General features: G+C 40.9%; 5 protein-coding genes across 14 annotated transcripts; 3 read left to right on the top strand and 2 right to left on the bottom strand.

Moving 5' to 3' along the window:
• Positions 1–24,356: 24,356 nt before the first annotated feature.
• On the top strand, positions 24,357–48,346 carry notch1a (notch receptor 1a). Its single transcript, XM_040000453.1, has 34 exons — positions 24,357–24,620; positions 25,852–25,933; positions 32,290–32,552; positions 32,656–32,994; positions 34,109–34,231; positions 34,316–34,549; positions 34,642–34,797; positions 34,932–35,117; positions 35,227–35,340; positions 35,896–36,009; positions 36,109–36,342; positions 36,443–36,553; positions 37,705–37,897; positions 37,991–38,136; positions 38,252–38,365; positions 38,966–39,085; positions 39,206–39,358; positions 39,450–39,678; positions 39,780–39,981; positions 40,075–40,228; positions 40,333–40,517; positions 41,051–41,183; positions 41,292–41,549; positions 41,641–41,753; positions 41,862–42,433; positions 42,522–42,962; positions 43,094–43,239; positions 43,354–43,567; positions 43,687–43,771; positions 43,863–44,025; positions 44,155–44,453; positions 44,563–44,710; positions 44,811–44,908; positions 45,814–48,346. The coding sequence occupies exons 1-34, from the start codon at positions 24,563–24,565 to the stop codon at positions 47,074–47,076; spliced, it is 7,443 nt and encodes a 2,480-aa protein (XP_039856387.1). The 5' UTR covers positions 24,357–24,562; the 3' UTR covers positions 47,077–48,346.
• Positions 48,347–50,333: 1,987 nt separating this feature from the next.
• Positions 50,334–68,902, top strand: camsap1a (calmodulin regulated spectrin-associated protein 1a). 6 transcript variants are annotated; one of them, XM_040000109.1, is made up of 20 exons: positions 50,334–50,709; positions 51,206–51,414; positions 56,527–56,789; positions 57,463–57,624; positions 57,713–57,793; positions 59,545–59,604; positions 59,949–60,090; positions 60,297–60,436; positions 60,751–60,847; positions 60,995–61,121; positions 62,219–62,298; positions 62,398–62,482; positions 62,604–64,944; positions 65,029–65,165; positions 65,269–65,477; positions 65,566–65,628; positions 65,937–66,024; positions 66,112–66,230; positions 66,755–66,873; positions 67,539–68,902. In XM_040000109.1, exons 2-20 carry the CDS (start codon positions 51,207–51,209, stop codon positions 67,827–67,829), a joined length of 4,812 nt encoding a protein of 1,603 aa, XP_039856043.1. In that variant the 5' UTR covers positions 50,334–50,709; position 51,206; the 3' UTR covers positions 67,830–68,902. The 6 variants fall into 6 exon arrangements, with proteins under 6 accessions (XP_039856043.1, XP_039856044.1, XP_039856045.1 ...); XM_040000110.1 differs by lacking the exon at positions 59,545–59,604 and adding an exon at positions 59,097–59,129; XM_040000111.1 differs by lacking the exon at positions 59,545–59,604.
• Positions 68,903–70,835: 1,933 nt separating this feature from the next.
• On the bottom strand, positions 70,836–109,107 carry kcnt1a (potassium sodium-activated channel subfamily T member 1a). 5 transcript variants are annotated; one of them, XM_040000115.1, is made up of 32 exons: positions 109,001–109,107; positions 108,736–108,913; positions 106,551–106,721; positions 98,475–98,554; positions 96,500–96,647; positions 95,059–95,106; positions 94,724–94,772; positions 94,004–94,063; positions 93,636–93,710; positions 91,872–91,955; positions 91,073–91,167; positions 89,715–89,895; positions 89,473–89,637; positions 89,210–89,346; positions 84,639–84,702; positions 84,406–84,514; positions 83,059–83,167; positions 81,857–82,006; positions 78,932–79,161; positions 78,635–78,851; positions 77,192–77,297; positions 76,878–77,050; positions 75,703–75,774; positions 75,463–75,597; positions 75,230–75,341; positions 75,038–75,139; positions 74,672–74,755; positions 74,450–74,578; positions 73,929–74,223; positions 73,790–73,852; positions 73,623–73,707; positions 70,836–72,521 (listed from the first exon to the last, which is right to left on the bottom strand). In XM_040000115.1, exons 2-32 carry the CDS (start codon positions 108,900–108,902, stop codon positions 72,404–72,406), a joined length of 3,813 nt encoding a protein of 1,270 aa, XP_039856049.1. In that variant the 5' UTR covers positions 108,903–108,913; positions 109,001–109,107; the 3' UTR covers positions 70,836–72,403. The 5 variants fall into 5 exon arrangements, with proteins under 5 accessions (XP_039856049.1, XP_039856051.1, XP_039856052.1 ...); XM_040000117.1 differs by lacking the exon at positions 109,001–109,107 and adding an exon at positions 107,617–107,663 and having other exon boundaries at positions 108,736–108,807; XM_040000118.1 differs by lacking the exons at positions 106,551–106,721; positions 108,736–108,913; positions 109,001–109,107 and adding an exon at positions 102,748–103,552.
• Positions 109,108–114,713: 5,606 nt separating this feature from the next.
• Positions 114,714–118,265, bottom strand: psmd5 (proteasome 26S subunit, non-ATPase 5). Its single transcript, XM_040000121.1, has 10 exons — positions 118,036–118,265; positions 117,143–117,287; positions 116,938–117,051; positions 116,721–116,849; positions 116,405–116,514; positions 116,168–116,310; positions 115,838–116,029; positions 115,527–115,636; positions 115,293–115,433; positions 114,714–115,101 (listed from the first exon to the last, which is right to left on the bottom strand). The coding sequence occupies exons 1-10, from the start codon at positions 118,206–118,208 to the stop codon at positions 114,844–114,846; spliced, it is 1,515 nt and encodes a 504-aa protein (XP_039856055.1). The 5' UTR covers positions 118,209–118,265; the 3' UTR covers positions 114,714–114,843.
• A 2,398-nt stretch (positions 118,266–120,663) lies between these two features.
• Positions 120,664–122,776, top strand: LOC120714595 (beta-1,3-galactosyltransferase 9). Its single transcript, XM_040000888.1, has 2 exons — positions 120,664–121,236; positions 121,338–122,776. The coding sequence occupies exons 1-2, from the start codon at positions 121,216–121,218 to the stop codon at positions 122,430–122,432; spliced, it is 1,116 nt and encodes a 371-aa protein (XP_039856822.1). The 5' UTR covers positions 120,664–121,215; the 3' UTR covers positions 122,433–122,776.
• The last annotated feature ends 5,770 nt before the right edge of the window (positions 122,777–128,546 follow it).

Raw genomic sequence — 128,546 nt, 5'->3', positions numbered from 1 at the left:
ATGGTATCTAACCAGATTCTTACTCTGGATGGCATTACCTTGGCCTCCAGTAACGCTGTGAGGGACCTTGGAGTCATTTTTGACCAGGACATGTCCTTCAACGCACATATTAAACAAATATGTAAGACTACTTTCTTCCATTTGCGCAACATCTCTAAAATTAGAAATATCCTGTCTCAGAGTGACGCTGAAAAACTAGTTCATGCATTTATTACTTCCAGCCTGGACTACTGCAATTCGTTATTATCAGGATGTCCAAAAAACTTGCTGAAAAGCCTTCAGTTAATCCAAAATGCTGCAGCAAGAGTACTGACAGGGACTAGAAAGAGAGAGCATATTTCTCCTGTTTTGGCTTCCCTTCATTGGCTTCCTGTTAAATCCAGAATTGAATTCAAAATCCTGCTCCTCACATACAAGGTCTTAAATAATCAGGCCCCATCTTATCTTAATGACCTTGTAGTACCATATCACCCTATTAGAGCACTTCGCTCTCACACTGCAGGCCTACTTGTTGTTCCTAGAGTATTTAAAAGTAGAATGGGAGGCAGAGCCTTCAGTTTTCAGGCCCCTCTTCTGTGGAACCAGCTTCCAGTTTGGATTCGGGAGACAGACACTATCTCTACCTTTAAGATTAGGCTTAAAACTTTCCTTTTTGCTAAAGCATATAGTTAGGGCTGGACCAGGTGACCCTGAATCCTCCCTTAGTTATGCTGCAATAGATGAAGGCTGCCGGGGATTCCCATGATGCACTGAGTTTTTCCTTTCCAGTCACCTTTCTCACTCACTATGTGTTAACAGACCTCTCTGCATTGAATCATATCTGTTATTAACCTCTGTCTCTCTTCCACAGCATGTCTTTATCCTGTCTTCCTTCTCTCACCCCAACTGGTCGCAGCAGATGGTCGCCCCTCCCTGAGCCTGGTTCTGCCGGAGGTTTCTTCCTGTTAAAAGGGAGTTTTTCCTTCCCACTGTCGCCAAAGTGCTTGCTCATAGGGGGTCATATGATTGTTGGGCTTTTCTCTGTATCTACTGTACAATATAAAGCACCTTGAGGCGACTTTTGTTGTGATTTGGCGCTATATAAATACAATTGAATTGAATTGAATTAGTTCCAGTGAAGGGGAAATCTTATTAATGCTTCAGCTTACCACAACATTTTGGACAATTCTGCGCTTCTAACTTTTTGGAAACAGTTTGAATAAGGCTGTTTCCTGTTCCAGCATCGTTGTTAACTGGTGCACAAAGCAAAGTCCAGAAATACATGGTTGGGTGAGTTTGGTGTGGAAGAACTTGATTGGCTTTCAAAAGAGCCCTGACCTCAACCCTACTGAACACCTTTGGGATGAACTAGAGCAGAGACTGCAAGCATGCAACATTAGTGTCTGGTTTCACAAGTGCTTGTCTTGATGAAAGACCAAAACTTTCCACAGACAATTCGAAAGTGCAGAACATATAGAAACCCTTTCCAGAGAAACAGAAGTTGCTATAGCTGCAAAGTGGGGACTGATGCCATAAAAAAGATCCTGCTGTTAAAATGTGTAGATGGCCCAAATACATTTGTCTGTATTGTGTGTTTAATAAATAGGTAAAAACATAAGGCCACCGAAGATGAGAGGATCTGAAAAAAGTTAAAAGCAAAATTATTTTAAAAAAAATCTTATTTTTCCAGATTTAGGCACACTGTTGTTACGTTTCTGAAGATAATCTGAAAGCACAGAACAGAAAGAAAATAATAAAGTATGACAGAAGAAAAACAGTCTTGTGATGAAGTGGCGACCTGTCTGGGGTGTAACCCACCTCTGACCTTATGACAAGGATTAGGCTTGAGGCCTCATATGACCTAAATTGGATTATCTGTTAAGAAAATGAAATGGTGGGTGGATGGATAGAGTCCTCATAATTTGAAGGACAGATTACTTTTCCATGAATTGCATTAGGCATTTCTTTAGCTGAACAAGGTCAAAAGTGTGCACTTTGTTTTGTTCAAGTATATTATTACAAATGTTTCATGTATTAAAATATCAAAATAAGCCAAACAAAAATCACTGAATCTTCTAGAGATAATTTATTCTGACAGATAAATGTACAGTATTAACTCCTGTCGCTGTAAGAATGCATTATACCTCCCCCCCCCTTTTTTTTTTTAAAGCAAATGGAGTCCACCTTGTAAAATTGTGGTTGGGAAAGACAAACAACAGAAACCAAACACTCTCCTTGGCAAAGTTTAAACACCCAGCATGTGAGTATACGACTGTGTCTTGTTCACCCCCCCCCCTTTTCCTCAACTTTCGCTCAGACTTGTCAACCGAAACCTGCCCTCCCATTAGACTGTGTCAGGAGACTTTGAGGCCATGGGGCAGGTTTGAACAGACCCTCTCGTTTACACCTAAAAAAAATCCCCCTGGCTTGTCCTTTCCATGCAGGAAAAGTGTCTTGAGTAATGTGGAGCTCCTCCTAAGCCCTGGCTCCTAATAATGTAACAACTCGTTGACATGTGAAAGAAAGTAATTTTAAAAACAAAAAAACTATATTACATTTATTATTATTATAGTAAAGATTATAATGAAATCTAAAGGAGTATTTCTCATGATTACATTTCCAAGGAACTGCTGCCTGCAAATTAGAAGCTGAAGCAAGTTTCAGGCTTTTTCTAATGATTTTTTTTATATTTTAACACAGTGTTATCATGTTATATCTCCAGTGGAATGTTCAGAGCCAGCATTAAGCAAATTTATTATTTATTTAGATTCCTTTTAGGTCGACCCCTCCTTACCAAACCTACAAAATCAAACCTATGAAGCTACCATCACCGGTGACCCCTTTGTGAATAAGAAGCAAGAAGTATCTTTATTTATGTCCTTTTATAGCAATTTTAAAGACTGACTCCATTAATATATATGAGAAATTTCACTAAAAAACTGCAGTACAGAAATAAGTTTACAACCCACTTTCTTGGGTACATCTGTGGAGCTGCAAATGCAAATATCTAATGAGCCATTTACACTAAAGAAACTCAGTGCATTTATGTAAGCATGTAGACATGGTCAAGATAATGTGCTGTAGTTCATTCTGAGCATTAAGCATGAGCATTACGTGACTCCAAACATGACATGGTTGTTGGTGCCAGATGGCTGGTTTGAGTATTTTAGAAGATGCCTGATGTTCTGGGATTTTCCTGCACACCTATTTCTAGGTTTACAGAGAAAGGATTAAAAAAATAAATAAACTAAATGAGCAGCAGTTTTATGGGCACAAATATCTTGTAGATACCAGAGGTCAAAGGAGAATGGTCAGAGTGCTTTGAAATTTGAGCTAAAGACAAATAAAACTTAAATAACCACTTGTTAAAATGGAAGTAAGCAGAATACCATCTCTGAATATGCAACATGTTGAACCTTGAAGCAGAAAACCACTCCAGGTGACACTCCAGGCTAACAGCAGCAAACTGGACCACGCAAGCTACTATATCTCACCTTTATGACCACAGTGTACCCATCTTCTGATGTTGCAAAGATCAAACCATCTTAAAATAGTTCCTCTAACATGACAGTGAGCTACTGTACTCACTGTAACTTGATCTCAAACCAATAAAGCACTTTTGGAATGTGGTGTAACGAAATATTTGCATCATGGATGTGCAGCCACCAGATCTGTGCTACGCTATCATGTTAATACGGAACAAAATCTATGAAAATGAGTTAGAGAAGACATGAAGTATTAAAGCAGTTCTGAAGGCAAAAGGAGGCCCAAACTGTTTTTAACAAGGTATATCTAATTGTGTATGTGTGTTTAGTAAATATTTTATTAGGCATAATAACATTTAACATTTTTATGAATGTATTTATCAACAACTAAAACTGTCTTTATAACTTCCCTTATGCATTGTCTTTTAACCTTTTAGGTTTGACAATACAGTATCCCCCCCCCTCCTCACACACACACACACACACACACACACACACACACACACACACACACACACACACACACACACACTAAATTATATCTGCACCCCCTTCACACATGAAACCACAAACACATCACTTCCCATTTTATGGTTCATCTTCTCTAGACTTGATTTGCAACACACAACCTTATCACTGCTTTTTAACAGCAATAAAGAATGAGGTACTCTAAGCATTGTGGAAATTGTTCAATAAAATGAAATATTAAAATTGACATATTTATAGAACCTATCTTGTAAACATGCCCCAAACTTAAATTATCTGAGAACTTGATATTGAAGTTGAGAGATTGACATTTAAATGACAAGCGGTGGCTGCACCTGAAGTCCATTACTCACTCTGCAAATCTCAACACTTCATTGTACACAGCTAATCAGCACTATCTGCCGGGCTCGCTTCCTGTGGGTACACACCAGTTGTGACACTGGTAGCGTTTGTCCTCAGAGACCCTGCCTACCCTGTCATTAAGGTCATGTTTGCAGTAAAGCTGGGAGAGCGGATAATGTTTGGTTAACCACTGTCTCAACTCCAGATAAGCCCCTCAATATCATCCTGAGACCCCGTGGTTTGTTAATGGCACAGGGTCTCCAGATAATAGCGAAGGAATGAGTTTAACCTTGCTGAGGCACGTATGTTTGTGTTCATCTGTCATCTGTGGCAGGTGTGTGATGACTGAGATAGGAGCAGGGAATAACAAATAAAAACATCTTTTTTTCATTGTTTTTGGTATTTTAACTACCGCTATCTTAACTCTTGTGCTAAAATTTACATCTTCAGTTGGTGTCAGAAGGTGTGAACCGCCCTAAAACCCAAATTGTTCATCACCATGCTAGCAATAAAAGCACAAACACATGCATGTACACACACACACACACACACACACACACACACACACACACACACACACACACACACACACACACACACACACACTTGCTGTTAATGGAGTGATAGAAAAGATTGTATAGGCAGGTGTGGGCCTGGTTTGACAAAGATCAGGGTGATAGTAGACCATCTTCTATCAGAGAATCTCTCACATCCCTTTATAATGACCCAATGTTCTAGTACGATTCTTCCCAGCATAAAAATCCATCATAGTGCCTTACAGCTCTTACCAATTGCAGAGATGCTGTCATTTAGAAGCAAATAAAATAGAAAAGGGAGTCACAGTTAGTCTACAATATCTTACAAGTATAATTTGTTGGTTAAGGAAGTCTCAGCACTTTACTCAGAAGCAAACGTGAGATAGCGTTTGTGTTATTCTCCTGTCACAGAACTAATAAAACCAGAACTAGTAACCTCTGAAATTCACTGTTTACAATCCAAGTTTGGATTAAAAATAATGATTCTGGCCTTTTTATCATTACACATTTCACTTGTAAAAGCAGGAATCACTTAAGCATGCTAACAACTACATAGACAGCATAAAAAATGACAGGCTAACCACCTTCTGGCTCTTGAAAACACCACCAGATGGGGACATTGTTGCTCCGGTGATTGAACATAAGACTGACTTTTGCCTGACTTTCCATGAGATGCACTAAAAAAATTATTTTTTTTGGTAAATCATTTTTTTAAATGCACAAAGTGCTTCTAGTTGTACGCATCCCAATATATGATACATACATTCACCCAGACAAAAAAAGAAACCTAACACACAAGCAATGGTGAGAACTGTGGTCGAAAATAAAGGGCACATGACCACGATAACGAGAACAAGTAGAGAATATTTCCTCAATCAAAAGCCACATGTTGATGGTGCTGAATTAGATTTATTTTTTATTTAAACTTCATTTGTGTGTGTGTGTGTGTGTGTGTGTGTGTGTGTGTGTGTGTGTGTGTGTGTGTGTGTGTGTGTGTGTGTGTGTGTGTGTGTGCAGTAGGGTACACTGCTGAGTATGTGTGTTGAGTGAAATAAAGTGACAGCTTGAAGTGCACTTATTTGATTATACTCTAACGGTCCTGTATCACATTTACCATTATTTAGGAAAATGAGTGCATGATAAAATTAGGGCTAATTTTGTTTTGGTGTTGATTAAAGTGAGAGTTGTGGGAAGATACCACAGAGGTGGAAAGTAATGTTTTTACAAGTGGAAGATGGATTATTTTACAAGAGGCAGAGGGAGAAACTAAGTGTGGGAGGGACAGACAGAGAGGGGGAGTGTAGACGTCACATCTGTTCCTGCCACTCCCTAGGGGGCTCTTGGAGCATGGGAACCTTCACCAGCTCCAATAGTTGCAACAAGCTTTGCAAAGTGCATTTATCAATTTAAAAGTTTAAAGAAGCAAAAGGACTGCTCGAGTGCATTGAGCAGTGGGAGGAAAAGTCCACACTAAAAACACTAGAAGTCCAGTTTTACAGAGCATCCACTCAAGTTACATAGAATAAACTTTTCATCCTCAGTCTTTGGGTACGCCAGTATAAATAAAGGCATCTGTCATCAGTATCTCAAGCTCGTGGTGTGCTCTGTCGATGTAAATACATCTAATAAAAGTATCTCTAGAATCTTGGGCTTCCTGTCTGTGGCTTGTGGCCTGCATCATGTTCAATGTACTGCGACGGGTTTTGAGTTACCCTTACTGTCATGTCTTGGTTTGGCCCCCCAGAATGGTGACCACCACACTTTAATAAGCCATTTCACAGGGGTCAATTTTCTTTTCTTCACGGTGTCAGCTGGGTTGCCCCATTCACCCTCTTCACCCCGTCCTCACCCACGCTCCCCCCTTGGCATGTGTGCGGCCCAATGTTGTTTACTGGACTGAGCATTTAGAGGGGTTAGCGTTTCACCATGGCAGCTGTTGGCACCATGTGCCTCCCCTTCAGGCGGCTGGCCGACGGCACGCAGGCCACAGCTTCACACACCCTTCAGCATCCCCCTGAGGACCCTCACTCCCTCCACTCAGCCCTTCGCTTGGCCTTGGTTGAAACCAGTAGCCTTGATCGGGTATCAGATACCAGTTTAATGTGAAGACAAAGTTCTGGCTTTAATTGATGGCTTCCAATTGGTGCTCACAGTCTGTCCACAGTGCAGAGAAGTAAATTCAGTGACCGCGCACAGGATCCACATACAGTATCAGACATGACTAGACTTTATTTATTTCAGTGCAACAACTATTGCCATGTCTGTCGTTGGTAGGATTAAAGGCTCCTGTTACTACATTTTCCATGTCACCTCTCCCACTGATTTGCTTGACAACTGTAAGTAATCGTAGGGACTCAAGGAAAAATCCTTTAAATAGCTTCACCGTGAGACCGTAAATGGAAGCCTCCAGTTCCCCCCAGGCTTTAGAAAAGGCAACGTAATCTCTTCTTCATGATCTGGATGTTTGATTTGGCAAAGATGTGCAGGACGCCCTTCCTGACACAACCCTCCTTATTTATCTGGGCTTAGAACTGGCACTAAGAGTACACTGGCTTTTGGTCCCATAAAATTTTAAGGGATGGTGGTTATCTCTATTGCCTCATAGCAAGAATAGTCTATCTTTGAGCTTGCAGGTTTGCTGGTTAGTTAGAGCTGGAACCGATCAAGGAACTCAAGAAACTCTTGTCTTCCTTATATTTAGGCAACTCCCTCTTCCCCTGCATTGACTACATTTACATGGAGCTTAGTATTCTGAATAAATTTGGTTTAATAGCTAAACAAGCCCAGTCTGACTGGAATTTCTGTCTGCTTCAGGGGAGTGGAAAATAACTTTTATTAAAACGAGAGAAAAGTTGCACAATGTAACAATTACTTTTTGGCAGTGTTCACACTACACATGCCCTGAGCACTGATATAAATCCATGGGGAAGTGTGCTTTTTTTTGTTGTTTTCATTGCTGCTTCCAAGCTAAAGGAGTTTGGTTTCCATGTTTTTGTCATCTAATTTTGATGAGGCAAACTTTTATGTGAATGGTGAAGTAAACGAACAAAACCACCACTATTGGTCTGACACTAACCCACATTGGATGGATCCCTCCAAGACTGTTGGAACAACAAAAGTGATGGTTTGGTGTGGTATATGGGGTACAACAATACATGCTACATGATGGTAAATGGCCTGTATTTGTATAGCGCTTTACTAGTCCCTAAGGACCCCAAAGCGCTTTACACATCCAGTCATCCACCCATTCACACACAGGTGATGGCAAGCTACATTGTAGCACTGGGGCGCACTGACATAGGCGAGGCTGCCGGACACTGGCGCCACCGGGCTCTCTGACCACCACCAGTAGGCAACGGGTGAAGTGTCTTGCCCAAGGACACAAAGACCGAGACTGTCCAAGCCGGGGCTCGAACCGGTAACCTTCCGATTACAAGGCAAACTCCCAACTCGTGAGCCACGATCGACCCATGATGATGTGTTTCCCTCTTTATGCACTGAAGCTGGCACGTTCCCTGAGTTTTTCCAGCAAGATGGTGCACCACCACATTATGGGTGCCAGGTCCGAGCATTCCTAGATGAACAGTTTCCTGGAAAGTGGATTGGTCGTCGTGGGCCAGTTGAATGGCCCCCAAGGTCTCCCGATCTGACCCCCTTAGACTTTTATCTTTGGGGTCATCTGAAGGCAATTGTCTACGGTGTGAAGATACGAGGTGTGCAGCACCTGAAACTACGGATACTGGATGCCTGCGCTGGCATTTCTCCTGCGGTGTTGCTATCAGTGTGTGAAGAGTGGGAGAAGAGGGTTGCATTGACAATCCAACACAATGGGCAGCACATTGAACACATTTTATAAGTGGTCAGAAACTTGTAAATAATTCATGAAAGAATAAAGTTATGTTGAAACCAAGCACACCATTGTTTTTCTTGTGACATTACCAATAAGTTTGATGTGTCACATGGCCCTCTTCCTATTGAAAAAACAAAAGTTGTATCCAAGATGGCCAACTACTAAATGGCCACCATGGTCACCACCCATCTTGAGGAGTTTGCCCCCTCACATATACTAATGTGCCACAAACAGGACTTTAATATCACCAACCATTCCCATGTTATTACGGTGTATCCATGGCCTACCCTGTATATGTGTAGATTTTAACCCTTTAAGACCTACCATAGAACCAAGTTCGCCAGAGCTGATATTATATTTTTACATGTTGTGGAGCCATTTTTTGGAGCATTCCAAGTTGCTATACATCAATACAACCATTATAGCCCAAATTTTAATAATATGTATGCATTAAGTGCATAGTAATTACATAAATTGCAAAAAAGTGCAATAAACTACAAAAAATTTTTTTAAATCGTTTTTGTTTTTTTAACATATATTTCTAGTTAGAGAAATTTAAGAGGCTTATCCCTCAAAACTGTAAATACAAAAAAGTTGCTCAAAATAGTTTCCCACCACAGGAAATTTATTTTGAGTGTCTTCATAGTTTTGTTTTTGAAATACACCAATTTTTATTTACTACAGGAAAAACGAAAATAAATATTATAATGCAAATTTGCAAAAAAAACAGCATATGCATCAAAATAAACTATTTCCAGCAGTGCGATATGAGTTGTGATGGCATGCCACACATGGTAAGCCCCACACCTCACCACCCGTTGATTCACTTTAGTTTAATTTACAGTCACTACTTTAAAATATTCTACTTATTGTTCAATATTGTTTCTTTATTAAATGTATTTATTTTTCCATCACACCTTCCAATGTTTATATGGCGTGCACACATATTAACCTTGCAAGGTCAAAGTTCTGTTTTATGTTATATTAATACTGTACATCTTTCTTTGTTTGAGTTACCTGGGGTTTGGCTTCTCCTCCTGTCTGGCAAAAGGTGTGGCAAAGGGCTGGGAGACTGACAGCCTAATTGGATTGCACCACATGCTTCATTGCCTGGGGGGTGTTTCATGTTTGTTTAATTGTTTTGTATTAGTTGGTTATATGGCAGCCATCTTGTTTCCCCCGTGTGTGTCATTTGGTTTAGCTAAACCAGTATTTAAGTTCCCCCTGTGTCATTTCAGCAGGTCAGTTTATCATATGTTTTGTTAATTATTATCTTTAGTTTAGTCTATTGAGTTGACCTCTTTTATTGGTCTGCCTGTTTAAGTTTTGGCTTTGTTAAATATATTTTCATATTTTTGGGTCAATAAAACCCCTTTTTTGAATTAAAACCACCTGTGCCCTTTATGCTTTACTGCTTGGTCCCTGACATGAGTCCTAAGCATCCCAGAAACGACACAGAAAGTCATAAAGTCAAACATAACTTTTAAAAACACCATTATAGGCTGATGGGTATGGAAGCCCGTTTCCGCCACTAAATAAAAACAAAAAAGCTAGTATCCATAACTCAAAGTTTCGAGTTATTTTCTCGATATTTCGAGTTAATAACTCGAAATATCGAGAAATATAACTCAAAATTTTGAGTTACTTTTATCAAAATTTCGAGTTACTTTTCTCAAAATTTCGAGTTAGCTCTGCCAATCAAAAATATACGTGAATGAGGTCCTTTCTTGTTACCCGGAAGCATATGGCGCAGAGGAACGCGCACTCAAAAACGGATCCCAACAAATTGGCGCTTTCGCGAGTACGTTTGCTGATAGTAACACCATGTGATTCAGCTAATAACACAGGGATTTCATCATTTGTGAAGCCAGGCTGAAAACACTCAGCAATCTGTGCATTCACGACTGGATGTAATACCGGTAGCTTAGCTGTAGCATTTGTAGCTGAGGGCTTCAGCTTCCGGGTAACGAGGAAATGACATCATTCACGTAGATTACTGATTGGCAGCGCTAACTCGAAATTTCGAGTTACTTTTCTCAAAATTTTGATTTAATAAATCGAAATTTCGAGAAAGTAACTCGAAATTTCGAGAAAGTAACTCGGAATTTCGAGAAAATAACTCGAAATTTTGAGTTATGGATCCTTTTTTTTTTTTTTTAGTGGTGGAAACGGGCTTCCATAGGATGGGGCCCTGAAGGTAAAAAACTACATTTCCGAGAAAATGACGTTACTTCCGGTTTCGGGCAGGTAATGGCGGACGTGTGATAGTTTGTGCTGATGATCTATTCCAACATAGGAAGTGTTACGAACAGCTGATCTGATCGGTAAAGCGTGTTTCTGGAATATTGTGTTTTTATTGCTGCAAGTGGTTTTTATGCAATTTTTGCAAAGCTATATGTGGAAGGAAACCGTGACCTAGGACAAGCTGATGGCATAAGATGTAAGTACAACTCCTGCGGTTTCATATGCAAAAAGAATTATTGCGCTAGCTCACGTGGTTGCAGTTCTACCGGGATTTAAAAATAACTAAGCAAAACAGAGCGTGCTGCTCTGACCGGCTTTAAAGGGTTGAGGGTGTGTCCAAATTCACTTGCAGCTTCCATAGATACATTATGCAAAAGTGAGCAGCAAATTGAAATGAACCTTCTTATTACTTATTATGTTTCAGATCATCACACAAATTTTAACATTGGACCATGACAGCCAGACTAATTACAAAATGTGGTATTAAAATAATGATTTAATTGATTAAGGGAGAAAAGTTATCCAAACCTACCTGGTCCTGTGTGAAAAAGCAGCTGCCCCTCTTATTAAATCATGAATTAGCTGTGATTAACCACATTTTTGAAAAGCTGAGTTTAGTTTCGCTAAACACACTCAGGCCTGATGACTGGCAGACCTGTTGAATCGAGAAATCACTTAAATTGAATCTTTCTGCCAAAGTGAAGCAGCCTAAAAGATCTAAAACAGCAACAAATCATGCCACAATCTAAAGAACAACCTGAGAAACAAAGTCACTGCCATCTATCAGTCTGCAAAAGGGTTACAAAGCCATTTCTACGGCTTTGGGACTCTAGTGAACAACGGTGAGACCTACCAAAACATCCTAAAGAAGAATGTCTGTTTGTGACCTCAAGCTGAAGTGCATTCGGGTTCTGCAGCAGGACAATGATCCGAAGCACACCAAGAAGTCCACCTCTTGAATGGCTTAAGAAAAACAAAATGAAGACTTTGGAATAGTCCTGCCCTGAATCCGATTGAGATGCTGTGGCATGACCTTAAAAAGCCAGTTCGTGCTCGAAACCCCTCCAGTGTGGCTGAATTACAACAATTCTGCAAAGATGAGTGGGCCATAACTCCTCCACGATGCTGTAAAAGACTCATTGAAGTTATCGCAAATGCTTGAATGCAGTTGTTGCTGCGAATGTTAGCCCAACCCGTTATTAGGTTTAGAAACTGTTTTTTGTGTGTACTTGTGTGTTATCTTTGTCTAATATTTAAAATGTTTGATGATCTGAAACATTTAAGTGTGACAAACATACTAAAAATAGGAAATCAGGAAGAGGGCAAACAGTTTTTCACACTGCGGTAGAGTGGAAAGAGAAAAGTATGTGACTTATCTCTGTGACATTTAGTACTGCCAATCACATGTTGCTCTCTAATCAGGCAATAAACCAGTCAGCAATTTCTGGGTGATTAGTTGTCACCTTCAAGGTGATGTGCAAGAGAGGCAAAGACATACATGCACATATATACACAACCAAATATATTAAATATAATTCTACAATCTGAGATCCTAACATGTTAGTGACACCTTGCTTTCTGCTACCACATCTATGTAGTTAGTAGATGTCTGTGTTTCTTTTAGGGAGATTGTGAATGTCTGCAATCTTGTCTCACCCTGTCCCAGAGTTGAGTGAGTCTTGGGAGAGTGGTGTAGAGAAGGAAGGTCAGGGTGACAGTTGTCAGACCCTCATCCATACCATTTGGATGGAAAGTGATACCAGAGACAGCTGAGACTGCTTCGGTCACTCTCAGGGTTAATTTGAAGCGTCTTAACATTCACTTTACTTCGGGTGCATTTGTAATGAACGTGGAACTGTGGGGTAAATGGAAATCTCAGCATCTGTGTCTCCTTAACTCTCCCTTCTCTTTCTCTCACACACACACACAGATGCACTATGAATTAGGCTACACTCACCCTCTCAAGGCCACAGAACAAATTCCTGAGGTTGTCTTGTAACCACAGAGTCATTTGGTCATAACTCTTTCAGTCATAATCACTGGGGTATTGCCTGTCACTCTCCTGCACGCATCAAACCCCACTCCGGTAGCTTGGATTGTGCGTAGAATGCCTGGTGGATGTTTTCCTCCTTCAACACAATCTAGCTGCATATCAGGTTTGCCCCAAAATAAAGAGAGGGGAGCTGGAATGAGATTCTCTGGTCCCAAGTTATCTTTAAATGGTTCCACACTCACTTTCAACACCACCATGCGGATACAAAAGGTATAAATGGGAGGAAATGATCAGGAGTTTGCTAATTAGTGACAAAGATAAAATGTGGTACACAGAAAATCGACAGTTTTCTTATAGATGATATTCTCTTGGTGATTAGTTAGGATATGTGACCTAATTTTAGACATTTTGACAGATTAAATAAATAGTGGTGTAAAGAATATTCAAGCTTAATACAACTTTGACAATGCTAACCCGCTGTCTCTAAAGAGGACATTTTGTACTTAAATAACTTTTCATTGCTCATTGGTCATATTTTACAGGCTATGCTTTCTTGAAGCAATACTATTTGGTCAGTTTTCACTTCTATCTTCATCCTGGTGCTGATCCCGCTGGTGCAGGGTCCGCTCTTCGGCAAAGGTTTCTCCATTTGGTTCTGTCCAAGGCGTCCTCAGGTGATGCGTTGACAGTCGGAGCATGTGCATCTCCATTATGTTTAGGGCCTGCTCATGTGTGGTCAATGCGGGCCAACATGCGGAGCCATACGGAGCTATTGGGCGGACCACCGTTTTGTAGATTTTTCCCTTGAGTTGATCTGGCATTCTTCTGTCACAAAGGACACCAGTGACCTGTCGCCATCACTGGTGTCAATCGTGTTTATTTACAAAACTAATGATGTTCTCTCCAATATCAGCTATAGTTTATGTTTAATGCTAATTAGCAAACAATAGCATGATACCTGCCTTGCATTTTTAATCATGTTGGCAAACAGAGCTTCTGTATCTATCTTTCTGTGTCTATGCCCACATGGCTTGAGAGTTGTCCACCTTGTTGAATATGACGGAACTATCCGCTGCAAAGGAAAAAATCTGTATTTCCTGACTGGAAGTTGTTCCTGGAGGTTGCTGGCTCTCTAAGGGAAATTGGTGACAAAGAGAGTGCTGCACCAGTGTTCACCTGTAGTTTGTGTGAAAACAGACATTCACCTTTGAAGTTAAACTTGTCCCTCAGTGCTGCAGGTTTCAAAAGGTTTTTACTTTTTACTTTTAAGGGAAATGGTATCTGTTTCTGGTTTGTGCCACACTTTTCAGTTTCACAGAGAAAAGCAAGCTACTCTCAGAGTGTTTGTAGACAATCCGGCGTGTTTGATGTCGGCCACAGGTGACAGAAAACTGACAGAAATCTGATAGTAACCAAAAAAATTACAACACGGTTTCTGCCAACTGGTTGAGGAATACATATTTTTACCAGGTTACCACTAACTGTTCTTTAGGCCTATGTAGCTGTGGCTTTAGCAATCAACCTCCAGCAATCAGTTGCCAATTGGTCAGGGATTACTCATTTTTCCCTCACAGCCAGTTGCAGACAAGTCTCCAGGCTTGTGTCAACAGGGCCTTATTCACTTGACCCTGCCTTGTCACAATAGTTGTCACACATGCAAAACAGCAGACAAGTTAACATCACATGGTTACTGGTTACGTGTCTGAAAAACCTCAATACACTCTTATGCAAGATTTTACTCAATGATATTAGAGATGGACCGATTTGATATTACGTATCGGTATCGGTCCGATACTGGCGTAAATTACTGGATCGGATATCGGAGAGAAATAAAAAAATGTAATCCGATCCATTAAATATCAAAAAAGCGCCTCACAAAACTTGCGACATGGCGTAACTCGGCTCATAACCGTAGCACGTCGCAGCAGTATGCCTCACGTGATAGAGCGGCTGTGTGTATTTGTAGCCTCGCTACCAATCCAGCATTTCATCTCCGAGGAAGTGATCCCAGAGAGAAGTAAAGCAAATGTGTAAGTTCATCTCTGAATGTTAGTAAATCATAACCACATTAAGCTTAACAACCGATATATGGTGCGACTGCCTCTCTCTCTCTCTCTCTCTCTCTCTCTCCTGCTACTACTTCAATCATGAAACTGATCAATGATCAGCTGATCGGCTTTTCTGTCACGAGTCCGTCTCTCTTCTTTGTTTTTGGCCCACTTTGTGCCAGAAAGAGGAAACCAGCAGCTGAACAACAGCAGCACGTTTAAGTTTGATAAGCTGTTGTTAGAATTTATTTAATATAACTTTCTACACCAGGATCTTTTTCTACGTAGCTGACGGCTGGTAACTGTGCAGGGGCGGATCTAGCAAAGTTTAGCCAGGGGGGCCGATAGGGCATGAACAGGGAAAAGGGGGCACAAAGACATACTTTTCTTTCTTATTCTCATTTAAAATGTCTAGCTTTTAATAAATAATTATCTGAATCTTACACCCAAAGTTTTAATCTGATGTAAAATGTATAGAAGTCCATTACTGAATATAGTAACTATTAAGTCTAATATACCCTAGTAAGCTATAGTATTTTTTCCTTTGGGAAGGTACCATCTGTGCAGTCTGCAATTCTGTTGAAGAAAGATGTTGAATCTATTTAATTATTCTTGAAAAATAATCGATTTCTGTGCATTTCCCCCCCCACACTGCATCAAATTTAAGTTGATTACGTCGATTAAGCATCATGAGGTGGAGGGTGGTTCCCTATTTTTTTTTTTTTTGCTGGGAGTTTGCAACCCTATTAGTTAGGTTGCTTAGTCTTTAAAATACCAGAATAGGGAGGATGGAGTAGGTTTAAGTTTATTAGATTGATCAGTGTTCCTGAACTATGAAATATTTTGGGTGCAGTGTATTTTTTACATACAGGTATAACAGAATAGCTTTAGTGTTTTTTTTAATTGTTTTTTTTAACTTGATTATGAACTTATACAAAAAGCAGCAAGATATTAAAAAAACAGTTTTATTGATTAAAAAACACTATATCGGATTCATATCGGTATTGGCAGATATCCAAATTTATGATATCGGTATCAGACATAAAAAAGTGGTATCGTGCCATCTCTAATTTATATTGTTATCAGAGGATGAACCCTAGTCTTAATGACTTAGTCAGAGTGCCTGCCAATGTTTTGTGACTGTGTACATTTGTCCACAAGACACTGCACAAGAATGCACCAACCGTGTGCGGCAAACATCAAGTGAACTTGAACAAAAGTATAATTAAAACAACTATTCATCTGTAGTGTCTGCAGCTGTCTGTGTTCATATTCACATGGAAAGAATAATCCCAGCCTTAGCTTTAATCTACCTTTTGCCAACTTCCTATCTGTATGGTACAACAGTACTCATCACAGAACAAGTAAAGTTAGTAGCAACCGGTCAGGTGTTACAAGAAACATTTTGCAGTCATACAGTATATCAACAAAGTAAACTCCCATGTTTGCCGCACTGTGCTTCAGATAAGAAACAAAAACACAAGGGAGTGCGGTAAAGTCTTTACTTATCAGCGTTCCAACCTTTAATATCTATAGTTGCGTAAATTCACAAACAAGCACGCCTGTGTACACACCCACAAAAACACAAATTTTTTTTTTTTGTCCTTGGTCTCTGAGGTGTAGGACAAAAAACAGTATTTGATTACTTATGACAGAGAAGAAAAACTAGAATGCAGATAAGTCTTCAGAAAGTAACACACAAACCAGGTGTGCATTCATTTAATCATCTATCCTTTGCAAACTATTGCTATTACTGCTGACTTCTTGCTTGCTTCATTGTGCACATTTTGCCAAACATGAATTCTTAAATGCACGCACAGCAGAACAGAAGGTTGCTTAGTAAAGTTAAAACTATGTATACAGTGGGGCAAAAAAGTATTTAGTCAGCCACCGATTGTGCAAGTTCCCCCACCTAAAATGATGACAGAGGTCAGTAATTTGCACCAGAGGTACACTTCAACTGTGAGAGACAGAATGTGAAAAAAAAACATCCATGAATCCACATGGTAGGATTTGTAAAGAATTTATTCGTAAATCAGGGTGGAAAATAAGTATTTGGTCAATAACAAAAATACAACTCAATACTTTGTAACATAACCTTTGTTGGCAATAACAGAGGTCAAACGTTTACTATAGGTCTTTACCAGGTTTGCACACACAGTAGCTGGTATTTTGGCCCATTCCTCCATGCAGATCTTCTCGAGAGCAGTGATGTTTTGGGGCTGTCGCCGAGCAACACGGACTTTCAACTCCCGCCACAGATTTTCTATGGGGTTGAGGTCTGGAGACTGGCTAGGCCACTCCAGGACTTTCAAATGCTTCTTACGGAGCCACTCCTTTGTTGCCCGGGCGGTGTGTTTTGGATCATTGTCATGTTGGAAGACCCAGCCTCGTTTCATCTTCAAAGTTCTCACTGATGGAAGGAGGTTTTGGCTCAAAATCTCACGATACATGGCCCCATTCATTCTGTCCTTAACACGGATCAGTCGTCCTGTCCCCTTGGCAGAAAAACAGCCCCATAGCATGATGTTTCCACCCCCATGCTTCACAGTAGGTATGGTGTTCTTGGGATGCAACTCAGTATTCTTCTTCCTCCAAACACGACGAGTTGAGTTTATACCAAAAAGTTCTACTTTGGTTTCATCTGACCACATGACATTCTCCCAATCCTCTGCTGTATCATCCATGTGCTCTCTGGCAAACTTCAGACGGGCCTGGACACGCACTGGCTTCAGCAGCGGAACACGTCTGGCACTGCGGGATTTGATTCCCTGCCGTTGTAGTGTGTTACTGATGGTGACCTTTGTTACTTTGGTCCCAGCTCTCTGCAGGTCATTCACCAGGTCCCCCCGTGTGGTTCTGGGATCTTTGCTCACCGTTCTCATGATCATTTTGACCCCACGGGATGAGATCTTGCGTGGAGCCCCAGATCGAGGGAGATTATCAGTGGTCTTGTATGTCTTCCATTTTCTGATGATTGCTCCCACAGTTGATTTTTTCACACCAAGCTGCTTGCCTATTGTAGATTCACTCTTCCCAGTCTGGTGCAGGTCTACAATACTTTTCCTGGTGTCCTTCGAAAGCTCTTTGGTCTTGGCCATGGCGGAGTTTGGAGTCTGACTGTTTGAGGCTGTGGACAGGTGTCTTTTATACAGATGATGAGTTCAAACAGGTGCCATTCATACAGGTAACGAGTGGGGGACAGAAAAGCTTCTTACAGAAGACGTTACAGGTCTGTGAGAGCCAGAGATTTTCCTTGTTTGAGGTGACCAAATACTTATTTTCCACCCTAATTTACAAATAAATTCTTTACAAATCCTACCATGTGAATTCATGGATTTTTTTTTCACATTCTGTCTCTCACAGTTGAAGTGTACCTCTGGTGCAAATTACTGACCTCTGTCATCATTTTAAGTGGGGGAACTTGCACAATCGGTGGCTGACTAAATACTTTTTTGCCCCACTGTATATATATATATATATATATATATATATATATATATATATATATATATATAAAAACTATATAAAGTTAAAGTGTGTGTGTGTGTGTGTGTGTTTTGGGAGACCATAGAAGGAGGAGAACAATGGGTGGTGGTGGTGGAAATGTGGTTGAATCTTCATCTCTTGTTTACATTCCACACCCCCAAAGACCCTAACCACAGCACCAGCACCTAATCTCATCAGTAAATTTCCCACTTGAACAAATATCTAAATATCTCCTCTCATAAAACCAGTCTTCGTGTTCACACACTCATGCACAAACACATAACTTCAAGACACACAGTTCCAGTTTGGTTCCCTGGAACTGTGCAAGAGAGTCAAAGACCTTCCTCTTGTCCTCCTGCCTGGTAGCTCCATATAAGAACTGGAGACTTTTGTCAACTTGTTATTTCTGGTGTGGACTTGCAGCACGTCCGCAGGAAGTGCATGCAGAGATCACATCCTTACTTCTGTCTTTGTTTTTTTTCTTTTGTTTCAGCTGTTTGACAATCATTAGCTCTTTCTCCGAAATTCTTTTAACTCAAAAACAGCTGTGGCTGTTCAGCAGGGATAACGAGTGTCTTTATTCAGCGCTCCAGCATTTGGCTGGCAGGAGACCCTCACTGTCATAGTGGTCACAGAGAGAGGCACGGTGAGGAGGTGGATATGAAAGGCTATATATACAGGGACTACTGTGCCTTCCTTTGGAGACACAGAGCAGAGCATAGACTTCCAGCTGTGCAATCCCAACTACTTCGTGCAACTATTAAGGTTTGGATCAGTGGGCCTGTAAAGACCAACCGCCTGGCCTGCTGCACTGCTACAGTCCTTAGCCAAGGCTATGTCCATTTTTTTTACAGGCTTCAAATGTCTGCTTAGTGGAGCAGCAAATCTAATTTGTCAGATCTTGGGGTTTTTTCTTTGGGTTTTTGGGGGGGGTGGTTTGCTGATGTAGATTATTTATGTATTTGTCTTGTTTATATATAATAGTGTTTTGGGACAACTCATAGAAAGTTACGTTTTAGTTTTAGGCTGGTGCGGGTGGTGGCACGCCATTTAGGGAGAGCTAGGCAATGCCTAATGGCAGTGAGGTACTGTTTTTTGTCACAAGGTTGTGAATCAGAGCCCATTTCCTGTGCTGTTTTCACTTTGAGCTGCACACTTTCCTGCCTTCCACTGTCTTTTAGATTAGATTAGGTAGAACTTTACTGTCTTTTGAACATATCAACATGCTGGCAACACATAAGTTGCCAGCTATATGCAAGGTTCCCCCATTCAGCTGTGTTTATTTTTTCTAAATAAAGGTAGTTGAATTATCACAGTACTATTGTGAGTTCATCCGGTTGTGGTTTGAAGTCTTTCACCAAAATATCATACTAAATTTGTCTAACTTAAGTCTTCTCATGGCTAAGTGCCTGGGTGTGTTTGAAATTAGCGTGACTTACATACATGTCTAAAAACCGAAGGTGAGGGCCATCAGAGGGGGGTGATAATTGGGACATCTGAGGACCTCTGTTGTTTGCTAACACCCCAGAGGTGTCGGGGGTCGGGGGAGGTGTTCTTCTCAATGAAGTGCTTTTCTTTTTCAACCCTTTATCTCCATGTAGCCAACAAAAAGGATCGTTTTCCTACAAACAGTAGCCAATGCACTCCAAACCCTTTAGTCCCAAACCCTTCATAAGATTCGCAGACACATAGGTGTGAACTACTTTCAGCTTGGGTCGATTTGGCCAAAAATCAACTGTTTTCTCAGAGCTTTATCACTGGTTTGATCCGATCATATGAAAGGCTTAGGAGATAGGGTGTTTTATCTAGTAATCAGAAATTTGGTGGCTCGGTCCCTGGCTCCTCCAACCTGCATGTTGAAGAATATTTGGGCAAGATACTGAGCCGGTGCATCCATCAGAGTGTGAGTGTGTGAACTTTAGGTTAAACAAGTTTAGGTTTGACAAAAAAGGATGTGTCTGAAAGGCTTGTAGTAAGATCGCTCTCTGGGAGTTCAAAGTGAGTAGAAAAGTGTTACATAAGTGCCAGTTTGTTTACCATTTACCATTCTTCTTTTGGCTCTTACACCAACTCTACGTCCATGAATCTTTTCTGTGATCTTCCTCTTTTCATCCTGCCTGGCAGCTTAATCGACAACACTCTTTGCCCAGTATACCCACTATACCTCCTCTGCACCTGACCAAAACATTTCAGCCTTGCCTCTCAGACTATATCAGCCCTAATTTCTAATCTTGTCTATCCTGTTCACTCCCAATTAAAATCTTCAAAAAATCACTACCTTGCTGCTAAAGTAGAGAAAATGGGACCTGGTAAGCTGCTTACTGTACTTCTTTTGGTCAATTAATCCACAGCAAAAATAACCAGGTTGAATTTGAAGGAAGGAAGTAGTACAATTTTGCTGGCCTGTGTCTTTAGTGCTTTCTTGCAACTTCCTGGCTTCTGCTTTTTGGTGTGAACCACAAGTAATATCTCCAGCTCTGCTCAGGCTTTAAGGTCTGATAGTAGGATGACATCATGTAGAGAGCTATTATCAGGGCCTCAGTCCTCGTTCCATTCCTACTAGCACAGAAGGAAGGAAGGGAGTCTGATTGAAGGAAAATGCAATGTGCTCTAGGTCAGACTCTGAGCAGCCAGAGTTCATACTACAAATGGCAGCCACATTTATATAATCTAAAAGAAATCACTGTGTTTTCTTGAACTTTGCACCAACCTCTCTAGGTTTTGTTTCTATATTAAGCTTTGATAGAGCTTGTTTTCCTAGCACTGGGTCTTCCCCCACTCCAACCTTGTGAATCTGTTGTGGAGTATGTTCTCATGGCCTCTTATATACCCTGAAACAAACAAGCATTTCAAATCAGAGAGAGTGAGAGAGAGCTCAGAAAGAAAAAAACACCCCAGTATCATGACAGACAAACATGCTCTGCCAACAATTTTGAAAAAGCCGCACGCTCTGACCAAACCACACCTCACCACATGTAGTAAGGATGCAGAAGGGCAAGTATTAACAGTACACTATGACTTGAGCTGAGCGTGTGCCTGATAGTTTTGACGTTTCTCACGGTGGGTCAGGTGCTTTCTTACTACAACGCTGCATGCCCATGCACATCTCCCTTTTATTTCCAGCAGTTTCCCTCACCACTCCAAATTTGCTTTTCTCTTGTGCAACACATTTAAAGGTGACTGCATGCACTCCCTCTTTTTTTCCCTCATTTCTCCCAGTGTTTCCCACACTTCGCGCACCTTGAGAGATCTAGCGCCCTTTGGCGCTCATCCATTTGGCTGTCATAACAACAGAAGGACCAACATGTGCGTAGGCTTCATAATAAAATAATCTTTGCCCTGGGGTGCTGAAACTCTGCAGCTACTCCCAGACAGTTTCACTTGCCCTGAGAGAGAGAAAAAAGGAATCGCTGAAATCTCGTAGAGACATGCACTCTCGCTTGTCGTGCAATGCTGTACGTTCAAGGTGAAATACAGAGCAACGGAATGTGCAGCCTACTTGTGCACAAGAAAGACGTAGATGTGTGTTGAAGAGCATGCAAAACTGGAAATGTATCCATATTTTATAATGTTTTTGTAGTTTTGGCTCCAGAATATCAAAATTCATATGGACATGTCAAGCTTGAGCTGTTGCTTTATCACTTGACTTTACATGAAGTAAAAGCCACATCCTGGGACTATATTAAGGCAGTTTTACTTCCTTTAGTCTTAATATTTTAAATTGCATAAAGGTTTCATGCATAAAAACAATCTCTGTATTCTATCAGTAGATAATCATGACACAAGATGGTTTTATTTAGGTTTCTTTATACAGCATACTTATTTAGAAAAGGAAAACCATTTGAATTATTCATTTTCGATTCATCTTAAGAGAAATAACTGTGATTAAAGTAATTAAAAGAAACACATGCATTGAAAAGGAAATACACACGTACACACAAAACAAACACACAAACAGAAATTGAGTTGTCATTCACTTTCAGTGCAGCAGTAAGTTTTAAAATGCCCGAAAGGTGTTTAAAGATGGGATGCATTTGAGATTATCAGTGCCACAGTTGGTTTCATCCGTGGTTTACAATATGAAAAAGCAGGTTCATCCTGTTTGCTTCCAAACTTCTGCTATTTGACTCCTTCGTGCAGGATCTAATGGCCCTGTTATTACAGAGTGATTAAGAAGCCTGTTCTATAAATCTTGTGTGTATAAGGGAGCCAGTGTAAACAACTAAAGCATTCTTTTCTCCTGGTTCTCATTTAATCTCTGGCAGCAGCGATTTGAATGAGCTGAAGTCATCTGACTGTGTCTTTAGGCAGACAAAAAGTGTCTGTTTGACGCAATTCCACCCTCCTGCTGAATCATGTTTGAACACAAGACTTATGGTTACATCAATATTTATTTAAGGTGATAAATCGCTCATTTAGTCATAGCCTTAAAAACGCAGATCTCAGTCAACATGACACTAACATTTGTGACATGGGCTTTTAACTTTTTAGCCCTGCAATCAAGCATCTTTTATCATTTCTTTCCTGATAAATGTAATGTAATGGTTTACAAACTGAAAAGAAGTGACAAAGAAGTGACTTTTAACACTTAACACTTATACAAGGGTACCAGAAAGCTTGCACAAGAGAGTTCAGGCTGTGTTGAAGAATAAAGGTGGTCATACCAAGTGTTGAATTTAAAGTTCATTAGAAATGCACAAGTTAGAGATGAGTGGAGCCATCCAAATATCGATATTATTGTAAAAAAAAAAAAAAAAAACCTACTTCAAACATGCAATTTGAAAGATGTGTGAACCCAAAGCACTTTAAAGACAGGCACATTTGCATCCCAGGTCTCCAAAACAACCAGTTTCAAAAAACATGAAAAGCTGAAAGGTGTGTTTTATTCGTGTTAGCTAATTATTGTGGAAAGTAAAAACCAACTTGATGATGGTTCATCTCGTAAATCAGGGCACACAGCTCTCTCCTACATAAAATGTGTTTATAGGTTAAAAGTATCAGTATCAGCTGCAATACTGGTGCTGTAGTTGCAGTACAATTTGCAGTATTGCACACTGAAAACTCTCACACAAATTCCAAACAAACAAACAATGTCCCCTTTACCTGGCAAAGAAATTTGGAGTGGCTTGAGACTTTAGCGCGGTGCTCTGTGTGTAACGCCCCTATAAAGCAAACATATCACTTTTAAAAAATTGTTTATAAGACTAGGCCGTAAACATTTACCTTTTTTTTTTATTTATTTATTAATTTTTTGTATATTTCTGGCAACTTTAGCTGTCAAATAAAGGCTGTGGAAGTAGAAAGCTACAAGTGTAAGTATTTCTTTTAATGAGTGTTCTTTGTTTGCTTAGTTGTTTAGGTAGTTGTTTGCTGAGTGCTGGGGAAACACTCAGATCTTTTTTCTTGATATATTAGTCAAAGCAATAGCACCACACTGTAAAAATATGCCATTACAACCGCAGTATACTCTTATGTACATTTGGACATTAATTATGTGTTGTTACCAAGTATATAGTATATGGTATATTATACTATACTATAATGGTATTACATTATAATTTGATTTCTGTTACTGTTATGGTTGAATGCCATTTCGGCTCTCTTTAAAGGTTAATGTTAGTAATTAAATGGTTATCCTGTATCTTGATTTTAATTGTCTCAATTTATTATGAGTGAAAATTTAAGTATGTTTCTGTGGCAGGCTAGGAAGTAGATGCAAGCTTTAATGAAGCAAAGAAAATGGTTAAAAATCCCTATAAAATGCTGCTGTTTACTATTACTAAGTTTACTTTGAGAGGGACACTGTTTCTTCCCCCCAGAGAGGAAGCGTGATTTCGTCCTGTGTGGGAGGAGGGGAGGTGTGGAGGAATAGTGGGAGGAACTTGTAGAGTTGCCCACCGATTTCATTGAGAACTCGGAAGGCAGCAGGTTAACATCTATGAACTGAGTCCAGCTGAAGACTTTCTCTCACCCATCTCTCGCTGTTGGATTTACCTCCATATTTTTTTTTCTTGGATATTTATTTCAAGACAACACCTGGATTCATCAACTGCGGATCTATGCGAACCCAACGCGGGAGTCAACAACATTTGTGAAGTTGAAGAGGAGGAATGTATCGTTTCTTTGTGAAACTAACATTTCTGATTCCAGCAATCGCCATCGCACAAGGTAAACAATTTTGATTTATTTATTTATTTTTGAGCGTGCATTGTGGCAATGCACGCTCAAAAATAAATAGCATGACCGAGAGCATGACCGAGACTTATCTGTGATATTCGCAACAATTAAAGTGGGCTTTAGAGAAGTTTGTGAATTATAAAGAGGAAGAGAAAGGCACTCGATTAAACTGATTTGAGTGATTTAAAGGTGATGCTGTATAATTATGATCGGAGTATTAAAAAGTGGCATAAATAAATCTCGATGAAAGTTTTCCAGCTTCTCTTGGCCGTGGGAAAGTGAAGAAACCAGAAGCTGCAGTGCGCTTGGCTGGCTCCCCCGGTGTGCGCTAAATGAAGATGTCGCGAGCTATTTTGTCCGCTCATTGCAGAGCAGTCACACTAAAATCAGCTGAGCTTATGCGGTAGATGCAGCAATGATGGAACCACGATCAAAAGCTAACTAACTGAACACAACATTTAATTTGTTTTCTTACTCTAAATTTATATCAAGAATTTTATCAACAAATCTTTTTAATGCTTTATTAAAAAAAACGATATTTAGAGTTTTAGACAATAAACGGTCTATTTGTAAGCTGTTATTGGACCACTTTCATGTAAAATATGAGATAATGGAAGTTGGTGCGGAGGGACGCGGATTTTTTTTTTTTTTTTTTTTTGAGGGGGGGGGTTGCAAGCACCTTTTGTCTACAAGTGTGGGAGAGTGTTGTGAGTCCCGGGTTGGCGGGGGGTGGAGGAGGAGGAGGAGGTGCTGTTATTCCCGTCTGCCCGGTAAACAATACCCGAGGAGAGTGTTTTATGGCTCGTGCTGCACCACGATTTCTTTTGTTCCGCATCTGAGCCCCGCAGCTGCTGCGCTCTCCCCGCAAAAGCGTGCGCCCCCCCACAGCCCCCTCCCCTGAATTAAAAAAAAAGAAAAAGCCACGCACCACGCGCTTCTAGCCTCACCAGTGTCCACGAACAGGCTTCCCAATATCCCCTGCGGACACTTGTGGAACAAATCAATTTAAAAATCACGACGCGTGTGCATTAAAATTTGCTAATAAAGCTGTGTTTAAAAAAACCCAAAAAACAAAACTTAACTGCTGAATAATTCCCTCATGATTTCACCTGCAGCTTAATCCCGATTAATCCCAGTGTGCTCATTTCCGTCCTGTGTGCACAGAGAAACTGTGCTGGGTAAAACATGTTTTGATCTATATATTTGTTTATGCATTCAACAGGTCTTAAATGCTCTCTACCCACTGAGGCATGCCTTAATGGAGGAAGATGTGAAGCCACCCCAAACGGAAATGGTGAATGCAAGTAAGTAACAGGGAGCCTGAAAGCAACACATGAAGATGCTGCTGCAGGCAGTGAGGAAACACCATAGCTATCTTTTTTGTGTGTTACTTGGAGCTTGTATGGTTGTAGTAGTGCACTGTGGGGCAATCGTGGTACTTCTTTACGGGTGGGGAAGAAAAAGAGGCCACATATTCCCCCTTTTAATTCCAGCCTTTGAGCGGTCTCTCTGCTCAGCAACCAGAGGCCCTTAAGTTTCCTCTGGGCTGCTGCGCTCCTGTACCCCTCCGAGAGCTGCATTGCTCTCTGCACACATTCCCTGAAAAGAAAAGACTTTAAAGGAGTGCAGAAATGAAAAGAGAGAGCAGCCTCAGAGTGCTGGGGAGATGAGAAAGGGGAGGCCGGACACACACACACAAAGCCCCCCCCCCTTCATCAGCCTCTTAATGAATGCAAGTCCCCCTTCGCCCGGCAAAGTGAGAGGACGCGTCCAGTCCTAAATCTTGTTTTTCTGCTCTTTCATGGGCGACAGCTGGGGCTCGCCCGCCGCCCGTCACCCATTGTCCTGCAGTCAGAATAATGCTGTGTGACTAATCTGAGTGGGGCTTCCCATCATGCCACAGCCACCCCAAACACCACAACACACACCAAACCCCTGCCATACACCCCCCCCGCCCCCCTCCTCCAAAAGGCTTCTCTCCGTCGTTTTGAATGGCTCTCTCCCCCAACCACCCCCACCTCACCCGCTTGTGATCTCCATTTGAAAGCCAGATGGCTGGGAAATGTAATTGGATTGGATGTCAAGAGAGTGAGATTAATTGGAATAAAGTGCAGAAATTTGAGGGCAAACAAGTGGGAATAGACAGGGAGGCAGATTGTGGGGCTGTTTGTTTAGAGTGTGGATTGATGTTTTTGGGTGAGACGTTTTAATATGCAAACATGTTCCCTTGAGCTGACCTTCCTGTAAAATTTAATATAATTTAATGAGACACCAACTTTTATCTGGTCTGAGTTGGAAACTGATGCTTTCTGAAAGCATCTTTATGTGTGATTTTTACTTGTGGCGTCACTTTATTTTTTCTCCCCTCTTGAAAGAAACTCAGAGGTGGCCTGGTTTGCCCTGGGGCATGTGATCATGGCAGGCTCTCCTCTGGTCTGCGGGGACAAGGGAGAGCTATTGAAGGACCTACGCGAGTAGCCCAGGGGCACCAATTCACAATATGTGAATCTGCACGCTCTGCACTCGCACACAGTCACACACAGCGCCCTGCACGTGTGCGCACGCTCTCACACAGAAACTCTCTCTCCACCCTCCGATCCCACAAAGCTGTTATTGTGTTCTTCATCTCTGCTCAGTCCAATTAAAAACAGACAGGATAAGAGCATCACTTCACCCACCCGCGCTCTCTCTTCCTCCTGGCTTCCCTCTCATTCATCATTCATCCTTGCCAAGCTAAGCAGCGATCAGTCATGGGGACACTGTGAGATTCGGAGGGTCAGGGTAAAGTGTCTGTAGCAGAGAATCTTCCAGCAGTGGTCCATATTTTTGTGCCATGCTGTGTCACATCAAATTCGCTTTTAAATTTTGTGCTGCTGACACATAGGTGGAAAGTTGGCTGAGTTAGAAAGGAGGGGATGCCTGCACTGTGACAAGAAAAAGGAAAGCAGTGGTGGAGTTCAGCTGAGGGCATCTAAATTGTGCGGTCACCCTCACGTGATGTTTAGGGGAAGGTCAGCAGGTTATAACACATCAAACCCACAGAGCCAACTATCGGAGATACCACTGAATCATGTTCTGCTTTTGTGGTTATGCAGCATATGGTGGCACAGTTTTGAGTGGTTAAGACAGATCTGAATCCTCTTCTCGGCACAGTTCTCACGAGTGCGAGAGTCGAATCACATGCCGACAATGATGAACAACATTACACCCTTCCTCCCTCCCCCAATATTACTTCATACCTTTAGGAAATCAGGAAAAGGATTAGATTTGTCTTCTTTATTCATGTTGCATTCACTGGAATCTGCTTTTTCTCAAGCTGATATTCAAATGAAGGATTTTAAGGTGATTTTTAACCCCAACAAACTGTAAATTCAACGAGAGTCAAAACCTCTAAAGATGGTAGCTTTAATTCATTCTACAATCACAGCAGTCAGCTTGGTAGAGTAAGGTTAGATTTAGCTAAAAGAAATATAACAGCTAGCTGTGTGGTTGACTGATTGGCTGAGATAGTAAGGTTCTCATGCTGGTTTTAAAAATGGAGCAAGAATATGGTCTTAATGTGTGTGACAGCATACACCTCCAGAGAAAATCGAAACACTCAAAAGGAACAAAGGGGAACCAGCTTTAAAACCTTTAATGCTGTTTCCTCGATTGAAAACAAATCTCTTTACATTAAAAGACTGAGTAACTTTAGGGGAAGTCGGAGAGTTTATGTAAATTGTGGCGATATTGGACACGGAAATAACAACGAGTGTCTGCAGTGGGGAAGTACTCGGTTGCGATTCTGTGAATTAAGAGGTTATCTCAAGGTCTGGGGCTTCCTGTTTCCCACGAAGCTGCAGCAGTCTTTTTTAATGTAGGCAACTTTAAAGTTTGAGGGCACAAGCATAGCATGAGTCAAATTTAGTTTCCATTTGTCAGACTGTAATGAGGGCAAAGTCAGGTTAAAAAGGTTGTTGCCCTCGGTCTGCCCTTTACGTGACAGACTCACTGTTATTGCTGCTTTGCTGAAATGGGTGCCGTTTTGGTCAGAGATAAGTGTTAAGAATAAACATCTCAACTGTCGCCCCACATGTCTCGAATACTGCACTGACAGAAATAGACCAGACGAGAGAATTTCACTTAATGTGATGTAGCTAGTAGAGGGAGCTGTATGGTGTTGTTTATTGACGATAATGCGTCTCAGTCACAACCTGAAATGATTTTTACACTCTTCCTCTAAGAATGCTGCTCTTCTTTTGTCCTCCTATAGGATTACCAGGAAGGTCTCTATAAAAGCTCAGCTCCCTGAATCAGGGACATACAAGTGCTTAGTGGGTTTAAGGTGCCTGCTGGTGTTGCCTTTTTATTTGGGGTTTAAGCTCTAATGCTGCCACTCCCCTGGTTGGGCCCATTCCCCAGATGCCAGGGGCCACATGATATAGCACTGAAAGAGGCTGGTGGGAAAAAAAAGGTCCCATCTTCTTACATCAACTTTGGAAGCAAAATTGATGTGCAATTTTCAGATATATAACTCCCAGAAGAGAACGCATTGCATATATAATGTAAAGGCATATTTTTTCACACCTACTTTGGAGACTGATCTGGAAACCTTCAAAGCAGGAGATGCTGATGCAATGCTGTCAGAGCAGAGCGATAAGGGCCTGTGTCACTCTAGTGGGTGTTGAAAGTTCATATCTAGCAGTAGAGGCTATCAAATGAAATAACTCTTCTAGCCAGAAAATGTGTGCATGTCTTGATATTTCTAGTAATTGCATGTGCATGGGGGGGAATGTTATCTGGTTGGAATGTGAGTCACCCTTTATAGCGACCAAAGAAGTAATGATGAATGAATATGTTGTGGTAACACACTTGTGCCCACCTGACTTGATGGTAATCTGAAGTAATAGACTCCAGACTACTCCATCGGCTTTCGCTGATAATCATCACAAGAGGTGGAATGGCAGGCAGGTGTTTTTCCTGGTTTTGATCGTGAGCTGGGATGTTTTTACAGCGTTGTTAAGTGAGTGCAGCAGAACAAGGTGCATGACACACACACACACACACAGGGAATCAGAGTTATGCCGTCGGCTGTTTACCGTACTTTTATGAATGAAAGTGAGCTCACTGTCAGGCTGTGCTGTTATTCAGACAGGTGCCAAATTCTTCTCATTCTGACCGCCTCTACCAACTTCACTGATTTTAGAGAGTGGAACAGAAACCGCTTTATTATTGTCCAGTGATTCTTCTAAGATCCCCTTTTTTGAAGATATATGTTACTTGTAGAGATTCATTTTTTTGTTTAGGAAGGTGGTTTGATTTCCAAGCAATAATGCACATTTTACCGAAACAAATGAGTATGATTCAATGTTTAGTAAACACTTTATGCAGTTTAGCCCTTTTTAGGTTCAACAGCCTGAGAGTGCACAATCTTTGTATGACTATTATACATACTTTTAATATAACAGTGTTTCTCTCTCATGGATTTTATTGCTGTAGTGGGATTTGAGAGGCTTCCAAATCCAGTGCACTTCTCATTTTCTCTAGCTGGGCTACATTGCTCCGCTCTTGGTCTTACTAACAGATGTGGACCCCAGGGGTCACATCTTGGCTAATGATGAGACACATTCAAGGGAACATCAACTAACCAGACAAAGCAAATGAGGAGGAAAGGGCAGAAACAAATATGTAATAAAGACAAAAGGACGAGTGAAAATCAAAAGAGAGAAGAAAAATAGTCGGTGATCTTGGAACGTTTTCAAGTATCATGAAAGGAAAAACCAAGACTGACAACATTATACATGCCTTTGATTACTGTACGCCACCCTCAGTCATTTCACATGACATTTTCCACAGCGGTGGCATTTCCAGCGCACAGTTGGGCACATTTTGTGTCAGAGCATAAAGTCACCCCCAGAGTGACAGATGGTAGATCAGGCCCAGCAGGGAGAGTGGAGAGAGGGAAGAGAAGGCAAAGGGGCTGTCCCACAGTCACAAAAGTGTTTAGGGTCAGAGGTCGGGGAAGCATCTGCTCTGGCCTGAGGGGACATTGCAGCGCTGGGAGAGACCTGTTGCCGTGGTGTGTGCTGCTGGTCTTTTCAGCGTGTGGGTGGATCTTTATCTCTGACTTCAGGACAAACAAGGTCTATTACTGTCAGTTTGCGTGGGAGTTAACTACACACACACACACACACACACAGGATGGTACACACACACCATTATTAACACCTCGTTTTTATCATAGTGGGTGAGATTTTTGTACCTCAGCAGTGAATTACCTTTATAATTCACTCAGTGTGTTTTCCCGGTGACTTCAAAGTCACCTCAAATGCTTTTACAATCTTGCGCCAATTACAACTGTCTGGACTCCCCGTAGAGGCCCTGCTAAAAAATCCCTGTTGGTCTCACCTATCTAAGTCAACAATAGAGTTTTGAACAATGCGGTGCAACACAAGGGGAAATCTGCAAAAGGGAAACAGCTACGAGTTTAAAAGAAAAATGTCCCTTTAAAAGGAAAAAATGATTCCCCATGGTAAGCTGAATGAGAGCTAAAGTAGAGAAAACTAGAAGGAAATAATTTATGTGAAAAGGGAAATAAACAAAAAAAAAGGGAACAGGTAAGTAAGAGAGGAATTAAGAATAAGTCGTGTGGTTTGGAGGCACAGAAGTTGCAACAGCTGACTTCACATGGGTTCTTTATGTCCCCGGAGGAGAGGTTGGCTTTGTCAGCACCCCTGTCTGAGAAGGGGACAGAAGGGAGGGGGAGGAGGAAGGGGAAAGGAGGAGGGGACACGAGGATGGGGGAGGAGAAGGAGTCCTGACCAACAGCTGCCTTCATTAACATGCGCACCTGCTCCCTGTGGAGATACTAGGAGGCCAACAGATGCCCTCCTTTACACATAACCACTCACACACTCAGGTCACAGCTACACACAGTCACACAAGCCTCCCGATTCAAATGTAAACACTTTTCTGGTGACTTTAAATGCTCCCTCACGTGACAGATGGGACTGCAGTGTTATGTACGGGCTGCATATCAAATAATGTCTGTGCATTTCATTAGCACAATGCTAAAACAGTCAGTTTCTTGTACTCTTTGGTCAAAATGTATTGATTTTTTTTTTTTTTTTTTTTTTTACAAACACCCTGTAACCACAGTGGGCAGAACCCATCTTTGTGAAATTTATGAGAGAATTTGTTCGACTAACCAGCCACTTTGAGCTGTGTGACTTAGCAGTAACAGTCCTTGGTCTGGATAGGAGGGAAGCAGGCTTAGGGCCTGAATGCAGAGCTTCATATCAGTCATCCATGAGCGGCACATTCCCCTTGATCTCTACGGTCATTGTGGATGAGTATGGACAGCATGGGGGCGAAAGGTAGATGGGAACAGGCTGTTAGACTGCTAGACTATTTTGTGGCGTCTGTTGTCCCGGCAGAATGTATTTTCAAGGTTCTGAGGGAAGCTAATCCAGAGAGACGTATTAGAACAACATGTTATCCCTGTCACACTGCAGTGGGACTTTGTTGGGCGGGAAACTTTTAGTTCCCTTCTACACCTCCCCCTTACACATCAAACCCCTCATTTTACTCCCCTTTTGTTTAGATAATTGTTCCCATGCTAAAAAAAAAAGTCATGCTTTTCTAATCATTGCTGCTCCCTCTCTTCGCTGTCTGTTCCCAGGTGTCCCAGTGACTACATAGGCAGCCGGTGCCAGTATCCAAATCCCTGCAGTCCTTCGCCATGCCGCAACGGTGGCGAATGCCGCGCTGTTTCCCATAGCAACACGTTCGATTTCCGCTGCGTGTGCCGCCTGGGTTTCACTGACCGACTGTGCCTGACCCCCACCAACCACGCCTGTATGAGCTCCCCCTGTCGCAATGGAGGAACATGCCATCTCATTGCCCTCAATGCCTACCGCTGCGACTGTCCACCTGGATGGTCTGGTATGTATGGAAATGTTCAAAACTTGTTTCGTGACTACAAATCTTTTGCCCCTCTTTTAAGCCCTTTTTATGATTATTTCACTTTTACTATGTTACTTTCCAGGTAAAACCTGCCAGGCTGCCAACCCATGTGCTTCCAATCCATGTGCAAATGGTGGCCTGTGCTCAGCCTTAGAATCCACCTACATCTGCAAATGCCCACGCGCTTTTACTGGTCAAACCTGCAAGCAGGATGTAAACGAGTGTGCCCAGACTCCCTCTCCCTGTCTCAATGGCGGCGTATGCGTGAATGAGGTGGGCTCGTATCACTGCCGTTGTCCTCAAGAGTACACAGGCCAGCACTGCGAGAACCCCTATCTGCCATGCAGCCCGTCACCATGCCAGAATGGAGGCACTTGCGTCCAGAAGGGGGACACCGCTTACGACTGTAGCTGTCTTCCAGGTATGGCACAAACATGAATTTACAGAGTAATGGTAGCTGCCACGTGGAGTTGTGGATGGTTAGTGTGGTAACAAAACACACAATTGTTTTTCCTGTTACATCAGTTGACCTACAAACCAGCCTGTTGTTGTAGTAAAATCTGATTGGGTGGAGTGGAGTAATCTGGAATCACCGCTCTTCCCCTCTCTCTCTGCCAGCCTGCACAGGCAGGATGCAGTTGCACAGACGTTTCCTTCTGATAATCGGTAGCGAGCCCCTACAATGGCAGAGAAACCCACATGCACACAAACCTATAGATTTACACACCCTATTCACGAGATCACAGACTCGCAAAAATATCTTGTTTTTCACATCAACACTGCCAGCCTGTCTGCCACATTTATTGCTCAGTGTTGTGGTAACTGCTGTTAAGAGTCAGGACACCAGATGTGTAGAAAGTGCACACACAATACATACGTGTAGATGTGGGGAAATAAAGAGGAGAAAAAACAATTAGGGATTTTGCATCAAACCTATACAGTACTTATGTTTAAATTATTCATACCATGCTTTCTAATTTTTATTAGAAAGTACTGTATAATTTTTCATAGAAGGTCACAGTTAGTTCCAAAGGTCACAATCTTACTTTGGAGTAGTAGCAGTGTACATTGTGGACTCTTATGGAAAGTATTACCTCCTTATCCCTAGCACACCACATCAGTTAAAATAAAAGGGTGGTTGGATCAAGCTTTAACTTGCCTGTGTTTTTGTCTCATTACGTGGTCAGCACAGAGCCCGTTGTTTGGACATGCGGATGAATAACTGATGTTGTGTGTCGAAGTTTTAAGTCACGCTGCGTGCCAGTTGCGGGTGTCTTTGCTGGAATGCGTTTAGATAGCGCACCAGTACAGGCACCTGTGGAGCTGTTGGTTGATTGTTAAGCGGAGCTATTGTGCCTATAAAACACCCACACAAGCCTTTGATGTTAACAGAGGGGACAGGCTGTGCTCTGCCACGAGCTTGTATATCTATTTTTATGCAGGAAGGAAAGGTCTGATTATTACCCGCAATCAAGTGTCGCAAGAGCTTTTCTACATTTTGACTCGTTTGTTCTCACCCCACGCCAATCCAACAGGCTTCACAGGCCACAACTGTGAGATCAACATCGATGACTGTCCAGGCCACAGCTGCCAGAACGGTGGTGTTTGTGTGGACGGGGTGAACACCTACAACTGCCGATGCCCACCTCATTACACAGGTACCTTTCACTTAAAGGCTTTAAAAAAAATCATCCAATAACATTTTAAGATAATAAATACCAACTTTTTTTTTTCTCTTTTAGGTCAATACTGCACAGAAAATGTGGACGAGTGCGAGCTGATGCCCAATGCATGTCAGAATGGCGGGACATGCCATGACACGCATGGTGGCTATCACTGCGTCTGTGTAAATGGGTGGACCGGCGACGACTGCAGCGAGAACATTGATGACTGCGCCAGTGCAGCTTGTCACCACGGTGCCACCTGCCACGACCGCGTGGCCTCATTCTTCTGCGAGTGCCCCCATGGACGCACAGGTATGGCTCTTGTGACCCCTCTGTGAATGCTATGCAGACATATCATGACCTTAATGTTTAGTGAGTAAAATGTAATACATCCATGGCTACAGGTCTGTTGTGCCACCTTGATGATGCCTGCATCAGCAACCCATGCCAGAAGGGCTCCAACTGCGACACCAACCCAGTCAATGGCAAGGCAATATGCACCTGTCCCCCAGGTTACACTGGATCGGCCTGCAACCTGGATATCGATGAGTGCTCTCTGGGTATGTTATTAAGCTACCAGTTTGTCTCCTTTAGTTTGGATTACAACCCTCTGATGATTCTGATTCTTTGCAGTTAACACGCAGAACTGATTTATTACATTTATTTATTACAACTTGCATATTTAATGTTTTAGGTGCCAACCCCTGTGAGCATGGCGGTCGCTGCCTCAACACAAAGGGCTCCTTCCAGTGCAAGTGCCTCCAAGGGTATGAAGGGCCTCGTTGTGAGATGGATGTCAACGAATGCATGTCTAATCCTTGCCACAATGATGCCACCTGCCTGGACCAGATCGGAGGGTTCCATTGCATCTGCATGCCAGGTAAAGCATCGGTTTGTAATACAAGAAGACTACTTTTCTTTTGACATGTTTTTTCCTTTACTTTGTGGTAAGAAAAGAAACGTGACCTGACCTATAACTCCCATTTCAGGATATGAGGGTGTGTTCTGCCACATCAACACAGATGAGTGTGCCAGCCAACCTTGTCTCAACAATGGCAAGTGCATTGACAAGATCAACTCCTTCCACTGCGAGTGCCCCAAAGGTGAGAAATAATCTGATTACTACAGTAAAAACAGAGCCACAAAAATAGCTTCCATGGTATCATTTTAACCCTCCCCTTTTTTTGGCAAGACAATGGGAGCTAAGAAAAGAGGGTGGATCATTAACTATCTGTCAATGAGTGCCGTGCATGCAGTCCCCCGATTGAACGTAAATGATTTACTTCTTCTAATAGTGTCAGTGAAGCATTTACGAGTGTGCTGGACAGAACAGACAGGGCTGCAGAAACATTAGCATATTTGGCGGGCTGGAGAGTTTGTGTAAGAGCTTAGCGCCAGAATTGGGGGGGTAGGGTTTGGTTTTTAGCTGGTAAGCTGTGGACTATTGTGATGTGGTTTGAAAGAAAGATTTCACTGCACAGTAAGAGCCCAAAAAAGGAGGGGTGAAGGGAGTGTTGTGGAATGATTTGTTAGGGCTTTCAGCACCACGTGGCCTTTTTTAGATGCAAATTTCAGCAATTTTCTGTATTTCTGCAAATATATTTCCTCTCAATATTGAAAGAAGTTTAATTCTCTGTTTTAAAAAAATGCATCTGCAGGCTTTTCAGGGAGTCTCTGTCAGGTGGACGTTGACGAGTGTGCCAGCACACCCTGCAAGAATGGAGCTAAATGCACTGATGGACCCAACAAGTACACCTGTGAATGTGCTGAAGGTACACCAGACTAATCCTTTCTTCTAATTTATTGCGTAATCTTGTTTGTCTTTCTTAGAAAAAAGTTGCGGGTGTTAAAGCTGTTCTCCTACATTACAGGATACACAGGGCAGCACTGTGAGATTGACATCAATGAGTGCTACTCCAATCCCTGCCACTATGGCACCTGCAGGGATGGCCTGGCTTCCTTCACCTGTCAGTGCCGCCCAGGCTACACTGGCCGCTTGTGTGAAACTAACATCAACGAGTGTCTAAGCCAGCCCTGTAAGAACGGCGGCATTTGCCAGGACAGGGAGAATACATACATCTGTTCCTGCCCACAAGGCACTGCGGGTGAGACTTTAATATTATACAACTTTGAAATTCTTCCAGTGAAATATGCCTGCACTTTCTTCACCTTTTTTCTGCCCCTTATGTATATTTTGATCTACAGGTTTCAATTGTGAAGTGAACCTGGATGACTGCAAGAGCAAGCCCTGTGACTACGGGAAGTGCATCGACAAAATAAATGGCTATGAATGTGCATGCGAGCCCGGTTACACAGGTGAGCGCTGGGTGGAGTTTACAGGTGCAGGGGGGTGGTCACCTGAGCTTTGGGAGGGGCAGGTAGAACAGGTGGCTGGCGGACCCATTCCTGTGGAACAATGGTGTCATGTTGCCTATGTGGGACGGAGGAGAAGAGAAAGGGAACACAGCCTGATACATGCACACAGCACACACAAAGCACTGACTTTGTTTCCCGTCTGAAAAGATTGTGACGTTGAGCTTGCAAAGACTCTGTAAACTGATACTTTGAAAGGAAAAGAGAGGCTGTCCTTTAATCACATATCTGATGGTTATTAGTGTGTCTGCACAACAAGCCAGTTAACACTTGATTTACTAAGCAAGCCAACCTGTAATGCACTAAAATACAGAACTTTGGTGACAGGCACTCTTTAAGAAATAGACCAGGCAGGTCACATGGATCCGGTTCTGACTGGTAGTGGTTATGTGATTGTGCTAAAACCAGGGATGGATGTGTGGTTATGGGGAGTGTGTGTGGATGTGAAGGCTGCCCCCCCCCCCCCCCCAAAAACAAAAAAAAACAAAAAAAACTTTTTGTGCTGAGTGTAGAGGGCACGGCAGGACTGAGACACAGAGGGCTATTGTAACTGAAGATCAGGCAGTTGGGCCCTCCTCTCCTGACTGATGAAGAGCATAGGAGGAGGGAGCCGGGTACGAGATCAGAAAGGGGGGTGGGGTTAATTGTTACTCAGCCATGTGTGAAATAAGTCTGGCCTTCTGTCCCTGTAAACAGCCCTGGGTGAGGTTAGGTCTCCTGGATGGGGGTGGTGTGTGTGTGTGTGTGTGTGTGCTCCCCCCTCTCTGTGATTCAGCTGAAGGGCTCCTTCTGCCTATTCAACAGGGCCCTATTCAATCAATGTAGGAGAGGTAAAAGAGCCTCCAGGGGCCACCAGGCTTGGTACACATTGTATTTGTTGAATATTGAGGGAGTTTGTCTTTTTGTTTTTCATATGCAAAAAAACCCCTGCACAGATTATCTCAGTGAGCAAACTGTAAGGCCTTAAATTATATCACATGGGAGTATCCAGCTGTTTGGCTTCGATAATGGCCAGCTTAGTTACTGATCACTTCAGTTCATCCAAAAGAAACGTTTGTGACACTGTTCTTAAAACCAGATTTACTGTCTTACAGGAGCAATGTGTAACATCAACATTGACGACTGTGCCATCAACCCCTGTCACAATGGAGGCACATGTGTGGATGGCATCAATAGCTTCACCTGCCTGTGCCCAGAGGGATACAATGATGCCACCTGTTTGTCCGAGGTTGACGAGTGTAGCAGCAACCCCTGCATACATGGCAGATGCCAGGACCTTCTTAATGGGTGAGTAGGGATCCAGGTTTTATGAGAAAAAAAAGTACACACACACATATATATTTATATATATCAATTACTGAACAAGCCTTTCTACTAAAGATACAAATGTACCTGTGACTCTGGCTGGAGCGGCCAAAATTGCGACATCAATAACAATGAATGTGAGTCCAACCCATGCATGAACGGAGGAACCTGCAAGGATATGACCAGCGGATACCACTGCACGTGCCGAGTTGGCTTCACAGGTCAGTGTTTGGCCCTACCTGCACTTTTCTTTTTTATTCGCGCACAGATTGAATGAGGAGAGCCTTGTTGGCCAACATCTAACCAAAGTGTGTTCTCTAATTCCAACTGCTGTAGGTCCTAATTGCCAAACTAACATCAATGAGTGCGCCTCCAACCCCTGCCTCAACCAGGGCACTTGCATCGATGATGTGGCTGGATACAAGTGCAATTGTTTGCTTCCTTACACCGGTACGACATGTAACTGCTACTGTGAGAATTACAACTGCTAACTGGATTGTTCATTTAACTAGCACCTGCTTTTAGCTGTTTGCACAGGTCTGATAGCATGAACACAATCTTCCAAGTTTCCACTGAAAAAGGATTAGACTGTTATATTCCGTGTTGTTTTCAAAAACATCACCCAGCAGCTACTGACAGGGATGTCTGGTTTTTGGCGTCTCTGTGTGGAAAGATGTGCTCGTCTGTTTTGCTGGGAATAGCGTGTGTGTGTGCTTTTTGGAATAACAGGCCGCTGTGGCTAATGTAACGCAGACACCCGGACACTGCTCCGAGCACTAGTCCCACTTCCGCCATGTCCTGTTTCCTGTCTATGAACAAACAATAGCAGGAAACAGGAAGGCCTTTCCTGTTTGGCTAAGATGTCATGGAAATGAATAAGGAAGTGGAATGGAAACTGGAATTTAAAAAAAATTGTGTTGCTTTTAAAATTGTGTTTTGCAGTCACTGAAACTGTGGTGCTTATTTTATTACATGCAGTTAGGTACTCAAAGGAGCTCCTATGTAATGCCAGAGTGATTCAATCAATGTTGGTTTTTTTGGTCATACCAGGGGAAAATTGTGAGACTCTACTGGCCCCCTGCAGTCCCAGGCCATGTAAAAATGGTGGAATATGTAAGGAGTCGGAAGATTATCAAAGCTTCTCCTGCATCTGCCCTGAAGGATGGCAAGGTATACATTTTTCCAGCAAGTGTTTTTTTTTTTTTTGATTGTTTGGCTGAATGTGTGTGTAGTCAGTTAGTATATAATTACCCAACAGTACAATAAAAAATTTTTTGTTTTCCCTTTCAGGTCAAACATGCGAGATCGATATCAACGAATGCGTGAAGAGCCCATGCCGCAATGGCGCCCTTTGCCTCAACACCATGGGAGGTTACCAGTGCAAGTGCCAGCCGGGTTACTCTGGCCAGAAGTGTGAGACAGACATCGATGACTGCAAACCAAGTAAGAAGCAAATCTAAAGCCTTCTAAGTTCCCACTTTGTGTTTGACTTAAAACAAAAGTGGCAATCATACTTCCTTTTCTTGCATTTCAGATCCCTGCAGTAATGGTGGCCTGTGCCGCGATGGCATCAACAGTTTCACATGCACCTGTCCGCCCGGGTTTCGTGGTGGCAGATGCGAGCAGGACATAAATGAGTGCGAGAGCAACCCGTGCAGGAACGGGGCCAACTGCACCGATTGTGTAAACAGCTACACCTGCACCTGCCCACCTGGCTTCAGCGGTATCAACTGTGAGATCAACACAAACGACTGCACTGACAGGTAGCTCCCCTCACTACAATCTGTTATTATTAAACTGTTCTGATGAACTGACCCAGAGGAAAGTAAGGGATTTAACATTTCCTATTTTCTTGTTTCAATAGTTCTTGCTTTAATGGCGGCACCTGTGTGGATGGAATCAACACTTTCACCTGCCTGTGCTTACCCGGATTCACAGGGAGCTATTGTCAATATGATATCAATGAGTGTGACTCCAAGCCATGCCTCAATGGAGGCACTTGTCTTGACAGTTATGGGACCTACAAATGCACCTGTCCTCATGGCTACACAGGGATCAATTGTCAGGTAGGGAGAAATATTCTTATCTTTGTCTTATCACATGCCTAGGCTTCTTTACTACATCTAAGTACCTTCTCTCTTTTTTTTATCCTAAATTAGAATCTTGTGCGCTGGTGTGACTCTGCTCCCTGCAAAAATGGAGGCTCGTGTTGGCAGCAAGGTGCCTCCTACACCTGCCAGTGTCAGACTGGATGGACTGGCCTCTACTGTGACATCCCAAGTGTTTCCTGTGAGGTGGCAGCTAAACAGCAAGGTACGCTCATTTCGATTATAAGGTGAAGCTTTTGATAGTAAATTTGCTATAGTCTGGTGGGCAGTTTGTACATTCTGAAACTCCTCGTTTGTCTTTGATTGTAGGTGTTGACGTGGCTCACTTGTGCCGGAATTCAGGCCAGTGTCTGGATGCTGGAAACACGCATTATTGCCGCTGCCAAGCTGGCTACACTGGCAGTTACTGCCAGGAACAGGTGGACGAGTGCTCACCCAACCCTTGCCAAAATGGAGCCACCTGCACTGATTATCTAGGAGGCTACAGTTGTGAGGTAAAAGGATATATGAGTAATTTAAAGATGAATTGATTTATTTAAGTTATCTTAAATAAAGTCCTGGACAGGACTCTGTCAGCTAAGCCAGCTTGATAAACCATTGTCACCAGGACACTGATTTATATTTGGTGCTATGACTCTTTTCTGGGAACTTCCTATATATGTGGTACTCGTAAGGCACCTCCCAACCCCTTCATGAACATGCATGGAAAGCAGGGAGCAGTGAGAGCAGTAGCAGAGTATACAACCGTTATAACAGTGATTAAGTCAGTTAGAGCATAAAATGAGGAGCTGGGATAGAGGTGGGTTGCAAAGTGATTTGCAGATGCATATGGGTATCAGCTGAGCCACCAAGTGATTGGTTGGCATTAAGACAAACTGTTCTGAAGGGATTGCAACTGATATGGATTTAATAGTCACTCTGAAATATGATATAATAGATACATCAAGAGGCTGTTTATTTCTGGTAACCCTCTAAACTTGTTTCTCATTTAAATAACAAAATATGCTTGAATATCTTTTATTGTCAGTGTGTCCCTGGCTACCATGGTGTGAACTGCTCAAAAGAGATCAATGAATGTCAGTCTCAGCCCTGCCAAAATGGAGGAACCTGCATCGACCTAATCAACACATACAAGTGCTCGTGTCCCAGAGGAACACAAGGTATCTTATAGTTTAGCATATGTGCATACACATATTCCAAAAAATATACTTGATAAATGAATACCTAGGTATCCATGGTGTGTAACCCAACTTAACTGTTTCCCGTAGGTGTCCACTGCGAGATTAACTTAGATGACTGCAACCCCTCCAGAGACCCACTCACTAATGAGCCCAAGTGCTTTAACAATGGCAAGTGTGTGGACCGCATTGGAGGCTACCAGTGTGTGTGCCCACCGGGTTATGTAGGTGAGCGCTGTGAAGGGGACGTCAATGAGTGTTTGTCAGATCCTTGTGACCCCAGAGGCTCCTACAACTGCATCCAACTCACCAACAGCTACCGGTGTGAATGCCGCACTGGATATACAGGTACTGAATGTGGATCAGCAGCAAAAGTACAGCAAAAGTCTAAATGTTTTCTAAGAGTAGCTGACACATTCTTTTTGCTTCTGTGCCACAGGCCAGCGTTGTGACAAGGTATTTGATGGCTGCAAAGGGCGACCTTGCAGAAATGGGGGGACATGTGCTGTTGCCAGTAACACACCTCATGGTTTTGTCTGCAAATGTCCACCTGTGAGTAAAACATTATAGCGTCTACTTAAATGTTAGCACTTAAAAAGTCCTTTTAAACCAAAGCATAGCACACTAATCATAAAGTCTGTGTCATTTCTGCCCCTGTAGGGTTTCACTGGCTCCACCTGCGAGTATGACTCTCGTGCCTGTGGGAGTCTGAATTGCAGGAATGGTGGCACGTGTGTGTCAGGCCACCTAAGTCCACGCTGCCTGTGTCCTTCAACCTTCACCGGGCCTGAGTGCCAAACTCCGACTGACAGCCTCTGCATCTCGAACCCCTGTTACAATGGTGGCACTTGTCAGATAACTCCAGACCCTCCGTTTTTCCAGTGTAGCTGCCCCAGCAACTTCAATGGTCTGCTCTGCCATATACTTGACTACTCGTTCGTTGGCGGGTTTGGCCGGGACATCACCCCACCTCCGGAGGTGGAGATGAGCTGCGAGATTCCACAGTGTGACGAGTTTGCAGGAAACCACATCTGCAACTCAGTGTGCAACAACCACGCCTGCGGCTGGGATGGAGGAGACTGTTCGCTTAATTTTGATGATCCGTGGCAAAACTGCTCCTCTGCTTTACAGTGTTGGCGATACTTCAATGATGGGAAGTGTGATGGGCAGTGTAATAGCCCTGGGTGTCTCTATGATGGTTTTGATTGCCAAGGACAAGAAGGACAATGCAAGTAAGTGTCACAGAAATGTCTTGGTTTTTTTTTTAAAGATTTGTGGGGCGGTATCAGAATATTAACCCAGTCTTATTTTGTTTTTCAGCCCTCTATATGATCAGTATTGTAAAGACCACTATGCTGATGGTCACTGTGACCAGGGCTGCAACAACGCAGAATGTGAATGGGATGGACTGGACTGTGCCAACAACATGCCAGAGAAACTGGCTGATGGACATTTAGTTCTTGTGGTCCACATCCCACCAGATGAGCTTAAGAACCGCTCTTCAGCCTTCCTCAGAGAGCTCAGCAGTGTCCTTCACACTAATGTGGTGTTCCGCCGTGACGCCAAAGGAGAACCCATGATCTTCCCTTACTATGGCAATGAGCAGGACCTTGTTAAGCATAATGTGCTGAAGCGCTCTGCAGATGGGTGGCCTGACTGGGCTTCGATGCCAGCCAATGTTTTGGATCAAGTTAAAGAGGGTGTGTCATCCATCGTCAGCTCCCGGAAACGCAGAGAGTTGGATCCTTTGCAAATCAAAGGGTAGGGCACAACAAAGAGAGTTTTAGCTATGTTTAACATTTAATCACTAAATAATTACACTGATTTGTATTCCCATCACAAAAAGGCTAAAAAAGGTTAATGCTAATGTGACTATCTATCTCTGCTCATAGGTCTGTGGTGTACCTGGAGATTGACAACCGTCAGTGTTACCAGCAGTCTACTGAATGCTTCCAGAGTGCCACAGATGTAGCTGCATTCCTTGGAGCACTGGCCACCAGTGGGAATCTCAATGTTCCCTACATTGAAGCTGTCACAAGTACGTGTCTCAGTTTCAGCCATAAGATTTTCCATACATATACATATATATGCATACACAAACACAATGCATTTCAGTCATGTAAAATAATTTTATTTTAAACAATCATTCCAGGTGTGAGACCTACTCCCTCTGATTCAGAGCTCTACCCCATGTATATAATCTTCCTCGGTTTGGCTGCTCTGGGTTTCATCTGTCTGGGTGTTCTGGTGTCCCGTAAGCGGCGACGAGAGCACGGCCAGCTCTGGTTTCCTGAAGGATTCAAAGCATCGGAGCCAAGCAAAAAGAAACGCAGCGAGCCACTGGGAGAGGATTCTGTTGGCTTAAAGTAAGTGCACTCTGAAAGTGGAATGTGAAGGTTACTGGCACTGGCAGTGGGTCACTATATTTCCTTGACTTGTATTTGCTTTGCTGTAGGTGCTCTAATCTGCAACCTCTTTTCAATAGGCCAATGAAACACTCGGACATGAACCTCATGGATGACAATCAAAATGAATGGGAGGACGAGGATCCGGAGTGCAAGCGCTTCAGGGTAAGAAGAGTTTTCCTTTGCACCAAAGCTGTCCATTCTAAATTTTATCATCTCTGATACTAACACTGACACTAACTGGTGTGTCTTTCAGTTTGAGGAACAGGCCATGTTGGATTTGGGTGATCATACAGATCATAGGAAATGGACACAGCAACATCTGGATGCAGCGGACCTGCGGATTGAATCCATTGCTCCTACACCTCCTCAGGGAGACATAGAGAATGGATGCATGGATGTCAATGTCAGAGGACCAGGTGTGTAACTGGAAAACTCACAATTTCTCTGTTAGGGTGTCACAAACGAATAAAACATAAATTATCTTTTGAATTACAACTGACTGAAGATGCTTATATACTCACTGATCCACTCCCCCTTCTTTTCAGATGGTTTTACTCCCTTGATGATCGCCTCCTGCAGCGGTGGAGGACTGGAGAATGGCAACAGTGAAGAGGAAGAGGATCCATCGGCAGAAATAATCTCTGACTTTATTTACCAGGGCGCCAACCTCCATAACCAGACTGACCGTACAGGCGAGACTGCCCTCCACCTGGCTGCCCGCTATGCCCGCTCAGATGCTGCCAAACGCCTCTTGGAATCCAGCGCAGATGCCAACGTTCAGGACAACATGGGTCGCACACCGCTTCATGCAGCCGTGGCAGCAGATGCACAGGGAGTGTTCCAGGTAAATGCCCTGGAAATCCCCTCAGGATTTTATTTTCAGGACAATGTTTGTCCCAGTTTGACCCAACAGTTTAAATTAATTTAACAGAAAACATCTTGTGTCCTTGCAGATTTTAATCCGAAACCGTGCTACTGATCTTGACGCCCGCATGCACGATGGAACAACACCATTGATTCTGGCGGCCCGTTTAGCAGTTGAGGGCATGGTTGAAGAACTTATCAACTGTCACGCCGATGCTAATGCCACTGATGAATCTGGTAGCTAAAGTTTTATCAAACTACAATCTCTACAGTTTTCACAAATGGCTTATTGTGCTAGGGGTCATGATAATAAACCCCGAATTTGCACTCTCTGCAGGTAAATCTGCTCTGCACTGGGCTGCAGCTGTAAACAATGTGGAGGCTGCTGTGGTACTGCTGAAAAATGGTGCCAACAAAGATATGCAAGATAATAAGGTATGTGAAATGATATGCATTTAATGGAGGTTTTCCACAAGCCTTTATCCTTACATTTACAGTGATTATCTAGTGTATGAAGTGTTGTTTAATGAGAAGTGGGTATTTCCACCCAGGAGAGCATACCTCCCTGCTAGAACATGTACTTGTATATCCTTGATAAGAACAACAGGTATAATAAGTCATACACATAAAAAAGATGAGATGCGGTGAAAAGCAGCTTAGAGATGCAGCAAAGGTAGGCAATCTTAAGCATCTTAAACACTGTATAAAAGTCCTGTTTGAGATTTGTTAGTTAGATCAACAACAAAACAAAAAAACCGTTATCAGCTGCTGACTAGACGTCTACAGTGAATTGTTGTTGCAACCTACATAAGTGGCCAACATCATTGGTGGTGGTGTGCCAAAAAAAAAAAAAGAAATGCCTGTTTTGTTATAAATTTAATGTTATATTCGTTGTAATTTCTGCTGTCCTCTTGGCCAGATCTCTCATGAAAAACAATTTTTAAATGTCAATGGTTTTACCCAATTAAATGCAGGATATATAAAAGTCACATTGCTAAAAATCTGAGCATCTGTGATACATTAATATATCATTATTATTCCTTATACTTATTCAGTAATTGTTATTCTCACGCTGATAAATTAAAAAACAGTGGCAAAAAAGCAGCCATAAATGCATAGTTGGAATCAACTGAACCGGCCAATCACAAAAGTTATGGGCTGCATCACTGCGATGTGTAGTTACATTTCTAGTGAGGTGCATATCAGATTATGCCGTGGGGCTTCAGAGAGGTTTGTAGTTACAGTGGTGTAGAATTCCTGCTGAAGCAGAAATCCCCATTTACACTGACTTTGTGGCCTGCCTTAACTAATGATAATCTCAATATTTGGTTTCTTTATAGGAAGAAACGCCGCTCTTCTTGGCAGCCCGTGAAGGGAGCTATGAGACAGCGAAAGTTCTTCTGGAGCATTTTGCCAATCGCGAGATCACCGATCATCTTGACCAGCTGCCCAGAGATATTGCCCAGGAACGCATGCACCATGACATTGTGCGTCTTCTGGATGAATACAATGTGGTCCGGAGTCCTGGGCTTCATAGTGCACCCCTAAGCACCTCCACCCTCTCCCCACCTCTCTGTTCCCCCAATGACTATCTCAGCAACCTCAAGCCAAACGTTTCGGGCAAGAAGATTCGTAAGCCTAGCTCTGGTGGAAAAGGAGGAAAGGACAACGGCAAAGATAATAGGCTGAAGAAGAAAAAGTCAGTGGATGGGAAGAGTAACTTGCTAGACACATCAGGTGTCCTCTCACCAGTTGATTCCCTCGAGTCACCCCATGGCTACCTTTCCGATGTTGCCTCGCCTCCCATGGCTTCCCCCTTTCAGCAATCGCCCCCAATGTCTTTAAATCACCTGCAGGGGAATGGAGATTCCCATCCTGGCCAGATGAACATGGGTAAGGATCTGAGTTGCATGGCTTTTGATCCTAACCCACCCCGTCTCTCCCATTTGCCTGTGTCCAGCCCCAACAGTCAGGGCGCAGCATCTATAGGTGGTAGCAGAGGGGGGCAGTGTGATTGGGTCTCCAGGATGCACTCAAGCATAGGCCAGCAAGGAAGCTTCACCCAACCACCACAGATAACCCATAACATGATGGGTCCTCTGCATGGTGTCAGTACTGCCACCCTGTCTCAGATAATGGGCTACCAGAATCTGCAAACCAGCCATCTGGGCTCGTCCGCTCACATGATGCAACAGGCTCACTCGCGGCAGCTCCAGCACCAGAACTCTAACAACACCACAGCCGCTCAGTCCCTCAACCAGAGTTTCCCAACTGTTGAGCTGAATGGATCTGACATGCAGCAAAACAACTGCTCAGGCCGCACCATGCCCATCCACACGGTGATGCCGCAGGAGACCCAGATTCTTGGCACCCAGTTTCTCACCCCTCCATCTCAGCACAGCTATTCAGGCCCAATGGACAACACACCTAGCCACCAGCTACAGGTGCCTGACCACCCATTTTTAACCCCCTCCCCTGGGTCCCCTGACCAATGGTCCAGCTCTTCCCCACATTCCAACATGTCTGATTGGTCAGAGGGCATCTCCAGCCCTCCCACAAGTATCCACTCGCAGATGAATCTAATCCCAGACCAGTTTAAGTAAAAACTTGTAAAATGGACTGAACTCTTGTGTGGACTACATAAAAAATATCCAATGTTCACCATGAAAGACACAGAAAAAACTTGTTTCAAGACTGAACATGTTCTTTTTTCTATTTTCAGTTTTTATACTAATGACAAGAACAATTTTAGTAATTTTGTATTTATTTATGTGCTTTTTTGACCTGAAAGATAAAGATGTTTTTATATTTATGCTTTTAAATTTTTATTGTTTTGGGGGGTTTTTTTGTTCTGTTTTTTATGTATGGGAAGACTAGAACCCATAAAAGGGAGTGTATATCAGAAAACAGCTCCTGAGTGTGTACACTGGCTATTTATTTCTGTCTTCTGTTGGTATATTTACTCGATTTATTTTAATATTTGACGTATCGGTCTTGACAGATTTTATCCTTGGGTTGCTTTATGTTTGTACTTTTTAAAAAAAATTATAGATTATTTTAAAGTTTCAGTATTAATTATATTCTAACCTCGTTTGTCCTTTTAATTTCCACAATTTTTGTTACTAAACTACATTTCACTAAGTCTTATCAGAGTCTGCTTTGATCAGATTTGTACATAAAGCTTCACCTTTCATGATGTTGCTTGCTACACTATTCTCTGTAAAAAATAATGGTGGAGACAGTAACTGAGCAAAGGTATCAAAGATATAATACTTTAAAAATGTTGGACCTTAAAGCACAGAACAACTATGTCCTGTCGGCTGAGAGCTGCTTTTGAGAATGAGTATAAATCATCTCAGTAAATCTGAGCCTATTCTATTGAATAGCAGTCTTGGCTGGCAATGAGTAATAGATTTGTGGTCATTCGTAATGCAAGGACTGTTTCTTTATTGCATACTTATATCACAAATCAATGATTACATGTTTAACCTGTTTTGTGTTAAATGGCAAACCTGTAGTAGAACACTGAAATCTTACATTTGCCACAATTTCAAATAGTGCTAGTGCTTTTTGAAATGCAGTGTATGTGTGTGTGAATTTTCTTGTAAAAAATGTGGGGCAGAAATTGTGAAGAAAGCTGGGACCTTTGTATGTTTAATGGAATCACCTGCACTTTTAAAGGAGTGTGGTTTAAGGTGTTTAAATGTCACGTTTTATAAACTAATCCAGAGGTAAAGGTGTTTTTTTTAAGAAAAAATAATGAATTCAAAATCAAACTTCATGCAAAGTTGTAGTTTGCTAAGAAATATTTGCTGAATAAAAATGTTTTGTAAAAATGGTCTTGATTCAATAAAAGCTATTGTTAAACTTTAAAATGTGTGTCTTTCTGAATTTTACTTTATTTTCTGAAAAAGAAAATGCCTGCTATGGTTGCTGATAAACATTTGTGTGTAACATGATGTTAACTGAACTAGATAAGAATAAATGTGTGTTTGCTACTATCGCTATTCATGCAGTGGGCTTGCTAGCTAATCTGTTGAAGATTATAGCTGATTTGAAAGTATGCCACAAAGGAATTATGTCATTATTTACATCTCTTCAAGTTTCAGTGGACTTATAACAATATGGAGCATGTACAATGCTGACAGTTTTTCTTCCTGGTGCCTACCAGACAGGTTTAGGCCAGTGCCAACAGTGCTGTCACATTATAATGCAATACTTTTTTTAAGTACATAATTTTGCTAACTGGCACTATGTTTGCTTAAGCTTAATTAAACTAAAGATAAACCTAAAGTACAATACTTCATTCCTTTGCTGTATGTGAACCATTCTGAGTCTGAGTCAGATAAAACATGTTTAATTTTTATCTGAGCCACTGAGTGTCAACGTTTTGCACACTCACAGCCCGCTATTTGTTACACGGGCTGTGATTCAAAAAGGTGCAGGAAGCATTCTACAGAGAGTTTGGTTCATATTGACATGATAGCATCACACAGCTGCAGTTGCCCTAAAGATGGTTTTGTGGTAAAATCTAACAAGATCAGCAGATTCTGAAATACCAAGAAATACCTGTCCATTTTACACCCACAACCCAACCGAAGTATGTTCATAGCCACTCACATTCTGATTCTCAGTTTCAAGTTCAGTTGCCACTATGTAATAGACTGCTTAGATATCTGAATCAGCTGAATACGTATACATAATAAAGTGTCTTCTGAGCCCCCCGTCCCTTTTTTCACCTAAAACATCTTATAAAATGTGATATCCTAACATAAGTACTTACACTTAAAAATGCTTTATTTTTGATTGTTTGATTTATATCTTTGTCATTTTCACACCATTATCCAGCATTCGTCCAATGTAACCACATTTATGGCTATTTACTTTTTTGCCATGAATTTACAATTAAATTGTTTTAGACATATAAATTGACCAATACCGCCCCCTCCTGGATGTATTCCTCAATGAAAAGCAGCACACTTGTGACAAAGCCACATTTAATCCCTTTGATTATTGGAGGCTGGCTTCACTCGCTGACTGTGTGAAGTTTCAGACCCACTCCCCTGCGTGGAAAAATAAGAATATTACACCTTAATCTGGGTTCACCTAGGCAGAGGGTTCTTCTTTCACTGCTTTTACATGATGACGGTGAAAACTGATGTGTGAGCCACCAAATGCAGTGATTGTCGATTTTTCATATACTTCTTTGTACCATTTTAGGTAAAAACAGCAATTAAAGAAAAACATTTCGTTTCGTACAAAATATATTTTAGAATAAACAGATTTTTATCCACAGCAAAAATAAATGTTTAAAATACAATGTTTTATGGACGAGAGAGATAAGCATCACTTTCATTCTGTGCTTGGTAATCCTGCACAAGATCACATTCACTGCTTTCCCTGTTCTATGAGTTTGGGATGGCTGCCATCTCTACTGTTTTACTGTGCCTTATAAGTCACCGAGCTCTGTGTGCTGACTCTCACACGTGCTCATTTCTACAGTGGATACAATAAATAAATAAAACAATAAATAACATTACTTGTAGTTATGAACTTTTTTGTCTATTTAAGACAAATATTACAACAATATCCAATAGGAAATTAAATCAAGCAAATAATTACTTTATTAATTATATCCAGTCTTATTAGTTTTAACTTTTGGTATTAATTATTTAGTTCTAAATGATTGCCTAATGCAACAATCTTATGTTTTAGGTTTTACTTTTTTATTACGTTAATTTGTTCCTGATTTTTTTCTTATCTTTTATTAATCTTCACAGCTGTTTTTGATTGTTTTTTATTTTATTTTAATAGCGCTGCAGCGCCCTCACCAGGTGGCTATATGTAACTGGCGGTAACACCCGTCCCCATAGAGACAGGCTCCTACAACAGGGTTGCTCGTGCACCGTTAGAATCGCCAGTCCTCCGTCAGAGACGATGACAGCCTCAGTATGAAAGAGCCAGCTATTTGACATTAATGATTCCATCGAAAGCAGACTTCTGGGGTGGTTGCCAATCGGAATTTTTATTATTACTGTTATTATTATTATTATTGGATTAACGACCATCAGCCGCCAGGCGAAGCTTTATCCTGAGAGGCCGGAGATTTGTGTCGCTGGGCAGGGAGGAGTCTGTTATTTCAGCGTTAGCTGAAGCCAGGCCAGCATGTCGGCGTTTTAACAATACATCCATCTCAAATACAAAGCTTCGGAGAGGATCCTAATGTGCTCTTAGAGGTGAGTCTTTGCTACATGTTATATTATTGCTGTTAAATGTTGCAACGCTAGCTAACCTGCCACTGATACAGTGGACATAGCGGTGCTAGGTTAATATTGGGTTGTTCTGTTCAACTGGACTCACAAGAACCAGCTGTCATTTACTAAAAAAATATTATTTTTGGTTTCATTTTTGAAGCTAATTCTAAAAGAACACAGAGCTATCATTTATGCCCCGAAGTGCCCTATAGTTACTTCAGTCTAAGACATTATTACCTGATAATCAGATAAATAGCATACATATAGAAGGTGTTTTGGGCTCATATAAATGGTCGTGCTGACTGACAGCAGAGGCGACTACAGCACCTGCAGTTCAGACGAGGTGAGTCTTTGTGAATTTCATGTTAACGGAGCCGGTGCTGTCAGTGAGCAGGGCCCCGGTTGTTGTCCTGAAATCGATGATGTAATGGTGTTGGCTTCATGAGAAGAAGTAATACCCGTGTGTCTCTATGTTCAGGATGGATGTGGAGGTGAGTGCTGGCAGGGACAGCACTTGGAGGAGAGCAGCGGCAGCAACAGCAGATGATGATGATGGTGGTGGTGGTGGTGGTGGAGGAGGAGGAGGGGTCATGGAGGCTCAGGTTGTACCGCTGGAGCTGTACGACTGTGCAAGAGCCAAAATAGACGCAAATCTCCGCTGGTTGTTTGCCAAAGCCTATGGCACAGGTAAGACTTTCTCTTGTGCTGCTGAGATCTTCTTGGATGTCAAGAATGCAAGAGGTTTCATATCTTTTTATATGGATGAATATTTTATTGTGCATTTTGTCCTAGTAGTAGAAAGAGAGAAAGGTATATACCCAACAAAAGGTCCATGTCTAGAATCACATCTGAGTTGTGTGTAGTTATACAGATGCTACTATGACATAAATGACAATTTTAATAAAATGAAATTTGTGACCTTTTCAGTTTAAACATTATTGATTTCTAACTGTGTTATTAAACAGTCAGAATAACAGAAAACATCAGGATATGTTGACGTTAGGTTTCAAGTTTCCAGTTACTAGTCCTTTGTTTATGCAGATTGAGACTTCAGTCTACTTATAAATCCACTATCCTATTTTGTAAGTGTTGATTTTCGACCACAACAATTGCAAATGTATTTTATGAGAATTAACTTTTCATACCACGACAACATAGCAGCACTCCAGAGCGTCATTTCTGCGAGTGAATCCTTGGACTGACATCTCGTGATGAGTCTTTCATGCACAGGTCACTGGCTTTGTCAGCTCTGATGAGGTCTGTTAAAATATTAAAAATGATTGCTCTACATAGGCAGGCTGTAAGTACTGCAAATGTCTGGAAATCACTCTTTGAATGTGGGTTTTTATGCCACGCACTAGCAGATCTATCAGGAATGTGATCAGGAGGTCAGCTGTGCTCTGCAAGTCTCAGTTTTCGTTTTATCAGTAACAATAATGTATTTGGAAGTTGATCCGGAGGCAGTCATTTAGGAACGGAAAACTCATTGTTCTTATATCCACTTTATGAGTCAAGCAGTTGGAGTGCCTGCAATTAAAGTGTATCCATTCTTGTGGATGACTCAGGGAATTGACGCTGACATGGGAACTAAAACTGAAAATGCGGGGCTTATAATACCATAGAAATGAAGCCGAATGCTAGATTCTGCTCCAATCTACACACTGGGAATTACTGTATCTTTCAGATGACAATATAACTGTCATCTTCCATCAGTCATGTCAGCATGAGCAATCTCACATGAACAGATGGAGCGTTTTAGTGTTTTACCATGAATGCGCAAAATATTGTATGCTTTCGTTTTGTAGACTAGAGCTTGGTGTTTGTTCGGGCAGAGATAAGATGTCCATAATAAACACCAAACCATCACCATTATCTCAGAAAGCTTCCTGCTTCCCTTAATCTCATTGGCTCTTCCTGATGTGTGCCAGGGACTCTGGTGTCCTGTTTTATGCAGGCATTGATATAAAAGTCTATGAGGATTATAGCAATACTATATGACATGGGACTCCTCAGTTTATTAAGCTATCACAACTATTTAGGTAGTAAGGAAAAGGATGAGCTAGACTGTCGCCGCCATTTATTCGCAGCTGTCACATCATGTGGCGCTTATCATGACAGTCAGTTTTTGTTCCTGCTTAGCTTAATGTGGTGTGCAGCTAGCAATTATCACTTCGACAAAGAAGCAACTGAGACCGTAATTAAGCAGGAAGTGGTAAATGTTTGGCACTTTTCCTTCAATAGGTATACCTGATTGTTGTTGGACCCCGTTTTGCCTTCTGTCTTATTTCTTTATAGCATAGATTCAACAAACATTTCTCAGATTTTGGTTAATATTGACATCATGCAATTGCTTTGCCAGCAGCATGTCCATGATGTGAATCTCCTGTTCCACCACATCCCAAAGGCGCTCTATTAGATTGAGATCTAGGGACTGCGGAGGCCATTTGAGTAAAGTGAGCTTATTGTTATGTTTAAGAACAAGTGTCTTCTGGAAGCAACCATCAGAAGATGGGTATGCTGTGGTCATAAACAGCTGGGCGCTAAGCAATACTCGGGTATCGTGCAGCTTTTAAAAAAATGTTCATCTGGAGATAAGAGATAAGTGTGAAAGACAGAACCACACTATCAGAACTCCTATTAGAGTGCAAACTGACGAACACACCGACACAGCAGTGCCGGGAGGACCGTGTTGTCTGTTTTGAAAGTCAGCACAGCAGTCACATGATTAAGTGTTTAATGGGATTGGACCTGAAGGCCTGTGTCTCTGAACAACACAGCCCGTTTGTTTAGACTCATGACATGTTTATTAATGGCCTGTGGAGAAACACTGAACGTTCCTGCACTGGAAACAGTTTCAAAGAAGAAACAGATAAACAGATAGTAAAAGTGTGTCGTTTTCAAACTACATAATTACTTTTTATGTACAGTTTTAATAGCTTTTAACAGTTGGAGTCAACAGTCTTATGTTGTATAATTTGGACAATAGTGGGCTCTAAAGGTCAGGGATATTGCTATTATATTTTCTCCCACATAATGCTTAAGTGCTCTGTCATCCACTGTACAGATCAGTACAGTCCATAGATTTTTTGTTCTGTGCTTTACTTGATAAAAAAAAGAGTTTTGAAATGGAAACTGAATGCCGTTTGAATGAACGGATACTGGAATAGTCGGATATTTAGGTAGATGTGGAAGTGCTGAGATTCTCCTGGGGCGCAGTTAGTGCTATCACCTTTCAGCTTGAGGGTTTCAGGTTCGAACCTGCTGAGGTCTTGCTCTCAGCTTGTTTGCCCTCAGTAAGCCTACATGGGTTTTCTATACGTGCTCTGTTTTCCAGAAGCAAAGTTTTGTTTTTGTTTGTGTTTTTGTTTGGTTACTTGGCATATCTGTATTGGCTTTATACTTGGATGGTAGCAAGAATGGTTGCCTGTGCTGTTCACTCTGGGATGGACTGGCCACCTGTTCAGGGTGTATCCTACCCTTTGCCCAGTGTCAGTTGGGATAGACTCCAGCTCCCCTGTGATTTCAGTTGGATAAGCAGTTAGAAAATGATACATGGATGGATGGCTGTATTAGTGATCTCTCATGCACAATAATAGATGCGTAAAATTAGAATAAAGGACCTGGAAAATTGGTGCCCACCTTTTCAGTTCTGTCTGCTTTGCCATGCTTTCAGGTGGGATTGGCTTATTGACTTACAGGCTATGTTTGCCCAACACGCTGTCTTCAGGACAACTGTTCATTGAGCCGTCTTATTGGAGAGAAATGTTGCATACCCCTGCAGAGCCCGGAGTCTGATAGCTCTGCCTTAACTGTCAGCAGGATTTCTGCTGGTCAGTCTGACCTTTGTGCTTGAAAGAATAAGAACAAAGACTCATACATGCACACTGGGCTGGGTTTAAGTCCTGGATCAGATAGACGATAAATATCTAAGCAGTATTAACTACTAGAATTATGGAGGAGAACCTCTCCTTTCAAATTTATTGCTGCACACACACATACACATGCACACATCTCCTGATGTCAAGGTCCATGAATCAATTCACTGAGCAGGAGCCGGGACAGCATCCCAGCCCCCGCCTCCGGCCTCTCCATCACCACAGCAACCATGGAGGAAGAGGAACCATTCTGGGACAGCTAAGAGTGAAGAAGTGGGGGTATTTGTAAGAGGAAAACAAAACAGAGGAGCTCAGACATGCAGGGGTGTGTTTTCTCACATGATCTAGAATTCTCATTCACATATGGCAGCGCTACATCAGCGAAGCGTGCAATAGATCCTGTATGTGGACCATGACAAGCAAGCAGTCTGTCGTAAAAGACACAGCTGAGGTCTTCGCAGTCAGATGTAGTACCGAGCCTGCTGTGTGTGCGTTTTCCACTGATGGATGTTTGTCTGTTACATCACAGTCAGCATCATCCCTAATGTGAAGCAAAATGAGAACACATGCTTTTGTTAACTGATGCAAGTATAGCTGCTTATCTTCTCTTCTCACACTTTTATTCATCACTGTCATCGCTCAGTTCTGGAGATGTTTGACTTAGAAACAAACAGTCCCTCAAGAAGCCTGGCAGGGTGTAACTGCTAGTCCAAACCAATCATTTGATAGAGAATACCATAGATAATGGCAGTTAAAAGCAGTGCATTTTAGGCATATCTGTGTATGCGGACATTACAATATTTTAACAAGACAAAGATGTGCAAGGAAGCTTTATCTGGCTGCGATACACTTGTTCATTTTCTGCTGAGTTAGATGCAAAGATCAATATTATTCTCTTGTATGCACATCATCTCTGAAGCTGGAGCCAGAAGCAGTTAGCTTACCCTTGCAAAAAGACTGTGCACAGAGGCAAACAAACAAACCTAGCTCTTCAAAGTTAAAAAAAGAGCTAGAGTCTCCTAGAGACCTCATCATTTGCTTGCCAACATTCCTTCATTTCTGTGGTTATTCAAACAAGATGTAATGTAGTAATAGCTGAGCTAAGAGGTGCTGTAGACACAGATTTACTGCTTCCCCCTCCATCCACTTTTACGTTAACCTACACTAAGCACCTTCTGGTTTTTATCGTAAAATAGATACCACTGTGCCTGCTATCCATTTACTGATTTATCACAGAAATAAATTATACAGTTATACACTTTGTTTAGAGCAGTACACACCCACTCATACCCCTCTATGATGGACAGAACTACTAAAATACTAAATCCACTACAAGTTCAGGTCAGTTTTACATTAGCTTGCATGCTTATAATATTCATTATCAGATGGCTTTGAGGGGTTTTTTTTTTTTTGGGGGGGGGGGGGGGGGGGGGGGGTGACAAGAAACAACAGAGTTTCAACACACAGAAATTTCGTGAACGCTTCGGGCCTTAACTCCTGGATTAACATGTCCAAGACATAAAAATAGCTTTGGCATGTCCATGTGCATGAGCAGGAGCTGGAGAATGCTAGGCTGGCTTGGACGACACCATTAGCTTAACTATCACCACTAAGTCCCGTTGGCTAAGTGGCTTACAGCTTCAGGCCCAAGTGCTGTTTAACCACTGACTTTGAGTGCTCTCCTCATGTACTGGTTTCTTCTTAGACGGTCTAATACCCTTTAAAGCCTGTGTACTAGGAGCTTCTCTGTTACATAACACAGCAAGGCATTGGTTGGACACGTGTTGTATAAAAATAGTTTGTGTGTGTGGTTGTAAAGCGTGATTTGTACCTTTATACAACTTTGATAGGTAAAAAAAACTTGCTGCTCACATTGTGGCTCTCATTTTGAAAGCATTTTGTTTGCCATCAATCCTTTCCCCAGATCATGTTCCTGCAGACCTGCGGGACCCCTTCTACACAGACCAGTATGAGCAGGAACACATCAAACCCCCCATCATCCGCATGCTGCAGTCTGGAGAGCTCTACTGTCGTGTGTGCGGGCTCATCCTTCACGCCGAGCAGGCCGGCTCACTCCAAAACCACCAGTCTGTCATCCAGGCTCTGTCGAGAAAAGGCATCTATGTCCTGGAGACCGACAACACGCCAGTTTCAGATCTGGATCTCAGTGCTTCTCCCATCAAAATGGTAAAATGTGTCTTTCTAGATTGTCAGAAAAAGCAGACTCAGTTTTCTGAAAGATGAGTCACATTTCGGCAACGTCCCAATGCCAGATTCTGTGATTCATGTGTAGCAGTTGTAACAGTGACAAAATAACAAATATTTAATTTGCTTTTATTTCACTGATTTACACACCTCCCCAAAAATCTCTTTGTTTTTTTTCCCATTGTGGTTAGTATTCCTCTGTAATAGTATAACCCAGTAACCTGGCAACCCACACTTACCATCTGTTAACAAGCTAATCTGACTTTCCAGAGCCAAATGTGAGCTAGTAGTGTTGGAATAAATAATGCACCAATGTAACAGAAATATTCATCAGGCAAAATGGATCAAAAAGTTTTTCATGAATTTTCAATTTTCTCTTGATGATTTCCATAATCCTGAAAATGTGCTCTAAATGCAAAAACAACACATAAAAGGGAATGATTATTATATAAAAACAATATTGTACCATTACCATTATACCATTACTACTATACTAAAATAAATCTGTGATTCCCAAATATTTAATACATAGAAAGACTTCATGAATGTTGGGTTGTCACAGTAGGGGGCAGGAAAAGTAATTTCCGCCTAAGGCTTCTCAAATGCTATGTATCTAATGATAGATTCAAAGATAGCTCTTTATCTGTTCTCCCAGAGCGCACACATCCACCTCATTGATTCCCTGATGATGGCCTATACGGTGGAGATGATCAGCATAGAGAAGGTGGTGTCCAGTGTCAAGCGCTTTTCAACCTTCAGTGCCTCAAAGGAGCTTCCTTATGACCTGGAAGATGCGATGCTGTTTTGGATCAACAAGGCAACAATTAAACAGTGTTATTGTTATGACAGTTGGATTTGTGTGTTCATCTGTCTGTGCTAACCTGCTGTATTCTTTGGTGTTTTAGGTGAACATTAAGTTGAGGGAGATCACAGAAAAAGAGTGTAAAATGAAGCAACATCTTCTTGAGTCACCGAGTCACCAGAAGGTAATGATAATATAATAACAACAATAATAACTTTATGTATATAGCACCCTTTAAAAACAAGTTTCAGAAAAATACACTCACTGGCTACTTTGTTTGGTGTACATGTTCTGTTGCTTGGGGAAAAGCCAGACTGCTTGCATTTGATATGAATGCAGCAGTAACTCCAATAACCACTCCTTACAACCAAAGTATGCAGATGAGTGTCTCTGAATGCAGAGAGTAGGGTGCAAACACCCTTGCAGATGAGCTACAGCAGCATAAGACCACACCGGGTGCCAGTCCTGTCAGCTAAGACCAGGAAATGGAAGTTATAATTCAAACAGGCACATCAGAATTGAACAATAGTAGATTGCCTGGTCTGATGAGCCTTATTTTTCTGCTGTGACATTCAGAAGTAGTTTAAACGCCACCTCAGCATTATTGCTGATCTATTACATCATGGATGTGCAGCAGGCAGCAAGTGCATGATATTATCATGTAAATATGGGCTAAAATCTCTGATGGATGTTTCCCTGTTCTACGCAGAGTGAAGGGAGTGCTGAAGGCAAAAGGGAGTCTGAGTATGAGCAACGTGCACATAACAAAGTGTTCGGAGAGTGTAGCTTCCCCTGTCTTGAAAAGAGTCTGTCTTAAGTGATGTTTTTTGTCTTTGTCTAATGTCCTACATGTGTGCATCTTGTCCTTAAAAGACATATTAATTGTCAAGTAATCAGTTCTGTCTTTTACTGACATTGTCTTACAAACCTGTGATCAGATATTCAAACATTTTTATTTGTGTGTGTTTGCACCTCATGCTTAAAGAATATATCATGCTTTATATTTTTAAACTACTGTCCCTATTATTTGAGGGCTTTAGGATGATTAAGCTGTGGGATTCTTTGTGGGGAACCAGTTTTTAATGTATTATATTTTTAACATAGGGATTTTTTTTTTCAAATTGTGTCTGTCATCATTAAGTTTGTGCTGAGTAAGCTTTTGGTAGTTAGTGTTTTTAACATATCAACAGATGTGCAGACAGTTGCCGCTGGATTGACGCTTGCATTAACTAGCTGCATCATTAGTAGCACAATGTGTCTTTTGAGCTATGTCTCATTTCAGTTGTTCCCCCCTGATTCCTGAATAAATAGATATTGCTGATGCTTTCATTCGAACCCTTTCCGGTTATCTTTAAGACCAGATCTGCCTCCTTCCAATCAGAAGATTCGATTCCTTCTGGCTGTGTCTGACCCTTTACTTGTCTGTTGCTCTTCCTCTTTGTGTCTCCCTCCCAAATTAACTCCCTCGTGTGCCTCTTGGATACTAGTCTCCCTCCAAATGGTACTGGAAGCTTGTACCTGTAAGTGCCACTGCTTGCAATCACCTGTGTGAATGTCAATGTGTCAACTGGAGGTGTGTGAGGTTGTGTATGTGTGTGCATCAGATGTGGCAGCGTAATGGAAAGCTGGGAAAAAACTAGACTAACAGGATGAAGGAAAAAGGGAATATATTTATGGGTGTTATATAAATGCAGTAAATTGTATAAGGAAGATGACACAGTGCCCCTTACTGGCAAAGGAAGGAACATCACCATGCTCGTTTGCTTTTAATTTCAAATCCTTTTTTACATCCTTTAATATTCAGCTGAGCTCATTCAGTCCTCAACTTCCTCCTCCCAAACCATCCATTTATCCACCCAGTGTTAGAATGGCTCATGGCTTCTTTTATTTCACCATTAACTTCCTCCCAATATCATTTCTTTCTCCCCTCACTAGCCTGATATATTGCATGCTCTGGCTCATTGCTTACTGGAACCTGTGGAGTTCTCTCGTGTGGTAAAGTATTCATCATTAACCCCTTTCGTTACTTCATTGTACGGTTTATGACTTTTTCCCTTGCATATCCACGCAATACTTATCTGTGTTATGCTTAGCTTGAATATTTTATATGAGAATCATTAGCACCCTTCCCGATTCGTATCAGCGAAGACACACATTATGCACCACATGACATGTCACAACCAAGAAGCCCTAGACCCCAGTTAGTGCTGAAGAGAATCAGAGATTAGTTTACAGTATGTGAGATGTTATGTTTATCTGACAAGTGAGAGTGTGATTCAGTGATTCATTAGACAAATGTGTGCACACTGTGTAATCCTAGGCCTTCTCTTGGTGTGTAGGTGCGTTACCGCAGAGATCACCTATCAGGTCGAACGCTCCAGCACTTCCCCTTGTTGGACGACCTGTTGAAAGACATGTGTGATGGCACTGCTCTGCTGGCTGTGATCCACTTTTATTGCCCAGAACTCGTTAGACTGGAAGGTACTGTAACACAGCTCTATTCAAGCCAGAAGTGTAGCACATACTGTAGCTGTCAATTTATCCTAATGTTATATAAGTCAGGATAGTTTTACCAAGAGGTGAATTAAAAGAGCAATACGACTGTGAAGCAAAAGGAGCAGTATCTATGAATTTAAAAGGTTTAAGAGTACAGAGTAAGCCTGATAGCGTTGTCCTGTTGTGTGCAGATATCTGTCTGAAGGAGGTTCCCTCTATCGGTGAAAGTGTTTACAATATCCAACTACTGAAGGAGTTTTCAAACGAGTATTTGAACAAATGCTTCTATCTGAAGCCTGAAGACCTGCTGTACTCCCCACCGGTACTAAAGGTGAGCTTGGAAACATAAAACGCTTTTATAGTTACAATAAAATCACTGTACATTTATATCTGAGTAAAAGTAGCCAACGTTAAATTTAACTGCTTAACTATTATACCTCAACAAAAGACGTGTTTTATGGATTTCTCCTTGCGGTCCTGCTCCTTTTCCCCTTAGTCTCAACACCTGATAGTGAATTGCTTTAAGCGATGGATTAAATCTAAAGAATACATATAAAGCCCAGTGTGCCTTGATCCTGTGTTATGCTGCTTTTTTGTCATGTCTTGCTTTTCTTCCTGATATCGTCAGTTTTTGATGTCTTACAGAATAATGTGATGGTCTTCATTGCCGAGCTGTTTTGGTGGTTTGAGATTGTGAAGCCAGACTTTGTTCAACCCCGGGATCTTCAGGATATCAGAGATGGTATGGCACACTTTCTGCCTTCATCCATCAGTTTTGATTGAATAACACAAAAAGCACAGTCGCTACATGTACACAGATTGATTTGATTTGTATTTACTGAAATGTTAGTAGCTGTTGTGAAAACGTGCCATTCTTCTATTTCCACAGTGAGACTGCTGTTGCAGCCTAAAACTTCTCGATCCTATGTACCCATCTCCAACATCACTAAACGAAGTTTCCTGACATCATCGCACTCTGCTGACACCCTGGCCACGCCCTCAAGTCCTGACCTCAGGTATCATGTAGTCATTTTTCTCAGTTTCAGACACACTGACCGGTTTATTACTGTTCTGTTTTCTATCTCTATTTGTCCACTTGCACATTTGTGTGCTTATAATATGAAACCTAATGTAAAACACAGGTCTTCACAGGGAAGTGTTGTATACGTTCTCAGAATGTATGCATTAGTTTGACACAAATATAAACTGAGCAGGCTTATACTGTGTCACCACTTGGCAGCCATTTTGGTAATGCTAATGGGCACTTATTTGGGCGGTAATTTTAAAGCATTATCTAAACGAGCTCAGCATAAACATTAAAAAAAACATCTATTGAGTCACTAGTCCAGAAAAAAAGAGTTTGGCTGTCTTTTCCCTAAGATTAAAAACAAAACAAAACAAAATTAACTGATGTTTTAAAGTTACACACATATAATAATGGATTGGATTTATATAGCGCTTTTCAAGGCACCCAAAGCGCTTTACAATACCACTATTCATTCACTCTCGCATTCACACACTGGTGGAGGCAAGCTACGGTTGTAGCCACAGCTGCCCTGGGGCAGACTGACAGAAGCGAGGCTGCCATATCGCGCCATCGGCCCCTCTGGCCAACACCAGTAGGCGGTAGGTGAAGTGTCTTGCCCAAGGACACAACGACCAGGACAGAGAGTACGGGGATCGAACCGGCGACCGGTTACAGATGCGCTTCCCAACCCCCTGAGCCACGGTCGCCCCCTGCTATATAAAATTATACAACATTAGGGCTAAACTACTGACACGATTGAGGTCTTGGGTTTATTGCACCAGATCATTTAAGCAAAGCGATTGGCTTTTATATTTCCCAGTTTAGCTTTTGATTGGGTCTTTGGACGCAGGACCCAGACAAGCATCATCTTGGCTGTTCTCCTAAATGAAGATCTGTGGGATGATTGGGAGTGTGGTGTCTCTCTTTTGTGTCTCTGCGGTAGTGTTTTAAATGCCTCTGCACTAAATATTTAAGCAATGGTGTCTTACTTAGTAAATTAAGAGGTTATTAATTTATACAATGATATAGATATACAATAATAATTTACACAGCTAATATCTATCTCTCTCTGTCACTCTCATGCAGCACTAAATCAAGCTCCACAAGCCCATCTCTGCTGCCTCTGAGACAGAGACAACAGAAAGTGGTTGAGGAGACCACTCCAGGTAAAAAAAAAATCATCTGTGTTCTGAGCTGAGATTTCTGCCTGAAGTCAAGAAGTAAATATATTTTTTCCTAACATGGATCATGTATTCTTTGTGCAGATATAAGGCATAGGCCTAACTCTCTGATAGGTCCAGATGTGCAACATCAGGGCTCCAAAATGGCCTGGCCAGAGAGAAGGACGAGGTGAGTGGTATACAGTAATTGGTTTATTCAGTTTCATGTTGCAGAATCTATCAGTATGACAAATTCTTTTGTTCAGCTTACCTAACTCATTTTCCTCCTTCTGTACTATTATCTCATCCAGGCCTTTATCCCAGGCTGCATCCTATGCCCTGCATTTTTCCCCAGAGGATGATGCAGACAGTATCAGTCTTGCTCGCTCCATTAGCAAAGACAGCTTAGCCTCCAACATAATGAGCATTACTCCTAAACACATGCTGGGTGCGGGTCTGTCTCAGCATAGACTTAGTGGTCAAAGCCTGCTTAGTCACATGCGCATAGAGGATGAAGAAGAAGAAATAGAAGAGGAGGAACTGGTTGCCATTATCCATCCTTCTGTATTTTCTAGACATCGAATCGGGAGCAACATGGAGCAGGACGAGCTGGAAATGCAGAGTGCAGCTCCTGCCTCAAAAGTATGTAATGCTTCTCGTCCTTCCTGTTTCGATGCGGGCCCTTTTACTCTGGACTGCCGAGGCGACAGCTATTATCTGGAGCCTTTGTTGCCTGCCATCCCTAAAATGGCCAAAGAGAAAAGCATCAGCCTGAACAAGCAGGAGGAGAGCGGTGAGAGTCGCTGCAGAGGCACGGGAAATGCAAGAAATGCAACCGCCAGTGTCCCGCGGACCTCACAGAGGAAATCCCCCAGCACCTGTACACCCACGCAAGTGGTGGAATCAGTTCCTAGCTCTCTCAGGCAACTGATCGAGGATTCAGCAGTCGACGCTCAGCCTGGAAAGAAGCAATCTGAAGGCTTTTTCCTTCACTTGTCAGATGAGCCAGACCAACACAGTTCTTTCTCCATAGATTGCATGCCAGAGGCAGGGCCCGATTCTGACTCTGACATCGCAGACCTGGAGGAGGATGAAGAGGAAGAAGATCAGATGGAGCTGATGAAAGAGGAGGTGAAGGGAGGGAGGGGAAAGTGCCCAGAAGAAGACGACATGGCTGAATTTGGAGAATTTGGAGAGGGCGAGTCAGCCAAACTCAGAGAAGACATGAAGGTAAGCGAGCGGGAGGATAAGGAAGATTGCAGTGGGCGCTCCAGCCCTTGCCCTAGTACCATATCATGGGCGAGCAGCTGCAGTGCTTCGGGCAGCGCCAGTGTCAAGATGACCAGCTTTGCAGAGAGAAAGCTCCTCAAGCTTGGTCTCCGTGACGGATACTCAAGTACCAGCAGCTCCCAAAAGACAACACCTGATGGCTCTGATGTCACCCCCTGCCCTCCCTGGCAACTGAGGAATGACTCCGCCTCAGGTTTGCTGGGGAAAGAACCGAGTACTGTGATGGGGAAGAATACGGCACTTAGTTCTCCAGTTGTGCCTTCAGAGCTACTGCAACTTCACATGCAACTGGAAGAGCAGAGACGCGCAATCGAATATCAGAAGAAAAAGATGGAGACGGTGTCAGCCAGGCAGAGATTAAAGCTTGGGAAAGCTGCTTTCTTGAACATTGTTAAGAAGGGTGGAGGGCGCAGCGACACTCTTCCTTTACCCCTCAAACACTCCAAGGAATCCTTGGCGCTAACATCTGCTGACAGGAGTAAAGCAAAGAGCCAGACCAGCAGAGATGATTCTTGTCTTGATGCTCTAAAGGTTCGAACAAAGGGAGGTCAAAGAGAGGAAGGACCGATGAACACAGACAACAGATTAAACGCTCTCTCCCAGGATAACGGAGCTGAACCTGATATAAATGAGTGCTCCCGTTCCATAGAGCTGCTCAATGAAGCTATTAGTACTATTCAGCAGCAGATGATGCAGCTCTCATTACAGCAAAACCTGCTCATGAAGCAGAGCGTGGCCTCCCCTCCAGACTTGGTGCCGTCAGGCCCAAGCACACCCCCTGACACAAACCCAACACAACAAACACCTTCTACCTCAGACTCCAGATCTTATGCAGTTCACTTTGTAGATATCAGTGGCGGCAGTGCTGCACCAACTCGTCGTCCTCCCAAGCTTAGCTCCAGCCAGCGCAGCAAAGCCTCAGAGCTGAAACAGAGTAAAGAAAACAGCAAGAGTGTCAAAAAATCAAACGTCCAACTTCCAGAATGTGCTGAAGGGGAGGAGGTGGAGAGTACTGCTGAGAGCTCTAGGACTGAGAGAAGCCTTCAGAGAAACACCACCTTCAGGGTCCAAGACAGCGCAGGAGAGGGAACAGGGCGCCTCTCAGACAAACTCAAATCACCAGACCCACCAGTTATCTCCAGTACGACTCAATTTCCGTCACAGGATGGAGAGCAGGAGAAGGACGCAGCTGTCAGGTCAAGGATGGAGGTTGCCAGTGGGGAGGAGAGCACAAGAGTCAAGGGTCAGCTGATTGAAGTCGATTTGTCAGAGCTCAAAGATCCACTGGAGGATGGCACTGTAGACGCCCCAGACTGCGTGGCAGAAGGCGAGCAGAAGAACGTGTTGGGCTTCTTCTTCAAGGTGAGATGAAGATGTTTACACATTTTGTTGTACTGTGTTTTAATTGCACTGTGGTATATTGGAGGTTTTTCTTTAATCTTCCAGGATGATGAAAAGGCAGAGGACGAAATGGCGAAACGTCGCGCTGCCTTCCTCCTCAAACAGCAGCGCAAAGCCGAAGAGGCGAGACTACGCAAACTTCAGCAAGAGGCTGAGAGCGAGCTCAAGCGTGATGAGGCCCGGTGAGTTTGGACATGAAATCACATGTTAAAAAATGATAAGGAGTGGTCTAAGGCGTGGGTGGGCATCTGACCGCTGTATTAACTTTCCTTCTGTTTGCTCAAGGCGAAAGGCTGAAGAGGATCGCATTCGTAAGGAGGAAGAGAAGGCGCGGCGAGAGCTGATTAAGCAGGAATACTTACGGCGGAAGCAACAAGCCATGATGGAGGAGCAGGGTCTGGTCAAACCTCGCCCACGGACCAAAGCCCGCAGGAACAGGCCTAAATCGCTGCACCGTGAAGAGTCCAGCGGTCTCTCCAAAGGATCCGCTACACGTAAGAGTGTCTCTAGTACTTAAGCAGTAAAAATGTGATCGTGTTGTCGTCCTCTGAGTATCTGTGTGTGTGCGTGTGTGTCGTGCAGGTAATTCTCTGAAGGTTTCCATGTTGATCAAAGCCCAGGACTCTGCAGCAGGCTGCAGGGGAGGTGAACCTTCTTAAGCTGCTCTGCATGATGTGGACACGACTGATAAAAATAGGAGTGGATTTCAGAATAGGAAGATCAGTCAGTCTTTTTTCAGAGCAGACACTTCCGATTGGCTTTGACACACTTGTTTTATTGTATTATGTGCAGCTTATTGTGTCTCTTTGGTCTTACAATGTGCTTTTTTTTAACTGCATTGTTCTTTTTTTAATTATTGCTGTGAAAGTGCAGTAGTTCAGGCATGAAACTGGGCAAACAGCACTTGGCTAAGGAAAGTAGCTGATGCTAAATCCTTCTGTCTCCATTTTCAGCCGATCTGAGCTGCAGTCATCGAGGATCAACGCTCTCTTTGGCAACCGATGCAGACAGCGTTATCTCTGGAGGGGCAGAGTCAAACAGGTGAGAGTTTGGCTGTATAAAAGCAGAGAAAATTTGTGTCCATGTTGTGTGTCTTTGCACTAATTTGATTTTGGTGCATTTTTTTAGGGCTGGATCTGTGTGCTCTATGGAGTCATCCCCCCTAAGCAGGGCCTCCAGCAGGAACATGGAACGGGACTGGGAGAACGTCTCTATAGCCTCTTCCATTACTTCGAATGAGTATACCGGTGAATAGAAATGCGGAAAAAAAGATTTATTTCCATCATCACAAAACCAACATTTATTTTTAAAGATTGGTGCAAAACAAATTTTCTATTTTGTCACATTCTTAATGAAAGAGACATTTAGATAAATGTGTTTTTATGCTATTTGTCAATGAAACTGTCAAAGGGTTGATGGCTCTTCTGTATAACCAGGCCCAACAAAACAGTTAGCTTAGCCTTAAGCACAGATTGTAATATCCACTGGACCTCAAGCCATGACTTCACAAACTTTGCTACAAGCTTGAACAGCAGTTTGCCACTGCATCTACTCCCTCCTTCAGTTTTGATGCTAAGCTATGCTAGGCTAATCGGCTCCTTATTCTAGCTTTATAATTGCTTTAAAAATATGAGAGAAGCATTGATATTCCCATGTAACTCAGCAAGAAACGAGTTAGGCCTGTTTTCTATTATAACCTAAACCACTCCGTAAACGGTTAGAGACCTGTATGTCATTTACTGATCTTTTTGGTTTGGTTCATATGCTATAGGTCCTAAACTCTTCAAGGAGCCGAGCTCCAAGTCCAACAAGCCAATCATCATCAATGCCATCGCCCACTGCTGCCTGGCCGGAAAGGTTAATGAAGTGCAGAAGAGCGTTGTTCTTGAGGTCAGTGAACACACAGCAGTAATACCTATGAAGTTGTCTGGGAACTTTGTGTATATCATAGTAAATTTTTTTAACGTGTTATTCAAACAGTACTATGCAAAAGTCTTGAGCCACCCGTCCTTCCTTTCTATTTTCCTTTCAAGAAGCCAGACTTTCTAACATAAGACACAACTTAGCTAAGAACCCGTTTTAAATTGCAAGCTCACAATTTTAGATTAGTTTAATGTTAATGTAATGTCAAAGATAACACAATTTGTTGGGCAAAAAATTTCATTTTTCCAACAATAAGGTGATTCCTAAAGAGCTATCAGCTGGAAAGTTCTATCTCAGCATGGTGTGCAGTGGACAAGTGGAGGACAAAAGAAGAAGTAGTAGGCCTTAAAAACTATATACAACAGATGAACTGTATCTGAAAATCATCCCAATGTTTAAATCATTGTTAATATATATGGAGGAGTTTAGGAAAGACATGCAACAATATGTGAAACACAGTGGAACAGGTGGTCATACCAAATATTGACTATATTACCATGTATGTTTGCACATTTCAATAAATCACTGCAGCTATTTTCAGCAGACTACAAAGAAATAAGTGGAAGCTGAAGACTTTTGCATAGTACTTTTAACTTTTTACCACATTCAAAAATTCAGTTTTAAATTCTCAGGAACTAGAAAAGTGCGAGTCCAATCACCTGATCATCCTCTTCCGTGACGGCGGGTGCCAGTTTCGCGCCATTTACTCGTACTCTCCGGACACTGAGGAGATCATCAAGTTTTCAGGCACAGGACCGCGCACCATCAACCGAAAGATGATCGACAAACTCTACAAGTACAGCTCAGACCGCAAGCAGTTCACTGTCATCCCCGCCAAGACTGTGTCGGTCAGCGTGGACGCTCTGACCATCCACAATCACCTGTGGCAGGTCAAGAGACCAGGGAGTGCACGGAGAAAATGAGAAAGGGGGACATTTGTAACCATTTCTGGTCCCATCTGCTACTGTTGGGCAGGCCCCAATAAGCGTGGAGACGACTGTCATGTCATTAGAGGGTTCAGATATTCAAAAGTATTGCATTCTGTTGTATTAGCTTTTTATTCTGTATGTCACACTGCAGGGTTTTAATTTGTGGGGATATCCTACATTTAATTAGGCACTTCTTTTTATGTAGCACCCCCAGTACTGAATCTACTGGTACCAAGTGCAAGTGTAGACACGCAGGGATGAACCTGACAGTGTCTTGTAACATTTACTGTTTCAGCTTGGCAAAGAAGTACCCGACTGCTGTGATTAATCCAGGCTGCGCATACAGAGGACTCTTCTACTACTCGTATGTGTTTTTATGACGAGGGAGCTTCGAACAGACTTTTTTTTATGTCCGTGTGGAATGGATGTTAGTAAGTGGTAGTCTTCTTTTCTATTTAGTGTGTTTGGAGAAGTGCGTCAGTCTTTGTGTTAGGGGGAGGGGAGAGCAGACTGCAGTTCTTCTGCATTTGGCCCTGAATGTGTTTACTCTTTTGATTATGCTTTAAATCTTCTGACAACCAAGCAAATGTTTTTCGGGGGGGGGGGGGTATTTGTGCTGCTGTTACAGTGGAAAACAAAATAATGTTGTTTTTACCTTAAGGGAAATTGTACTGGTATTTATCTCAAACCTGAAGCAATTTAAACACTGCATTAAATCAGATCTCAAGGGCAGCCTACGGAAATAATCGCACACATATATAAACATATATTCCACCTCCGATGTGAGCCTTGTGAGATCACCGATTAGCTCACATCACTCAACCAAAATTGACTGGTCTATGCCACTGAGCTGTTTGCCTCTCACATATAACCGCTGGCTGGATGTTGGCGAGATGTTCGTTTTTAATGCAGCTTCTGGCGCTCCACACTAGTAATTTCCTTGCAGTGACTGATGTCAACAGCTGGTACAGTGTTTGGGAAAACTGCACAATACTTGATATTTGTTTGCTGCGTTTTGTACGTTTTTGAGCAGTATTTTTTGTACGTTGCGTACAAGTTATGTTTACTAAAAAAAAAAAAAAACAGGCACTATTTCGAGGTTTGTTCTGTTACAGGCATACAGAGCTGAGTCTTGTCCGTGTTATATTGAATGTTTATTTATTTTGATTAAATATAATAAATGCAGCTAGGTACATTTTCTTGCTAAAGTTCCCTTAATGTGTCTTTTTTCTGCTCTCCGTTTCCACTCTGTATTTACTAAATGAGGGGGATGCACAAGTCCTTTTTATGGATTGCTAAGAACTACTAAATGCCACACAGTCAGCACCTGCAGCTGGCAGTTAAAGCTAGAAAATGAAGATCTGTGGAGGACATATGGTCAGGAGAGTGAGCAATAGTTATGGCTGCTGATCAGGAAGTACAATTAAGTCCAGTTAGAAAAACACTGCACAACTGTGACTTGTTTGCTATGGTTACCAGTAAGTACATCCCATGATTCAGTCATTTATAGGAGGACCTGAAATCACCTGCAAAACAACCATCACCCTCACATGGCCAGGCTTAACAGTTAGTGTCTGGGTTTTTTTGCTGATATGCTGTTTGGTTCTTGCCAAATCTGGTCCTCTGTATTATGGTCAACATCTCCCCTTTGGCACAAAAGCAAACGCAGCTTATCAACATTTATGGTCATGATTTGGGTTTGTTTTGCAGCAGGTGATTTCAGGTGCTTCTATAAGCATGAAATGTATCTGCAAAAAGTCCTGTGAAAAGTTTATTTTTAACACAACTGTATATGCCAGTCTCTTGTACATTCAAACAGACTTTTTTGAGCAATTATTATTTAAAAATAATCAGCATATTTTCAGACTTAATAATTACCTTAATGAAACTATCAGGACTACTAATAGATGTAGCTAAGTAAAACATTGTACCACACTGCTACTCGGCAGTGGGCTATTTATGATTATTTGGTTTTAATCAAATTTGCATTTTAATTACAATATTACGATGATTTTGTTGCCTTAGAGCCACAGGGAGCCAGTGGAAATATGCAACCAATCCATAGCTCCGGTGGTTCCCTGCGACTTTAACAAAAAAAACCTATCCCAGTACAAATATGGAAATGTTTTAAATGATTATAATTGCTGTAAATGAGCTTTTATATTGTCGTTTATTAAAAAAAAATACACTTAATGATGTACATAGAATAAGCAAATATCAAATTAAAAACAAAAGTCCTGATAAATTAAAGTCATTAAAGAAAATGGAGAATTTTACTGTACATCAGCCGACAAGTTTGCTCTCACCATCTAACACTGATGGCTCACCGTGTGCCTTGTTTTCCCAAAAAGTGATTATTTTTCACCTATAATCTGTCAGACCTATCTCTCATTAATGTTATCAAGTCATTTTGTAATAGAAAGAACAAGTAAAAATGTGAAATCCCTTTTTAGCGAGAAATTTCCATTAAAAATGCTTCAAAAATCACCAGCAGCATAATTACAGATTCCAGTTTAGTGACACCAATCAGTGGAAGTGAAGCAAAGTATACACCAACTAGCTCCTGTCAATTAAGGTAACCATGGCAATAGCACCAGTGTTAGGTGCATGGGTTTACATATATGTATGTTTTTTTGCATCGGACATACTTTTTAATACTCTAAAGAATGGTCTTTTAAACAGGGTACTTGATGGGGATTTACTCACTCGTGCAGTCAGCCTCAGCGGCCACCAAAGAAAGTTGACGACTTTCAGCTGCAGTTTCCTCCTGCTCATCGGGGCAAACACATTTCTCATAAAATCAGGTCAGGTCTCAAAAGCCAGTTAGAAGGAAGCTGAAGTTTATAATCTTTCAAACAGAGATCAGAGGGAGCGTCTCACTGATCAAACCCACTTCATGCATACATTCAAGGCAATTCATAAAACAACATTTGTCTATCACAACCAAATCATAACTTCCTGTGATGGCAACAACAAAAATCAGATTTCACCTTGAACGTATCCCAATAACTTGTTTTATTAAATAATAGGACTTTAATAATCTATAAATAATGTATTAAATGTCCCATATTTTCATGCAGGTACATAAGTGATTTGTGTCTGTGCATTTAGAGGTGCAAGTTTGTTCTTCGGTTTATTCATTAACTAGCTCTGGGTTGTTGAGAGAAGAAGAAGAAGAAGGAATAAACAGAGGCTTGTATAAACACAATAAACAATCCATAAATGATATTTTCACAATTCAAATAATTAAATAGCCTAAATTAGATTTAACATGTTACTTAGCTCAGTCTGTTGCGGCCTCCGGGCAGGTTAGTTGCTCCTCCCATTTATGGTGCTTATCTTAAAGTAAGCTAACATTTTTATGAAATTATCTTAAAACAATTTAAGCAGTAGCATTCTTCTCAAAATTCTTGCAAAGTCTCTAAAGCATCAGACTATTCCTTTAATGTCATTGCTTACTAATAGACAGGTTTCTATAGTAAAAAAAACAATATAGGCAACTTGAAATAATTTCAGTATGTTGTGTTCATAATACAGCACTTTAGTGTGCGAATAAAATAAGACTCAAGTATAAATAAGTTCAACACTCAAATAAGTACGAAGTCAAAGAGTCAGAAAGACTCTTACATTAGGCCAAAGCAACCACAATTGTATATTATGAAGCAAAAGTGTTTCACTTAGCGGTGTTGAAAGAAAAATGGCGCTCTCTAATTACTAATATAGTGTTAATCAACTAAATACTTTATGGCACAATATAGAATACATGGCACAGCCTGTTTAAAGGGTTGAACTAAGCTCTTGTAGTAGTAAATACTTCATCCAGTCTAAGAAATGCACTGCAGCAAACATATAAGTAACCACCATTATTTGTACATAATACTAATCTACACCACTAAAAATCTACTTCTATTCTTCAGCTGCAAAAATTAAGCTTTGAGAGTTTAAAGCATATATTTTTATTTGAGTCATGTAGTGTTGCAAGTTACGCTTGAGTTTATGCGAGTGGTGGTAAACAGAAAATGTGTATCCAGGGAAATTCAAAATATGATCACCTGATATTCTCAAAAAAAGCAAGGAAAGAGGATTAAATCCTGAACTTCAATGTCACAATTTTTCTAATAAAGATACTTCAAACCAAACCACCAGAGTTCTGTAGCTTTCAGTGACAAAGACATATTTCTGTGCTCATACTTGAATGGCTAAATGAATCGGATTCATTCTAACCAGGGCCGGCTCTTTAGCTCTGATGAAACTGACTGACATTCCTTCAGTTAGCTCACTTCACTTCATAACAAGCATGTCCCTGACTGCTCATTTAAAAAGAGCTCTCACAAATATCAACACACTATTTTTACAGAGTTTGTGGCAAGAGGATGAAAATGTCACTGATGACATCAGCTGTCACCTGACAAACATTAGGCACTCGTATAATACAGTGGCAGACTGCAGGTGCTGAAACTTTGTAGCACAAATTGTCCTCTTTCAGACTGGACCCGCGTGGATGCAACGAGACCCCCACAGAAGCTGAAGCTGGGTTAATGAGTGTAGCAATAAAGGTTGGCAGGGTATCAGAGCTGGGTGTCCTCTCTGGTGTCCATGCTGGACTCGTGTCTCTCTTTCAGGCTGCTGCTGTGGACAGGAGGCTCTTCGGGGACGTGAGCCAGAGGGTCCGAACGAATCAAGTAGCTGGGTGGGAGAAAGAGAGCAGAAAGCAATGAAATGCTGATGTATCTCGCTCATTATTAAAACTGCTCCATACTCACTCAGCTCACTGAAAAATGAAAGGTTACTGGTGGTTCCTAAGATACTTAAAAGTAAAATGGGAGGCAGATCCTTCAGCTTTCAGGCCCCTAATCTGTGGAACCAGCTTCCAGTTTGGATTCAGGAGACAGACACGCTCTCTAATTTTAAGATTATGATTAAAACTTTCCTTTTGATAATGCATATAGTTAGGGCTGAATCAGGTGACCCTGAAACCTCCCTTAGTTACGCTGCAACAGATCTAGAGTGCCGGGTGCTTCCCATGAGTGTTTCTTCACCACCTTTTTTCACTGTCTAAGTGTTTATACACCACTCAGTATCTAATAATTAGATATTATTCATCTCTCGCTCTCTTCCACAGCATGTCTTTTGTCATGCCCCCCTACACCTTAGCCTTAATTGGTCATGCCCTTCCCTGAGCCTGGTTCTGCCAGAGGTTTTTTCCTGTTAAAAGGGAATTTTTCCTTCCCACTGTCACCAAGTGCTTGCTCATAGGGGGTTGTCTGATTGTTGGAGTTTTTTCTCTATTATTGTAGCGTCTTTAATTTACAATTTAAGGCAATTGACGCAACTTACTGACATCACCTTTATTTACCCCTCTTTTATTTATATTCATAAGAGGTGTGCTTCTTGCCACCAGACAAAATTAAGTCCAGTACTCTTTTCGATTTCTGCTCATTAGTTGCAACATAATCTACTATAAAAACCAGCTAAGTCTTTATCTCTTTACAGCTTAGTTGCCTGACATAAAAGGTAAAGTTGTAGCACGTAAAACCCAAAACAATTAGTTAATATGCCATTTTTATGGATTTGCTCTACAAATTACATTCATTCATTAATAACATAAAAATATTGGCAATTCACTTTATTTTAATTATAGTGCGCACTAATATCTTACTGGCATTTTTTTTCTTTTTCCCTCACCGTTGAATAATTTGATGTCATCAGACATGTAAATACATCGAAATACATCGATGTGGAGGAAGGGAAATACACAGCGCAGCAACATAAAGTAGTAAAACTTACACAACATCATTGAGCTCCAGCCTAGTGTCAGGAGATGGGTTAATAAGGACATAGGAGAGAGTATTTTGGTGATCGTTCTGTTCATCTGAAACACAAACATCCCTACAGTCAAGCACAAAAGGCGATGCCATGATCAAACTGTATTTGCAGGATCATGAGTTGAATACCTTGTAGGTAACCCAGATTAACTCTGTTCATGACGTCACTGGCTGTCAGATTTGTCAGGTCATCTACAGGTACACAAACAGCAGTTAGATTAAAAACAATTAAGTACCGAGCTGTCGGTTTTCTCGTGTCTATCATTACCATATCCAGATGTGGGGAGGCCCAGGTGCCTCATGCGGTTGCGGACCAGTTCTGACAGCTCTTCCCTCTCAGAGCGCCTGTAGAGGTTGAGGCGCTGCTGGGCAATGCGCTGGGCATTTTCTTTGCTCGAATCCCGGCTTGCCCCCTGCCACCGCACACTTTTCTTACTCAGACGCCGAGCCCACTGCATGCTCTTCTTCCTCAGCAGGGGGTGATCGGATGGGTCGTTGTTGCGAGACTCGTCCCCCTTATCCTTTGTGTCCTCGCAGTCATCAACGCTGACTGACACCTGCGACTAAGGTGGCGAGACAATAAGTTACATTTACACATCTTTAAAGAAGGGAGGCTGACCATTATTCATTGAGGTAAATCATTTTCTTCTGTTTTTAGTTTTTGCTCAAGCACCAAAATGAGATCTCAATGGAAATACATCACTGCATACATTCATTTGTTTTTTGTGTATTTAATAAATAAGTTCTTGGACTGGAGATTGATAGCCTGACATCTTGCTTAGATCTCACCTCAGAAGTACAGAAAATGTGTGACTCAGTTCGATAGATCCCAATAGGAATTTCAGCACTAGAGGAGCAGAGCTTCTGGAACAGTCTCCCATAAGTGCCAATCCATAGATCCTCCTCTTTTACTTTCATCTAGAACAGCACATGATAGCATATTCTATTAGGGCATATGGGCTGCACTGTGCTTCTTTCTTTTCATTAATTCTGTTCTTCTGTCACACTCACAGCACACAGGTATCCTGATCCTGGGGTGGTATCCAGCCCCAGCAGCAGTCTTGCAATAAGGATCATGTAGTCCTTCACAAAAGACTAACAAAGAATAGCAGAAAATTACTTGTATCGCTTCATACATACACATACACATAGCCATGACAGCTATGAATGCAATAGAAAAAAAACGGGAAACCTTTTAATCAGTCACTGAACACAAGAGGGCACTTGTGCTTTATGATGGTAACACTGCTCACCATCTTCAGGTGATGCTGTTTTTCTGCTGCTATGAGCCATCATTCAGACATTACTCATTTCTTTCACCTAGTGTTAAAAAAGAGTCACCTCAGACTACGCATTTCGCTGCAAGTGTGTACCAACCTGGTAGAGCAGGGTGTCCAGCATGCTGATACTGAAGACTCTGCCCGCAGCGAAGGGTAGGCGAAACATGAAGGCCAAGTTGGAGCCTTTGTCACGCTCCTTCTGTGGGGGAGAGACAGGACACACATAAAGCAAAGCATCTGTAAAGGCCTACAGGGCAACTAACCGTAAGCTCCCTCATGCTGTTTTTACCTTTTCCAACTTAGAGAGAGAGTATGAGTAGCAGTCCTTCGCTCTGAACTGCATGAATCTCATGTTGGATGGGTGAGTAAGCTCTGTGATTATACTGAGACTGGGAAACAACCTTGAGTGGGAGAAAGTGATAGAAAAAAAAAGAGGAATTAGAAGCTCAGGCATCATTTCATAACAAACTGACTGCGCTTCATGAATAATATATGAACGACTGGAAAAAATGCTCACTTTACCTGAACATTGTCTGCACGTTGACAATAGTTTTGGCATCGGCCATGTAATCTTCCTCGGCGCTCATGGTGCTCTCTTTATCCACAACGACCAGGTTATCGGCGTAGATGATCCCGCACTGGAGCAGGCTGTCCAGACTGAAATATACACACACAATAAAAAAGCAGAATATAATATAAAAAAGCGAATGTAATAAATATCAAAAATGAAAATGAAAGCAGAAAATTATGTGACAGTCTCACTTGTCTATGGATCCAGCCATGTAGTAGACCATTGGGAAACAGCAGATGGCCTCCAAGAAGTGATTATCAGGCCTGAGGGAAGTATATATGGTGCATTTAGCTTCCATGAACCTTATTACATGAATATATAACAGATTTTAAAGAGATAAGTGTATCATTCAAGCATAGAAAAGTTGTAGCCCAAGCTTCCTTTCTCTGAAAACATGTTGGCGTCCTCTAGTACTTTTTAAATATTTTGCTGTGTGTAGCCACACTTCTGATATTATGTAAATATAGTGTTACTAATGATGTTTATCTTTCTGTCTTATGTAAAGAGTGTTGAACTGCTGCACTGTAAAAAGAGCTACACAAAAAGTGAATAGTATTTCTTGTAGACATGCCATTTCTTGTCATTTTGTTTAATGTGCAGCGGTGAATTATAATAACATGAGATGGGCCAAATTTGAAATATTGAGCATTTGATCATTCAAATCTCAGCTGGCAAAATGAGCACTTAAAGCACTTAAATGGTAGCTTTAATTCCCTGTTAGTGTCTTCAGGCTGAGGGATGGGTCCACTCAGAGAGATTTAGCTGCTGACAGAACGTCACTGCATATGCATCTGCCCAGTCCTGCTGACTAGAGACCCAAGGCTGTCGTAAGTGCGTGGGTGTTTGTATTTGTATGCGTGTGACACCAATAGGAAGAGAGAAAGAGAGAAAGAGAGAGCGCCGCATGAACGGAGAGTTATTGTTATCTGTCTGTTTCCATGAGAGTCCTGAGAGCTGGCATGTGGGGGCTGAAAGGGACACATCAGGGCTGTGGATGAAAGCCTGCGTAGTGCTCTCCAAAGAAATCATTTTCTCCATCTTTTCCTCCCCTTGTAGCAATCTAAATCATTCAGGTTCAAGGCAAAGCAAGTTACCATGGTGACCGTCTGGAGGTACAGAGAGCAGCGTTTTTATTTTCTTTGTCACTCAAAACACACCGTCACTGCAAGCGGTACAGCACTAACCTAACATCAGGGCTGACAATGGAGTCCCGCCTCCACAGCCGTGTCCTAAGTGCTCGGCTGACGCAGGCTTTTAACATACATAATGTTTCCCGGTGTGAAACGGTGAAGGATGGAGTGAAGGGAGAAAAAAGGGACAGTGTGCGTGTGGCAGGCGTGTGTGCGCGCCGCGAGGGCGAACTCACGGGTTATCCAACAGCAAGACAATAGGGTTGAGTTCTTTCCTGGGTCTGTAATAGGCTCTGAGAGGCACTATGAAGTTATAGAGACCGTTCCCTGCTGTTTCGGCTGAAACGATTATGAGCTTGTTTTTAAACCCGTACGCTTTGGCATCCTCGAAGCTGTTGTGCCTGCACCCCTGCAAAGACAGAAAAAACTCAGAAACATGGAGGTATTTCAGGATTGCTTTTATGAAGTGAAGGACAGAGAGAGGAGAGAGGGAGTGATTGAGGCAGTAAGTAATTTGAGTGACTAAGTTGAAGGAACATCGACTGCCCACCTGGTCCAGACGTAGGCAGCAAAACGGGGCTTTTTCAGCCAACAGATGGCAAAGGGTGGGCGAGCTCCCAATGTACGGAGAGTTAGGGGGATAACCTTTCACATACCTGGCAACAAATCAAAAAAGCATGAACGACACATTTCATAAACCATACAGGACTTTCCTTTCCTTTATTTTTTAATAAAAACACCCAAACTGGCCTCTGTTACTTGGAGAAAAAAAAGGAAATATGAAGGAGTATCTTTATTATATGTACAGCACATTAGCACGGGCCACTACAGAAATCTAACAGGTAAGAAACATTGTTTGTTTGTTTGAGGGTTGTTGTTTTTTTGCATAATATATAGGCGGGATACTACAAAACAGTGAAGAAAATAGTTGTATTAAACATTAAGTTTGTCTTAATTTGCACATGGATGTATGCCTGGTATTCAGAATGCTGGCATATATTAAATGTGTATTTTATGTCACCATGGCTGAAGTTCATGTTGTTCTTGTTCAAGTTGAACAAGAACAACATGAACCCATGCCAGCATGCTAAAGTTCATGTTGTGAACTTAAACAAGAATGCAAACTTAAAGTGACTGCAGAAATACAAGATTACAAAAAATTATGTTCTATCTGAGAAACATTTAAGCCTAATAAATAACGAGTAATCATACTCGCTAATAATACTCCCTGCTGTTTTTTTTAAATCAGTTTCTTTAGGTGTGGTTTCTGCTCGGTCTCCTTGTAAATAGGTTTAGGAATAGACTGTATATAATAGATGGAAGTCGCTACCATCTAAAATTGTGTCATATTTTACAAAACAAACATCAGTGGCAGTGACTAAGACCATAATCATTACGAAGTTGTTAACTGAAGTTATAAATAAAATGAGCAATGGGCTCGTAGACTTCAATACCTTTTAATTGTGAAGCCAGATATTTTGAACCTTGCTGTCCAGTAAAAACAACGTAGATTCAAAAAAGATACATAAACACTATGAACACAGAAGCTATGTCCATCTTTTAGATACAGTTAATGGCTTTAACGTGCATTTTCACAGCAAGAGAGTCCTGGTTTTGAATCCAGTTACCATCTGCCACCTTTTTGTGTGTGTTTTTTATGTCCTCCCTGTCAGCTGGTAATTCTCAAAGATGTGAGAGTGAATGGCTGGCTCTCTGAGAACAACATGAACTTCAGCCATGGTGACATAAAATACACATTTAATACCTGCCAGCATTCTGAATACAAGGCATACATCCATGTGCAAATTAAGACAATCTTAATGTTTAATACAACTATGTTTGTCTGGCAGGGTGTAACCTGCCTTTCCCTCTATGAGAGCTGGTTTAGACTCCAGTCTTCCCACTACCCCGAACTGGACCAGAAGTTAAGAAAATAGACTGGTGGTATTAAACTGTGTGTGTTTACATGTGCACAGAAAACCAGAATCCTTACTCTGTAGATGAGTGGCCTTTTTCATCTGTGAAGACCGCGTCATCTTCTGATTGGTCACTTAGCAGGTCACATGGCAAGATTGAGGCAGAGTCTGCTAATTCCTGAACCGGAGCAATGCTCGGCCTACGACTTCCAGTTCCATTTACTGTAGGTGGGACCAGTTTACCTACTGGGGCGTCAGGAGGGGTTGTATTCTGAAGATCCATGGCAACCGTACCTGTAAATACATCCATTCTGGTTCATATGAATCTCAGTCCTAAGTTTGATCGAACGTGATCAGTTTGTTTTCTTTCTCACCCATGCTGGCAATGATGCTGTGGACAGGAAGCTGTGAAGGCCCATCAAAGAGTCCCCCAGCAGGACCACCCTTCTTCTCCTCCTGGTTGAAGATGAAGGCTGAGTTTTCCTCCTTGGTGATGTTAATGTAGTAGCATGTGTCTGTAGAAGCCATGATGTGGCGTGGCCCAGGGTTTAACAGGATGCTCTTGTTGTCTTCCCTCTTTATACCAATCAGACAAACACCATACCTGGGGATCACATACCTGCCGTTAGACTAAAGCGCCTGAACGACCTGCTTGATGGAAGACTGAGGACAAAAGAAAAAGAGCAGTTCTACTTGTAAGTTTAAAGACTAGATTTTCAGATTGGATGAGCACAGAAACTTCAAATTAAAACTGAAAATTCAGTAGTACGTCTTTTAATTGCTTAAAAGCTATTAAGAGCTTTAATAAGATTTGCAATCTTAAAGCATATTTGTTGGTGTTTCTGCTCATTCTTTCTCATCTAAACAGATATATCTTATCAGAGTTGTCATCAAAGAGGTATAAGTTTGAGGTATTATTAGCTAATTATATTTTACAGCATGAAAAAAAGAAAAACTTTAATTTGCATCTTAATGAGAGCTCCAAGATTAATAATTAACCTCCATGCATATTAAATGTACTTGTTGTCTTAAATGTTCTTGTTATTCCTATATCAAATAAATTTTCATTATAGCACTTTGCTAAAATTATACAAAACAGGTGTTAAGAAATACTGAGCTTTCCTTGATAACCTGATACAATCCCACAAAAGATCATCTGACTGATATTGTTTTGCAGCTAGTTCAATTGCTAATATGATATGCCGTTCTCTCTTAGAACCCGATGAATAGCAGATTTTAGTTTGAACACAACACTAATACCTCTCGCTGATGGCAGTGGACTCTTCCAGCAGGACAAAGCGACTACTAGACTGTACATGAAAGACATGGGAACACAAGAAAACCCCCAAAGTGGAGCTTCTTACGTCCTATTTTGATGGAGCATCAGTATGATTCTTATGTCATGTCCAAACACCATAGGCACAGCCACATGCTCCTTATCCAGGGGTTGAAGGAGGTTGGAACAATCCAGAACGGCATCTACAGTTAACGAGTTGTTACATCTGAGTGGTAGTTGCACAAAATACTGTCAAGCAACATCTGTTTTTACGAGCTGCATTGTGGTTCTCCTTTTAACTGATGCCACTGAGGCAGTTAAGTCAACAGATGACCCCGCCTGCATGTATCCTTTTTTTCATTTCATCCCTGCAATGCGCTCATGGTTCAGATAAGAAGTTGTGTTTGTGGTACTTGGTAAGTGGAGCAAGCGTAAGCAGAGTAATTTTTTAAAAGTAGCACATAATTTCGAATTGAATGTTTCGGTCCATTTTACTAAAAAAGATAGTAAGAGCAGGTTAGACTGGGTAGTTTTTCAGTGATGTTGTTTAGTGTACAGTGATGAACTGTGTTAATTTAATTTAGTGTAATTTTACTTTATTTAGAAAGAGGGGCAATACATATTAATGAACATTTTAACAAATGTAAATATGCCAGATTATAGCCTTGGGCTAATTTCCATCTGCAGACCCTCTGCCAGGTTGGTGTTACACACAAAATAGTCAAAACATACAAAGACACTATTTACAGATCATGTGACAAGGATTTAAACAGTGATTACATCATATTAGAACAAACAATGACAAGAGGAGTGGACAACAGAGGACAATACAGAGAACAATAACGGAAACACATCAATTATATTGCACAAACCCCAGTATTACACATGCCCTGACTGTCGGGTTATTGCACTGACCCATCACATTAATAGTTGTTTCCCTTTTTGTAATACACTAACTCTTTTTCACATCTAATATAAAGCATGATTAATTAAACATGATCATGTTTGTGCGTCCCTCAGCCACCCTTTTAAGTGACTTTTAAAGATACAAAGACTTGTACTTTCCCTGACAGTGGAAGACTATTCCAGAAGCTCACTCCTTGATACGACAGAGCATTCTGTGAAAAGGTGGTCCGTCTAAATGCCCATTCACAATCACCTCTCACAGTGGCTCGAGTCAGTCGAGACCCGACAACACTGCTAGACTTTTGTTTAATAAGATCACTCATTGGTGGAGGTGCCAGACCATATATAACTTTGTATATTAGACAGACAGGTGCTGAACTGGTGCAGGGCAGACTGTGGTATCTTTGGTCACTGCTAAATTAGGTTGTGTGTAGCACCAGAGACAGTGTAACAGAGAGACATGAGACACAATTCTAAATTGAAAATTATGGAAAATTATTGGACGGAAAGAAGAAGCCCCTAAAGTCTTATGTGTGTGCAAAGCCAGCATAATTTTAGGCAGCCTTCATCAGATATAACTGAATATACTGGACATGAAGTTTTTAGGTCTCATTAACCTTTGAAATGAAATTAATTTAGATAAAGCTTCAAATTCATTCTAACTATTTAATCTTGAATAGTTTTTAAACTTTAAACTCTGCCCTATGCAGAACAGTTGTTTGATGGGTCTTAAAGGTGCTGATAGGTGGATTTAGATACCTTTGGACAGAGACAAGCTAACGCTTCTACTTATTTCCGGTTTTCAAGCCATGATTAGCTAACTGATTGATGCTAGTAGCTTTATTTGCAAAGGACGGATATAAGGACGATATCAACTTCCTTTTATAATTCTAGGCAAGACAGTATTTGGCACAGCTTTTTCTTCAAACAAGAGCAGAAGTGTTATCTAAACATGCATGAAATTAAAACCAGTGTTTTTGTAGTCTGCGGCACACAGAATATGACTTTCAGCAGAAAAGCACTGCTGAAGCACTTAATGCTGTGTAACACTAAGCTAAACAGACAAGCAAACATTTTAATCTCTGAGGGAGATGCATTTGCTTACAAAGCTACTCACTTCTTGTGAGCATGAAAGGAGGCATATGTGAAGCTTTTGCCATTGTACTCTCCAAAGAACTTGCTGTCACACACTTTGATGTGGTAGACCTCGTTGCCGGAGCAACATCCATACATCCTCTGCCACTGCTCCGGGGATTGCTGTCCTTCTCTGGAATCATTTAGAGGAAATACAGACGGATGGGTAAATTTAACACGTAAACCTATTCAGTCTATTCAGCATCAGTGATAATCATCAGTTGTGAAAGAAAAACTCTTCTTTGCTGCACACCTACCTCTAGACCCTTGGGGTCTCAAAAGTCTCCTGGCGAAAGCAGGCAGCTCAATTTATCTGTGTCAGTCAGGCAGTTTTGTGCTAATATGCCCTTTGTAATGACTTCCGGTTATTACTGTAATTGTTCAAGTGCTTTGATGGAGTTTAATGGGCTGTGAGAGATGCTCAGAACAACCCCAAGGTGGTGGTTTACAGACTTGCTTCTTAGTAGTTATTAATATTTGCATAAGAAGACATGTAAATTGGATTTCTCACTCTAACTTTCATATTTCTGAGTAAAAGGAAAAATAACATGCTTGTGACGGTTGGTAACTCCTGATCCCCTTTTATTTCCCACTGCAGCGCCATGATGAGCTGCATGTCACTAAAACCTAGCGTTTCACACAAAACGCCCACACAAGCGAAGGAAACATGCAGAATGAAATACGGTACGTTCAGGTACATATTGTTACACCTGTGTGGAAAATGTCTGCAATTTTAAAAATTCACAATAGAAAATACACAAAGCTTTTTTTTTTCTGAAGGCTTGACAGGAACACAGCAAGCACTAACTAAAGCCTATTTATTCTTCTTTAATGCTGTTTCCCTCGAGCACTGAAATCAGCTTTTAAGCGAGATCTGTTTGCATGCTGTGAAAAAATCATTTTCCACTGGAGTGCTTTTCATACGGCGTTACAAAGGAAACACATGCTAAAAAAATCAATCTCAGTGGCGGCTGTTCTCTCTTTTGGTGCACTCTCTCCTACATCCTGCTGAGCTTCACAATGAGCTGGGACTTTTGTCTTTGGCTTGGCTTTCTCACCTCTCTGTGGCAGCTCCATGGGCCCTATTTATGCATCAGCAGACATGAAAATGTGAAGAAATTTGAACTTTGCAGTCTCACTAAGGAGTAATCAAACAGCCTGAGGAGGTTTTGTAGAAGAACTGACCGTCCACGGGAAGTGTGTACAAGGAGTGTGACCAAAGTGGAGGTGGCAGGGCAAACACAGTTGAGAGCCAGCATGGCGTACTTGAACTCTTCCTCGCAAACAACATGATCTGAAAATGAAGAAAATAGTTGATCAGCAGAGCTGGCTGAGAACTACTCACAGTACTCTACAACTTGCACTAATGTTATAATGGGGTGATTATATTATGTGTCACTGTACAAAGTTGTATCAGCCCCATCATCACTGCAAAGGCAAGTATATGATAAGGCTTAGCCAAGGTCATGTGTGCATTTACTTGTGTGCACAATCAGAGCTGTCTTACAGATTTGTATTTGTTAACAAATACACTTAACTCCCCAAATTCTTGCTAAATCACAATCTCATTAATTTTTACAGTACATGCTGGTGTTATGGGGAGTTACACATTTATGCTGAGCTAAGCTAATCTACTCTTGGCTTTAGCCTGACATTTAAACCTGAAATAGCTAACTGTATGGGCAGTTGTTAGGTGTAAAAGAACAAACTGGAAGGTTTATAAATGTCTGATTACCACAGACTGAACAAAAGCTACTGGTAAATAGACTCACTGGCCATTTCATTATGTACACCTAGCTAGTACTCGGTTGGACCTCTTTTTTTCTGAAGTACTCAGAACACCCATCTGGCACGGGCAACCATGTCATGTTCAAAGTCACTTAAATCAGCTTTCTTCTCCATTCTGATGCTCACTTTGAACTTCAGCACGTCGCTTTAACCAAACATGCCTATATCCACTAAGTTGCTGCCATGTGATTGATTAGCTGCTTGTGCTAACGAGATGTTGAACAGGTATACCAAATGAAGTGACCAATGAGTGTATATGAAGGGAAAGAAGTGGGCTGTAAAAGAATTCCCCATTTGCTTTTTTTATGGGCAAAAAAATAATTTCTGTTGTTTTGTCTGAGCACACCACCACAGTGCATTTTAAACCACACAATCAAGCTTTGATTAAAAGTTCAGACTTTAATTCAAGGGGTGAATAAAAGGGTTTAATAAAAGTGTTGCACTAGCTGTTTAGGAATTACAGCCATTTTTATATATAGTTCCTATTTAGCCAGATGTCCAAAGGTCATTGGACTGATAAACAGCTTCATGGTCAGGTGAGGCCTCTCCCCTCATTATTCCATATCAAATAAAGCGGATAAAAACTCTCAGCTTCAGTTGACCTTAACTGTTTACATTTAAATCCACCATGATGATGTACAGAGGCAAAATTACAAAACAACTGTGTCATTGTCTAAAAACTTACTGACTTGATTGAACATGTATTTGCGTGATTGCTTCATTATTTCATTTAGAAACTCTCACCTGCAAATTTAACATGGAACTTATTTTCAGGTTTGAGTATCTGGACATATAGGGGACAATTTGGAGCAAAGTCTTTCACTGCCCAAGCTCTCAGGATGGTCTGATGGTCCTGAGGGGGGAAACAACAAAAATTATGCAGCTGTCTCTGTGACAGACAGCATTAATTTCTGAAAACTCATAAATCAGAATTACAGCACAGTTCATAATTTATCATTTGTTATTTTTTGTCTTACTGCAGCCATGCGATCCACCTCGTTACGGCTGCTCAATATGAAACAAGCCTCTGCATCATCCATTCTGCAGAATTGTGACAAAATTGACAAATTATTAAATGTCATGTTACACAAAAAAACAAAACAGCGGCAGAGAAAATACAACCCACAAAAGACAAAGCTGAAATGATAACAGTGAGGCGAGACAACAACAATCTTTGATTGAATTTTCAGATTAGCATTGCTCGCTTGCAGGCAGACAAAACAAGCTGAAATAATATATACTGTATACTGAAGGTGCTGAGAATATGGAACTGATTTTGCATATGATTAACAGAGCCAGGAGAGTGCAGAATGCAAAACAAAGTGTGGGAGGATTTGAAACAGTGCCAGATGCAGAATATAAGCTCTACACGCCCAGTCCTCGACTTCTAATTGCTCTGTCAGAAACCTGCCAAATGTATACAGTGAATTTACACGATCCATTACATCAATGTAATTTTGATTTGAATAAAGTTAGGACATACCGTATGGTACAGCTGTACAGTCAGCACAGGACTGAGAAGTGCCAGGGTGTGTTTATGTTTACAGTTATTAATTATTATGATTAATTATTAATAAAATGTTTTCAAAGATGGCAGCTATGGTGGGGGATCCCCTGAATTTGCTCTCTAATTCTTATGGTTCTTTACTTTTAATGGAGGAAAACACATTACATAAAAGTTACAGATTGATATGCATAATTTTAACTGAAATAAATAATTGAACCTATTCAACCTGTCTATAAAATCAGTTTTATCCATTCCCACTTCTCCACCACCACGCAAAACCAAATAGCTGCCGAAGAAGATCAAGCATAAGACTGTAGAACTGCACAAGGCTAGAATGGACTACAAGACGACAACAAGGTTGGTGAGAAGGTAACAACTGTTGATGTGATTTAGAAATGGAAAAAAATATACATAAAATAACTTCTCTTCCTCCCCTCACAATAACAGGAGACCTGTTTTCCTTCCCTCATCCCCAACTGGTCGCGGCAGATGGCCCCGCCCCTCCCAGAGCCTGGTTCTGCTGGAGGTTTCTTCCTGTTAAAAGGGAGTTTTTCCTTCCAACTGTCAGCAAAGCGCTTGCTCATAGGGGATTATATGATTGTTAGGGTTTTCTCTGTTTTCCTGGTATTATTGCGGAGTCTTTAATTTATAATATAAAGTACCTTGAGGCAACTGTTGTTTAATTTGGCGCTATATAAATAAAACTGAACTGAACTGAAGTCACCACTGGTAACACACTATGCTGTGATAAACTGAAATCTTGCAGTGCCTGCAAGGTCCCCCTGCCCACGAAGGCACACGTACAGACCTGTCTTAAGTTTGCCAGTGAACATCTAAACGATCCAGAGAGAGCGCTGTGGTCACATGAAACCAAAATCAAGCTCTTCAGCATCAACTCGGACTTTGAAGAAAGATTAATACTAAGTATGACCCAAAGTCATCCTCAGAGTCAAGCACAGAGTTGGAAAAATACTTTGGGGCTGTTTTTCCATGACCTTGACCCAAAACATACTGCCAAGGTAACAGAGGCGTGGCTAAAGAAGAAGCACATTAAGTTCATATAGTGGCCTAGCCAGTCTCCAGACTTCAATCCTATAGAAAATCTGTGGAGGCAGCTGAAGCTTTGAGTTGCCAAGCAGCAGCCAACAAACATAAAGGAGAGAGTTTCTGGAAGGAGGAGCGGAACAAAATCCCTCCTGTCTGCAACTACAAGAAACATCTTCTTGCTGTCGCTGTTGCAAACAAGGGTACCAAGTACTAAGTTATGTTTTGCTTGAGGATCGAATACTTATTTCACTCAATCATATGCAAATCCGTTTCTAACTTCTATGTAATGTATGTTTTCTGGATTTTGTTTGATATTCTCTCTATTAAAATTCAAATGAAACTACCATAAAAATCAAAGCCTTTTTTTTGAGGTAAGCAAACTTACAAATTAAGCAAAGCACCAGATAATTATTCCTCCCACTTTATATCTGGGCTGTTCCTGGTGTGGTTCTGTCTATTGAACACCTTCGTCTTTGTCACCTTTGTCACAACTTCACTGAAAGAATCCCTGTGAAGTTTTTCAAACAGCCGCACATAAATCAAGACTGTATACGATTACCACAAATATGCAAACTAACTGTAATGCGCTGTACAAAATTCCTGGATTTATCGCTTAAGCTTGGCTGCAGCTCTGCATACTGGATATTTGTCAAATTGGACTTGTATGAGAGGTACGACATAAATAAAATTCAACTGAGTCATAGATGTCATTATGGCTACAAAAATAAACCTGACTTGACATACAGATTGACAACAAGTTTTTATGCCTTTCATCATTGTTACAATGTTCTATAGTCTCCCTCATGAATCTTTCACAACTCCAAAGTATCAGAAGAATGTGAGACAGATTATGTTGCCTTTCTTCAGAAGAGCAGTCCCTCTATCGGTTCACTTTCAAAAGGAATGAGTATAGCTTGAATGAATAATTACAGTGTTGTCTGAGTATGAGGCCAAACAATAGCTCTGACAAGCCTATTTACTAAGAAAAGAAGAAGAGAATATCAGGGTAATATTAAGGATTGGTAGGACAATAGTCTTTTAAGTCCTACTGACAGTTTGCAAGAATTATCAGTACCTTTCCCAGAATGTGAAATATGAACTTTTGGGAGCCACTGTGGATGATTTAATTGGAAACAAATGAGGTGCAGATGTAAGATGATAAAAGGAATCCATAAAACTGTCTTTATGAATATGACACCAGTACATTATTATATTTTTAACATAACCAATCAACAGGAAACCAAGAAAGACAAACAAACTGAAAAAAAAACAGCACACAGAGCTATTTGACTGAGAAAAAAGGGGAAAAAGACAATTTCAAAAAAGGTCAGTCTTGAAACCATTTCATTTTTCAACTTTCTCTTTCAATATCTATGTTATTCTTTGTAATGGAAAGTTTGACATTTATCTTAACATCTTAACTACGCATTTGATCCAAGCTGTATTTCCATTTGTTCATTTTCATTCTAGTAGCATTCTTTTGAAGTCAAGCACAAATACTTTGGGGCCCAATTGAATTTATTTAGAAATAAAATTCTCACATCACTCTGACCTCTTCTCAAAATGTTTTCTCCCTTGCCAAACACAGTGAAGCAAACACAATAAAACAGTATTTTATTATGACTATGTTTACACTTACACTTAACCACTTATAGTGGGTTTCTAAGGACTGCATTAACTAATAATATGGGCTTAAACAGCTCAACACCCATCCTCTCCCCTCCCAATATTCATTCTGTGCTTTAATACTATTCTGCGAACTCAGTAAAGTTTACACAATGATTGTAATTTTTAGTCTCCCACAAAATGAGCACCAACATGGCGCATTTCAGTAAATGATGGACAGTGTTCCAAACTTTTACCACGTCCCTAATCAATGTTATGCAGAAGCTCGTCAAATTTTGCAATTTTCCTTCATTTCATTGATGTTTGTTGGCATTTGTGTCAGAAGCAGCTGTGTAGCAGGCAGAAGATGGATGCAAAATGCAGGACTTGGAAGACAATGGGTAAACTTAAAAGCGGCTGAAATGCTAAACTTACACCAAGTACAAAATAATGCAAGTCAAAAACAAGGAAACCAAAACTTCTAGTATTCAAGGGAAATATAGAACTAGGAGAAATACAACAAAGGACAAAAAGGAGACTGAGGCTTTATATACAAACACAGGATAACATGGAAACAGGCAACAGGTGGGAAAACAGCTGAAACTAATTACAGATAATGAAAGAGGGGAAGCAGAATTGAATACAAAACACAAGAGACAAGAGGTTCCCAAAATAAAAGACCAGGACTAAGGAGACAATAAACTAACAGTGTGGGAAAACAAGAGGGACATGAAACCATAACACCAAAAGAAAGTGCACCAGGCGTAAGGAAATAATAAACAAGATTGTAGATTTGTCTTGAGATCTTGGTCCTGTTGCACGACCCAGTTTGAGCCCAAGTTTTAGCTGTTGGACAGATGGCCTCACATTTGGTCTCATCTGTGCAAAGGGCATTGTTTCAGAAGTCGTGTGGTTCAGATGCAACTTGGCAAACCCGCTGTGCTATGCTGTGCTGTTATGTCGCTTTCTCCCTTCCAAACAAGCCAGACTTGTTCAGTCTTTTTCTTATTGTACTGTCATAAACCTTTACATTTAACATACTAGCTGAAGCCTGTAAAGTCTGAGATGTAGCTCTGGGGTCCAGTTTCTCTGAGAATTGCACAGTGTGACTCCTGAGGCTGTTGCATTGTTTTAATTGTGTTAAGATTAGCAAACTGCCAAAATTTTGTAGAGGTGTTCTAACTTGCTGATGATCAGTTAATCAAGTACATTTGATTAGCAGGGCTAAGTGTTACTTACCCTCTTAATTCTTATTGGAAGCGGGAAGGGTGTGATTAGTTTCTAACAGGACTGCAAACAGTCCTGTGAAGAGTCTCTTTTTTTCACAGGATTATATATTGGAAAAAGTCACAGTTAAAGTATAATCTAGTTATAGGAACTGTAACTTACTTGGCTCTAAGCAGATCCTGATCTTTGAGGACAGACCCTTGCAGATAGATGACTCTTTGAGACCACAGAGGGATCTGCAGCACCCTTCGCACCTGGAGGTCCATTTCAGTTGGGCACAGGATCACCACATAGTAATCCTTGAAGATTATGTAAGAACCACATCAGTATCTCAAAAGAGGAATTTCTATGTAAATGGAGACACACCATGTCAGTCATTATCACTTGTAAGTAAACCTCGAGCACGTGTATGTAACGGTCGTTACCTGCAGTCGTGGATGAGCGTAGAATTCATTGAGAAAGTCCATGAGCAGGTCTATTTTGAGTGCGCTGACACACAGCACAACATGTTTCTCTGTCTGTGCTCTGTGGCGGCTGTAATTCCCCCCAGACTTCTGTCTCTCCATCCACAGGTAGATCAGCTCTTCAAACTGACAAGCAGCAAGTGATGCAAAGGTCACACGAGGAAATGTAAACGGATCCAAAGATTATTTCAGTATCTTTGTACCTGAAGAGGCAGCACCACCAGGGCCACGCAGATCATGATGACTACCAGTAACTGGGAAGGCCATATGCGGGGAGTCACATCTCCAAAGCCCACAGTGGAGAAGGTGACAATGCAGAAGTAGAACGAAGTGAAGAGGGAGAGGTTTTTGCCTGCTCGTTCCAGGTGCTGAATCCCACACGTGCTGTATACAAACAAATACAAAGTCAGCATATACAGCTACAGCATGTAGGTTGGTTATGAACCTGGACATAGAGGCCACAAGGAATAGATAAATAAATATGCTGTATTAACAACTAAAAGGTTTGTTTAAATATTAATAAAAAATAAACATTAAGCTTTTGTTTGTCATTTTGACTTCATAACTGATATTTTAATTCATTCTGAGCATTTCTCAGCTAGCAAAAATGGTTTGGATCACTCTTCACCGTTACAATTATACTTTAACCAGTAGTATAGAGTAGAAGAAATCAAAGCACAAAGCTGGTGGGGGCTTTTCAAAGTTTTCACTGTAAATTCTCTTCTTTTAAAGCTGTTGCATCAACCTCCACTGTATAATCTGAGAATGTCTAAGTTCCTGTACGGCTATATCACTGAAATGTGATCTTGTACGCTTGTTTTGCACTCGGCTGCGGCAACGGTGTCACATTTACCAGGTCACAAAAAGCAAGAGTATACAGTAAGCTGAAATAACACCAAAACACGGTGGATGCCAGGAGATGTGACGTCAGCTGTCTCACTGTGATGGCATCAGCCACACATGGATAAATCAGTGGATTTGTTTACTTTATTAGTTTGTTTTGCAGTTTTCTTCATTAATATAATTATGATTATGATTTCAATTGCTAGTTTTGAATCATTTGTATAAAATGATTTTCATATTTTTAATTTTATGGCCCCATTCAGAGTTAAATAAAGCAGGGTATATTTTGGAGTCCGCCTGCCTTGTGATTGGCAGGTCGCTACCATACGAGCGCACAGAGTCGCTCGATTTCTCAGTCAGAGCCAACCATTGCTTGTCACCTCTGGTTTCCAAAAACCAAGACGCTGATGGTGAAAATGCTCAGCTCCAGGCTTCAAAACAACAGTTTATAAACAGCTCACATAATCATGGTTACATCTGTGTTTTACGTACTATCTATGAGTTTAACTACCCTGCAGTGAACTAAACACTGTCAAAGTTATGCTCCCATAATATTTGGAATTATCTGGATCACCATTTTTAGTATCGCTTAGTAATTATTAAAAATATAAATAAAAATCTGCACAGTTCTTTCACATTTTAGCAAACACAGACAGAAGCACAATATGTCACCACTCTGAACAGAATGGTTTTACAGTCCCTGCAGAAGCAGGCTCACCCAGTGAAGACGAGGCAGAGCAGGGTGCAGATCAGAATGAGGACCTGGTTAAACATGGCCGAGTTGGTCCTCTGGATCGCTCGATGGACATCGTTCTACCATAAACAACATACAGCAGTTATAGTTAAAAACCTATTCATTTTCTTCTGCTTATCAAATTCAGAGTTATAGGGGGAGGCTGAAGCCTATCACAGCTGTCACAGGATGAGGGTACACTGTTGTGGGGTTAATACACAGAGACAGATAACAGGTCACATCTAGAGTCAATTTAGGATCTCTAATTAATCCAACCCCATGCATGTTTTTTGGATTGTGGGAGGAAGCTGGAATACCTGGAGCAAACCCAAGCAGACACAGCGAAGGCATGCAATAGGACCAGTCTGGATTTGAACTAAGCTCCTGCCTGTTGTGAGGTGACAGTGAGTACTACCACTGGACCACTGTGTTTCCCAAGGATACAAATGCTTATAATCAGTGACACTGCGTCTACCCCTGTTCCATTTAATTGTGAATTAGTTTAGCGGTTGCAGATGCTTCTACTCTTGTATGCTCCCCACTGCAGTCTGCAGAGCAACACGATAAAATGCACACAGCACTGAAAATAATCCCCAATGAGCTCCCTCCTGTGTGCAGCACAAACAGAGCAGAACCAAAGAAGGATTTTTTGTTGTTACAGTGTGGATGTCGGGGAGTACGGAGGCCTCTATAAATCAGTGCAGTTAAAATGTCTGAAGTAAATCAATAAGCTGTTGAAAACTGGTCATTAACAGACAAAATTCAGTTAACTGCTTTGACTTACGATCATATTCTCCAAAGCACATTTGGCCAACCAGCAGTTGAGAAACACGGGAATGAAAATGTTCCTTATCGAGGGCCAGAAAATCTGAGGAGAGGTAGAAAACACTTCATTTCACAGTTTTCCCAAACAATAAAAATCTCACAGCAGTGGGGCATATGTCTGCAGCTTAAACGTGCTACCTGTGAAAATTAAAACTTTTAAGTATTATTGTGTAACGTTTTTATACCCAGAATCATTAAAGAGGAATACTCTGCACTGTCTTAGTCAGCTATATCAAAGCTAATCAAAGCAAGCATGCAGCATTAATTACAGCAAGGGCAATGATTTGAATGTTTACAGACTTAAAATTGTCATGACCCTCTTGTGACAGGCAGATGCACACTTGTCCTGCACATTGATGTAGTTTGGCACAAACAAACTAGTCCTTAATGAAACTTGTTTTATCTTTTAGAGTAGCAAGGCCAAAACTTCTTTAAAGAGACAATTCTGCTGAGCTTGAAATGATTATTTTTTTCTGGCCATCTGGCCACCACAAATCAAGGTGCCATCCATTAGAAAGTACACCCTCTTTAGATTCTATCTATCTTAATATAAAAAAAACAAAACCCATTATCTTAAGAACAGATAAATACATTTGGAGTAACAACAACATGACATATTACATCATGTCGTTATTTATTTAGCAAAGTAAACCTAAGCACAAGAATATGTAAAAAATTGAGTACACCCTACCAATTGGACCTAAGAGGTTAAGTAGCACCCAGGTGCTGATTAAGAGACCATCATTATGCGTGAGTACACCTAATGAGGGTAATACAGGAGCAGAAGTTTTTGCAGTTTGCTGGTCTAGAGCATTCAGTGTGCGTTAACACAATACAGAGGACGAAAGAACTCAGCAACCATCTTTGAGAAGCAACTGCTGCTGCTCATCAATCTGGGAGGGAGTGTTACGTCCATCATTTATACAATGCATACAATCCTTCATACAATGAGAATGATTCTTCAAAAGTGGAAAACATTCAAGATAGTTACCAATCTTCCCAGAAGTGGACATAGCATAACACCTTATACCAACTATCAAATCGTCACAGTAGAGGGGTGACGATTTGTTTATTTTGCAGCAACAAAATAAACAAATCTTGCAGCCTTAGAATCAACCACAAACTCCTCTGTATAGCAATAATTCCAGAGACCACATGTTTAACAGGACAATGAGCTCAAGTAAAGCATCAAATCTATAACAAAGAAGCTGAAAAATAAAAGAAATGGGGAGTTCTGTTGTTCCAGTCAAACCAAAACCTGAGCCTGGTTCTGCCGGAGGTTTCTTCCTGTTAAAAGGGAGTTTTTTCCTTTCCACTTTTGCCAAAGTGCTTGCTCATAGGGGTCATATGATTGTTGGCTTTTTCTCTGTATGTATTATTGTAGGATCTACCTTACAATATAAAGTGCCTTGAGGCGACTGTTGTGTGATTTGGCGTTGTATAAATATATGGAATTGAACTGAATTGAATTAAAAGAGCTGTGCATAAATAAACTGCAAAACTCAGTGAACTGAAGCAATGTTGCAGAAGAGAGTGGGCTAAAATTCCTCCACATCAATGTGAGAGAGTGATATAATCATATAGAAAATGGTTGCTAACTATTAAAGTTATTGCTGCTAAAAGTGATTCCACAAGCTTCTGAATCATAGGATGTGCTTAATTTTTCATAGAGTGCTTCTGCATAATAAGGCACATTTCAGGGTTGTCATGGTAAAACTTTTACCGTAATGATGAAGGGAACTGTGTTGATCATCTCTAGAAGAAAGGACACCTGGAATATCTGCTCCCAAATGTTCCCCTAAAAGTAAAAACAGGCACAGACTTTTAACACTTTCATCTGTAAGCACACAAAAGACAGTGAGTCACTGCAGAGATTCATTGTTGTCTGTCACCCTGCAAAACCACTTATTCCTTCACCTCAGCCATATCCTGCAATTACTGTCTGTCTTTAATGTAGCCTTGACAAATGACTTGGTCTAATTGCACCACTTATGGATTGTCAATCTAGCACATTGTAAGTGATTAATTGTACAGAATGCATTAATCATGTTTGAAGCCAGAGTGCTTTTTTTTTAGCACACTCTGTCTTACCTTGTAACTCAGATACATTAGTAACATAGTCTCCAGGAAACTAATGATGGCCACAATCACCTGTGCAAAAACAGGAAATAAGACACACTTAATTATTTACAACAGCGTTGTCACAAATAATCTTCTAAGAATGACGCTCACCATGTTTTCACATGATGATCAGACATTTATGGTTTGCATTAGACAGTCAAATATTTGGTCAACAGCACAATTGAAAGCAGAGATGGGATCACGCCAGTTGCAACACCTGTCAATATGTTGATGTTCTGACACACGACCCATGTAGTCACTGCTACACTGTTACCTGATCGTGTGAGTACACATGGGTCGGAGAACCCCCGTCTTTAAAAATCGGCCATCATTTTCAACTACACACCTGTACAGTATCTTGAATCTTGCACGGTTGTGACGCTATGCTGTTGAAATCTGTCCACAGACAGACAGACAGACAGAGAGACAGATATACAGAGAGACAGACAGACAGACAGATAAAGACCTGCCCGAGTACTCAAAATGGCTTTGTGGTAGTTCCACTTACAGAAGATGTTTCCAGGACAATTTGTCACAATGACACACACATGCACGCACACAGACACTCACAAGGTACAAACTGTACCAGCTGTGCCAATGAGGCCGGCAAACACACACACAAGTTTATGCAACTCAGTGAAAGTCATTGAAAGTTTTGCTTTATGTGCTCTTTCTTCTCTTGTGACTCACTTGAATGGCCCAGACAGGAAGCTTCCTATCCACCCAGAAGATCAACTCCCTGACAGAGAGAGCACACAACAGTGACAATTGTACTACATTTAACAACAAATTCCCTCCAAATCAAAGAAAAATTGTACATGATTGGTGTCTATACCATCAGTGACAACGTGAGATAAACAGAAGACCAAGCTGGCAGGGATCTCTTTACATAAATGTTGATAAAAAGGGAACATCCGATAATGAAAACACCGATGGCCTGCCAGAATAACTAATAAGGTGAATGGAAGAAATGAGGTATCAGACCAAACAAAGAGCTGAAAGAAATCACACCTTTTGCTGCTTACCAGTTAATTTCTCTGTCCTGCACTGAACCGTTCCACTGACAGTCGACACTGTGGAGTAGTGATGATGGTAAGGGAGGAAGGCAGCAAAATAGCAGGAAGTGAAACATGAACATGGGAGGATTTCTGCAGCTGAACTAGATCGCAGACACGTCAGTTTATTAAAGAAAAGTATGAGTTCCTAAATCTTCATACTGAATTAAAATAAAATGCTAGATCTTTTCACACTTTTTAAAAATTTTAAAAACTTAAATATGAAACATACATTTATTTATTAATGATCATTTGATTTGTGTAAAAATTAAAGCACACAACAAGCCAATTAATCAAGTTAACCACCCAAAGGAGCTGGCCAGCTCCTCATAGATAACTGTATGGAGAAGAGAAAAGGCTTCCTGTTCTGTCCTATAAGCAAATCTTTGCTTTATCTATTGGTCTTATAAGACATATCATCAAAGTGGACCCTTTGTTATATTTCTCATATAACAAAACGCTTTTATACTCACACCTACAGCCAATTTAGAATCACTGGAATTAGTATTAAACTGAAATGCCTGATGTTTGGACTGTGGGAGTAAGCCAAACTAATTCTGGGAGAAACCACGCAAGCACAAAGGGAACATGCAAAATCCACACAGAAAGGCCCCACACTGCTGGTGGAGTCAAGCCCAGGAGCTTCTTGTTCTGAGATGACTATCTGTGGAATCAAACTCTGATTACCAGTTATCCATGGTCACAACAGCAGGTAGATAAAGCACAGCAAAAAGTTGATGGGGCAGACACTGGAATGAGACATTACCTCTACAGATCACCACTGACTGGCCTAAAGTTATCTAGAGTCACTGAGAGGCGACTCTAAATGAACAGATGCAAACTGGGAGGTCTGCACTCGTTTGCATGTAGCAGCTCTAGAATTGGCAGTTTTACACATAATATTTATTCAATTCATAATAATTTGGTTTTTAAAAAATGAGAAAGGGACCACTTTCATGAGTAAATCATAGTATGTGACATTTAGGTCTTATGATGCGTACAATAGATACAGTATCCTATATATAGTATCGCACATGAGCATGCTGTGTCATCTAAAGGACACCAAAGGAGGCTGCTGTTGCTGTGATTATGCAGACTCCAGGGCTTCTAAATAGATATTATGATCCCGACCTGTGGAACAGTCCTCCTACATATAATATGCAGAGCAACCTTAACCAGTAACCTTATATTCAGTCTTTGGCATTTTATTTGCAGTTTAGCTTATTAGTTTTAGCTTTTTGCCTTTTTTGTTGCTTTCCTTTAAAGAATTAATCAACTGCAATGAATGAATGACGAATCTTAACATTATAATAGTTTTTTTCATTTTTTGAGAGTGTTGTGATAACATTGCGTTAGAATGTGCTTGATAAAAATCCTCGACTTGACCTGAAAACCTTTATTTTAAACAAACCATTTGTTGTTGCCACTGGGAGCGTTTTGCTGTGCAGCGCTGTGGCTGGCGCCTGCGCTCTGAGCGGGGTTGTCTGTCATCACTCTGATGATGTACAGCAGACAGGTGAGCAGCTTCAGGGAAAAGTTGAACACACGAATCCTGAGGCCTGAAGGCAAAAGAAAATAAGATTTGTATAAATAAATCTTATTTGTAAATAAGATTTATTGTGACAGTGTGTACATAGGCTTTCCTGTGTTTAAGTTTAAACTGTATTTAACACAGTGTCATTTCTTCAGATTAATCTCTGACAGGTAAGGAAAAAACATCTGGGATTCTCCACAGGTGTTCTCATACAATGGTGGAAATAATCATTTGATCCCGGGCTGAATTTGTAAGTTTGTCTCTAATTTTTAAAATATTTTTATAATTTTTATAGTTTAATGGAGAGAGACAAAATATCAACCAAAAATCCAGAAAAAACAAATTACATGAATTATATCATTGATTTGCATGTCAGTGATTCTTAAGCAAAGTCTAACTTAATACTTGGGGGAGAAACTTTTGTTGGAAAGCACAGCGGCAATATGTTTCTTGTAGCTGGTCACCAGGTTTCACACATCTCAGGGGGAATTTTAGCCCACTCCTCTTTACAGAAACTCTCTAAATCCTTTAGGTTTCGTGGTTGCTGCTTGGCAACTCAAAGGTTCAGCTCCATCCACAGATTTTCTCCAGGACTGAGATTTGGAGACTTGCTAAGCCACTCCATCACCTTAATTTGCATCTTCTTTAATCACTCCTTTGTTGGCTCTGTGGTTTGTTTTAAGTCACTGTCATGCTGGAAGACCCATTAATGAACCATTTTCAGTGTCCTGGCTGAGAGAAGAGATTTTATGGTACACTGCCCAGTCCATTGCCCCATTAATCCGATGAAGGTGTCCATTATCGGATTGCCCCAAACAGCCCCAAAGCACAATGTTTCCACCTCTGTGCTTGACTGTGGGGATTGTGTTCTTTGGATCATATTATTATTAAATATTTCATTCAAAATAAGACACACAACTACAACGTGGGAAAAGACCCAGGGAAACCGAGTTTACGATAAAAACCCTGAAAACCACAAATTCCACACCAGAGCCTCAACTCTCGCGGCCCGTCACCAAACCCAGGGGTTGGGACCGCTGATTTAGATGTTCACTGGCAAACTTAAGATGGGCCTGTACATGTGCCCAATTGAGCAGGGGGACATTGCAGGTGCAGCAACATATCAATCTATATCAATTCCTTACAGTGTAGTAGTGTGTTACCAGCGGAGTTCTTGGTGACTGTGGCCTCAACTGCCTTAAGATCATTATCAAGCTCCACCCATGTGGTTTTGGGTGATCCACCACCTTTCTCGTGATCCTCCTATGAGGCAAGATCTTGCATGGAGCTCCAGACTGAAGGCGACTGATGGTCATTTTATATTTCTTCCATTTCTGAATAATCACACCAACAACTGTAGCCCATTCCAGCCTTGTGCAGGTCTACAATCTCATCCCTGATGAAACAGATTCTGTGGGCAGGTGTGCTTTATACACATAATGAGTTGAGATCAGGACCATCTCTAATTGCCTGGCTGATTTTTTGATTGATTGCAATTAACACACGGCGAATCTGCAGGAATCAGAATACTTCTGGCTGGGTTGTAGAGGATCAAATACTTATTTCACTCAGTGACATACAAATCAATTCACAATTCTTCATATAATGAGTCTTTTCTGGATTTTTAATTGATATTAAAATTAATATATAACTACCATGAAAATTTTAAACGGTTCTTTAGAAGTCAGCAAATGTACATATTCAATCATTATTTCCCCTTCTTTATACATTTGGATCTTATTATGCACCGCTTTCTGGGTTTGCTTTTGTCGCGTTGCCCTTTAATGTGCCCTTTCAATTAAGCAGCACTCAGCATAAGAACATGAGATGGTGGCCAGCACCATCCACTTACTTGATCTTTGGTTTTTGATGAAGAAAAGCTTCAGGCGCTCCTTGAAAGTGTTTTCGTTCACATAAAACTCTACCTGCACCCTAACAGGTAAGAGAGGGAGAGAGACAGTCACACAAGAATCAGCAGCATTAACAGAGATACGAAGATGTTTTTCAAAACGACGACCTTAATACAGCATGAATATTCATAATGCTGTTTTTGTAATTATCTGCCTGAGGAGAGTTATGTAATTATCTGTGTCTGATTTAGTTTCCAATTACATGACAGGACTCCTGTAGGCCACGCAGATTCAACTGAAGAAACCAAAGAGCAGCTGCTAGTGTGGAGCATCATTTTAGCGAAGTGAAGTTACAGTGAAGTTAAAATAGACGAATGTAAATATTTTTGCATATTTTTTGTATGCAAGATAACAACATTCATATTTTAAAAGGAGAATGAGAAGAGAAGAGAGCCTAGTTTTTTTTTCTATTCCTCTGATATCATCATTAAAAAGGTCATATAGTAGATGGGAACAGTTTCTGCAGATATCACTGTGTCAGTGACATCTATCAGTGGCATTGCTAGATTTCCATATCAGACCAAAGCATGTTTTATGATGAGAAATCCAACATCCAGAAATGGAATGAAAAGACGCGCTTGTGCATAAATGAATATTAGATTTGTTTTTGCACCATCCCACAGAAGGATTACACATGTTGTGCGAGACATTGTGCACACCCGTTTGTATTTGCTATTAAGAATGATATAATGAAGATGAAAATGTATATTCATCAGTGACTCCTTTACAAATTAACTGTGGTTATTGAGAAAATATCTTGAGTGTGAGGAGATTCATTTTTATTCTGGTATGCCTCAGTAACATTTTCAGTATATCTCATCCTAATCCTGTTGCTGCTCATATTTATGCTAAATTAGAAATCACTGCATCTCCCCACACAGCTGCGTTTGTGCACTCTCAAAGCTGTCAAAGACTGATCCTCCTGCATCCCTGTGACAGCATCAGCCCATCCATCAGGTTTTGATGTGGAGGTCCAATCTAGTTTGAGTGCCTGTGACATTTTTTCAAACTGTCGTGACTCCCAAAGAAAAACAACACGGGCACAATGAGAACATGAAAACTCCCAAAAAGAAGACACTTCAAATGTAAGACCCTGTTGCCAACAACTGACTGCCTGTGCTGTTGCTACTGTATCGCTTGGCTTATTACTCGTGCCAGCTGGTGAGATGCTTGAGTCAATATAGTACTGTGCAAAAGTTTTGAGTCACTCCTATTTTCTTATATTTCTCTTTGAAGGAGGGAGACTTACAACTTCTTTAAGGTTGTCTTGAGGAAAGGTTCACCAGACTTTCTGAAGGTCTTTCAAAGTTTTTCTTGCTGTTTTTTCACTAATTCACATTGTGCCCACACATACCAGAAGCAACAAGGTGATTCCCAGAGAGCTCTTAGCTAAACACTTGGTATATATCTGAGGAAACAAGGTTTGAAGAAACTGGACAGTCAAGTCCAGGATAGCTGAGGATAAAATCAGAAGTGGCAGGTCTAATGAAGTACCTATAACAGATGAACAGTATTTTAAAGTCATGTCATTAAGAAATAGGGAGGGTAAATCCAGCAAAGACCTGACAAAAGACCTGGGAGTTGCATCTAACCCTTCCAGTTATGCATCTTCCAATTATCCAATGAAACCTTATCAGAAATGGTCTCAGTACAAGGATGGCTGTCAAGAAGACATTCTTAAGGAAGCTGTTTGGCAATAGCTTCATTTTTCAGCGAGGTGATAATCCCAAACACAGTTCAGTAAAATCATACCACACAGTGAAAACTAAAACACACCAGGATCTGCTGAGAATTGGCCTCGTCCTATCCTGGCCTCAACATTATTGAAGCAGTGTGGGATCATATTGACAGAGAAGGGAACAAAACGTGGCCAATATCCATAAAAGAGCTTTGAATGTCCTCCAAGAAGCCTGGAGAACTATTTCTGAAGACTACATAAAGAAATGACAAGAAGGCTTGGCTAAGCGAGTTGAGGCTGTGCTGAAGTTAAAGGTGGTCAAACCAAATATTGACTTTTGTTAGAATTCTACCAACTCTGTTTTTATCTCATTTACCTTATATCTATGTTTGCACAACTCAATAAATCACTGCATCTGTTTCTCATTTTCCTAGTAAAGTATTAGGAAATGAAGAGTGACTCAAGACTTTTGCACAGCGCTGTATACCTCATCAAATTATGCTAAATCCAAACTAGCTGGGATTAGGAGAGATTCCTTGGGGAAAAGAATCTCTCTTGTAAGGGGCTGGATCTTAGCTGAGCTGACACGGGCTGAAAGATGGGAAGAACTGAAGACAGCACAAACTATTACAGGGCTAACACAGAAAGAAAGGCAACCACCACACACTCTCACATCCACATGTCCATCCAATTTAAAATCACAAATTAACTTAACAAGCATGTTTTTGGACTGAAAGAGAAAACCAGAACACCAGGGGAGACCCACACAGGTAAAGAAAACACAGAAAAAAAACAGTGAACCAGGAGGTTTAAAAACAAGCTTCTTGCTGTGTGGCAACATTGTTAACCACCAAATCCCCTCATTTTCACTTTCATTTTTTTAAACAACCTATTTCACAATATCACAATAATCATTTCATCGGGTACATTTTTAGAATAAACTACAACACCAGCAAACTCAAACTTTCCTGTTATAAGACAAGACCAAAGGTTAAAATAAGATTTCATAAACATTTTGTAAGACAGAGCAAAACACAAAAAGAGAGAAAGTGCAAAAACTCCTTTGATCGCTATGAATGAAAGAGAATTTCTGTCTTTGCAGTACTGTTTTCTGATGGATGGGCATGGGAAGGTATGAAAAGGAAGACATGAGAGAGATTAGCAGGATTTCAGAAAGGGTGAAAAACTGCAACGCTTCACTGATGCTCCATTAACCTCAAGTTTTGGCTTGTGGCTGAAAGGATCACAGTGGAAGGGAAAGGGCGGTGTGGGTTGTTGGATGCGGCACTAAAATGGCTATTACAGTTCTTCACGACACTAAAACTACATCACAGTGATGGAAACCCATCAGTGAAAAAAACTGAGAGAACCGCTCTGCGATGAGAACTAAAAACATCTGTAACATGGGGCCAGCAGCGGGACAGAAATGGGCTCTGGAGGCAGAAACACTTCAAATGAGAGGCTGTTCTGTCGTATATGAGAGTCCTACAGATTGATCTCTGTCTGTGTCTGTCTGTCTGTCTATCGCGTCCTTCTACCCTCCCACGCATACATAGGCCTAATGGGTACAAGTAATGGCCCTTAATCAGCTCCTGTTGAGCACACAATTACGAACTGAAGAGGTCTGATATTAGTCATACTGCAGTGTCACGTCGGAGTTTCAGGCAACAAGACGCACACTTCTGTGACCAATTAGATCTTTTTAAACGCCTGCTTGTGGCTCAGCGAGTGTGTGTGTGTGTGTGTGTGATCATTGCCTCGCTTTCATTAAATCAATGCAGCTCGAGGGGTTCATCAATAACAGCATAGACCTGTTGCTTCCAATCCAAAAGGCCCATTCATCAATTGACAGAAAATATATGGATTAATATATATGTAAAAAGTCCTCAAGCAAAAAGTCCCAAAAATCTTACAAACTTTCAGTTAATTTGTTTTTTCTTCTCATTTATGTGACACTAAGCTGACTTTTAAATTACCGCTAAAACAAATCAATTATTGGTACGACTGAAACAAAATGTACAAAGATTCAGTTCATGTGCGTCTCAGCAGTCAACATTTGCGCGTTTTCGTGACTGAAGACCTTTCCGTTTTCGACTACTTTAAATAGTCACCTTGCAAATTCGCGAGTGGGGGTTTTCACACTTGAACAAAAGAAGTACAGGAGTAACTGAGAACATAATAATCCACAATAGCGACCTTAAGATACCGTTTTACTTTCTATAATAGCAGAAGTGTCGATGCGTAAAGAAGAAATGACTTTCTGATCCTGGCCCCTATAAATAAATAAATAGGAAGTTTTTGTTTGTTTGTTTATTTTTCCACCTCTTATCAAACTCCTGGTTATCTCCTAATAACTCCTAATACGTAATAACTACGACTCTTCCCGCCTGAAAATAATAATTCACAGCAAAGAGAAGGGGAAAAAAAGCCGTGGACAGCATTATTCTCCCGCCTCTTTACCGGCGCATCCACTTCCATTAACATTTGGACATCGTGCGCACTTCGGAGGGTAAATTCTCCTCTCCGCGTGGCCCTACCTCTGCCCGGCGTCACCACTACCAAACGTGTCCGACCTCCAGGTTGGGATGAGGATCTCCGGATCCATCGTGCAGGACACCTGTAGCTGCGTCGTGCAACCAGTTTGAATTCCTACAGATGACCAACGTGCCTCACTGCAGCTCTAAAATACCAGCGCAGCACTGCCGGAGGATGAACTGATTTTAGCTTTAACTTATGAAAGGACACGATAAAGATAAGAAGATAAAAATAAGAAATCATAGACGAAGCGTTTTTTTTTTTATATTTTATTTTCAGATGCTTGTTGGAGTATTTTTAGAAATATATTCCCGCAGCCGCTCTCTCGTTTTTATTTTTTATTTTTTCCCTTCTTTGCGCGGGCCTGTTGCCACAGCAACGTTGCTTTGACAGGAATAACCCTAACTGCTGCTGCTGCAGCATGGTCCTCTCCAGCAGCACAAAGCTGTAAACATTCACTGTGCCATATCAGAGAGATTGTCAGATGAACTCGGATTTGTTTTAATTTGCTGTTGGCATCAGCAGCATGTCAGCAGGCTACCCTCAGCCTTTTGGAAGGAAGTTTTCATGACTCGGAGCTCGTACAGTCACAATGAATGTGCCGCCTTACCGTCTGTTCTTCTGTCTGATCATGCTAAACACAAGTTGGTGATGACGCTGGCTTTGCTCTGCAGGATGTGGTGGATTGAGACAAAAACTGAAAGATGATGCACTTTTACAACAAAAAAAATGAACAGGCAGTGCAGATGAAAGGAAAATCAAGAGGACTGACCTGGCAGTCACCCTCCCTTCAGTCTCCCACCTCTTTGTCTCCTCTAAATTTGCGATGTCTGAAGTACTAATTTATAGATGACCTTGCCCCCAGCAGTCAGTGCTTTTGAAAATAGGAGGAAAGGCCATCCCTCTTGAACCCCCTTTCGCCCACACCAGTACAGCCACTCAGTGTGGCTTCTGAGTTGCACGTGAACACCCTTACATCACAGCCTGTGTCTGTAAGACACATCATGGTGTTCAGGATCACAAAGTTTAGATAAAAATCAGGTAGGGGATAGTCAAGGCAGGGCAGTCAAACATAAGGCTCGGGGGCCAGAATTGGTCTGGCAAAGACTCCAATCCAGCTCAGTGGAAGGCTTGGGAAAATCTAAAGGGGGGCATAGATCATGAACGTTTAACAGTATTTTCATGTTTTACAGCTTTTTCTATTAATAAATAACTTTATCATAGCCATTTATACTACTTCAAAAGTTACATAATAGATAAACAATTAATATCTACTTTAGATATTTTCTACTACAGCCAAAACAAGCTTTAATATAACACAAGACAGTCTGGGAAATAAACCTTTTCTGTTGTTTTACACATTGATCATGTAGCAAACTGAGACATATTTTTGAAATTGGACTCAGTTGTGGCAAATTAAGTTGCCACTACTGAGTGTTGATTCCTTTAGAAAGGAACCTTTGAGTGACGGATGATTCCCCAGACAGATGTGACCGGTGACATTTGGGGTTTCAAGAGACAGCTCTTGACTTGACCACTGGAACACTAACCTGAAGCATCAGTCCCCTATAAACAACACTATCTCCTAAGGACAGAAGATGCGCTCATTTGCAGGGACAGAACAGAAAAAAAGACGGGAAACCATTTAAATAGGAGCTGGAAAGGTTTGGAGCTTTCTCGAAGAGAAAACGAGGATAGCTGTGAGGACAGCTGGAGAAAAGGTCATCTTTGACTAAAAGCATTGGCAGAGCTTGTTGTTATTCCTCATCAAACAAAACAGATATGACAAATATTACAAACAGCTCTACAGTCTGAAATGCTTGCTGCTGCTGTTATCACTTCTAAAATTACATCTGATCATACCTCTCCAGCGGTCCATCTGGAGAACACGCGATTATGCACTGAATAAACATCCCGAGGACGTTTTAGCTTTTTAGCTGACTTACCCAAATTATGAACGTCAATTCACTTCAAAACTTTATGCTGTAACAGAAAAAAGAGTGCCTAATTCTTATTCTTTGAGTTTGTGCTTAAACTAATGAAGAAGGTCTCTAAATTCCCTAAAGTAGAATGTTTTTTAATCTCAGGATGGAAACCAGTGAAGCAGATCTCAGAAAAACAGAAGCATCACGCACAGATGCTGCAGCTGAGTAGAGCGCTGAAGGCAGAAGATGAGGAAAGACAGAAAGACCGACGGAGAGATCTCATTTTCTATTCTGACAGTGAATTAGGTCGCAATGTTGTCGCAGAAAAGAAAAATGTGTTTCAAGTCAAACTTCTTCAATCTTCAAATACGTACACAGACACCTGCTCCACAGCTTCTCATGCACCTCCCTCTTATTCAGCACCACGGACAGCGCCCCAAATCCTGCTACGTTTCTGGCGCCTTTTAAACACAAACGCCACTTAGACCGGAAAAAGAGAACACTTCAAACTGCGCTCCTATGTGCTAAAGTCTGGAGGGGGCAAACACTGGTAAACACTCCATGAACAAAGCCTTTTCAGCAACTACAAAGAGGTGAATCAAGTGGGATTAAACTCCAAATAACAGTATTTGTCAGGAATAAAAGAAAAAAAAAAGAGGTCTGGCAATCAGCACGCTTGATAAGTGAAAGCAACACGAGCAGACGACCAACAGAGCTGTGATGAGATTTAATTCAATTCAGTTTACTTGTTTTTTTCACCCTGTATATGTCTAGGGGCTGTTGCAAATAAAACACTAATAACTTACATAAAATTCAAACAGTTGGAGTCAAAAATGAACAACAACAGCAGCCACTTAAAATAAAACAGGGGGAATAATGGATGTGTGCTCTTTTTTTAGATGTCGTCATTTTACACTACTTCACTTAATGCTATTTCACAACGTTTTATAGAGGCTACTGACCAACATCAATTAATTTGACAATTTATTACCACAGTTATTAGTAATAGTAGATTCATCTTCACAAAATGGTGCGGAAAGAAACCAAGGTCTTCTTTTCTTTATTATTAGATTTACCCCCAAATAGTTCACATTAAAGAGGATTAAGCAGCATTTGTTTAAAGATTACAGCTGCTTGCTTTGGGATACAAAACTAAGTAGGACAACTAACCAATTCTGACAAAAAAACATCCACCATTTAACTCAGCTGTTACACTTGCTTGCTGAGAGAGTGCTAGTTAGTAAATAATGTTAACTAACTAACATTAATCATTCACTAAAGTAAAGCAAAAATGAGATCAATAGCCAATCTTATTGGGCAAACAGCTGTTTGCTAAACGTAAAGAAATGGTGCATTGAAAGGATAAAAAGCCGACATGTTAGCTATAATACTTATAATACTTAAAGTAACAACTAAATGTTGAAATAACTCAAATTAGTAAACTACAAATAGCAAAACAGCTAATTATATATGACCAAAACCTAAGAGTTACAAATAAATGTTGCAACAGCTCAACTTAGATGAGTAAAAAGCAATAAACAGCTAACACAGGTAGCTCAGCTAAGGGTCAATAGTCAAAATAATTTGTTAAAAGTAATAGGCAAACAGCAAAAGTGCTGAATTTAAGAGACAATTACCTGAAATACGAAGCTAAATTCAATGTTGAGAAATTGCTAAACTGGTGTATAGACAGCTGAAATATTAGGCTACCTATAACACCCATTATAAAGGTTATATGTCTATGAGCTGATGCGTCTGTCAGAATTGTACAAATTTTAAGTTTGACAGTTTCTTCTCAGCTTACTTCTTTCGGTTCCTGACCACCTCAAACACCACGTCTCAGCCAAGTTTGTGTGTTATAAGCAGAGCTTCCTGCCTACCTGTCGTCATTCGGGAAGCTCTGGTCCCCAAGAAGAAGGTCTCTGAAGCGGAAACGGGGCGGCAGAGGAGGCACCTCGCTCTCTAGCTGCTCCATCTTGAGAGTAGAGATGTCTAAGATAACCCCAGTACTGCGGCTGCTGTTTTTGGTCTGGAGTGGGGCTGGGGATGAGCTGGGGGGAGGAACAGGAGAAAAGTAAAGAAACAGAAGGCAGAGGAAGTTGTGCAAAAGTGAAGGAAGCCAGTTGAGCCAATGTTGAATGGAAACAAGAAGCACAAGGAGAAGGAAAGGAGGCAAGGAAGGTAAACATGGGATGGAAAAGTGCAGTTGACGGGGCCCGGGTATGGAGTTACAGAAAATCAGACCAAAAAGGATAATGCCCCTAATGAATACTTTATATTGTACTGTAAAGTTTATATTTTTGTATTTTTAGTAAAGATAATCCCAAACAATGACCTTTGCAGCTAAAATCTTTGTGTAATGAAGAACCAGCCAACATATGTTCACCTAAAGCACCATGCATTGTGGCTTCTTCACTATCCTGGGACAGAAGCAGGGACAGGCTAAAATGCTGCTGCTGTGTGATGATGCTTAAAAGCAGAAATTAGCATGCATTCAAGGTTAAGTTGCTCCTGTGCTGCTTACAGACCATAGAAGACAGACCTGAGTACTTTCCACAACTTTATTAATAGGATTTAACTTTGTTAACAGAAGCGTAACGTTTGTTTCTTTAGATGAACAGAGTATACACATGCTTGCATGAAATGGAAAAAAATACCCTTTCTTTTTAGACACGGATCAAAGTGCCTTCTTTCAATTCAGGGCATGTTCATGTAGTGGTTTCTTTTTTACATTGTTGTACTATTACTTCACTTTTCCAAAATATGAATCACTATAGATTCATAACTTGGATGAAAGTTTATCTCAACCAGTGGGAAAGAAAGTAAAAAATCTTCGACTGCTGTGTTTTTCTGAATGGCTGCAGATGCTGAGACACATCTCTCTAATGTGCAGCCCGAAAGCTTGAGTAACATGCAAAGGTTAAATACAGCATAGTGGGATTTTACCTTTACTGCTGGAGAAGATGATGTAGGAAGATGTACTGATTCTGTCGCTTGAAGAAATGAGATGAATTAGAAACTCCAGAGTGAAGTGAGCGGCGTTATTTATGCCTTAATATTTTTAACTGTGTGGCTGTCGCAGCATGGATGGATGCTTTTGTGAGATTACACTCTTGCTTTTAATATTTGTTAAATGATCAGCGCCGGTCAGCACATCACCTCCATAATTAAAATATTGCATCCTTTGATAAAATATGACTCATTGCAGGGTAGTTATTAATGCAAGTGAACGTGGTTTGGTGTGAAGACGAATAACGTTTTCAGGCTCTTAGAATTGCACAAAACAGAATCTCCATCACTGTGTCTGTCAGCTTTGGTCCTCCATTAACCTTGTCAAACTGAATGCATGATTGATGAAGGGGATGTTTTGATTTTGATACTGTGATTTTGTTTAACTCATCCATCTAAGCAAATACAACCCAGGAGTAAAGTTCACCATTCAGCTCTCATAAGATAAGTGAAGACATGAAAAATGTGTTATTACATTTAAATAGTTCAGCACGTATGGATGCGTGAGATATATTTGTATGGCTTCAGTATCCATTTTTTAAGAGAAGATGGTTTTTGTTTTGGCCAAAAATCATCCCAAATGTTCTTAAGAAAGCATGTGCGTGCACGGGTCAAACCAGGCATCACCAGCCCTGGTAATGGATTCATATGAGCTGCAGATAATCTGTTATCTATAGGCCAACACTGAAAGCTGAGACAGCACACCGGTGAACAGCTGGACACAAAACAGGTGATGACGGATGAGCAGATTGTGTATGGATGAGAAAAACAATGCAACACGTTTACGTCACATCAGTCACATTATTCAACAGGCAAATTTCCTGATATTTTTTTTTAGAATCAAATCCCAAACTAACCCGCAAGTGAATATACTTTAAAAAAAATTATATATATATATATATATATATATATATATATATATATATATATATATATATATATATATATATATATATATGAATACAGGATCTAACTTCATCCTCGTCAATCACATAATGGATGAAGTTCGCCGGTTGAGGCTACTTGTTGGAGTCTCTGAGCTGTTGCTTGTCTTACCGTGGCTTGTGGTCGTTCACGCTCCCGTCATCGTTCACAAATGACTGATTCACGTAACATTCACTGCACATTTTGGCCGGAGATCCGGCGCTGCCGTCGGACTGGAGTGCTGCGGTGGTCGGCGTTGAGTCTCCCTTGGCGAAGTCGTCTTCCTGGATTAATTGCATCGGAGGGTGATCTGCCAAAAAGGAGTGTACTCCTGGAGATAAAACACGCGCTCCTTTAAAAGTGATTTTGACCGTGCGCGCGCGCGCGCCCCTCTCACCTATCCAGGTGCATTTCGAAGGTGAGTTTGTGTCAGCCTACGCACAGACAGAGGCTGCCAGCGATGTGACAACCGCCCGATGAACTCTTCAAACGGACACGCTGAGTGAAATCATTTGGCTGTCAGCGTGTGGAGTGGGAAACACTGTGGGACGCAGAGAGGACAGGTCTGCAGCAGCAGCGAACATCACAGCTCTGCTTATTGAGGTGCGGGTACACCTCATGACATAACTGTCGAATTATCACCCAACTCTTGATGATGAGGGAGACAGAGACGGAGAGAGAGCGAGAGAGATTAGCACCATCTGTTGGAGGCTCCGAGTCTCCTCAGAGACTCCAACAGAGCTCAAGTTGAAACGGGAATATTAACATTTAGGCAAGGACACAAGAGATCAGCGCATTTCAGCCTTCAACATAAGCATGACCACGGAGTCTAAACAACGCTTGGACTTTTTATTTATTTATTTATTTATTTATTTTAAAAAGCTTATATTGTGCTGTACTGCTGTTTTTATTGGATGCTTGCCATCTTAAGCAATTGTGGTACAATCAAGCAAAATACTGTTTAACGGGGAAATGCATTCAGAGTGCAGAAGAAAAAGTGTCAGCAAAATCCCCTTCAAGCATCACAAGTAAACATCTGCAGGGAAAATAGCCCAGCTGTGCTTGATATATAGATATTTTATTAGGGTTGTGAGACAATGAATATGTTAATCAATCAATCAATCTAATCTAATCCGCATTGAAACAAATGCACACAAAATCAGTGAAAGCCATTATATTCTCATGGATAAAAAAAATGTTGACCATTTCCCCTTTTAAAAGGAGTAGGAGGAAGCTAATGCGTATTATATCCTACCTCTGTTTAGCTCATCTTCTATATCTGCTTTGATTATACCTTACAAAATGTACATAGATGCTATAAATAAATATGGCTATGTAATACATGGTCCTTTGTTATATATATATATATATATATATATATATATATTATATATCTATATACTATATATATATCTATATATATACGCTATGTAGGTATATGGTATATAATATATCTATCATATATACATACACACACACACACCATATATATATATCTATATATTGGTGTGTGTGTGTGTTGTTATGTATTATATCTATATATATATATATACATACCACAACACACACACATATATATATATATATATATATTGTGTGTGTGTGTGTGTGTGTGTTTTGTGTGTGTCTATCTATATCTAAAACCACTATATAATTCTAACTTTCCTGCAACACACTGGTGATGGGTTTGTGTCTCTTACTGCTCTGTTATTCCACAGCAAGTAATGCCAAGCGAGATGACAAATTATAATAACAAATTCATAAATGGAAAAAGACATATTTAAGAGCATTTATTTGCCCCCTTCCACAAGAAAAGACCCCTCAGGTCATAGTATAAAAATGCACACACAGACACAGTTACATGATATGCATCTATAGACTAATGATGGTGACTGGACGATGCCCACTCAAATGAGCTCTCTCCTTTGTGCCTGCTGTCAGTTTTCTCTCAGGTGTAATGAGCTGAAGCAGAAAATCACCCTCCATGCAGAGGAATCCCCGCCATCTTTACCATCGCACAGCAGGGGAAAGATGAGAGCCCAGCAGCTTGGCAGGTATTAACGTGCAGCTTTTCAGATAAGACGTTATGCTTAAGCTTTATGTTTTTGCAATCATTGATACACATGATTAGTCTGGTCAAAATGCACGAAGACTCCGAATATGAAATCTTCAGACTAGCTGAGTCCAAAAACTGTTTCGAGATGTCTTTCAGTCCCTGTGTTATAATTTTATCCTTCAGGAGAAGGTCACTAATGATGAACACTAAACGATATGTGGGAAAAAAGAAAAAAAAAGCATAGCTGAATGATTTCAACAACACATCCAGAAGCGCCAGAAGAAATAATAAAAATAAATAAATCAAATGTACAGAGAAAAGATTGACTGACTGGATGTTTTTTTTATTATTTATTTCTTTGTTTATCTGATGACGCAAGCTGGAGCAAGTATGTACAAGACGTGGGTGAGGTGATATGATTCACTGGGACGGCAGTGACACGAGGTTGTTGAAGAGTTTGAAGCCGTTTGGGATTGAGTCAGTCGTTCTCACTCCGGGGAAACATTTCTAATGCTGTAGATAAAGAGTGCATATGTGAGATTAAGGGATTCCACCGGGAGAGATGTGTAAAGGTTTGATATCGAAAATACCACCAAGCGCTTGCTCACAGGGAATCGTTGGGTTTCTCTCTCGTATATTACCAGGTGTAAGTGTTGTTGTGAACTGGCACTTTATAAATATAACTGAAGTCAGATTAATTGATGTGGATTCATTTTACATTTATGCCAGGCAGTAAAGTCCAGCAAAATGTTTGTAGGCTTTTGCTTGTCAGCTTGTTTTTTAAATACTGATCACAGATTCTAGATCAGAATGAAAGAAGATGGTCTTTGAAGATCTTCGAGGGCTTTTGAGTGTGTTCAGTCCTTGAAAAGAAAGTATGCTGTGTGTATGGACATTCTTCACAAAGCACATTAAACACAACATTTGTGCTTCAACCAAAAACCTTTTGCATATGACTGCAGTAACATCGTGCTAAAGCCGGGCTGATCTCTACAAATAATTACTGGATTGCAATATTGTCTTATTCCACTCTTTCATTATCTCAGGTGAATCCAGCAGCTATGTATTTAGTATAGTGAAATTAAGTGTTAAGTGTTTGTTATGTAGGTTGAAAAAACTCCTAATACTTTTTGTACTGTGACCTAATGTCAGCAAGCAAACATGTTCAAAATAAGATTGTGAGAATGGGAAAAAAAGCCAATAATATTTCAAAAAAAATGTCTACAGACATCTTATCTTGATTTGCTGTAATTTGTGTGTATTGTTGGAGGAAAATTTTAAGCACAACAGTGATTTTTTTTAGCAGGATTATAGATGTCACAAGTTTCACAGTCCAACTGTGGGAAAGATAAAGACGCTCTGCCATCCAGACAAAAATTTGCTAAACTACAATATTATATTGTAAAGTATAAATTTAAAAAAAACATCTTTAAGTGGTTGCTGGTGGCTTGTGAAAACTGATAAATTCTTCTGCTAACCAGTCTTGGTGCAGTTTCGAAGCACTTCGTCTGTTCCCGAGTCACAGCATAGAGTTGAAAAGTGATTTTTGTAGAACATCATGTCATTAAAGTGACGTTAACCTTTGCACATTTGGATAAAAAAATCTCCTCACTTTAGATGTTCTTGTTAAATGTGGTAAAATCAGATTAACTCTTGAGTCATGGCCATAAACCCTAAAACAAACAAACAAACACAAAAATCACAGCAGCTTCTAATATTTAAATTATAATTTACTTTTTCCTACAGCCTGAGTGAAAATTTGTGCAAGATGTAGTGATAATCCCTCTCAGGTTTCCCAATGAATTTCCCAACTAGAAGCAAGGCCACGGCTATGTTGAGCTTTGACTTCAAAAAACAAATCCGTTCTTTCCTCTTTAAGTGTGTGTGTGAAAAATTTGGAAGTATTTCAAATATACTGCATTTAAGAAAATGGGACAAACACACAAACACAGCAAGCTTCAGCCTCAGTCACCGAGAACACATAACTGTGTTCCAGCTGTAGATGCTACAGCTACAGAGCTGCTTACTTCACGTTCTGCCAGCTCTGCATTTACACAGTTGTAGTGACGTGACACACCGATAAGGATGAAAACGACCAGTGTCTGTAACATCTATCATTAGTACAAACTGCACTGGTTTTATCTTCCGTGTCTAAAAGCTTACATAAGGTGCGATACTATCTTCAGTGAGAAGTTGGACCTTTCCCCTGTGCCATCGCGGTCTCCATCTGGTGTGCGGAGCCACTGTACTGCCCTGAGCTCGAACTCTCCACCTCACAGAGTTCAAATTCTAAAGGAAACCTAAAACAGTAACACGACTGCTGCATTTGGGTTTAATTTTTCTATGTTAAAATCCCTGTACTTTCCAATTTTGGGGTTTTTTAGTTTGTTTAAAATTTTAATTAATGGGTTATTGGCAGAGAGATGCACTATGTCATTTGGATACTGCATACAATATAAAACCAGGACTTGTTTACTACTTTATTTGTACCTTAATTAACTGGTTACTTTTCAGTTGACCTTTTTTGTTTTAATTTAAATAGTGAGAGTCTAAAGAAAAAAGCAATATAAGATACTTATAGGTTAATGATTTAGACATGTAAGTGGACACAGTATTCAGTGAAAGCAGTACTTAAAACCTATTTGCTTATTTGTGATTTAACGTGATGGTTTATAAAACACAATATGTTTTCATATTAAAATATATTTGTAGCTACTGCATAGCCCAGATTGAACTGAAAGTAATCTTCTAAAATTGCCACAATTTTCATTCAAACGGCCATCTGACGTTATAAATTTCACGGAGAAACAAAAGCAAAGATTGAAAAAGGTACAAAAAATGAAAATAGCTGAAATGCTGCCCTCTGGTGGACATGATTAAAAAGTTTCCAGCTTCTGTCCTTGCACTGAATATATACTTAGAATACTTACTAAGTATTATCAATTTTTAATTATTATTGTGGTTAAATCAGGGCATTAAATCATTTCCCATGAAAGTTCGCTCAATTTTTATTCACTTATTTTTTACACTGACAGGCACAGATGAAATGCGACAGAGAAAAAAAACAAAAACCATTTTCCTCAGTCTCACCCATGTTATAATAGTTGGTTCCAGAGCTTTTACTTAGGTTCCCATTATGTGCTACATGAGCAGCAGAACAACAAAGTTAATCAAGGACCATAACATGGGTATTAAGGCAACAATTACAGTATTTAAAAAATTACTAATCCCCCAATACTATACAGTATGTAATAATGGAATAAAATATGTTCATTAGGGGGATTAAAGTTTATGAAAAGTAAAGAAACACACAAGTTGCGAGACAGAAACTTCTTTAATTACAAAAAAACTAAAAAATGGAAAGAAAAAAATTATGAAGATGAGTTTTTTTCCTTTTAAATTGTTTGGATCCAAATACATTGATGTGGAATTGTATAAGTGTGTGGATGTTTTGTTTTTTTTAATTATTACTTAAGTATTGGTAAAGACGCTTAAACCAAACACCTTAACTTAACACGCTATGTGGACTTTATAGATAAGATGTGGGTATGCTGGTATAGTACTCATTCATTCATTAAGTTCATCTTGTTTGACCTCTACTGTGCGCAGATGCTTTATGGGAAAAATATAGACTGAATTCAAGCTATAAGATAAGATACTCAAGAATTTTCTGATGTCATTGCAATCAAAGGAGGAAAGGAAATCAAAGCTGAATCTTTCATTAGAAACCTCTTAACTTTTTTGGTTTTAAACGCAAGCTTTCTGAGTGTAATTAAAAAAAACTTCATAGCAACAAAGTGACACGTTTATTTGTTTAGTGGTTACCGATATGGTTCATGGAGAAACTTTTTGTTATTTTATAAACAATGATCTATGTACTGCAAACTGCAGTAACAGAATATGACTGAAGATAAGGATCAGGTGTTTAGTGTTCTGCCAAAAAAACCTGATAATTATTGAATGTAGTGCAGCTGCAACCTAGCCGTGCAAGTACTGAAGATAAATTATTTGTTTCTAAGAACTTTTAATCATCCTTTACATGGTAATTTTTTAACCAGATGCTGTAGGGTTTGCAGAGTATGTTATATTAATCCACAGGCAGATCACTCAGCCACTTATCCATTACTTAAGCATCAACTAGAAGCCCATGGAGTGCATTTGAATTGGTTTATTGTTAATTTGACTCAGTCCGCTCCCTCGGTGCTGACTGCGGCCACAGCTGAAACATAGTAAGGTCCTTCTCTGAGGTAAGTCTTCACGCGGATGTAGTGCTGACTGCCCAGGATCTCAGCCGCTGTTGATGAACCTGCAAGTGCCCCAATCAGTTCAAACTTGGCATCTTTGGCCTCCTTCGTCTGGCCCGTTGAACGATCCAAAATGAACTCCATGAATCCAGGAGTGTTAATCATCAGCTTCTGGCCCCATGGCTGAGTGGCAATGGCCTGCCAGACACATATCCACAGATATCCAGTGATATTATATAAGACAGTGATATTATATATTAGAGCAATATACGCTTGTGCCCCCCTCCAAATATCACTATCAGATAGAGACCTTTATTTCTACAGGTAACCAGGTGGTCAGAGCCACAAAGAGGAAATATTAGAAGGTGAAAAACAAAAACAGTGCTTACAGTGAATATCCGCAGTGCTCCACAGTGCAGCTCTGGAAAGGGCTGAGTGCTGATGTTGCGAATCATGTCCATGGGCTGGCTGGACAAAAGGTGGAACCATGACTCTGTCAGGGCCAAAAGGTCTTCTGTCTGCTGCTCTGGCTGCGATGCATAAATTGACCAACTTGCACTTTTGTATCGTTGTTAAGAAATATTTTATTAAAAATGATTTTTCTTTACATGTCAGAAAAATACCTGTAGGAAGAGAAGTTGTGATATCGCGTCCAAGCTTCGAACTCTGAGCTCTGTAGGTCCAGAACTGGCAAGCTGGCTCATTTTTGACAACACAGCCTTGAACTTTTCTCCTGAACAAAAAGAAAACAGTCAAACCATAAGAACGGTCAAAAAATACAAGACAGTCTTGTTAGACCAAGACCTTTCAAAGTCATGTCAGAAAAAAGAGAATAACTTTTAAACTAAAATTCACTCAGATTCAATTTTTTTTCTTTTATAAGAAAATGTTATGTAGAAAATTTCTTTCATAAAGCCAAGGATACCGAGCTAACCTGTTTTCTGCAGGACCTGCTTCCCCTCCACATTAGATCCCAGTAATCCCAAAGTGTCCAGAGCCACGCCGATCATCACAGGGTCCGGATCAAGCGCCATCTCAAACACTTTGTTCTGAAAAGCTGGATAGGTTTCACAAACCTGCTGTGGACTGTCCATGATGGCCAAGTTCCCAAAGAACTTCACCAAACCTGCAGCAGTAATACTCACATCATAAAGTGCAGAATAATGCTGAACTGTATGGATAAGACTGTAAAAGGCATTACATTATATTGTTGTGTATTAGACAGAAAAATATATATTTGGGTGGGGATGATACAGACACTCACCTGGAAGGTAGAGGGAAGAGAAGGGGTCAGTCTCGGCTCCTCTGATCATGTTTGAGATCTTATCCATGATACCTTGCTGGGCCAAATACTGCCGACCATGCTGACTGTGTGCAAGAGTTGTAACCATCTCTACAGCTGTGACCCTGGTAAAAAAGTAAAAAAACAAATTAACAGCATAAACGAAGACGAAATGCATATGAAAGAAGGAGAAAAGCAGTCAAACTTAGTTTGTACTACCTGACCAATACGTCGTCTCCTGTTAATTCGCTGAGCAGCTGAGAAATGAGGCTGCTGTTGGCACAGTAACCGAGAGAAATGGGAGATACAGATGAGATCTCCACCACCAGCTGCAAGCAGAAAGGACAAAAAACTTTATAAGATCATTTATATGAAAGTGTCGAACTCTGTACATGACATGTATACAATACATAAAATGACCTAAGTCAGTATGTGTAAGTAATGTCATACTGTCGACTGATTCCAACTAAGTAAATCGAATTTAAAATCATTACAAGGGTTGCTGATCCTATGTTATAACCCAGTTTGAACATACCTCATATATTCTGTATCTAATAATGTCACTTGTGGCCATCACATCCTTCATGACTTGCAGCAGGTCAGTCTGGAATAATTTGTCTAATCCAGGCTTGGAATGACTGATCTTAGACAAGGACTGAATCGCCTGAGATAAAACAAAAGAAAAACAGATACTCCAGGCACTGACACTTTATAAAACGTGAGGAGTGTAATTATAATGCTTTATTCATCACCTGCTTTGCCACAGCCATCTTCTCCTCTCCGATGCAGCGGATTGCTGCTCGGAGGACGTCGTGGTTGTTGAGGATTTCAGTAACAGCATCAGGGTCCTCCACCACTCTCCCAATCTGACACAAGAAGGTGGGATTAACTAATGTTTTCAGTGTTTTACAAGATACTTTCTGTGCGTGTATGTGTGCATGTGTGCGAGCAGCCTACCTGTGCCAAGGCCAGTATCTTAACAGTGTCATTTGGATGAGTCAACCCCCCCTGCAGCTCAGCTCTGTAGTTCTGGACCACATGCACAGGGCTCATGGCCATTAAGATGCGTTCAAGGATGTCTACGCATAGCTCCACCTGCGTCCTGTGAGTATTTATTTATTTAACAATCAATATAGCTCCTTCTTATTTTTTATTTTAACTACGGTTATTCTGTACAGTGTTAGAAAATACCATTCACAGCTGTCAGTGTGGAAATATTTGATGTATCAAAGCACCTTTAAGGCCAAATTCAGTTAACCTTGAAGCTAAGGAAACCAGTAACAAGTCATTTAAAGGAAAGCATAAACCCTTGTATAGCGTAGAATAGGTCTTGCTATTACAGGTTAAAAATTACAACACTAAAAATGTCTTCTAAAAACTAGATGGGACCGGGAATGGCGGTTATACATAACAGTAATCAAATCAATCTAAAAACAGTGCTTGGATGAACTCGTTCAGCAGCATGTTTACAACTCAAAAAAACCTTAAACAACACATGTAGTTTAAATGCTAACTTTGAGCATGTTTGTAATCATAGTTCACCAAAAACCATAGCAATTTCATTGTCCAAAAAGGGCACAGTGGTTAAAAACATAGTCTAAACATGAAGGTTGGTGTTTTAAATGCCAAACAGTGTCCTGCTGGGGCTGTGTTATTAGTAACACTGTAACCAGTTAGCTTGCTAACAATTAGCTCAGTTTCAAGCAGCTCTTTTAGGCTAACTAATAAACCCTTCTCGTACGTTAACATAGTGTCAATATAGCTAACTGTTAGCAATACATATATTATACCCACTGACTGACTCAGCAGTTATTCGCCAACGTTTAGCTGATGCACAGAGCCAAACGCACCTGTCACTGGAGTTGAGCAGAGAGAAAATGACATCTAAACGCTGTCCTCTAACTGAGTCCTTCAAGGCACTGACAGGAATCGCTAACAGAGCAGTTTTTAAACTCTGAAGTTCTTCAACTGGGTCTTCAACTCCAGCGATTTCCTCCAGTAAGCTGTCAATGGAAGCAGCCATATCTTCCAGTGTTTGGGGAGACTTCAGCCAAACGTATCCGCCAAAATGATTTCTTCTTCATCCGGTTCCGGATACGGTGGCTATCTAACATTATGGCACATTACCGCCACCTGCTGGACTGAGAAGGATGCTCCACTTATTTCAGATCCCCAGAGTCCTTGTTTTTTTTTTTTTTTTCTTTTCTTTTTCTTTTTCTTTTTTAAAAATTATTTTTATTTCTTGCCAAATTCTTGCCAATAACCAAATGATCTAATAGTTATATATTTTTACTTGTTGTACGTCAGTATGGTTTGGTACTTTTACACTATTCAAGGGTAATTTCAACATTTCTGACCAATGTTATATAATTTTTTTAATCAAAAATTTCCCCCCGTCATTCATTAAGCCATAAACATCCTACTAGTTCAAAGAATGAGAAGTCACTTTCCCAGTCTGTCGAAAACTGCTCTGCTGACACACAGTTCATAGCAGTTCAAAGACTTAAATGTGCTCCCTGCACCTTGGCCAAGTTCCACTGTGTTTGACTGTCTTTCCACATCAGGTACAAACTCTGACAATAAAGACTTTATATTTGACCGATCATAGGGACACAGCAGTGGCATACATGTTGGTCGGTCCTCAGGTTTAATCTGGCTCAACAGCCTTCATTTCTGCTCTACATGATCCCTGCCCTATCACCTCCTCCCTCTCCGTGTGTCCCCCTTAATTTAAACAACTTGCAAAGTGTAACTTCAATAATAAAATTACGCTGTATTATAACTTTCAGGTTGACACCAACAACTGACATTATTACTGGTAATGGAAAGATCATGCATCTAATAGTGTTGGGTTTTCTTTTTCTTTCTTTTTTTTTGGGGGGGGGGGGGGTGCATTTCTTTTTGTTTTTATTGTTGTTTTTCTAACGCATTTTATTTATTTATTTTTAAAATATTTTTAGTACTATTCCGTTTTCCATAGTCATCTATAGAACCTTCCGAATTTAAGACAATACTTAAGTTTATGACAATATACATTTATTTGTTATGGTTAATTTGTTGCTAAAACCTCATATGCCTGTAGACCCTAAACTCCTAACTAGTAAAGTATGCAAAGAATATTTCTTCTTCTACACTGACAAAAGCAAACAATTAGAGGAGCAGCCAGTGTCTCCATATCAGATTCAGAGTCTGTAATGTGAGTCTGTAATTGTAATCATGGCACAATATGAGCATTTAGGATCCGCAACTAGTGCTGAGTATGTACTAGTGAAAAGGGGCTAGAAATGGCAGATGTAAAGTTAAAGAGTGAGGTTGCCTAGTGTAAAGCATGTGTGAGAGGGCAGCACTCTGGTTACTCTTACTCTGGTTACTTCACTTAAATTTTCCCTTAAAGGCCACATAAACCATAAAATTGCATCTCTTTTAAAATAAGAACAATATAGCCATTCTAAATACAAGTAATTACAGATTACAGCAGAAATTTTACAATGTTGGACTTATTTGACATTAATGCTACATTTGACTGCTACATTTGATGCTAGATATAGAGTTAGGCACTATATATATCATGTATACCAGCAGTCCCCAACCTTTTTTGCACCACGGACCGGTTTATATCTAACAATATTTTCACGGACTGACCTTTAAGGTGTTGCGGATAAATACAACGAAATAAAACCAGTACCGGCACCAAAAAAAGAAGATTTATTCATAACACATGGGAAAATACCCAGAGAAACCGAGTTAACAATAAAAACACACAAAAAAATAACATTAAAAACTGATAAAAAACCTGAAAACCATAAATTTCACACCTGAGGCTCAACTCTCGCAGCCCGGTACCAAACGGCTCAAAGACCATACCGGTAAAAGTGTGTGGGCAAGCGCTAACTGATTAAAGGACGGGGACTACTTTGTGTGACTTGTATAGTGCACAGTTAGACATTGTACAAGAATATATGATGAGGAGTTCTTCAAGGATCCATTCTGGGGCCACTTTTGTCAAACATCTGCTTTTTCTTGTGTAACCCAGATTAATACATCATACATAATTAAGATGTATAATAATTCTTTTAAATTAAATGAAAACAAAATGCAGAGTAATGTTTTAAACACAAAGATTAAAGTTATTGCTTAGTGCATCAGATGCTGACATCTTGGCATGTTGGTGTATTTTTGGACCTAAAGCAAAATTTCAGCAGCTACATTTGGCATTTACAAAATTAATTGATTATAAAGAACTGGAAAGCTTGTGTCTTGGCATGATTTTGGATAAACCTTTGCAAGGATTTGTGTTCAGTAGGGTTGTGCACTGTAATTATTTCTTTAGTTAGATTCTTTAAAAAGTAGCAGTTGAAGATATCCCAGATATTTACACTGGCTTCCTGTGTGGCGAAGCATTGATGTTAAAATACTACTATTGGTATACAAAGCACTAAATGGTTAGAGACCAAAAACACATTTGTGATCCACTGATGTCTAAAGTCTAAGATTATCTGAGACATCTGGTTTTCTTTCTATTCCCAAAGTCAAAACTAAACATTGGGGAAGCAGCATTTAGATTTTATGACCCGCATAACTTGAGCAAGCTCCCAGAAAACTTGAGGTCAGCTCTCGCTCTTAGTTTTTTGTTTTTAATCAGACCTTAAATTTAAATGTGCCTGAGGCCTGATAAGACAGCATCTAGTTGTTGATCTTGCCAAACAATATACAACATATCACCATTTTAATAAGTTCTGTATGCTTCTAGAAGGAGGAGGAGTTTTAGTGTTTTGGTACTTTTTTTATAAACATTTATAACATGCAGAATAACTGTTCTGTTCCTTCTAGGTGTCATTAATGTTGTATGGAGGACGCAAGGTACACTCCTCTTAATGAGGTATTGACTCTGGGCTTCGGTGCAAGGTTACATGCTGCTAGAGTTTCATGAAAATGAAAACACTGTCTGTCAGCTAGTATTGTCCTAAAGCCGACCAGTGCAGGAGGTCCTCTGGTCATTTGTCACTAACAAAAAGAACAATAACAAGTTGATGGAAGAGGGTGTCATGCAGGTACAGAGTGAACTCTTTGCAGCTTTTCAATTTAATCTAAGTTCTATTAACTCATTTTTGTTCTAATTGACTATGCTTCATCTTTTTATCTGCTGATCCAGTTCTGTCTGTGCAAGCTACGTACCCACCAGTGGTGCTTCCTCTTCTTCAATGTGCTGCTCTTCCACTGCTTGTTATTTGGGGCCGATTTCATTGAGGAGTACCTGCTGCAGCCCACGCCTGGGGTTTATGCTGATGGCACGGTTGTAGGCGTGAGAGAGAAAGCAAGGAAACTGGACCTGAGCAATGCCAAGGAAAATGTGTCACAGGCTTATCCTATCGCTAACCCTGATGTCTGCAAAACCTCTGACCTTTTCCTCCTCACTCTTGTCTTCAGCTCTCCAGATAATATCACCCAAAGAGATGCAGTTAGGAGGACATGGGCCAATCAAACACTCATCCAAGGCTTTCCAGTGCAGATACTGTTTATCATCGGATCAACTCAGACTTCTGCTGCACAGGAAGCCCTCGTGAGCGAGTCTGAACGTTATGGAGATGTGGTCCAAGGTCATGCTACAGCTGACTCATCCCTCCATGGCCCAACAGAGAAGACAGTGCTGGCTATCCGCTGGGTGATCACCTTCTGCCCTCTGGCACGCTTTGTCCTGCTGACCCAAGAGTCTGTGTTTGTCAACCTTCCTGCCATTGTAGGCTATCTGCTTGGCTTACACAGGCACCCTGAGGACTTCTATCTGGGCAGAGTGATCCAGAGAGACTCTCCTGACAGGGATCCCAATAGTCCTGGCTACCTGCCCCCATCTCTCTACCCAAGCAAATACCTTCCTGAATACTGTGAAGGGGCAGCTTACATTCTGTCCCAGGACGTGGTCCGAAAAGTGTACGTAGCATCCGCAGAGGTCCGCGCACCTGTGCCAGCTGATGTTTTTGTGGGACTTTGTGCTAAGAAGGCCGGTGTTGCACCAACACACAGTGCCAGGTTCTCAGGAGGAAAACACATCCGCTACAATGCCTGCTGTTACCACTATATGTTCAGCTCAGCAGGAATGGGGAGCCATGAACTAGACAGAGTGTGGACTGACCTGAGACAGAGGGATAGAAAATGTTCGCTGTTGCAGACCTATTACGGACTGGTGGCCTGCAAAACCCTCACCTATCTGGATAAACTGTCCTTCTTCAACTCACAGGAAGGCAATTAATTTATATATGGTACAGACAACGTGTAGAATGCATGTAAAGATAAACACAGGGTAAATCTAATAGGAAAGTGCATGACTTTTTTTTCTATTCACCATTAGAATTGTGCACATAATTGTTGGGGCTTTTTTCTTAAAGGCTGGATGATAGGTAACGGTGACAGGCGGTTTAAACTATAATGAGTTTTGTTATCCCTGACCTTTTAAAGTTATTGTGCCTGTTTAGATGTGTATCTGGTCATTATAAAAGCATGGTTGTAAATAATAAAAGACATACATACGATTCCTTAAGTGGCTTTGGTTCATTTCCTGGGACTCGACATGCTGGTGCCTGCTGGCTGACTCAGTCTGTCACGAGTCACTGGAACATTTGTATATAATGAAGTCTTGTTATTAGCAGCATTTGTGTGTTTGTGCTTTGAATGAAATGTAAAATAGGCCCCCAAGGTGTCTTTCCTTTGGTACACATAAGAAAAGCAGGCGAGTTAGGGGGCTGTTAGTGAAGAACAAACCGTATATGCCCACACAGTCCTAAGAAGAGGTTTAATCAGGCAAAAATAATTGAGAACCCCTGTGTGGGTGGACATGTGGCATGGCAAAAGAGGGACCAAAAAAAACCCCTCTCGTACAATATGACAAAAGTGGTCCTTTTTTTAGTTAAAATCCACTCGCAACGTATGAATAATAACAAGTGGTAACACAAATAACTGATAACTGATCTGAGCCAATAAAATCTAACAAGTGTATGTAGTTGACATAAGGCGGGTTTCCCAACTTTAGGGAACTAGTTGCCTGCAGTTCACTGAAAACACCAAGGAGGATAGTAAGTGTCCCGCATAATGCATAACAGAATAAGGTGACATTCAGGTTTTGACTATCTTTTAAGGAAAAGTCAAAGAAATGCTTTTCTTGGTCTTAGTATGTGTTATTAGCTCTTCATTTGTTATTTAAAAAAATAAAATAAAATCTGTGAATCTCTCCTCATTATTACTGGTTTTAACTCACTATTTATAGAGCAAAATGAACAGAATCAGCATTTAAAATACAATCAGGGTAAACAAAAATCCAGTTTACTCATTTATTTATTTAGTTTCTGCTGCACTTCCTTTCTAGAGCTTTCTATATTGTTTTTGGCATTATGAGCTAGTTTAGCGTGAACACACAGCAATTAGTATTACAGGAAATTAATCAGTTCCAGCTCTATTTTAGATTTCCCTGCAATTTTATGTCCTTCAAATGTTGCTTACGCTGCTGCTTCTCTCTCTAAATTCCACAAAAGGAAGGTTTGGCCTCTGTCCCAGGCCACAGGCTGACCAAACTAAATGTTTGGGTGTTCTACAACCTTCTCCTCTTCAGTGGCTCGCGCTGCAATTCTTAAATCTGCCTTGGCCAGGTTCCATTGTGTCTGCAAAGTTCACCTTGGCTGTCTGTCTCCGTGCATCAAGCCAAAGTATTCAAAGAATAACATCTCAGCATGTCTACGATAATTCTGGCTGCTGACCAGCTATAGCAACAGTTTGATTGGCGTACCATCATCTTGAACCCAGATCGCTCTCCGGGATTAATCAGGATGAATTAGCGTCAACACATTCAATCCACGGCCTGAACACCACATGATTTCTGGCTTCTCTGTCAGTCTGTTCCCTAACAACTGACCCCATGATGCTTTAGTTTTAGATCTGATGTCATGTTATGGTCGCTACCATTCCAGTTATGTCATGGCTTTCTCTGAAGTATAACGGAAGGTCACAAAAGTATCAAGGATATTCTCTGTTAGGGAGAATAAGGTTTTTATATTCCTATATTAATCAGGCTTTTCTTTTAGTATTGGATTGGTATTAATAGAAAAAAATGGAGAAAATGTGCTCAGCTCCAGTAAAATTTTTACTCTTGCACTATAACAGAGCTGCTTTACATAATTTACAGTTCAAAAATCCCCTTTTATCTTATACTGCGCCTCAGTGAAGCCCACTAAATTCATTAAATGGTCCATTTTAATTTTAATGCGAGCTTCTGACAGTGTAACACTGAATGTATGATATAAAATCATGAAAACCTTCACAGTAATTCATTCTTTTGTAGCAAACCTGCTTGCTTTCAGTGCAGGCTGACGCTTTCTCTCTTTTTCTCTTGTGCTTCTTTTCCTTTCTTTTCTCTCTCCCTCTCTCCTCACTGTGTCTCTGTGTGGAGTTAATCGCTTTCCATGCTGTTTCAAGGCTCTCTCAGGTCTGTGGCTAGAGCTGGTTATACAGTTGAACACTTGTACTCAATCAACTATTCACTCACCTGCTGTATTTAAGACAGGCTCCACCCACTTGCTGTTGCAGCAGTACAACACGCTAAGCAGCACCACGCCAGGCTCCCTCAATTTTCTTGCTCAGCATTTGGTTCCTTGTGCTTATTCGTGATTCCCGTCTCAAAGTTCCTGCCAGTTTGGCTTGCGGACCTCCCCTCTTGCCACCTCAGGCTTTGCATTTATCTCCCCACCCTTGCTCTGTATTTTTGAGTTCATCGATTTCTTTGTTCTTAGTAAGATTTATACCACTGAGACCACTCATGGAATAATCCACGTGATCCCCCATAAAAATCACTTTTTTCAATTTTAGTTGAACTGCTATGACAGGGAAAATTGAATTTAAGTTGCCGCTTTACCACAGTAGCCAGCGAACAGTAGGAAATCTGTCCTATAAACCCCATCAGAAATTGTGTAAAACACATCCCTGAACTCCATGCAAAAACCCAGATGTTCCTTTGCTTCACCAAGACTTGTTCCTCATTTGCTCCACACCTCACACTTTATTTGTGGCCTATTGACTTTCCAGGACTACACAACTGCATTTCCTTTCTACTTAAAAACTATAATCCTGCAGTTTTCATTGACTTTTCCACTGAAACCTTCATTGAAGGTTTAGTAGTAAATTAGTTTTCTTCTTTCAAAACTATCCCTATAGCCACACTTAAGAAATAAATAAATAAAGACCATAAGCTCAGATGTGTGTGTTTCCTTGCTACTGTAGAACTTAAAAAATAGTTGCCAAAAGCACTTGTCAGTACAGTTATTCTACACAAAGTCCTCAACACAAACTGCTGGTTCAAAAAATTCTGTTGAGGTCTGGTAGGATTTTCCAAGGGAAAGTGGAACCATGGTCAGCAGAGTGGGAAAGCCAACAGACCCCCCAAAACCACACGTAGACTTGAACGCATGCAAGGACACACATATGTAGATGCACACTGATTACACAGCCTGCAGAGATTGGTAATGTGAGGTTAAGGGCTCGGTAAACTGCATGTGGGTGGTGTGCTCTAATGAATGCTTCTCAGAGAGGCGCATCTCTGCAGGGACGGACTCATCAAACCAGAGAAGACTGTTTTATTTGGAGTGTTTACACCGTCGCTGGGTTTTTAAGCCACGGCCACTAATTTTAAAGGGCGTTAATGTCACAGCTGATGAAAGAAATAATTGTCAATTTTTCATGTGCATATAACTCCTTCAAGAGGACATGTAGCGTGCGTTTTAGTACATAAGTGTAGAATCCCCATAGGCTGCTGTAAGTTTTATGTTTAGCGCTGAAGCCCGGTATTCATGTGGCCCTCCCGCCCACGTTCATTTACGTAGAAGCAGTAACCTCAAGGATAAACCCTTTTTTGACGACATCTGTGGTTTCTGTTGCTTTCCCTTTTTGTAAACTCCATAATCTTTCCTTTGAGGTTTCGGTCACTTTGCCAAGCCAGGAGTATGTGCCTCTCTGTGGAGCTGCTTTTGACTTTTTGTGTTTTAATTATGCATTCTATAGCTTTCGCCTGACTATTTTTTTCTCCAAACTGCTCCATCTGGTTGAAATTAGGTGCATTAAACATGAAGGATTGACTCCACTTCTCTGCCCGAAGGTTCTGGGAGGGAAGGAGGACACAGATGAAAAGTATCATAGTGTTAACATCTTTTTTCAAATAGTGAAGTGAAAACTCAAAATATTAATGAAATATTAATGAAATATGACGTATTACTCATTAAGCTGAATGTCTGCACTTTTATGGCTATTAATTCATAATAACTGACAGCTGAGGCATACAAGCGGGTATGATCATTGGATGCGCACCATTATAGATGTATACATGACTTATGGTGATGACTGAAAATTTAGTTGAGTGTTAACAGCTTACTATTGAGCCAACTCTCGATCTCAGTGTGAAAAAGGAGCATTCTTTAAATCACAACCTTTAGGATAAAAGAACAAATAAAATGACTTAGTAATAAACACAGCTTGATAGAGAATGGCTTCAATTTTGAAGGTATTTGACAACAAAAAGTCTAGGTCTGATATAATCTTCAGCCTAATGACAGCAATAGACAAAAGTTTAAAGTCATGTGGTAGCTAGTGTCTCTTTACCATCTGCTTCTTATCATTAAATCAGTCAGTGTAGATCAAGTTAAATAAAAACTTTTGTTTATAACTTTTGTGAGACGGTGATTTAAATGATGTGAGATGTGTTAAGATAAGCTCAAAGTGAGTGCAGCTCTGTTCAGTCCGGTGAGGTCTTTTTTTGACTGACGCTTGCATGTGCTTATGTATTGTACACCGCCCACGTGTCTCTAACATTACATAAATATCATAAAATAGTCTAGATACATTTTATTCTTGCAAGTCTGAACATTCAGCTCAGCTCTGCCTCAGCCGTTCTAATCATCATTCAAACACATGGCAGCAATTCAGTACATTCAGGCAGTTTAAAACCCAAATCCAAAATAAGCCAATATTTAAAAACAAGAATAATGCAACTTCTCATTTCCAATATTTAAAGTTTTCTTTTACTGTTCCTTGCAGTCCTTCATTTTCTCTTAAACTTGTGGGAAATTAGAGTGAGCTGGCTTCTTTTCCCACAGACATGCCAAGGTTTGAACATTTTTAGGCTGTCAATGCAAAAATAAATCTTTGGGTAATTGCTACTGGTACTGGTGTGAGCTCCAATGGGTTGGGCCCGTCAGCCCTGTCAGTGTCCCGAGGCACTGACTGATTTATCAAAGGATCCTCAGTCACTGCTGTCACGATCAGTGCTGGGTGGAGACTCAGTCTGCAATAAAGCATCACTTTATTAGAGGCTTGTACTGTATTTGTTTATGAGTCCTGTCTTGGCAGTGCAGTATTTTCCCTTTAGTTTCAAACGTTCTCTGCCAGACGATAAAGACATCTGTTAACATTGTAACACTTTTTATTATTTTTATGCCTTTTATTTCTGGCACTTACATTCAAGATACATTGTTTAATCAATTGACACTCTGTATAACTAGAGGCACTTTAAAAGTACATTTCCAGTTTACAGTTTAATTAAAACCCAGTCATTAGTTATCTTGGCAGGAGACACTCTTCCTGGGTTCCATAATAGCTTAAATAAGAACCATAAAACACTTTATTAATGGCATATAACACACTGTAAGACAGTTCTAAATACATATAAGAAATCTGTAGAAGACTATGTTCATTAACCATTATAAATTTTCCTTATGAATGCTCTGTTACTGATATACAGCTGTTTCAATATTGAGTGATCTTTCTTTTCTTTTTCTTTTGGCTGCTCCCCTTAGGGGTCACCACAACAGTTCTTCCTCTGGATGTTCTCCTTCACCACGTCCATGAATCTTCCCTGTGGTCTTCCCCTTTTCCTCCTTCCTGGCAGCTTCATATTAAAATCCTTTGTCCAGTATATCCACTAGCCCTCCTCTGTATATATCCAAACCATTTCAACCTTGCTTCTATAACTTTTTCTCCAAACCTGAGCTGTCCTTCTGATGTACTCATTTCCCGTCCTGTCCATGTTTGTCCTTCCCAGTGAAAACCTTAACATCTTCAACTCTGTCACCTCCAACTCTCCTTCCTGTCTTTTTTTTTTTATCAGTGCCATACCATACATCACAGGAGATCATTCTTGCTGCTATCCTTCTGTCACAAAGAACTCCTGACACTTCACTCCACCCACTCCACCTGTCTGCACTCTCTCCTTCACCTCTCTTGCTATCTCTCAGGTGCTTCGGTGTTAACTCCAGGTACTTAAACTCATCTGCCTGGATTATCTCTACTCCTTGCAGCGTTGCTGTAACACTTACCTCTCTTTCATTCATAC

Source organism: Simochromis diagramma, unplaced genomic scaffold, assembly GCF_900408965.1.
Source record: "Simochromis diagramma unplaced genomic scaffold, fSimDia1.1 OVJJ01000596.1, whole genome shotgun sequence".
NCBI classification, from domain to species: domain Eukaryota; kingdom Metazoa; phylum Chordata; class Actinopteri; order Cichliformes; family Cichlidae; genus Simochromis; species Simochromis diagramma.
This window is presented reverse-complemented; position numbering and strand designations above follow the sequence as displayed.

What these genes read in the sequence shown, in the direction of transcription:
- kcnt1a (XM_040000115.1), bottom strand. Translation starts at nt 108,902, where the DNA reads ATGCAATTAATCCAGGAAGACGACTTCGCCAAGGGAGACTCAACGCCG. An exon ending in GTCTTGCTGTTGGATAACCC is followed by an intron (nt 75,775 to 76,877) that starts GTGAGTTCGCCC and finishes TACTTCCCTCAG; the next exon opens with GCCTGATAATCACTTCTTGG. An exon ending in CTGGAGCTCAATGATGTTGT is followed by an intron (nt 72,522 to 73,622) that starts GTAAGTTTTACT and finishes TCTCCCACCCAG; the next exon opens with CTACTTGATTCGTTCGGACC.
- notch1a (XM_040000453.1), top strand. Translation starts at nt 24,563, where the DNA reads ATGTATCGTTTCTTTGTGAAACTAACATTTCTGATTCCAGCAATCGCC. An exon ending in TGCCAGGACCTTCTTAATGG is followed by an intron (nt 37,898 to 37,990) that starts GTGAGTAGGGAT and finishes TTTCTACTAAAG; the next exon opens with ATACAAATGTACCTGTGACT. An exon ending in ACACAGGGATCAATTGTCAG is followed by an intron (nt 39,982 to 40,074) that starts GTAGGGAGAAAT and finishes ATCCTAAATTAG; the next exon opens with AATCTTGTGCGCTGGTGTGA.
- camsap1a (XM_040000109.1), top strand. Translation starts at nt 51,207, where the DNA reads ATGGATGTGGAGGTGAGTGCTGGCAGGGACAGCACTTGGAGGAGAGCA. An exon ending in TGTTGGGCTTCTTCTTCAAG is followed by an intron (nt 64,945 to 65,028) that starts GTGAGATGAAGA and finishes TTAATCTTCCAG; the next exon opens with GATGATGAAAAGGCAGAGGA. An exon ending in TACTTCGAATGAGTATACCG is followed by an intron (nt 66,231 to 66,754) that starts GTGAATAGAAAT and finishes CATATGCTATAG; the next exon opens with GTCCTAAACTCTTCAAGGAG.
- LOC120714595 (XM_040000888.1), top strand. Translation starts at nt 121,216, where the DNA reads ATGGAAGAGGGTGTCATGCAG. An exon ending in TGGAAGAGGGTGTCATGCAG is followed by an intron (nt 121,237 to 121,337) that starts GTACAGAGTGAA and finishes CTGCTGATCCAG; the next exon opens with TTCTGTCTGTGCAAGCTACG.
- psmd5 (XM_040000121.1), bottom strand. Translation starts at nt 118,208, where the DNA reads ATGGCTGCTTCCATTGACAGCTTACTGGAGGAAATCGCTGGAGTTGAA. An exon ending in AGATGGCTGTGGCAAAGCAG is followed by an intron (nt 116,850 to 116,937) that starts GTGATGAATAAA and finishes GTTTTATCTCAG; the next exon opens with GCGATTCAGTCCTTGTCTAA. An exon ending in GGAGACGACGTATTGGTCAG is followed by an intron (nt 116,311 to 116,404) that starts GTAGTACAAACT and finishes CTTTTTTACCAG; the next exon opens with GGTCACAGCTGTAGAGATGG.